The sequence below is a fragment of the Scomber scombrus genome, chromosome 11 (assembly GCF_963691925.1).
Source record: "Scomber scombrus chromosome 11, fScoSco1.1, whole genome shotgun sequence".
Classification (NCBI taxonomy): domain Eukaryota; kingdom Metazoa; phylum Chordata; class Actinopteri; order Scombriformes; family Scombridae; genus Scomber; species Scomber scombrus.
In genome coordinates, this window is record NC_084980.1 from 16,475,094 (window position 1) to 16,619,272 (window position 144,179).

The following is a 144,179-nucleotide window of genomic DNA, read 5'->3' on the forward strand; positions in this document are numbered from 1 at the left end:
TTGGAGATCATTTAATTCTTAGGAGATGGTGATTAACACATGCATTCATTTCAGGTTATACACCTCTTTGATGCCAGAAGAGGGAGGGAGACCAAAAGAGGAAGAGAGAAAGATAGGGTGAGAGAGAGAGGAGGAGGAGAGAGGGAAAGAGGGGATGGGAGGAAAAAGACGAAAGAAAGAAATACAAAGAGACAGAATGAAAGCCACGCAGGCATGGGGGAGGCAAATCCCTCATAACCATGTATTACTGACGTGTCGCAATGCACAGGAAAGAGTCCTCATTAACACTGCTAATACTAAGCACATTCAACCTCATTCAAAAGCACAAAGACCACTTTGCATTGCAGACATTATCAGCATTTCTCTTAGCTCAACAAAGACCGGAATCAAAAAAGGGTAACAGTGTATTGTACAATAAAAGCTGCCAGTAATTACACTACAATGGCCTCGTTGACATAATGTTCAATTAAAGCAACATTTCTGCATATTTCTGTGCAGTCAATGCAATATTTGTGACAGGGGTTTGCCTGAGAGTGTGTTGGGGGGGGGGGGCATTTTTAATCATACATGGTTGTGATGAGTAATGACTGAGAGTATGGAGGGATGATAAATGAGGGACAGAGGAGAAGTTTGATGGTAGCTTTGCAAATATAATTACAGGATTTAACCATTTAAAGGGGTATTGAGACAGTCATTATCCTTGTCTTAATGGTTTCAACCAATCTCATACTGAATGGAGATATTTTTATACCTTCACCACCAATAATATGCCAACACCTTCCTTTGGGTAAATATCTCATTGTTTTTAAAGGTCATGTCCCAAATACTGATTCATAGCTCATGCAAAAGGGCAGATGTTCTTGAATGAAAGACAGCACAGTCATTTGCACAGAGCAACAGCCATCCATGTATTGGATATGTTATCTATAAACTTCTAACCATCCATACATCTTATCCATACGTCAGAGCTGCAACTGCAACAGACAAAATCACACTTAATTCATTCTTTAGTCTCTTGCTCTAGATCTATTAATAATTTAGAGGTCTTCAGCTTTAGCCTAAATGGTACCATAGCCTTAGGTACTGCAGTGCAGTGTCTGAATTTGCCTGTAAAATGAAACTTTCAAAGAAAGAGCCACTATTTTATGAAAAATAAAGTTTGCTGTGGAGTCGTTTTGAAAACATGTTTTTGACTAATATCACAGAAAATGAGAGACAAATGATTTAATAACATGGGTTTTTGTCTTCTCGCAGTATGTATTTTTAGTGGTAACAGGATTCAGTAAAAGATTGGATTCTTCTAAATCTTACTGTTATTAATAGGTTTTGGCACCTATCTTCAAGAATTTAAAATGACCATGACCAAAGCCAAACAGAATCACTTACTGTATATTACTGTATATTATTGGATTTTTTTTTTTCCAAGTTTGTAAAAAGTCTTTAACAAAACCTTAAAACAAAGCTCAGTTCCAAACCTCTTACAGGCCATAATACAACAACAAACTGGAGTCATTCAATCAAAAGGTTTGTAGACAATGTAAAGGATGCTGACTTTATAGAAAATATGGTAGAGCAATGGATATTCATGTTCTACTTCACAATGTGGGTATAAAGCTCAGACTGCCAGTACACAAAATCAACTGAACATACCTTAAATGATTGTTTTGTCATAACTTCAAAAAAGTCGCCCCAAGTTTTGTTTGGAGAAGTGGAAGTATGTATTTCCCCTTGAATGACTCATATAAAATAATTTACATTATTATTTTTTTTTCTAAATTTTTCTGTCACAGTTGGAGTTTGAATAATTGAAACTGCTGGGTGCATTGCAGAAATGCTTGGCCTGTGAAACAGATTAATACTATGATAAATGCTTTTTGTAAATAAAAGAAAAACGCATTTCCGACCTTGTACATTTGAATCTGGATCAACAGATGACGTCAAACTATTCATGATGTCGCTGATACATGTTGGCTCTCACCACAATCAGGTTACCATTCTCACAATCTCTGCATTCTGAAGGATGCCCCGACGCCTTCACTGCTCTCTATCTCTTTTCCAAAGGTAGTGTACATTTAAAGAAAAAAAAAATTAGAGCACCTTTTGTGCAACAGCTCTTCATCTTACAAGACTGTTTTCTTTCACAAACAGCAGCCTGTAAATTCAATTACCCTGTATCCTTGAATGTTGACAGTATTGTTTACAGAGATGGAAGGAAGGAAAGAGAAGGAATGTAAAATAAATGCCAAATAATGTCTGTGGGCGTTAAAATGTAGCACTAATTTAAGTGTTTGTTTGCAAAAGAAATCCACACTGAATAGTTGCATTTTTTTAGAAGAAAGCAAATACAATTCGCTAGTATACTGAATAACATAGTGATTGGGGAACAGGAGAAAGAGGTGATGGTGCTTGTATCCTCATGGCTGTCGTGTCACTACATGTGGACAAACTGTGTGGGGATGATGGGGGACAAAGGAGGCGATTAGTTGGACAGAGTACTCGTAATACACTCTCGGGGGACCAGTAAGTCAGGCAGCTCAATGCTGCAGCCAGGTTCACTGAGCAATTAAGAGAGCTGGGAGAGTCAAAGTGGCTTAGCCTGATGCTCTGCAGCTCTGCACCAGTGTTGAGAGCAGAGGGTCACTTTCAACCCCTATCAGTCCACCTGTGTGTCTTAATGCACCCATCCACACTGGCTAGAGGGGCTGAGAACAGAGCCAAAGGGACAAGTGGGGCCATAGCAGTACATGGGAGGAATTATTCTCCTCTTTCTCCATAACTGTGTCTGACATATCCTTTGGCTTCATTCCCAGAAAACTAGCAATACATATATTTTTCTTTATACCCTTGTTATCCCAGCTCCTTAATGAATTATTTATAGTGGGGAGAGTGAGGGGGTAGAGAGCATTTCCCTCTGAGTAAACATACCAATAAATGGAGAGATGACTGCAATAAAATGTTATGGAAGGCATCATTTGCCCTTTTACCAAAATGGGTTTCAAAGTATTATGGGCTACGCCACTTTTGAGCTTAGAAACATACTAAAACAGGGCCCGGCTTATTAGCAACACAATTCTCTGGAAACACAGAAGTTCTGACTGAAATTGTAGAAACCTTGAATTAAAAGCGCCGGATTAGTATTAGCGGACGCCCTTGTTATAAACTCCATCATTATTAATTTGTGATGCACAAACAGTTGATCTTAACTGTAATAATCCAGGCTTCTGCATGAACTGAACTGATTAAATCCACCTAAATATTTCATTTTCTAATGCAGTTTGACCTCCATGGTAGAGTAAGTGAATACAGAGTGTTACTGCCATCACAGGTTGTTTTTGTTTTTTAGATGACTGTCAAATATTACCGATTACTAGTCAGCAATCAGGAACTCAAAGAAAAAAACCTTACTGTACTGGAAGTATTTTGACAGTAAGGTCCCTAGACAATCACCGATCCTAAAAAGGTGTATTTTTGATTCCCCCCCCCAACACCAGACCGCAAGACAAGCAAGATTACAAGAATGAAGGCAGTGATGCCTTCAGGGGAACAATTTCCAACTTACCAGCAGCACATTCATGAGCACTCTCTCACCTAGTGGTCCTCAGAGAAATCTGTGCTCCAATTTACAGCTTCCAAAAGAACGTGAGAATGACTGTCCTGAAATGAGGAATCAAGCTCGTTGTTACATTTCATTAATTTGGAGAAGAAACTTGTCTTTTCATAGAAAGATCAAAAGGCGGAAATTGAACAGCACTCAAAGGCTCTCCTTCTGTCTAAGCATGTATATGTCCTGAAGACTCAATTTACAGCCACTCTTGTTCATTCTTAAGCTTCTCAATGACATTCACACATGTGAAAGTGGATTATTCTCCCACATATGAATCAGCAATCCACAAGTTTTGACTGACTTACTCACACTTGCTAGCAGACTTCCAACGATTTAGAATTGCAGGAGAGGGCAGCAATAGGTCAAAGCAGAGAGCCTGTTAATTGAAGTGGTACAGAATAAAAGAAGGGGGGAGAGTGGAGGGGGATCTGTTCATTAATAATTGATCAAAGAGCCGTTAAATTGAAATGTGTTTGCATCAATTAATCATCCACCCAGATGCCACTAATCAGCATTTTCCATCGCATCATCATAGTAATACTGCAGACTGCACCAGTTGTACTGAGCCTAAGCCATCATTCATCATGTCTTTGTGTGCTCTTAAAGCTGGCCTCAAGTCTGTGACAGAGTGATTAAAACACTATCGCCATTGAGCGCTGCAGGCTTTACTCACAATCTCCTCTGAAAATTGGTTGCAGTCTATACTGTGTATGGTGTGAAACTTGTTTACCATGTTTCCACCAGCTATTGATATTCTTTGAACTTTAACAGGGTAGTGAGCTTTTTTCTGCAGTCTGTGTGACAGTGTCAATTCTCAAAATGTTCAGTTTGATCCTTGTACAGTCCGTTTCAATTAAGTGGTTTATTGTGGGGCTGATTAGGAAAACACAAAGGAAAATGTACAGAAATGCAGCAAACTTAAGTGCAACTTGATTATAGCTCATTAATACTGTACCTAAACATATACCTAAACAACACAACACCTAAACAGAAACGCTTGTGTGTTGGTGTCTGTGTTTGATTGACAGCAGCTTCCAGGCTGAGCTCTGCCGGCATCAAAAGGGGAATATGAGACAAAGTAAACAAACTGCAGTGCTTTGTTAGCAGTGGTATTCAAAAGTAAGGACCACAGCAGCATCTAAATGGACCAACGTGACATTTGCATGCTATTTAATGTGCTGCAGCTGAGCAGCTAATTAACAATCTAGCCTGCAAACTGATGTTAGCGGTGCACTTTTCCCTGCTGGATGTTTAATTCAGTAGCTCCTTGAACAACCTTAGGTGCAGGACAAGATGTGTGTTAATGTCTGTAAGTAAGAAAATAAGACGACTAACTAGAAAGCTAATGTGCTGTATAACAGGATGCTCGATAGGCTGCTGCACACATTTTACTGTCTATATAAAAAAAAATAAAAAAATTTTTAAAAACAGAGAACCATTCTGCAGTATCAGTCAATCAAAAATAGGTGGCACCATCATGAAACCAAAAAAAACATAAAAACAAAAAAAAAACATACATTTCACAATTTTGGTTTATCATTTTTTTCGCAAAGTAAAACACACAACAAGTGATTGAAAGATCAGAGATGAATGCTGGAGTACACACACATACAAAGAAATGCAATTTCATTTCATTTGGACTATCATTCATCTTTAATGCTCCAATCAATGAGCATGCTAAGAGACCCAAATCAAACACACCTACTGTACAATAAGGCTGTGCAGCAAACAGGTGCTGGCAATGTGAAATTGCTCCTTAAAAGAGGAAGACAGAGTGTAATTTGGAGCACAGCATTTGAAACATAAATAGACTAGATTCTTTTTTCAAAAAACACAAGTTGGATATAGAGCAGAGCTGTGTGAAGCTCACAAAGTGCCATTAAAATAGGTGCATTTACTACATCATTATTTAGCCACCGGTGGGTTGCAATTTACTCTCAAGAACATCAACAACCACGGTGTAAGCAGTATAAGCGGTTAGTAGGATATGCAGAGTTACTAGCAGTAAACGTGAGTCATATAGGTGGACCAGATCTGAAGACTTTAAGAACAGCATGACCCAAGAATAACAATAACAATAACATCCACACTGCTGCTGAAAAGATAAACCTTTTGCATTGGACTGTTTTCAGATTACATATTAATAACTAAATGGGACCCAAGATAATGTTCAGTTCAAATCCAAAACAATAAACAAATCCAAAACTAAATTGTGTAGGTAAATAAAAAATTAAAATCAGACCTGGGTTTTTTAATGTTGGTTTTCTCCAGTTCAAACCAGTTGGTTAACGTGAAAGTAGGTGGATATGCGGGAAATCCGTCCACTGTGTGTCAGAGTACAGTTTGAGCCTACTGTATCCAGGTAAGTAGTTGAATCTCATGTATCATCTATAGAAGGTCTTCGGGAACACTCCAGTGTCTAATCCCCTGGCCTACTGGCTCCAACTCAAAAACTTGACCTATGAAGATAAGACAAGACAAGATAATCCTTTATCTTATCTATCTATCTATCTATCCAATCCTTTATTAGTAAAATTGGCTTCTTTTCCCGGGATTTAAAATGTCTCATTTTCTGGGAAAACATTAATCCCTCGTATACATAATATCACCCATAACCATTATAAAAACCAAATAAATTCCTTTCTGAGAGCTAATACATACTTTAATAACTCAATGATGGCTAATGTGCATAATAATTGCAAATATAAAACGGCAGTCATATTCTTCTATGGTGCACCTTTAGCTTGAGCTCAACATTTCACAGTAGGCTAATTAGAAAAAAACCAGGACTAACAAGAACTTCACTGGCAGTAAGATATTTGCCAACTAACAGCATAAACATATAGAACAAATAATTATATGTAAAACACAGAGTTATCATTAAAATACCAGTACTTAAAACATGAGTGCATATCAATTAGTTTCTTTAAACTCAAAGTAAGTACTGTTTTATTCAAGGCAGCTAACACCTTAGCCTGAGTGAATGGGAATTCACATTGACCAAATTAGAGTTTAAACCAGCGGTTTGAGATCGCTAACAGCTTTAGCACAAGTCTATTGAGTAAACAATGATAAAATGTAGCATAGTGGCTAGCGGTCTCATGCATTTGAGGTTGACTCACCAGTGCATAGCACCAAGTTAGCGAAAAAACGGCGTTGTTGTTGTTTTTTTAATCCATTCTATTATCTTGTGGTGTTTTTTAACATAACATATGAATTACCAACGTAAATTAATATACTTTGAATTCGTTTTTATCCATGAAATTGCCAATACGCTTTCCACAGAGTCAGCACATAAGTTCAGCAACTATCTGGCACAGTGCCCTTTCACCTTACCAGTTTAACCAAACAGAAAGAGAGTAAGGCGGGATAACCAGTCTTATTGGTTAATATGAAACAGTATCAAATCAGCAATTGGTCGTTAAACAAAGCAATAAAACTAACAGTAACTTATAATTCACCTCACTGTGAAGTTTTATATTATTAGTCATTTATAATTATTTCACATTTAAACACATTATATTGCCAGTGCTCGAGTTCAGTTTCATTTTATTTATTTTTTCTCTCTTTTTCTTCTTTTTTTTATGACAAAAAAACAAAAAAATTGTTTATATGTACACAGCATACAAAACTGTATACACTCTGGGTACATATAACAAATACAAAGAAAAATTAATGTATATGTAAAGAACATTTACATATTACAACTAGAGATTAATGCTAGGGGTAGGCCTATGAGGATTTATACAAAAAATGTTAACTGCACAATGTGTTACACTTTTAATTGCTTTTGGTTTTAGGGAGGAATGAATTCAACTGAATTAATGTATTGTTTGATCTCATTGCTAAATGCAATAAAGCCTGTAAATTTACAATCATAGATATGGAATTTGGCCATAATAATAATAAGACTTATCATGTACAAATGATGATGATGATGATGATGATGATGATGATGATGATGATGATGATGTTATTTTCCACAAGACCAAACAATACATTCTTCCAAATTAAATTATAACTTTCATCAATATTTTCAACAATAAAATCACAAAGGTTTTTCCAGAATATCTTCTCAAATGGGCAATGACAAAATAAATGTACAATAGGTTCTCGACTTTCACGACAAAAACTACATCTAACATCAATGTCTCTTTTAAATCTCTTTTTAAGATCATTTTTAGCTGAATAGACTTTATGCATGAGGAATTTTTTTAAGGAATTTTCTCTCTTTGTCTACTGTGGGCTACACTTGCAATGTAACATTATATATGTACAGTATAGGCACTTTCTTTGCCTCACTGTGTGTTTGTGGGCTGCTCCTGCTGTGGTGTTCATATTGTTATGTAGACACTGCTTGTGATGCTTTGTTCTGCTATTCTATTTGATCATTCATGTAGCATTTTAACTGTTGCATCAAGTGATATGAGTATCACTTATATAACTTATGAGTGATATGAGTTTTGTACTCTATTTGCATTAGTGATATGAGTTCTGTACTCTATTTGCATTAAATCTAGTGAGACTAAAATGAAGAAGGTGGTTGCATCTTTATAATTGGTATTCTTTTGTATGCATAAGCTGCAAAGTCCCCAACTATATAAAATTATTTAATATTTAATTTGGACAAATAGCTCTGTGGTGCAGTTTGCAAAGCATGACATTGTTCCTCTATAGCCCACATACAGAGAGATAAACACATCAAACAGCAAGGATCATTATTGTTCCTTTTATGCATGTCATTTCATCAGATATATATTTTATGTCTTACCTACGTTATCTCAGGAGAAGGTCACGACAAATGTGATGTGTTCCAAAGAGTCACCTCCATCTAATCTCCATGAAATCAGAGCTCCCATCTTTAATTAAGATGAAAGCACAAACTGATGCCTTTTTACATTTACTACGTCAGTGAACATCCAGGTTAATCCAAGAAGGGATTATCTTCACTGACTGAGAGTGACCACTCATGTAATAAACTCACAGGTAAGGTGACTCACTTTTAGAGGGCCTGTGGAGTTGCAGGATGGCCCTACCACAAGTTATAGTAGTCATTCCGCTATAAGCCATGTTTGGAAATGTCTCCATCATATTTATTTAAAGTTTAATATCTCCAGGCTGTGTTTTGGGCGCAATGCTGTTGACATAAAAATGATCAATGACAGTAGATCAGCCCCATGGGAAGTGCAAGATACACATCACATGATTAATGGCTTTGCCAGCTGTCATGAACTATACTAGACCAATACAGTGAAGGCTTCATAAATCATAAGTGTTCTGACACATTAAGTTTTTGTGCTCTTTATAAAAGCCAACATTTGATGCGTTTTCATTTTTCCCCTCTTGATTTTTGTAGTGCTTTCCAGAACATGATCGGACCAATTTTGCTTCCAATTGTGTGTGCTTATCGTTACTGTTTTCTGTTGACAGTATTCCTGTTGCAAAATGCCTCCAGTTTAATGATGAATTAAACATGAAATTTAAGAGTACAAATGAGATATCCCTCAGGATAGTCTGTCATGCGCTGTCATGCGCTAATGAATGTCTCTTAAACCTGCATTAAGTGTTTACCACTAGAGAGAAGAAAGACTCCAAAACAATTTCACAGCAACAAAGCCCTTATATATCATCAGCTTATCAAGTGCTTTGGGCTACAGTATTAGGAGAAAACTGGCTGTATACACACCCAAAAGACAGAGCAACATGGGCATCCCATCGGAGTCGATTTTTCTTTCAACCTGTCAAATATAAGCCTAATATTCGCTCACATTTCAGCCTTGGTGTGGTCTGTAAATCCCTGAGAAAAATATCTGGATTTCATTTGCTTCCTTCAGTAGATGTTTTTTGATATAAATGAGTTAAAAGGGACTAAAGGCTGCAAAAAGCTTTAGAAGTACAGGTGTTGATTTTTTAACCTGATTAGTAATATAACCCTTTCACCTCTCCAGAAGTAATTTGATTCAGTGTCGTAAAAATATTACTTACTGGAGCTTTAAATGCTTATAATGTTTCATCAGTTGTCATAATACTTCAGAGTGTATGGTATTAATTTTCGAAATCTAACAGGTGATTTCTATTTTCTAGACAAAACTTTTTTGCATTGCTTTGTGTGAGTGTGTGCAATACATATTTCCTACTGCTCATTATATTTAATTTGAGATGCTCTTCTATTCCATTTTAAGCATTTGCATTCCACACAAATCATTATGCTGCCATGTGGTCACAATAACTTTCCTTAATAGCCGTATTAGTAAGACAGGTCACCAGGGGTACATCTTGGGAATGATAACACATCCACTCTCCAACCACCTACACATACTGCATGTGTGCACAAGTTCATTACTCAAACACGCATGTATGTGCCCAGTCTGCACAGACACCGGGAAGCAACAGAAGGAGGTGATGTTCAGAGAGGGAATAAGGAAGGAGAGAGGTAGAGGTCAGAATTAATAGAACACTGAACCTTTAATAACACTGTACAATAGTGAGGCCATTACGATTATAATTATACTCATTAGCCTAATATCTCCTCCTCCATCCTGTCCAGAGTGATATGAAACTCTATTGAGATCCATCAGCTTCATACCCACTGGGACTCCATGAACATATGGTGCATTTAACGATGTGGGGAAAAAATAATTTAAAAAATAACTTCTCATAAATATAAACTAATTGTTTACCTGACCATGCTTTCGGGAATGCTCATCATATCTATGAACACAGAAACATATATAAAAAAAAATATTTTGGATTTAATTGCACACATTTTTACACAAGCAGGTGCAATATTTTGTGAGCATACTTTTAAAGCAGAAATTAACAGCAAGCAGACACCAAGATAGCACAGAAGGCAAGTTACTGATATTGCCAGCCAAGACAATGACACATGCATGTTGGCAGAAGCAGGAAATATTTGGATGACGAGAGGTGAACATGGTGATGTGAAACAGTGATCCCTGGCATCTTAGTAGAGACCAATAATGGAGTTGAATTGAATTCCAATTGCCACATCATGCAGAGTAAAATCACAAGCTTGAAAAAAAAGTATTTATTCAAATGAGCAGTGCAGCCCAACAACCCGAAAGCCTAAGTAGACCACCCAGTAGCAAAATGTGCCTAGGATGTATATTTCAGCTAGTACAGTAAGTCATGAACAAGTGTGCCAGTGCAGTTTAACCCTCATACAATGTTCAGATTAAATTTGACCCATTTGACATTTGAGAGTAGTAAAAACACCCAAAATGACATTCTGTAAGCCTGGAATTTTAAAGGGATTTTAAAGTCTCCAGAGGGGGTCAAATCAAGGTAAAGAGTAGCTATGTGGAATTTTATATCAGTGAAACTCTAAATTGGCATGTCTGTGTATTTATGTAATGGGGCAGTGGGGACAGAACTAAAGGGGACCTTGACTCTGAGATGAAAAACGCCTGTGTTCCCACCATATCCCACCTACATGGGCATCTGCAAACAAGCCTACACAAAGTAACCCATCATTTCTCTCCCATCAACATAGTGCTTACCAACTCCTCTCTATAGTGGAGGGCAGCATTCATACAACTACAAGTAGTATGTGAGGCCCTATTTCAGTGATTTGGTGGAGCCGTTATTCCAAGATGAAAAAGGAGAGAGTGAGTTGAAGAGAGAGTATTAGAGGAGGGAAACATAGAGGAAATGGAGGAAGAGCCCTTGTGACTCCTCTTATGCAAAGGTAACATTACCTTCCCCACACAGCCACAGCAGCAGAGCAGCACAGCAGTCCAAATCTTGCTCTGATCAGTCTGCAATCCCACAGTCAGTTGTCACAAGGGGACAAAAAATAATGCAACTTCTGTAAAAGTTATGTTTGTTTGTTTGTTTTTTGCTGTTTTATAGGTTTGAAATTTACAGAGCAGTTTGTTATTAAATGACTAATGCGCTCAATGCAGAGTTTATTTTGTACAATTGACAGACAGAAGAGGGCATGTGGTTTACGGGCAGTTTCGATTGATGGTTTTAATGATTATGAACATACATTTTGATGCATTCTTCATTTTCAATAAAAATGTATAGAAATAATTATGGCTGTTTTGTTCTCCTGTTTTAGATAACATGAGATCATAATATGGTGTGATTTTGAATGTATTGTCTAGTGTCACACCCAAAGAAAATACTCTCTCTGCTTTCTGAAACAATTGTAGTGGAGAAATAATATTCATTATATACATATGCATTTTAGTATTCTGTTAACCTGTGTTAGGCCTTGTTAGCATGTCCTTGTGTATCTCTCTCATTGTGTGAAAGTGCTGTGGACTGGGCTCCCACTAAGGCACTGATAAGACACCACCTGTGAGGCCTTGTTATGTTTTAGGAGAATGGGCTGATTCTCAGAGAAGTGTGGGATGAGCCCAAAAGAGATTATAACTTTGGTTCTGTTTCTTTATATAGGCAGTTCTGTTCTCTGTACAATACCATACGTGTGCTGTGTGCTGAACTCATCTTGTACAAGATATATATTAAAATACTAGTATGTGATTTAAATTCGTTTACTGGACTCATGATTTTCTCTCTCACCCTTAATTAAGGAAATCTCCATAACACAATACTTAAGGATTAATCACACATTTATTAATGACTGATAAGATGTCTATGGATGCAAAATACATTTTTGGTTCAAAATTTGGTATTTCAAATCATTAAGGTATACTTGAGCCGGTTCTAAAGCTGACTAGACCTTTTTTATACTGCGAAGGGTTAGGATATGAACAGTATGTAAGGGTTAAACTGTCTGCCTGAATGAGCTTACAGGCTTTACAACCAGTATAGAAACCAGAAGTAAATCTTTGGACAGATTTGATGTGACTATAGGCATATTTATTTCCCATTAGTCATAATCATGCCTTGCTGTTCTGTTAGTTAGCAACTATATATGCTGTCCACATGTCACTACCAATAAATTATGTTCTAGATGATCTTAAACTACTGGCTTTGTTGCTAAAGTGATCAGTGTATCCACAGAGGATTTTGTCATTATAAACATAAATAAAGAACCACAACCACACTAACAATCATATTTAAACACCACTTACTACAGGAATGTCTAGGCATTTGGAGTCAGCTTTCCAACAATCAGAGGTCTCATCTTCAAAGAAAACGTGAAAATGAAAATGCTGTAATCAGCACAATTAAATGTCCAGTTGCAGACACAGAAGACTGTGTGACTGAGAGTGCCAGAAGACAACATCCTCATTAAATGCTGCGTCTCAGGCTGTGAACAGTAAGGCCTGACCCTTTGATTACAGCAGAGCCAGGGACAAAGGCAATCCAAAAAACCTCCCTCGTCACTATGATTAATACTGCAGGAGGTGAGGCTTCCCTGGTCTTTTTTGATCATTTCATATAATGTCTGTCATTGTGGCTTCCAAAATAAATAAATCAATAAAACAGAAAATGAAAATATAAAAATACTGCAAACCCCATTAGGAGGGAAGGGACAGCAATCTCTTGAGATGAAACAACTCTCCACCACTATGGACACTTGACTTTGTGAAATCTGTAGGCAATGGGTTTACCATGAACAAGTCTTATAGCATATCATACACGGTCGCCCATTAAGTTGGAATAAAATATTTTTTACTTCTTCTCATGAAATGATTGTGACAATGTGATTTATTCTTGATAGATAAAGTGTATATATTCTCAAAATTGTATTGATCAATCTCATTGCACCTGGTCAAAGGTGATTATTGATGTGTATAAATAGAAAATAAAAAGAGGTATGTGTCTGAAATCAAAATTATTCCAACTTTATGGGTGACCGTGTATATCATATATCATATATCATATATCATATATAATATATCATATAACACATCATATCATTCCACATAGACTGTGTGTGTTAATCAACATTGTTAGCTATGTATTAAAATAGATTATATACTATTAAATATTAAAAATCCACAGGGCATTAAGACATCTGAAACATATGCAGTACAAAATATCATTTTGTATTGGATACAAGTCTCCAGTTAAACTAAAGTCCACAGCTGGATAAGTTCTTTTTTTTGTCCATGCTGTGAATAATATTTTGTTCAGGTGGCAACTGGAAGCTGCTTGGTGTCCTCTTCATTACATTTTTCATATATATTGTAAATCCATTATAATTTTTTTTCCTGTTCTATGTTGTATTCTGTAATTTGTGTTCTATTCTGTACAGAGAGATTCCTGTGGAGACAGATACCTCCTCTGTTCATCTTCCTGAGATTTCTGCCATGATTTGCCCCATTAAAAGGTTTTCTAGGGAGGTTTTATCATTGGAGTAAAGAGTAAAGGACAGAGAATGTTATATTGCTGTACATACTGTAAAGCCCACTGAGGCAAATTTGTGATTTTTCTGAGCTACACAAATAAAACTTGACTTGACATGATTCTGTTGCTGGCAGATGAATGAATAAACAGGAATTAATCACAAAAGAAAAGCAGTGGCAGAGGTGCAACTACTGCAGAGATGAAAGCAGCTAAATGAATTAAATGAAATGCAAAGCAAAGCAATGCACAAAGAAGCTATTTTGAGGACTAACTGGGAGCTTTACTTCAGCAATAACAAAATGAATATAGAGTACAGCATATTAATATATTATGTGTATATACCATACCAAATATGGTTATATAATAAAAGGCTGAAGAAGAAAATTACTCTCCACAATTTACCATTTTTTGAAGGAATAATTATAAACTCTTACATTTTCTTACTGTACCAATATTTAAAAACTAAATATAAGCATCATTTTCCCCTTGTATGCTTTAGGCTAATGTTGCTTTTGCTAACTATAAATAATTAGCTTGATTCGTTAGGCAGCTGTCATGAAGCGTGACAGTTGAAGTTTGCCCTCTTATTATGCAGCTTGATACTAGAAAGCAAGTGAGCAATGTAGCATGTTGCGAAGATGATGACCACAACAGTTAAGTGATAATACACAATTAAAATAATTTTGTTACAATATTAAAATAATGTTTCTGGCATATCAAGTGGTACTGAAGCAAGATTCCATATTAAACAAAAAATTAGAAGCTGGAATAGAAATTTGACTCAAAAACAAAACTTCAGATACAAAGTTGTGCTCTTGGTTAGAACTAAAAGAATGGGAAAATTACAACTAAGCTAATATCCACTAATTTTGGTCAGATAAAAATGTCCATATACGAACAAGCTATTAGGCTTGAGAAGCAAGGAACAACAGAGAAAATAGCAAATAGTAATAATCCAACATAATGTTACATGAGCAGATTTTTGTGTTGTTCAAAAATGAAGAGCCTTGGTAAACACTGCTGTGCTCACAAAGTAAGTCTTGCCCTTATCTTCAAACTCACAAATTGTACATTATTTTTCTCTGGTTTAAGGAAACATGCAGTTTGTACTGAAATTGGTTCTCAGAAACCAAAAAACTGTATTTGTATATGTATTTGGGGTGATATTTGCTGCTACATGTGAATAAACCTAAGGTTTTATGGGCCTGAGAGCCTTTGATGTCACAAAAAATGGCAATGACATCTGAATCAACTGCCCTGTTCTCAAATTAGACTTAAAAATACAAATTATTAATTGAAAATTAGTAACCAAATAAAGTTATTCCTGAATTCATGATTGGAATTATAATTTACCAGCATTTATTAATGCAGTTATTTCAATTGTAACATGAACAAGACTGATTTTTCTTAGCTTTTACTTAGGTTTTGTGAAAATGTGTGCTACAGTTTCATTGTGCTCTCAAATAAAACCGCTTCAATACTAACTCCACTGTTGCAATTGGTTATTGGATTGTTGTCATCTGATCTGACCATGTTGCATTAATATGACTCTTGTTTGATCATTCTATTTGGTGTCCTCCTTGCAGTAAAGAGATGTTATACAGAAACTGATTTGTCTTTTCATTACACAGCACAGTAAAGTCACAGAAACAGAGTTCATGCAGGCAGCCATGTACATATGTGGTCAGGTAATTTCTATCCACAGAGGGTGAGCCACAGGAATGAAAGGGGTGGGGGGTTGGGGGGCTGCTTTCAGTTCATTGAGATGAAAAATTATCTGTGAACATTCCTCTGAAAGCAGACAAACAAAATTAGATCAGGCTGATGGAAAAGGTGTCAGGGCTAATGCTTTGGCTTGTTAACACTGCTGATTTCGGTGACCAGACTCTGCCCCCGGTTTACATGTGGCTACGATTATAAGAGGGCTTGTGGTTTTTGTAGAGCAATGACCCTAACTGCTTAAAAGCTGTTCTGAATCAGGGATGAGGAAATATCCTTCCCAAAATGTTTACTTTGCCTTTGCTCTGCTGCCTGCTCTGAAATATCTTAATATGGTCATCAAGATGCTCTGAAACCCGCACAGCATATGCAATTACTGAATACATTAGTATGCAACATCTGGAATCATTAAATTTCACCCTTTTTTTTGGTGTTGGGTGAAAGAGTTGTTAAAGTAAGCAAGTTTTATACCATACAAGTAAGTGTTGGTACAAAACTTCAAATAAGTTGGCAGGTGGATGTGACATGATATGTATGCTAATCACTCTTCCACTGTAGAACATGAATGAATGTGAAATATAAATATGTAGGAGTTCCATGTACGCCTGCTGTTTCAGGACACCTGGCTATTACGCTGCCACATAGCTGCTACTTGGAGTAAAATTTTCTTCAAGGTTGCTTCTTGTCTTGCAAGCTGCACATCTTTATTTAGCATTTAACATTACTGAGGCTTTTATCTTATGAAATATGAAGTGTATCTATCAGACAATGATGCTCAGGTCTGACATATGAAAACATCCCAAGTAAAAAGCACATATCGTTCTCGGCAATCCATTTTCAGCGAGTGATATGTTCATTATACTGCACATGAATAAATACTATTTTTTCATGAACACAACCGAGCAGCAGCTGAATAGACAGGAAAATAGATTTTTGTACATTTTGCTTGATAAAGAATCGTCTCAGGGGAGCTGTACAGCTTCTCACTATCCATCATTAAACAGGCGAGCAGTGAGAGGATCAGAAGAGTTAGAATGAAAGCTAAAGTCTTGGAATAATTATCATTATTCTATAACTTTTAAGTTTCTGCAGCAAAGCTCGGACTTGTCAGCATCTCACCACATACGCAAGGACAGCTTAGATGCAGAAGACAGCTCTATGCGATCCACTGTATGGCCACCTAGTTATTTACTGGTTCCTATAATCTCTTCAACATCTTAATCACCATTAAAATACTCAGAGGGAGCCTTTTTTTCGAGGAGAAATCATTTGATAATGTAAATTGTTAATCAAGAGACTAGCAACCATTTTGGCTGTATTTAGACAATACAGAACTCACAATGCGCTCACCAGCACAATGAAAGCACAAATGCACATGAATGCACTCAAAACAAATGCACACGCAATACAGATGTTTGAAATAGGGACCATGGAGGCGTCTAAACACCCCCACTAATCCTGTCGGTGTATTTTGTCATTACTGTGTGAGCAAGGATGCTGGAATGCAGCATCCAGTAAGCGGTGCCCTATAGCCAACACTAGGAGAGCCCCTGCCAGCCCGATGTGTTCTGCTAGCAATCACAGCCCACTGAGTCACAGGCCAGTGGAAAATGTCAGATAAACATCACACTGGGAATGAGCTTCCTCCCTCTCCCTCTCTCTCTGGCAGTATAAGTGGTTTAAGAATAGCACTAGAGATGGAGCTGCTTATTTTAAACGACACCATGAGAGTCAAAAGGTCAAATGAAATATACAAGGTTAGAGCAGGCGAATATGGTGCTAAGTAGATCAAATGACCGAGGTACACGCCAGGGTATGTTGTGGGTTTCGCTCTGATTCAAACACTATGCCGCATGTTATTCCGTCTCACCAACATCTCTGCTGTCATCCTGTATTATGTACTATCCAATAAAGGAGAGACTCTGTAGGAAACAGAAAGGAGCCGAAACCTGAGTCAGTGCTCAGACTTCTGTGGCAGAAATACTGCATTAGGACTTAATCTCAGACTTGCCTCATTTTTAGCCATCCAAATCACACCTTCACACAAACATACACAAAAGATTGTCGTAATTTCCTGTGAGACCTTAAAAAAAACACAGTCTGGAACAGCTCTCACTGCAGGCTAGTATTGTAAATCACACGAGGGCAGCTCTGATATTTCATTTTTGCTGAACATTTCTCTGCTCATCGACCGGTGGAAGAAAGTAGCCTGTGAAACATCTCTTCCAGTTTCTTGACGTATTACACTAACTATACACTGCACTGCAAGTGGGACTTACACTAATAATTTTGTCAGGTATAACAGCCTTTTACTTGTTAGTATTGGATATTTTTTTAAATCCCTTGACTTTTAAGGTGGTGGAAAGTATGAGCATTAACTCAAGTACTGTGCTTAAGCACAATTTTGAAGTACTCTGCTGTATTCTATTTTAAGATGCTTAATACCTCTACTACACTAAATTTCAGAGGGAAATGTTGTACTTTTTAGACCACTACCAACTACCAACTACTTTTATTCTGTGGTAAGGAGTTAAAAAATAGCTTCACCGTACCAATCCACACCTTTTTAATTCTGCTTACACATTAATGCATCAGAAATAATAACCCATTAATATTATACAGATTAATGTTATTCTCCAAAAAGGATCATTCTGTATGATAACTATTTTTATATTTTACTGTATAATTCTCAATCTTCACTGTCATTTTAAATGCAAGACTTGTAATTGAGTTTAGCCCAGATACGGAAGTGGGACACTTCAGGCAATGATGCGGCACTGCTGGACTTCTTCTAGCCTGGACAAAATGGATATGAGCCTGAAATGGCCCACATGTAAAATAGCAAATATGGCCCAAATATCCCAAATCAAATGTGGGCCTCTTTTGGTAAAGATGCAGGGCTCTCAGGTATGTGTTTTCAGGATGTGGGCCAGTTTTGGTTTATCTGGTTTTTCTTGGTTGACATACAACATTGCTATGGCTTCCTTGTGACCCAGATCCAACCCATACCCGACACTTTCGGTACTCTCATCCAGCCCACATACCACATCCAATGATTGCACTTGGATGGTCTGTTCCTGTTTTGCAAATCTGGGCCACAAGCTAGCAATTTTGCTATCTGTGTGTAGATTGTGTTATTGCTAATTAACTAATTCTTCCCATCGGGCAGCTTTAATGTTGGAAAAATAATCTGTCTGACAATATCAAATGTATGTTATATTTATCTGCTTGTAAGTCTCAATTAAAACTGTATTTTTTGTAATTCAGCCTGACATAGTTGGTATTTTGGAAACTAAAGTAAAGTACTGTGGGTTTGAACAATGAGCGGGTTTTGCCACACAATAAAAGTTTATATGTGAAATCGGTTGAATGAAAAATTCCACATCATGAGGGTTCTATTAATTTGGGTTAACAATTGAAACCTCTTTTCTGAACTTTAAATGACTTTAAAAGACAAAGCCACATGTGAGGTTCATTAGCCTAAATAATTACTCATAATGTCTTGAATCATTCTTTTCCAGTACAAGAGGAAAAGCTGAGGTTTTGGTCCATGTCTTCGGGACTACGTCAATGCTGTGTTGACTGAGTTTTGCCCATCCCTCTACTGTATAGCTGCTGCACAGGGCACAGATGAGCTACTGGAGCTCCTCCTCCTCCCTGGCAGTCACTTGCCACGACTGCCGGTGATCATGGCGACGGCAGGGCTAGTCAGGTCTAGACTGGTTCAGGTTGTAGTAGTGTGTTGGCTGCAGTGCTAAGAAGCTGTGTTTAATTAGGCCCATCCTGCTGAGCTGCTGCTGTTTATTTCCCCTGTGACACTCTGCTGATCTCTGCTGAGTGGCCAGGGAGAGAGAGAAAGACAGAATCATTATGCATACCCTTCTGCACAAAAACCCCTACATACTATATAGGTAACTCACACATTTTACAATTTACACCCTAACATACAGAACAGCACTCATCAACCTGACTATACTTTGCTATATATGTACACATTCATTTTCTTTTATCTTGTGCGCACTCTAACAGCAGGGAGACAGTATAGCAGCTCATAGTGCTAAGCAAGTGATATGCTGATCTTAGAGTGCATTCCCACATTATGACACAACAGCAATTAACTAGAACTCACACATCTCTAAAACCAAAATGGTGTTAAGCTGACTTTGTGTATGATTGAGTATTTAGACATGTGACCAGTCAAATGAATGAATTAAGTGGAAGAAAGTTGCAAGGCAATCAGCAGAGACTCCAGGAAGTAACAGTCTCTGGCCAAGAAATAGTCTAACACACAACCCCCCAAAGAACGCCAACGTGCTAGTTTTACACATCAGTTTCTGTACAGAAATAAACAAGATATTTTGAGTAGTGAGCTTTAGATTTGCTGGTAGGTGGATTGTGTTACCTTTGGACAGAGGCTGGCTGCTTTCCTCCTGTTTGCAATCTTTGTGCTAATCTTTGTGCGAATTCAAATAAGCATCTTTCCAATTTTTGCTTTGACAGACATCCTATTGCATCACATCAAATTTATGTTAGTATGCTACTGTGACACCTCTTGATCTGAAATTTTTCGTTAAAATGTTCATGTAAAAAAAAGAAAAAACACACACGCACCCACCACTCTCTGTCTCATATAGGTAACTGGAAATTGTACATGTCATATGAGGGAAAGGGCAGCAGCCGTGTTTCACCACTAGTACAAAAATCAATCAAACAAAAAAACAAAAAAAGCAGTAGCCCTGACAAAAGTTAAGTTGGGCCTGTGAATTTGTCTGGATCCCTGCAGGGCAGAAACTCCACTGAGTTTTTTTAAACATTAGCTACTTAATTTAAGTGTGGCTCCAGTGAACTGGAAGAGAATTACTGTTTATCTCTACTGGGTCTCCATGCGGCAGGGAGAAGCATCAGGTCAGCACGATGCTGCAGCCAAATGGAGTGACTGTGACGGACGGATTGTCAGAATACTTCAGTACCAAACATTTCATACAGTAGGACACGTTTTCCCTACATGCAATTGAAGCTGCTTCGAGAAACGAATCTGAAGCCAAGACAGACAAACAGGATAATGTGTCCACACATGTTGTTTCCTCGTTTTTACTTTCCTTGTTGTGTTTCAGAAGCTGAAAATTGAGAACAATTGGAACACATGGTGTGTTAGAAAATCAGTTTGACTACTCTGGCACCTCCCATTGTGAAAGTAGGACTGGCAGAGCAACCATATGCTCCATGCCAGATCCTTCTTGTTACACAAACACAACTGAACACTCAAACAATTATTTAGGAGAAGCACGATGGATTTTGGTGCTTTTGGATATGAACATCCCCTGCTTCTTGCACTGTAGTTTTAATGTCAGGCAAACTTACAGCACAATATGAAATGATAAACATATGGATGGCAGTACACAGGTTGCTCTTCTCAAATTTATGGTAACATAATATCAAGGTCTTTTAGGTGTTTGAGTTCAGATGAGAAGCTTATGAACCTACTGTATATAAGCTCCAGGTGTTAAATTATCATACCATTACAAATCATATTTCTGTTTTTATGGTCTCTGGCAGGCAATTCCCTTGTACCTAAAGATAAGAACAGAATATTATCCTTGTTAAATGGAACAATTTCTCCTCTTTAGGCTAAATATAAGTGAAGAATAATTCATGAGACACATATAGTATCTGCATCGGGTTGTAATTCATTGGCCACATAGTCTCATGTCTGGATGATAAAGTGAATGAAAGCAGCAAAGTGGACATCCAGGGATTCTTTTGAAGTGTACAGCTGTGCTCATTTCAGTGGTATATGAAGTATAATGAGGGACCTCCTTGTCACTGTCACCTGTGATAGACTCACCAGACTCTAAATCACAGTGCTAATAGAGAGATCACCCAGTGGGATACAAAGGAGAGATATTGTTGTATGAGGTTACAGTGGCACGTGAGCATTGAAATGGGATGTGTAATGGTGGATTTATTTATGGTGTTAATGTATTTTAGAGGAGCTCATTTGTCTGTCACTGTGTATACTTGACTGGAAAGGATGGAGATTAGCTGTGAAGTCAATATGACCTTTCTGTCTGTCATTTCTCTTTCCTTCACACCATCAGCTGCACCCAGCTTTGGTATTTTTCTCAAACTGTACGCACAGAGTGACCGTGAACTTCCTTGGCAGAAACAGCACTTTTCTTGGATGACAAAGAGCAATCTCAGAAGACAAAGTGTTTCTTGATCCAGTGCCTTGAACTAGAACATTTGGAGAATGCCTCCAGGAGGGAAATGATTGCTGCTGATGTTTACTTAACCTGATTAAAATGCACTTATCATTGCACAGGCATATATAAGCATTCACAATTTGGAAAATGTGAATCTTACTCTTGGTGCATTTGTTTTCTTTAGCATGTTACCCTTAAAAGTAATAAATATAGAGCAGATAAGATAAAATGAGACTGGTGCTAAAATTGGTCTCTGGAAAGGCTCATTTTGTATGTGATCAGAAATAACAAATGATAAATAATGTAACATAACGATAGACAAACATTTTTTACATCCATTTATTCAGTGTTTACAATACTCGTTGGGATTTGTTTGGTACTTTGACAGGCATCAGCATCTGAAGCCAAAACAGATTCATAGCACAAAACCTTTTTGCCAAATGTTTGTAAAGATTAGCAACAGTCTAACTGGCAGTTTAATTATTTTTGATTGCACATTATTAACATCTCTCTCAGTACATATTTCTGTGTCTCTTGTCTGGCAAATGAGGCCCATTGTTGATTCCCTTTTTCTCCATGTCACCAGAGTTCAGGACAACACTGTTGGCACTGAGAATGATTGGAAGAAGGAGAAAAAAAAGAGCAGTGACAGGCTTGAGCAAACAATCTCAGCATGATCAAAGCTGCTGAGTAGAAGAGAACACTGTGTACAATGATTGGAGTGAGGCAGGAGGAGAGCACCGTAGTGAAACTGATCACCTCGACACAAAGTTTCTCTGACACTGCAGTTCATGGGATAGAATGGGAGCCCAGTTACAATCCATTAATCAAAACTACCATACTAATGTGAAACCTATACACTGACTTATATAACTTTACAGCAAGCTGTGATATCTGCAGCTGCATCCTAATTAAACTGTAGTCTTTATCTCTTTTCAATGTACTATTACCTGAGGCGCGACAACAGACAGCAACAAAAACAACACAACATATGTCAAAATGTGAGGCCTGGTCAACGCTGTACCTTGTAATCAAACTGACAAGGTAACAACCTCCATTCTGTATCACAATCACAATCTGCCTACTTGTACATAATTACCACATTTCTCCCCTGCAGCGAGCATTGCCGGGGGGAGCCGCATCCCTGTTAAGGCAGAAGGACACGCAACACCCATAGCCACTGAACACAGTCATTAGACACTGAGTGGAGGCAAAGTTCAGCAGACGAATCCTGTATTAGGCCTAATGGTTTCATGTTGGGATGAGGAGCTGAGTGAGGGACAGGGCAAGTAAAAATGTGTAATAGAGGTGGTGGAATTAAATGGAGGCACTGTTAGCTGAGTGTGATTTAGATGTTAGCCGAATTGTGCTTTGTGTGACCGCAAAGCTGTAAATAATGTTTTCTTATTTCAATCCTTGGATGTCCTTTCTCTTCCTCTACAACAGCTGGAGGCTTTTCTGATATCATTTTTGCTTGGATTATTTGCTTTTTTCATTCACATCAATGAGGGTTTGACTGATATGGTTTTTGTTTAAGATAGCATTTAGGATTAAATGTAAATACATTTTTTAAAAGAATGGATCTTACTGTTACTCCAGAATTGACAATTGACTCTATAGACAAGAACAAAATCTCAGTTGTTGATATTTTTCCACCAAAAAAAGGTATTTTCATCAGTATTGTTCATATAGGAGTGAAAGAGACTGATTTCCAAATGTGATGTCATGAAGCATTTAAATAGTAAGCACAATAAGAACTTTATTGTCTTTATGCAAGCACAATGACATTGCAATTGCAATTAAGATTAGAACAGTACATAAAAACAATCTGATGAGAGTTTAAGAGATAAGATAAGACTTAATTGATCCCCAGAGGGGGAAATTGGCATGTTACAGCATTGCAGGAAACAAAAAACAGATAGGGTTCATTACTGACCTGAAAATATATATGAGGTTTGATAAGGTGGGAAAAAGTGAGCACTGCATAGTTTTAAGTGTGCGGAAATCTCTTTCATCAGGGTGGGAAACGTAAAATAATTGCAGCATCAATACACGCTTGTATATTGTTGTACAATAAATATTCACACAAATCAGGAAATTATATAATCTCGATGATATCAAAGATGACATTTTGACATATTTTTCAGTGAATGCCAACTCTAAACAGACATCTCAAGCCTGTTGACTAAGTTTAAATTCATGCGCTGTATCTTTAGTGTGTGTGTTTGTGTAAAATGGGTGTGTTTGTGTGTCTGTGTGTGTTTGTGTGTGAATACATCATCCTATATTCTTCACATAAATGCATATAAGCCTGTATTCATCAGACACTTCTGGGTCAGTTTCTTGGCAAGATCCTAATCCAATCTGTTCCCTGAATGTACAATTAAAATACCACTCAGGAATCCTGCACCGTGTCCCAATTATATTTCTCCAAATGTTCCCGGCAACACTGCAACACTGCAGCATGCTTCGCTCCCACTCCTCCCACTTCTAAGTTTTGGTGACAGGCATCTGAAATACCTGGTTTGTCTGTAGAGCTTTTCACAATGCCCCAGATCCATCATTGCGAGGCCATTGAGGCTCATTGTGTGCATCCATTAACTGTATCTATGGTGGAACTTACAAAGGGCCAGCTTGAAGAGGGTCATTGGTGCGTGGGCCCCCGCTATCATAAATCTGGTGCAGTCTGGAACTGAACCTCCCCTGTGCTCAACTAATGGCGCTCTAATCGCTGCTACAGCTTCTTGGGTGGGATTGTGTGTGTGTGTGCGTGTGTACTGTATGTGTGCGTATGTGGTGGGGGTTGGGGGCTTACGAAGGGACAGGGTATATAAAGCATTACTCATTTGTTTCCAAGCTCAGAGACCAATGGGCCCTAACTAATCACTCAGCTTTTTGTCTTTTCCATAGAAGTGTTTCTGAAGAGCACAAATTGGCCAACTGTTTTAGAGACACTTCCTTTGTCAAGATATTGATATTAATCATTGTCTTTATCCCCAATCCAGGACAGTGTTAATATCCGTATGAATAAAATATAGACTGCTCATAAGGGAGGGTCAAACCCCTTCCCTGGCTTGCTTTTGGATAGGTCTCATTGTTCCTCATTATTGAAGTGGGTCAGTGCCTCCTCACCTCTCTGCTCACCTGTGAAAAAAAAACATATGAGTTTAGAGAGACCTGCAATATTAATGCCCCCATAAAGCAGGGAGGACTTTCTCCCCAATCATATCATACCATAAATATAGCTTTAGGTTTTCTTTCGAAGCTTTTAACCAGTCCTGTGAACCATATATTTCCTAAACTAGTGGATTAACAGAATTAGGACTGATTAACAGTATTGTTTTTTATAAACATTGTGCTATAATTACTAATATGTTGCAGTATTAAACCATGAGGCTATTCATAATTAGAAGAATCAGGAAATATATTATTATAGCAGACTAAGTTGACGGAAAATAGTCTTTTCAAAACTGTTTTTCCACTCTCTCTTTCACTGAAGAAAGCTGTGTCAGAACTGGCATTCATACCAAAGTCACAAATTGTTAACTTGTTTAATGTGTTTCTATGCACTCTGAATATTAAGTAGTATCCCTGGAAGAATTGCCATGCAGGTACAAGTGTCCACTAATTTGCCTGCAGGGCCCTAGGAACAGCCAATTCCCTCACACTGTATAACGTCATCTAAATTGGGTTATTTTGAGAAAGCTGAGCAGAATACGAACACATTCTCTCTATCCTTCAGTATACCACAGTTTGTCCTCTGTAGTTTGGCCAATAATTAAATGTACATACATTCATTTTCTTCTTCTGCTGCTCCTTCTTCTTCTTTTTCTTCTCTCCACCTCCAGTTTTGTGGGCAGCTCAGTCAGAACATCTCCCACCAGAGTCTGTGGGTGTCCTCTCAAATAAGAGGAGCTCCTATTGGTTTTCGTCTGCATCCTACCCACACACTTACAAAGGTTTCCTTCTCTTAGCCAACCAATCCCTGCAATTCCTGGCAGCTATCAGAGTGTCTGAAACACAAAGAAATTTGTCTACCTCAATTCTGTCCCAGAGTGCCGGGAGATGTAGAGTGTTGGTGTTGGCAAAAGTGAGAATGAGAGTGCCTCTGCTTAAGGGCCCCCAGTCCTCCTCTCTGCTTCACATGGTAGATGCCTGCCTCAGAGGAAGATTCAAGTCAAGTTCTTGGAGTACAATGGCTCTTTCCTGCCAAACACCGCAGGGTATATTTTCACATCAATTTCACCATTTAGATAAAAGACTGTGTCCAGGGCTTGATGTCCAATCAGGGTATTTAATTATGGAGCTTCAAAGTGTTCAATAGATAAATCATAATTATTAAATACTGTAGAAGAATAGATTATTCTAATTGTGCAGTCACACCTTAAGACAATCTAAGATTTGTAGAAATTATTCTTTTTTGCTTTATTAACATCAACAATTTGAATGATTTTTCATGATTCATTTTTCCATGCCATTGGAAGTGGGCATCTCCATGTGGTTAATTGTCAACCATATGGAGAAATTTTAACCCTAAACTGACACTAACTGTTTAGGAAAATGCATTTCTCTGCTGCACATATATGATGCATTTTCATAATAACGGTTTCTTATTAATATTTTACATGCAAATCATAACTAAAAGCATGTTTAATGATATAGTCTTCTTTATTCCTTGTGGCATTGTGTCATAAGGTTTAAGAAAATGTTTTCTCTGATGTAATGTATAGTAGTAATATGTTATTATCACTGAAGCGTATGGAGCATATCAGATATGCATCCGAGGTAATTTCCTATGTGTAAACATGAATGTCATCCTTGATAAGGTTGTGCCCAATAGTCCAGCAATGATGATAGATGGTCAGTGATACACCCGTGTGTTATTCAACACGGACTCTGGACGTGCAGGGATTACCATTTTGCCCATGTCCGTCTTCTTGGTGTGCCGGGACAAAAAGCAGAGGCATGGGAAAAATGTTAAACTGATATGCAAACAAACAACCGAGCAAATAGATAAATAAAGAGAAACATTCATGCCTACTTGTTGGATGTTTTTGGTAATGATTTTAAGATCGCTCATGCATCACAATGTGTTTTATTAAATGGAATTCCTACAGTGCACTTAAAGGTATCTCACTGTGTGCATTCAGTTGAAGATAGGATTATCCATGGTGTTTTACAATGGTTCATTTTGGGGCTGGTGTAGATTTAAAAAAAAAACAAAAGGAGACAAGATTATATGATTATTGAGGTAATCCTGTCTCTCCCCATGTATTAAAATAAACCAAATATACCTTAAACACACATTCCAACAGATTTGAAACATGCAGGAGAGAAAATTCACCAATAATTTGAATTTATCTCCCACATTGTAGTTTTCAGCTGTACAGAAGTTAAAAGGATATTCTGATGCTTTCTAAAATATTTGAACACCCATCTTTCTTTCTGGATAATACACAATTTATGTATTATACATTTTGCTGAGTGTCTTCTTTCCCTCCAAACTCTCATTAATACAAAGTATAAGTGACCTACCAATGTTAGCTGGGTTTAAAGAGTTACAGTTTGACAGGTTGCTGTAGGTCTTAAAATGACAGCAGCATCTCCATAAAAAAAAGATCCAGTCTCAGAAATGTTGGCTAAGAAATATTGACTCACTGCTAAAACTCACTGCAGAACAATGAAACAATAAAAAGCAGTCGTGTGTGTCAGGAGGCAGACAGGAAGAACTGAGACACAGGTAAAAATTAAAATTAAAAAAGGAGGAATCGGATGAAGGACTGGGACAAGCATCGCCTCTTTCTTATTATAAGGTGTGATTGATCACAGTATCATGCCATTAATGGTGTTGGAGCTCACATCGAGACGCCGGGATAACAAGGTCGTGCTAACACATTATTGTGCAGTGCTGGTCCTTGACAGGGTGGCAATATTCTCCACTTCTGACTCACACTTCCAAATCTTTTCATTCAACCTGACTCATATTATTATTACAAATTTGGACCTTTTACTTTATAATAATGTTGTTAGATTTCTTTTGAAAGGGCTATTTTGCATATGAATGTTTAATGACTTGCTCCCAGCCAACTATAACCAAGGAATTATTGGCTTTGCATACTCATTTTATTACTAATGTGTCTTAATGACATCTCTATGGTTCCTATTTAAGACACTAATGGGCAGTGACACATCTCAAACTGTGGTGTGTTATATTAAATTAATTATTGATCCCAGTCTCATATGCAATTGATGTCTCAGTCCTTGGATACCTTGTTATTGATGTATTTTCGCTGAGGTTGTAAAGCGTGTCTGAAGCCACAATGCATCGTGCTGTGCCGTCGAGCTTCATCCAGACTCAGATCAACATGTGAGATTTTCAGCCCTGATGCAATTTGCAGTCCATATTAACATTAGTGAGATCAATTTAACATGCGTTCACATTTATTTACAGAATCTACAATGACTCATTGATTAGCGGTGCTGTCAATAGATGAGAATAATGAGATGAAATTGTTATGTCCTGGATGTATTAACAGACAGGACATTGAATAAAGGAAACATTGAGATTTGATCACCTGTCTTTTAAATATTCACTTGGTCTAACCACATTGCTTCAGTCTTTAAATATCTACTTACTTACTTACTTTAATATTTACAATTTCACAACTGTCATTGTGATTGACTGGTGACCTGTCCATGGTGTACCTCGTCTCTTGCCCAATGTCAGCTGAAACTGACTCCAGCTTCCCAGCATCCCCCTAGAGGACAAGCAGTAAAGAAAAATAGATAGATGGATCATTTCCGCTATTTTTTTTCTTCACTTAATTAGAATAAATTTGTGTTATTGTTGCAACATTTGCTGCCTAATTGAACAAAGAATTGAGGATGCAAACGGATTCATGCGGTCATATGACATCATATGTATTATGTTACAAATAGACTGGATTTCTGAGGTAGAGAATTAAATGAATCTGTGCTTAACAAATGACTAAACGGTTCAATTTGTGCATTCATTTGAATTAAAACAGCTTTATTCACATTTTTATTGTTTGTTCATCTGACCAATACCACTTCCAGTATGTTCTACATACTGATAATAAAAGTGGTTTTGGAGTTCTAAGTTCTGTTTGGAGGTTTAAACCCGTGAAGATGATTTATCCATTTTGGCAGGCATGCATTTCTGCTCGTTATAAACTGAGGAGTTTATGGGGTCCTAGCTTTGGCATTGCTGTCTTCATCTGTCTTTTGCTACTGCTTTTCTTTTAAAGAGGAAATAGTCTTTACTGCAAAAGAAAACAAACCTAAACATCATATCTTAAAGTCCTGTGTTTAAGGGCTTTACAATACAACCTGACTGAGCTTACATATGTAGACTCTGTAAAAAACAACAACAAAAACCCCCAAAAGAAAACAGGCTAATATGATATATTAATACAGATAATACCAGAATGTAAAGGTTGATCTTGACAGTAAATTGGAAATGTTGTATCCTGCATTTTCTGGGGCTACAATCATTTCAGCTACAGCGTCACACTGCACACCTACTTCAGCACTGTGGGAATGGGCAGCATCTGGCCTGTCTGTGTATTTGTTTGCTCATAATACAATTCTTCCGTGTTATAAACAAGTTGAGAGAGGCAGTCCTCTCACTGGTTCTGAGTGAGAATCTGTCTTTGTTCTGCTATTGTCAGTCCTGTTCTTTTTTTTATAGCTAAAAATACTTGTAGGGACAAACTGAAAATAAAATAGGAGAAAGAAACACATATCCTGTAGTCCAAGAATGGTCCTGAAATATTAAAAACTGTGGCACACACAAAGTCTTATTTCTGTCCTCATACATCCAACAGTGTAGGAGTCATTAAGGCGTTATTATAGCTATAATAAAATAGAAAGGTATTTCATGGATGCAACCTAAAAAAAGTAATTTAGCCCTATAATGTGTAGACTGTATACCAATATAAATCAAACTTTGAAGATTTCATCTAGTGCAGCCATAGCTAGATGTATGTTGTTGTTTTTTTTATCTCTTCCATCCACAGGAGACATGCAAATGAGCCAAGGACTCCAGGTTAGCAATAAGGCCCGCAACTTCTGAAATCCCCCTCGAGTAAAATCTGTACTTGGACTTTGGGCTTCATAAGGACACAGCTTGTAAAAACTTTCAGCAACAGAGAGCGAACACGGTCACCAGCATAAGTTGCCCTGCTTTTATAGCTCCTCTTGACTTGGAATTGAGGGTAAAGGGTCATATTAGGAGAAGGAGACATTTGTGGGGAAAAAAACTGAAGGCCTGAAGAGAGATTAGTTAGTGCAGGGTGAAAACTCGTTCAACATGATCCAGTTGAGATGTAAATCTGTTATACACCTTTTGAGAGTAGCTGGGCCAACGTCATATTAGCATGAAATACCAGTATGAGCTATTTATTACATCATAGGCATTTTGTCAATTGAATTTAAAGTGTAAAAAGGATTAAAGGGATCTTATAATCTCTGTGTTTATCACTACTTAGCCAATCACAGAGGATGGTTTAACATGTCAGAGCTGACTAATTATTTTGAGTCACTTCTTCATAAGTTACAACAAAAAGCTGTAATTCATGTAATAACTGACATTTTACAGATGTCAAGCAAATAAAAAGCTGATTAAAACATACTTGAATTGATGTGTGCTCTCGCATTCTTTGACAATGTGTGAATGAAAGCTGATGTTCTCTAGACTGACTGTGCTCGAGTTTTGTTGCTGCCTGGCTGATAGCTTGTCACTGTAGCCCTTGGCTATCCATATGAATGGGTGACTACAATAGATTCAGTAGACAGGAAAGACTGGCCTACCCAGTGGCCTCTTTTCTCCTCAGTATAGACAATAACATAAGGGCCCCGTTGTACAATCAGTAGCACATTGATCTCAGGCCGTCTAGCCTTCCGCACATTTATTAGCCACTGATCATGAAGTCCCTCACAAGACAGCATAAGACCAGAGTAACATATTTGTTCTCATTGCAAGACATTATCCAGTTATTGTGTGAATGTGGCCAAGGGACATAAAGCTTTAATGACAAGAGGGTGATGGAATGTCAAGTGTTTAAAAGCCTGAATAAATCTAAAGGCTCTCGAGGGAGTCTTCTTTTTTTTTTTTTTTTCTTGCCGTTATTTTTAAAAAAAATTAAAAAGTATTTCTCTGGAGTGGAAAGTTGTCATTTGCTTTGGTTTAATGTAATTGTTTTCTTCAGTCATTTTCAGGTCGTGATAAAGAAAGTAAGTGTGTGCGTGTGTATGTGTGTGTGTGTGTGTGTGTGTGTGACAGAGAGAGAGAGAGAGAGAGAGAGAGAGAGAGAGAGAGAGAGAGAGAGAGAGAGAGAGACAGAGAGAGAGAGAGAGAGAAAGAAACTGAGAGACAAAGAGAAAGAGATGGCCTGGGTGTCTGTAAGTGTGTGTGCATGGTTTATGATTACATGTCCTTTGTGGAGCACATCAACCATTCATGCAAGAGGAACCACAGCGAGATGAGAAATGCCTTCCGCGCACTCGCAGGCAGCAGAAAGTGACATTGAACGTTCATATACAAGCTGAAAATCTCATGCTCAGACGATATGCATCTTATGAAAGGAACAGCGTTCATCATTTTCGTCTCAGTGCGCTCACCCAACCCCCCCCACCCCCCGCGCCAATTCTGCGACCATGGTGTCATGGCTGTGTGTGGACTGAGAGTAAGCCCTAATAACAGCAGCATGGGGCCTGATTAATGAGAGCTGATGAATCAGTATCACGAGCAGAGGCAGTACAATATCTGCTGAAACAGAGGGTAAGCCATTCAGGAGATATCTGCCTGCAGTCAGTGAGAACACAGGGAGCTGTAGATCAACTTGACATCGGTGTGATCGCAGTGCAAAACCTGGAACTCATGAACAGGTCCCTTCCACTCATGAACAGGTCCCTTCCAAATATGTAATGTAACAAAGATACCCACACATTTGCATAAATACTAAAAGGACCTACTGTCCCTTCCACACACTGTGGCTGCAGCAATCCAAACAAATTGATCTAAAATAACACTTAGAGGGCAACAGAGTAGAAATGAAATTGATTGATCCTATACAGGTGACTAGGCCTATACACAAATACATTAAAGACTAAATGTGCCCTGTGTGTGCACTCTCTGTCATCCAGCCTGCTTATTTATTCATTCGATGGTAGCATGCAGGGGCTGGGAAACCATAAGAAATATGCTCTTGCTGCTGCAGGCCAGAAATTTCTATCGATAGCCTGGGTAGCATCCATCTTCCCAAAGTCCACCAAAGGTCAGGAGCAGCATAATTTAAAAGCTGGTTTGCATTGGATTCTAGTCTGTATTCTGCATGTTTACTGACAGTCCCCCCATGGAGGCTGGATGACTATGTGACACCCTTGCTCAGCCATCCCCACACACACCGAGCCGAGGATGGCTGTCTTGTAAATCTGTGATGGTGAGGGGGTGTCAGTGAAAGCATTGTTTCACAGTCAATAAAAGGGGCCCTGTGTTGCTTGTAAGAACAGCAATCTGTAGCCATTTCCAAAGAGAACATCTTGGGAGTACTCAGGAGGTTATGAATTGAGTTCCTCCTTGTATATCGGAGTTAATATTTCGAATAAAAACTAAAACAATAATCTGCCCAGCACATATTCCAGTATCCATTGGGGAAAGATATGTCACTGGAATGCAGCGTGCACATGAGAGCCAGATTTCACTACAGGATCAACAACAAAGCCCACACTGCTAGCCAACAAATGATATCACATTCATTATTTATTTATCGTTTTGTATTCCTGAGGTGTTTGCTTTTTTTAATGTGCATTTTGTATGTCAAAGACATTCTCACAAACTGGCAGATAAAACCGATGTCATTCCCATCCAACTTAATTAGCTTTGCAAATAATTTTCTGCATATTTAAATTCCCTTGCATTACTATTTTTAATCCGTTTGTCAGCTGGCTAAAATGTGCAAATGAGATACTGTTTTGAGCAATTATTTTACCCATCCTTGCTGGACCATATGGCAAATAGATGATGAAAATATGCTTCTCACACAATAGTCATTCCAATTACTGTTCAGTCAGTCAATGTCAATGATTATAATCCTCCGAATATATTGTCCTTTAATTTCCCATATAATGCGTCTATATTCCATCATCTCTGGAACTGTAGCATACTATTTCCTTGCATTGTTAGGCAGTCTCTAACATGACATGTCTATAAAGCACTGTATGTTTTGGGTGTGGAGTGAAGGAGCCATGTAGTGGCTGCCTTTATGTCCTCTGCTGTCTTAGATTGCAAGCGTTCCTTCAGGGATAATCCATGTTGTGAAATTGAAGTGCAGCACTGGAATACAAGCGTCCCCCCCACCAACCTTACCAACCTCTCTCCCCCTCTCTGCCGAGGGTTAAAAAATGAAACAGGACTTGACAGTTTGGTGGATATGACAACGCTGGAGAAATCTGAACATCAAGATGACAATAGTGGGAGACACTGGAGCCGGAACGGGAGGGAGACTTTTTGTTCCCCCACTTTCAGGTGTTGTGGTAATGTCTAGACCTACTCTAGCATGAGCTGTGTTCTGACCTGGAGCACAACAAAAGCTTAAATGATGGAGACGTAGACAGAAAAAGGCATTTCTACAATGTAAAAAACTTTCTGCACATTTCATGTACATTAGTTTTTATATAGGGAAATATCAACAAATATTAACCAAGAAAAATAAGCTAAATCCATACTTGACGAACATGAGTTTATTAGTTAGTAATTCAGTTCATGTACTGTAAGTCTTATATTAATACACAAGCTCCTTTCTTGAGCATCCAGCAGCAATTGTAGCTTAACTATCCAAGTTACTGGAGAGCAAACTTTTTTTCCCCTGTAGTACATTTACATCATACACCCTTGAATATTAAAGCGACTCATTTAAATTGGTTGAGAAATGTAAATGCTGTAGTGCTTTTTATCCAGAAAAATTGCTGTACCTGTGTACAGGCAGTCTTGCCTGATCAGATATTGCGGCAACAATGTACGATCCAGCCACCATTGTGTCTACGTATATATTTATTGTGACTGCCTATTGGCAAATCAATCCAAACTCATTCTGGTGCAGCTGGTGGGAGAGCCTATAGAGGAGCTCAAGGACCAGATTTAGTGGCCTCTAGCAGTAAGGTTGCAGATTGCTACCAACTGAATAGCCCTCCCTCTCACTCCCCCCTTATAACTGTGTAGGGGAACCTATGGTGGCTGTGAAACTCATGAAAAACTTGCACGGCCCTTCTCTAGAGTCAATGTTTGTCTGTTCTGGGATACTGTAGAAACATGGTGGTGCAACATGGGGGACTCCATGGAAGAGGACTCGCTTCCTATATTGATATACAGTAAAGGGCTCATTCTAAGGAAACGGAAACACAAAAGATGCCAAAAGATTAACCTAAATCTTACATTTTGGTGCTTTAAAGCTGTAAAAGGGACAGTGTTAAGTTACAATATAGCACTGTGCTGCAGCTACACTATTAATCTTTGAAATATTGTAGTAATTTGGGAAAAAACACACTTATTCGCTCTCTGGTGGAGCGTTAGATGAGAAGATCAATACTACTCTGTCGGTTAAATATAAGGCTCCAACCAGGAGCTGGTTAGCTTAGCTTAGCATAAAGACTGGGGACAACGGTAAAGTGCTAGCCCGAAGATAAAATCTGTCAACTAACATCTCTAAAGCTAACATTATGTATATCATTTATTTTATTTAACTGAAGTTAAGGGGAAAAAAGACAACAAAAAAACCCCCACTGTAGTCTTGTATTTGATGTAGAAATATGAGAGTGGTATTGATCTTTCTGTCAAAGAAATGGAATGAGCACATTCTGCAAAATAGCTAACTATCCTTTAATGGTGTAAAATCTTCCTTTGAAAATATGTCCTGCTTGGCCGCATAGTTGTTAACTTTGGGCACATCTAAAGCCATAAAAAGGATTTGATGAAGCCCTTCCGAGATGTTGAGTCATTAACCACATCTGCGCCTGCTGAAGATCAAAGCAAAGAAAGTAGTTAGGCAAAGGTTTAAGTGGAGTAACCTCTCTGTTAGGAACGCAGAAACAAAAGGAAATACATTAAAACCAGCCGTCTGGTTTGAAAACCTCAAAGTTAAAGGAAGTGATTTGGCAAAACAAATCTGACTGGGTTGGAGTTGAAACAACACCTCGAGGTCAGACATTTTGTTGTTTAACATTTCATCCGACTGCACACCGTAAAATTTCATGTTGCTTCTGGCAAATGGAGTGCATAGCTTTGCATACTCTGAGATAAGTGATATGCACCAGGCAAGGTCATTTAAAAACAACTCCGTGAGAATAACTTCTCCTGTGTATGAAAACGGGTATTCTTAAGAGGTACAGGATGTGGAACTGATTAACACAGAGCAGCTACACTGATTACACCAGCTGAAAAACAAAGGGCAAGTACGGTTCAGTGATTATTCTCTAATGGACATTCATTGGGTTTTGTGTGAGGACTACAAAACCAAACTGGCTAATTTGGTTGAATTAATAAGCCATGTCCGCATCTATTCAACGGAGTGCAAGTGGTGGCTCTGTGAATTACAAGTACCACAGTAATCAAGGAAAGGGGAAAGGAAGGGCAGGTGGAGGCTAAATGGTTGACGTTCTGTGACTTTCATCATCCAAAGACACCGCGCACGTGACAGCTGAACAGATCGTTACAGCTGCACCAATCCCACCACCGCACATACTGTACACACACACACACCATTCTTGTCTTCATCCTTCCACACGTCCCAAGGGTCCACATACATGCAGAGTCCCTAGAGGCAGTTTTTGGAGGGGTTCTTCATTTTGAGGTCAAGTACAATCTGACCTACACTACTTTATAGTACAAACCCCTGCAAGCAGACAGGTACTGAATGGATTTGGCGTGTCCATGAGCTTTTGACCTTGACTTGGCAAAAGGACACATAGATAGTGTTACAGAAATGAGCTTATTGTTTTCATCTTAGCCTGCAAGCCACACAGCTTATCCTTGGACTTGTATGAGCCTTTAGCATTTTACTTTTACACAATGTGTGCAACCCACAAATAAAAATATGGGCATAAATGATTTATTCTCCCCTGTGGTAATATATTGTACATTGAACTACTTTTTGTTCAAACTTTTGTCCTGAAATAGATTGCACAGTTCGCAGTCTAATTAAGCCTCTGCTACAATGCTCAGCTTAAGTAAAACAAATAAATAAATAAATAAAGAGGCAGTTCTTAGCTCCAAAATTAGCATTTTATTTCGATGGTTGGGGTCAAAGATGTATAATTTGTTTTCCAGTACATATGGTTATCCACACCGCTTAAGTCCAAAACCTTTTCCAGTCTTAAAGCTGATTCAGTAATTAGTGCCTAGCATGTCATGCCACCCCACCCCCCTTTTTGGTACAAATTCAACAGTTGTGCTGACAAGATCACTACTTTTAAATTTTTTATCAATGTGTTTTTTTTCACGTTTTATACAAAAAACTCTCTTAGCTTCTACACATTTAATGTCACCCAGATTTTTATTTTTTTTTCACTTTGTAAATAAATTTGGGAAACAACATTTGTCATTTTTGTTGTCATGAAAAGATAAAAACATGCAAAAAAAATTTGAATTTGTAGTCCAAATTATACATTTACAAGTTTGGAACTTTTTGCACTTCTTCATATACTACATCAAAAGAAAAGATAAAGAAAAAAACATTATGTACACACATCTTTTTACAGTGAAGTAAAACTTGAAAATATCAGATGATGACTAAGGCAAATGAAGTGTACATAGATTAGACCAAAACAGTTTTTTTGTTGTTTTTGTAAAATACTACATCACTTCAGAAAAAAAGAAAACAAAAATCTGCTACAAAAGTATGATTCATAACTCCCTTTATTTGCAACCAGCTGCATAATTTTAATTTTTTAGTGAAAAAGTCTAGAAGTCTAGCGTACTGTACAGTGCTGCTCTTAATTGTTTTTCTTTCCATCCAAGCTAACAGATGATCCTTCATTTCTTCGTCTTTGCAGTTTATTTAAATAATCTTCAACAAACAGGAGCGTTGTGTAACCAAAGAAAAAAAAGCATGTAGAAGCATACCAGAGTGTAACATACTTTGTTTGAAATCACTCCAAAAGTCAGTACCATTAAAGCCTTGAACATAAAACTAATCATTTAGATCCAAAAAAATGTACAAAAAGGCACATTATATCCCAGTGCTTCTGTACTGTGAAATTCAAGTGTAACTGAGCGCATTCAATACCAACAGTCCAAGTGGTGACAGTCCACCAGTGTTCCCTCCCATATCCTCCATAACTGGAGCACAGGCTATGCCTAAGCTTTCAACAAGCATATGTATGCGTAGACTACAACAATAAGCCTAGGTTGGTTGTTTTTGAAAAAAATTCAGAATCAATGTATTTTTTGTTTCTTTTCTGTCACAGTTCCATAACTCTCTTAGGGAATATCAGTATGTCAGAACCTGTCCATGTCCATCAACAGGAAATCTTTCCTTTTCTTCATTTTTTTTTTCATCTTTTGATCCTTCAACGAGTGGCTGTGTGTCCTAGTCATCACTTCCGCCGTACATGTCTGCCAGTTTTCTAAAGCGAGGGCCCCAGTCGTTGAGGTAATCGTAGTCCTGGTCACCCCCACTGCTGGAGGAGTTGAGGGAGCTTAGGGAGCCAGCTGTGGAGCCGCTGCCCTCGTAGTCAAACACTAGCAGGGAGTCGTAGGGAGGAGCGGTGGGGTCGTTGTCTGCTGCCTTAAGTCCCTGTGAAGAAGGAAATAAAACCATGGTTAGATGAGAAGATTAAAACACTGCCTGCAACAAGGAGCGACATCAACACAGCTCCCCCAACCCCCCTACTGCTGCACACAAACAGGCTAATCTATCCTAAAACCAGTCGGTGCTTCTCCCTCCACTTGTTCAGGAAATCAGGTTTTTGTCTGGATTAATCAGGCTGTAGTGTTCATGTGGGTTTCCTCTGCATTTTGGTTGGGATTCTCCTAATGCTTTCTGGGATGTAGGATTATCCAGCTCTTGATCAAAAGCCAATATTGAGCATGACCAGCAGCCTCAGACGAATGGAATGATCTCCCCTTCCCCCACTGACCCTTGTGCCAGCCCCCACCCTCCCCTCTCTCTTCAAGGGCCTTGACACTCTGGCACTGACACTTGTACAGTCATCTATAGATAGCAGTATCTTTCATATTTCGTATTTATCTGACTCCCACCTAAACACTGCACTGAGCACGAGAAGAGGTGAGAATGTGAGCGCACATGTGTGTGTATGTGTTATCTTGTGGCACTTGGTGGTGCAGGTGGGGTTGGTTCTATTTTGAAGATTGTGCAGAAATCCTCATAGCATCATGAGAGGTCCTCATAGATTGATTTTTCAGCCTCATTCCCTAACAGTCCTCAGGAGACTTGATGGATTGCTAATCTAGGAGTTGAAATGTGCTTTGACCATGAACCACTTTGGATCCGAGTCTGGTTTCTACTCTCTCATCGCCACAACTGAGGACACCTAACAAATAATAAATGAATTAACTGGAGCAACATAACACAGAAAACGAGACCTCAGCTCATTGGGAACTTGTCAAAGATTTATGGTTTCCTCTGCGCTGCCATTATGGCACTGAAATGCTCTCAAATAAAAAGATGGATTGAATTAAAGTGCTCGGGCACTTAGTGATTATTTTCCACTTGTTAGCTTTCGTTAAGTATTTGCTCAGGGCTGTGGTGCTGATAATTTGGTGGGAAATATAACAGATGGATCGTTCATTACAATTACAACCATAATCGCTCTGCTGGTTATAGCCCCCTCCATCTACAACCAAAACCCCACTGGCAGTTTCATAAGGTTAGTCAATCACAGAACTCAGCCCCCTAATTTCATTATAACTGAGTCATCCACTGTGCTGCAGACAATCACGACTCACGACAATACTGTCCTCAATTTTTTGGAGTCACTTTGTCCCGTACATAACAAAAGAAAAAGGGTAATCAAACCCACTGGTATTTCTATTCACAGCAGACAACCTTGCCAAGGCTGAAACGAGGCGCTATCAAAACAATGACTGCAATCACTTCAGCTTTGTCTCCCTCTGTGGTGCTGTGTCCACCTGTGACCAACAGAGGTCATGTCAGGTTGGTGCTAATGTATTTAATGTTACCCCCCTCCGTGGGAACTGACCAGGAGTTGACTAATAGACCATTGTTTGTCTGTCCTTATGCTAAATCAATGCCTAATTTTTTTTGACCCTCTAATTTAATTAAGAACCACAAGCTCCCGGGGCATGTGCACTTTTCAGGATGGAGATCAGACCCGCTCCCCCCGTGCCTCTCCCCCTCCCCTTCCATCTCCCTGCTCCACTGGCAGCAAGCCCTTATCAGTTAGGTCAGATTCCAGCTCCGTGTGAGCGCTGGAGCTACCATGACTGAGCTTTAGCAACAGTCAAATCTGGGACTAAAAACAGATCAACATTGCTTGGTTGCAGCTAGCGTTTCTGGGTCAGGACTTGAAACGGTTTCAAGGTCTTGTGAGAATGTTAAAATAATGTGTAAAAAAACAAAAGTGATGAAGAATGGTGCACTCTGTCAAACTGTTCTTTATCGAACAGCGCAAAGCATTACTTTTCACCCAATATCAACTGTTACGACAAGTGTATTAGGTGTATTCATGACATGCTGTGGGAGTGAAAATGAGTGGTGCCTGGGTAAAAGGATCTGAGAGATAGATGGTTCAGGGAGCAGAGCTGAAAGATCAAGTTCTAATCTAAAAACATGGGCGCCATCCAAAAACTAGTAGAGAACTCCATTTGTAATGCTGTGAAACTCTTGTCTGTTGGAGATTGTGAAAAATACATGACTGCTCTTTTCATTTTACATTCTCCCTTCATGCTGGAGTCAATGATGGCCTCAGGCAAACGAGGGCACTCTGAACAGTGCACGCCAATAGAAAACCAATGTATTGCCTCTCTCATCTCTCATTTCTGGGCTGACACATCTGTAACTCTTCTTTGGCAGAAAGTGAGGAGAAAAACAATTATATCTAAGTGAGTTAGCATCATGTACTTTTTGGGCTTTATACGTGTCTGAACAGATATACTTGAGATGAGAAAAGTTTCTACTCTCTGCTTAGAAAAAGATGAAAACAATTCTTTTTGAGTATTTCTTTACTCCAGCTGGTGCACAACTGTATGATACTGAGTCATATGAAGCAAACTGTTTATTTAGATACAAGTTTATTATAACAAAATTATTTGACTTGAAAATGAAATTCAATCTTTGTGACAGCGCTGATCCTTTCGTTTCAGCTCTTTTCCTGGGATTTGATTTCACCATGTGGCAAAACAATCCCAGTTTTCGATAACGCCATACGCTTCGGTGCTGCAGCTAGCTGGTGTTTTTACCTCACTGATGAAATCTCCAATATCTCCAGGGTGGGGTGCTGCTGATCTCATGGGGTACTGAGGCTCAGGATGGAGGGGTCTCTCGTCTAGACGGCGGATCCCCACAGGCTTGATGGCATCAGGCTCTATCGTGTCCGGCTGCTGGAGCTGACTCAGGTCGTAATCCTGGGAAACACAGACAGGCAGATGGGAGTTAGTGAGCTGCAAGACGAGACCCCGACCTGAGCGTGGTGATTTAAATAGGTAAACTCAGCCTGTGCTTTGCAGAGGAAGAGAAGTTCAGCTGAGTGGAGAGAAGATTTTTTTTTTTTAAGTCGGACTGCAGCAAGGAGAGTTGAGGGAACACGAGGGAAACTTTAATCTTCTTGTCTGTGAAGCACAAGCCTAGGGACAATTTGACACATTAAAAGAGCCAGCACTGAGGGGGTCCAAGCTGAGGACCACATCATACGCTACAGAGTGTTTGTACTTGTGCGGTATGCTGCAGGAAGGATGTGCAGGCGACTGTTTTGCTCTAATCAATGCCCAGACACGGGATGGTGGATATGCATAAGCCATTGCTAATCCTATTAACATTACCAAGGCAACCTGAATGGCTCACAGTTTGTGCAAAGTCATGGGCAGGGAAGGAGGAGGAGAAAGAGTGAGAAGAGAGAGAAAAAAAAGAACTAGGAGAGAAAGAGCTATGGTGAAGAGCAGAGTTGAGCTGAGCTGAATAACTGGATGGTATCACGGTGACAGCAGATATGACAGAGAAAATGCCATTTGAGAATCAGGGTGTGTGCCTAATAAGCGTGCATGATGGATTGTCCCTCTTTAGAAGATTTTCAGTAATCCATCCATCTCTAATATCCCCCTTCAAAATTGTCTTTGCTCAGTTGCACATGTACGTACACACACAGACACTCGCATGCTCACTCCCAAGAAAAAAGGAAGAAAAGAAAAAAAAACTGCACAATCTAACAAAAAAAAAAGAAAAAGAGAATGAATATAAACCTTGTGGTGACGGGTAAACAACCCAGATATATAAACACGACAAAGCAAGCAGCCACTTGACAAACATCTACTTCACTCCAAACTAATAAGTTTCATCTTAAATCTAAAACAAACACATTGATTATTCATGTGTAATTTGATTTCATGGGCCATGACAGTAACCCTGAGGCTAGCTTGATACGAACAATGCTCATCACACATCATGCAATAATGCCATCCATCATCTTTGGTCCATTTCAGTCTGACTCCTGTTTGACCTTCTTTGAGGTCATACACCGGAGGGGTCAGGAGTTGGTGACAGGAATTGCAACAGACCCATATAATGGCTGATCTAAGCAGGAAGGTCTAATGGCATACCAACCCCTTCAGGGAATTGACTCCTTACACGAACACTGGTCGGGTGAAATGGCTGCCCCTGGCACTAATGACCTACATTCAGACATAGGAGACTGAACATTGCTACGCCTTTCACACTTAATTGTTTGTGAGACGTAGCACAGCAATTTAAAACAGAACTGAAATTATTTATCATTGTGCCAAGGGAGCAGTTGAAGTCCAAAACCTCCCTTAAAATAAAAGGTAAAGCTTATTTTTGTGGTTTTGGCCATTATAGTAACACTGTAGAATATCTGGTGAAATTTAGGAAGGCATCTTTACTAAAAATAACTCCAAATTACAATAATAAAGGTTTTAAACGAACTCTATGTCCAACTTATTTGGGGGAAAAAACAGAGACAAAACTCTTGGCTATGTACAGTACCAGTCAGCAGTTTGGACACACCTTTCTCACTTGAATGAGAAAGTGTGTCTGAACTTCTAATTAGTACTATATATAATCTTAAATCTTACTGCTTATGTTTCTTGCTTTTGATTTTGTGAGGATGTGACAGCGATCCCGTATTTCAGCAATAACATTGTAATCATAATTGTTAGAAAACAGTAAACTGCAAATTGAACTCCTGAGATATTATTAACTGAAATGACCCTTTAAGAGACCTCACAACTTCTCTTTATTTTTGCTGACAAATAGATGTGGTAGTTGTAGTATCTGCATAAACCAGTCTGATTCATTTTGTTTCACTTACTGCATGTGATTGAAAAACAAATCAAAACATTTTGTTCAAAGCCATCTTCTCTAAGGTTAATGTTTCTGAGGTCATCTGAAGAAGCAGATGACTCTCTCCTATTTTACTTCTTTCCTGCACACAAACGTGCACAACAACTTCTCAATTTGCTATTTATTTCTGTATTATTTTTTTCCATGTCTTGGAAGCGCAGCCTGATCAGCTGTCTGACTTTGATAAAATGAGTGTTTCACAAACCAATACAAACCAGGGCAATGGCAGCAGCAGCTAAAATCATATACTCTGAGAGCGCCCAATGGTCTGACACTTCAATTTCCTCCCCAGCGGGAGATAGGGAGAACAGAGGTGGGCATTATAAGACCACATCGCTAGGAAAGTCAGGTCCATTTTTTACCCAACACTGACTCCCTCGATTCCGCAGACAAGACCATTTTCTCCTGGCGCCCTGCCCTCCTCTGCGCCACTCAAAATGGAAGCTTGTTTTCCCTCAATAAATCGCTGCTCTCGCTCGTTTGCCTTTGAGGGGTGTTATATCATGCAACAGTTTCCTTTTCAACATGTTCTGGTCCACAAGTTTGTGCATTTTGTGTGTGAAAGTGAGGATGTGAATATACAAGTGGGTACACTCCCTCCTGCCTAATAACTGACAGATGTGTAATGGCTTTCCAGTCATATTGTTACCTTAGACAGAGCTTCATTATAGCGCCACAGCAGATGTCTGTCTCTAAATGACATCAGCTTACCAATTACAAGTCTCCGAGGCTAATTTGGCACTGTGCTGGGTCAGACCGGGGTCTCCCGCTTATTTCTGCTATACCTAAGCTACCGGAGCACTTCAGCCAGCAGCAAGAAAATAGCCCATTTGGTATATTACTGCCTTTTTTATGAAATGATTCCGTTCTGCTAACAAGGGGTCATTAGGACAATTGAATTTGTGTCTGTGCATGCCTGATCAGTGCAAGGGGATGCAGAGATGTGACTTTATAATGATGCCTATGGCATTGCTTTTTCTTTTTTTTTTTTCTATTGTGTGGAGTTTATGTGTGTTTGGGTTGTGAAGTGAGAACCAGTTCCAATAGAGAAAACATTTCCAATATTTTCAGAACCAATTGGATCAAAATTTGTTTTCCTTATTGATTCCAGGTTTCGATTCTCTTTTCAAGCTCCTTTCTGCTCTTCCGTAGAAAGAAGTACCATTTCTACTTTAAGTGGATCTGTCTTACTCCCCAGTGTGAACATCTGTGAGGTGTATTCTAAAGAAGCATAATGAGCAGGACTAACATTAAAAAGGCACTTGTAAGCACGCCCGCCGATAGGGGGGGACAAACAGGTCTGTTGTCCCGGGCCCAGGGTAGGGGGGGGGGCAGAACTGGGCCCACATTCAATTATGGAATAATTTTTCAAAATAGGCCTATTTGTGGAAAAGATGTGTAATATTTGAGTTACATAAAAGCTTTTAATTGTTTTCTTCCTAATTGCTCTTGAAATAGTGGTCAAGAACCCCCCCACCCCCAACACAAAAATGGTTTGGCCACTGATCAAAATTTGATGTTGTCATTTGAAGTTCAGTACGCTAAAAATGTCCGTTCAGCACAAGTCCGGTGCTCAGAAAAGTAAAGAAAAGAGAAGAAGAGAAGAAGAAAATAGAGGCCTTAGAGATTTTCTAAACAAATATTTAAAAAAAGGTGGTGACGGTGAAGCTGGAACTAGTAAAGTCAACGTAGAGCAAGGTAAGAAACAGCGCAGCCAGCGTTTACCGGCAGCCTTGTAACGTAACCTAACTGGCCAGCTCCAATGTTAACGTCCATTAGCTTGTATAAAAGCCTGACACAACACGTTATCTTTGACAGAAACAGTTGAGTTTGGTAGCTCCGTCAGAGAGGAGAGAGATCTAGCTGCAGTCAGGTGACCGAGAGAGTGATGCGGGAGAGCTGCCCCGCAACGGAGGGACAGAGTCAGGCTACCGGTGAGAGAGAAGAGAGTCCCAGTGGAGCGGGAGGGGCCCGCTACCCCATCAGATAGTCTGAGCAGGATGGATCAGAGACTGATCAGATATTTAATTTCAGCGATCCTGCATTATGGCCCAATAAAATGACCGAGTCTGCTAGAGTAGGAGTAGGAAGAGCAGAGGAGAGGCAGTGTTGGGGAGACTTAAACTACATGTAGTTGAACTACATAGCTTAACTACAATTAGCTGTAACTTTCTGGTAGTTAAACTACATTCATATGTTGTGCTGCGTCAAGTATTTCAACTATTTTTTGGGTCATTTTTTGGAGTTAAACTACTCAATTTACAAACTACAATTTTGGTCAATAACATGAAATATTATTTTCATGTTATTGACTGATTTACATTTCTGATTTACATGTGGGTATTGGGGTAGGATTTTCATTTTCTCTTTATATTACCCAACATGTCTATGGTGAACCTACAGTATGTTGACCAGCTTTTTTTCTTTAAAAAAATAAAACTGAGTTGAGAGGCATATTTCAGCTGGAATGTGAATTTTTTGTAGGCTATTAAATTTTGTTTCATATACATCACATGTTGATTATAATGAGTATAAGTAGTTGCTAAAGCTTCTTTTTTTAGCTGTAGTTTTACAAACTACATTTCTCTAGGGGTAGAAATGTAGTTTGTTCAAACTACTGTCAGGCTGAACTACAAGTAGTTTTACAAGCTATGCTTGCAAAGTAGCTTCCCCAACACTGAGGAGAGGACAGGAAGAGCATAGGAGAGAAGAGGAGAGGAAGAGCAAGGGAAAAGGAGAGATCCGGGTGCGTGGGGGCCCATCTAAGATTATCTTGTCCCGGGCCCAGGCAAGACTGTCAGCTGGCCTGCTTGTAAGTATATGTATGCTTGCAGAAAGTGTCTCGGTGGTCCTCTTTGTCGTCATGCTGCTACATTCTTCATATATACAGACTACAAATAACGAAGACCACACATGCCTTATGTTACGTTTTGAAAGACATGCTGCACAACTGCAGAGTGTGTATAGCTGAGTTTTGTTACACTCAGATATTAATTTTTATGCAATACTGTAATTAGCTGTGTTAATTTAATCAATGAAACTCGTAATGAAAAATATTTATTGATGACCTTTTTTCATGACAAATCTAAATAAATGTAACCTCTGAAAATGAGAACTATGATGAAATGTGTTACAGTTTTTGTCCAAAAACAATAATCTGAAAAAGTGATCGATGAAACACCAACTGTTTCAATGCAAAGTCTGCAACCTGCAAACATCTGTGGAATAACACACTATAGCCATAGCTCCTGTTTACTAAATTATTAACCTCTGCCGCCCATAAATATCTGTTAAATATGTTATTTCTCTGTCATTAATGTTATCTGACATCACCACTTTTTAGAAGAAACTAATTCATGTGCTGAATCATTTACAATTCACTGCTAATAAGACAAGAGGAGGCAACTAAATAGTTGGGAAAAACTACAAAAACATGCAGGCTAGTGTGCTCATATTTATAAAAAGATAGGCTAATGTAATATTATCAAGTGCTGTGTACATGAATATAATGTTATGGCTTCTTTTGTGTTGCTCTCAGACGGGAATGTGTTCTAAATTCCAGGATTCAAATTCAAACGTTGCTAAATCCTGATTGGTGCATCCAAGTATGTGACATCATCATTTCCCAACTGAGCCATGTCCACTTCAACGCAGTGAGAAGACAGCACAGACAGAAATATTTCAATTGAAATGATCAAAAGTGTTCTAATTTTGGCAAAAAACTACAAAAAAACAACAACACTGCATGTGTTTCACATCATTCTTACCTGATCCTCTTCTCCGCCGCCTTCCTCATCATACTTGAGAATGTTGTCTCTCACATCATCCTCAGGATCGATGAGGAGCTGCTTAGCCTGACGCTCCTTATCGCGGCGCTTCATCCACACCACAAACAGCAGCACAAGAACTGATAGACAGAGAGGGATCTCATATCACAAAACGTAATAACATATTTTCATACAAATGTAATCGGATCCAATGTTTTAGAGCTTGGATGGGGCCTGATCAAGGCTATCTTTTTGATAATCCAACAGTAATCTATTGGTATCTCGGATAATATTTAGCTGTCTTCATAATCCTCGTGTGTGTTAGTGTGACATGCTCTTTGAGAGGGGCACTGAGACACTCACTGAGGAGGATGATGATGCAGAGAAGGATGGAAATGATGGCGCCCGTGCCCAGACCGGCAGCAATGATGTGTTGCTGGTCAGTGCAGTCTCCGTTGATGTCACACTGGCACACTTTAACCCGCAGGTAAGAGGTGTTGGACATGGGTAGGTTGCCCGAGTCTGTGATTATGATGGGGAGCTCATAGATACCACTTTCAAGAAAGCCAATCTTTAGGCTCACCTGAGCATAGTCACCTGAGAGACACAGAGGAGAGACAGCAGAAAGATTAAGTGAGCGATTCATGATGGCTCTGTGTTTGAGGCAAAATATATTTGTAATGGCAAGTGCAGAGATTAAGTGAATATAAGATGTATGAGAATAAAATAACACCTTATTCCTTAAATCATTCAAAGGGGATTAAATCAAAACTCTGAATAGTCACTTGTACCGACCATGTTCACAGTACGATTAAACTCTTATTACCACAAATATGCAGCATAAATTCCTACCTGGAAGTTGCATCAGCATATCTAATCCAAACATGGCCAGGATTTAGATTTGGAGCTTACAAATCTACTGAATACCTTTTGATAATGCTGCTTAGGCTAAATTCCCAGCTGCGATAATCCATATGCCATTATCCTATTAAGATATATTCACTGTGTTTCAACTCACACTATCTAACAGCTAACACACAACAAATGAATTCTTCCACCCATATCTTTGCTTCAAATTAGCATAAACAATTATTGACTGCTTGTTAAGGCTAACATTAAGGCTAATGTTGTATTGTTGGTCACAGCTCTAGAGTACCTGCCCCCTCTGCAGCATGCTGTTCACACCCATTAACTAAGTGTTTTTCAGAAGGATCATAGATCAATGTGAAGCTTTAATTACAAAACAACAGACTGATGAATGTTGTACATATTGTAAGATTTCTCTTCATTTCTATTTAATTATTAAAAACCACTAATTGAAATGTGATTGAAAAGTGAATCTGCTCTTTCTTAATTTTCCAGTGATGAATGCAAATGTAGGCCAGAGCAGGCAAAATGACAATTAGGTGCATTTCATTCTCTTAAAAATAGCCCAGTAAATGCAAGCATAAAAAAGGATTTGCACTGCTCAAATACGATGTATAAGCAGCCTAATATTAAACAATTTAGAGTCCCTGATGTGATATGTACTCTGTGACTTACCACTGATTCTTGTGATGGTCCAGTTTCTCCTAACATCAGAGGGCCGGTGGGCTAACTCAAAGGCAAATGGCCCAGCATTGGGGTTCAGGTCTCCATCGAGCGCAGTGATGTTGATGGCATTTGGCTCTGGCTTTTGGCATATCTCTGCCTCCTGGGGAAACACCTTAGGAGCGTTGTCGTTGATATCCACCAGGAAGATCTGGAGAGTACCTGTGCCACTTGCTGGAGGTTCTCCTGCATGGGCCATAAAACGACACACACACATATACGTATTTATGAGAGGGGAGGGATTTAAAAAAAAAAAAAGACATATGGATGGGAATATATACTACTGAAATGTCATCACTCATTCCACAATCATTATGCAGTCAACAGAGAAAAGTAAAGTATGACGTTTTTTTGCTGGGTCTCAGGCTATAATGAGACACTCTAAACAGCTATTTACTCTAGTAGGAGAGGACCCATCCAAACTGCATACTGATCTAAGAATCTAATCTCAAGTGAGGTAGACAGAAAGAGGGAGATATCAGAACATTTGGGTTGTGTGTGTGTGTGTGTGTGTGTGTGCGCCTGAAGAACGTCTTCCTGACGAAGGACACGGGATGGGAATACTAAAGCAGACAAACAGAGCCCACTGTCGTTCCTCTCAGGCTCCTCTATGTATTCACTCAGCTAAGAGGCTTTTTTACCATTCAGGCCACGCTCAAAGGAGCTAGTCATCCAATCCTGACCCATTAATGCTGAGAAACCTCTTTATTGATAGAGTTTTTAAGCCTATTGGCCTAAGCTATGCTCTGTAGAACAGGGTAAACCTGAACAGAGGTAAATCCCGCCAGTGCAGGGAAGAGGTGAATGTATCCACATGCTGGATGTTTCTAGGGATTGCTAGCACATTAACCTTCAACTAAGGTGGTCAGTGGTACAGACATGCCAAGTGCCTGGTACAAACTTGACCTTCAAACATGGATGATGCCTTTGTGGCTGTAACTGAGATAGTTTTTCAGTGTGTTTTTATGCTGTGTTTGTGCACTAGGTTATAGTGAAAAACATCACAGAGGAAGTCAAAGTGATGCTAGGTGGAAGATTGACCTTTGAGAGCCAGGGTACATTAGACATCTGCTAGGCTTCCTTTTGAAAAGGCAACATTATCTCCTCCTGAATGCTCTAACAATAATGGCCTAGAATAGAGTGCTTGTGTAACAGCCTGACTAAAACACCGTGACCATGTAACCAGTGCATCAAAGGAACTCAACAAGGTATTTTTGGGAACTGCAGTGCCACTTGAATGATTACGTACCGCTGTCAGTAGCCAGGAATGTTGCGTTGTACAAACTGTTCTTCACAAAGGGGGATTCTCGGTCCAGAACGGCAATTGTTGAGACTCGACCTGTGGTGGGGTCAATTCTTAGCCAGTTGGCTGGATCTGCTAGTTTGGAGTATCTGAGAAAAAAAAAAAAAAAGAGTGATTCATAATTCTTAATATTCACTTCATCCTGAATTTCAAGTCAGAAATGATCTCTTTTTTAATTGGTCAGAAAATTCAAAGGATTCATCTTGTCTTGTACAGATGGAAATCTTGTTGGTAAATAGTCTCAATTTCCAGTTTGGGATCTCTTTCTTCTAAAATGCTTTTGTTTTTGTTTGTTTACATGGAATAAATATTTTAGACGTCATGCATTTTGCATAATTATTCAAACTTTGGAGAACAGCCTCACAGGGGACACCAAACTGGCTTGTTGTCATCAGTAGCTCAAGTTAATTTGTAGGACAAACTGTGGAATTACAAAACTAGCTTATTTCACATGGACTGTTTTCAGACAGATAAACTCTTCCACTGCCAAACAGCTGTGAGGCTGAGTGAGGCTGAATAAAGAATCTGAGGATGAAAAGGGAAAAAATAGGCCTTGTTCAACAAGACTGAAATGGAGACATGCTGGCAATGCAATGTTATTTGAGCAGGATTGATGGAGAAAGTCAATTTAACCCATCATGTCACTCCAGTTTCACACATATCCTATTATTGTCCTCATTGATGTGTCGATAAATCGTTGGATTTAAACATCTGTGCCAGATGTTTTAGACAACAGACAATGTAGAAAATGAAACTAACTTGAAATGGTAGTGTAATTCTTCAAATTTTCCACATTTGTGAACTGGACTTCATTTCTTTGAAGATGTGTGAAGTTTCAATCATGCAGTTCTGGTTCTTTGTTCCCTTCTAGCGGAAAATCTACCTTATGGTTTGCTGCATGAAGCGATCAGGATCCTGTGCAGTAAAGGTCCCCAGCGTTGACTCAGGCACCATGCCCTCTTCGATTTTAATGAATTTGGGGTTGGGTTCGAAGTACGGGCTCTCATTGACGTCTATAACTCTGATGGAGACTGTGGCAGTGGACTGACGGGGGGAGTGGATGCCTCTGGCTAGAGGAACCTCGTTTCTCGCTTCCACTGTCAGCACATACGTCCTACTGATTTCATAGTCAATAGGCTGGAAAAACAAAGATGATAAATAGAGAAACACATAAAAATGAAGTAAACAAAATAAATCATGTTACTTTGTTGGTTATGTGAAACTGGTGAGAGAACATTTAAAGAATTAAAGTATTTTCTTCCTCTTGCCTGTAAATTGTGTTGTGAAAGCTCACAATAGACAGTGAAATAAGGAAAATATATCACTCTGTCGTCAGATGATGGGAACAACAGCAAGCAAGCTGGTGTAAGAGTTGTGCAACCGACCAATTTAATTTGAAATGTCTTCTGAGCTTAAAAATTGTGTTCGCTTGAAATATGTGTATTGCCAGTGTTAATATAATTCAATTCACACAAAATTCTCGTACTTCCATATCCTACTTCCTTTTTATTTTTTTCATCAGGACAACTGAATTGTTTATTGTGTTTGTCAGTTGGTGTTTACAATTCATAAGACATGTTCTATCATTTTTTACATTTCTGAAACCGTATAAACCTAAACATAAAAATTAAATACACACTGAATATATTATTTAACACATTATAATGCAGAGCCAAACACCCCAAAACCTTACTATAGCATATAGTACAAGATAAGGGGTGGAGTTTGAAGAGGAGGCCTTACCTTGACGACTGTTACCAGGCCCTCATTAGTGGTTGGATCAGTGGGCACAGAGAACCTGCCGGTGGGGTCGCCTCCGGTGATTTTGTAGACAGCATTCCAGGCTGGCGTGTTGGGTTGGTCCTTGTCAGTCACCGTTAGGTTGGCCACAATGACATTCACACGGTTTTCAGGCACCTCGCCGAAAAACTGCATGAATAAACCATGAACGCAGAGCAGTGAGCTGTTAGTGATACTGCTGTGGCAGCAGAAAATACACTGATCCCTGCCTCACACAGCACAGCAGGACCAATCTTGGGTAAATAGACATCTAAGGTAACTTATCATGTCGTCATGGTCATCTCATTCCCTGTCCTCCCCTGATAGCACAACAGTAGCATTACAAATTTCAGTGATTCGCGAGCAGATTAAGTGCCTCTCTCAGTCGGGCAGACATCCCTGTAGTTGCATGTGTCAACATTTGGAGGGGGATATAACACTTTACGCATGGTTGGCTACTTGTGTATCTGTATGGTTTCTGAAATGCTGGGCAAGCAGAACCAGGTAAGTGAGCAGAACTGACGGCTGAGTGTGTATATCTACATCGGGATGAAATGGGGTCCCTTGTGGTGCTTACTGTGTGGATGTCTCAGATGAGTTTGTTTCTTACCGTCTCAGCAGTGAATTCTGGCGGATTGTCATTAATGTCAATGACTCTGATGACAGCAGTGGCTGTGTTGGAGAGACCGTACATGGGGTTGCCCTCCATATCAGTGGCCTGGATGATCAGTGTGTACTGAGGCACTTTCTGGAGGGGTAGGGAAGAGAAATGAGGATTAAAACAACTGATCTTTGAGGATAATACAACAGTGATATAGCCATATTTGCAGACTGTGGATATTATATTTACTAGGTGTGTCTGTGTAATCAAATGCAATTCAATCCAGTAATCCATTATTAATAATACAAATAATCACATTGTATCTATCATATCTTTAACTAATATTTTTTAAGACCGTAGTTAAGAGTGATTTCAATTGCATTACATTAAGAAGTGTTTCCTTCTGTCCCCTCATGTGCATTAATGAGGACAAAGGATTACTATTCAATGTAAGGCTGGTAATTACACTACCACACACTACAGCCTGCAAAATTAAAATATAGTTCAATTAACACCTTTCTAATAGTGTCAACAAAGCCTAAACATTATAAGCTTTATTAATTTAAGATGTATGTTTGGGCTATTGGATTGGATTGTGGCAGATTTTATAAGTGTCCCTAATAAGCTGGTAACTTACTTTACATCAGTAATAATGTGCTCAACTACAATGAAACAAATCTGAACTCGCTAACTTCTTAATTATGATGACTAATGGTGGCTTTTTATATAAATCTGATTTATTCCCTGTGGGGAGAGATGCATTTGCGAGTGCATGTGTTACACCGCCGCTATGTGCACCATCACGAAGCTAACAAATGACTCTTTTCACATTAAATGCCACTCAGGTGATGGACCAGTTGCTAGGTAATGAGAATCGGGCAAATTACTTTCATGGTGGCAACTGGCGGACATAAAACGGCAGCCCCAGGGCGGAAGTGATTGAGCAGCCACCTAGCCAGATTGCTCTCACTAGAATTGCACCAACTGGCTCGAGCTTCATATATTATTTTATTTAGTTTCTCACATAGCCATGTGATCCAATTAAATGAAAGAGTGGTAACATTTACAGCACAGGAGAGAGAAGGAGAGAACATATAACTCTGCTTTAGAAGAAGAAAGACAGTGAGAGAGGGGAAACATTGAGCTGCTCAGTGATGCACGCTACCTCCTTGTAAAAGTAAATAAGTATGAAAAGGCCAAGTCCATTTTTACTTCACATTTGGTTGGTAATCAGCAAAATTCACTTTGGCTCATTAGTTCACAGACAGTCTGGATATTAGCAAAGATACCCAGGCTGTGTTTTGTCACCATATTTTAAAAAGGCACAGCTCATTTATATACACATAGAAAATTAATTAATTGATGAACATCTACAACAAGGCAGCAAATGCAATATGAAAATGTATTAATATAATGGATGGCTTTGCTAATGAAAGTCTTAAATGTCAATGCAATGCAATCATTTTATAATATGTGTAGACATTAAGAGCGAGAGTAAAGAGAGGGCAACAAAATGAATGTCGACTAAATAAAGATAAATAAAAATAAGTCATAAACACACACACCAGAGGGTATAGCAAAAGAGTGACAGAAAGAAAGACCACTCAGAAAATGAATAAAGAAAAAGTGTCAGCCACCTCTCGGTCCAGGCCTGCCGCCACTGTAATGATGCCTCCTGTTTTATTGTTGATGGTGAACATGTTGGAGGTCGGACTCTCAGGATTCTGAGACAGGATCTTGTAACGCAGCATCCCATTAGCTGTTTTGGGGTCATCTTTGTCAACAGATGTTACTGTCATAACAAATGTTCCTATTGGATGGAAAGACAGAAACAAGATGTAAATATTTTAATTTTGTCTTTCTATTATTTCTATTTTGACTTTAGTAATACTCATTGGCAATCAAAAAGACATTACAAATCAACAGTACTGTGCTATATTGTACATGATTACATTTTAAATATTGTAATATTGATGTCCAGGGTTCTTCCTTGTGATCTTACAATACTTCTGATTACTTTAATACAGCAGAAGCAAAGTTATTAAAGTGGCCACCCCAGGAATGTAATCAATGCTGTTTGATCTGTAACAGTATGGCAGCAAGTGAAGCTGAGGGCTCAGACTACAGCAGATCGGTTCTCATACAGTGTGATGCCGTGCTTGGCTTTAAACAGTATATTACCTGGCTTGGAACCCTCTGGAACAGTGCCGTTCCAGACCTGATGGGTGAACTCGGGTCTGTTGTCGTTCATGTCGATCACATTGATCACAATGTCAATAGGGTTTTCCACCTGGTTGCCATTCAGGTCCACTGCATGAGCTCTCAGCTGGAGGGAAACAAACATATCCACACTATAGAACTGTTCGAGCAAATTTGGCATTCCCAACACGCACAAGGACAATCCTCAACTGTGCAAACAATGTATCGGGACAAACCACAAAACATTCACTCAATGTCATCCGTTAACCTGCTGTGATAATTACTAACTCCACTAACCATAACTAAAACGCTTTTACTATATTCAGCAGCCCAAAGAGTTCAGAATATTTTTTTTTCAGACCAGCATGACCAAGGGAGGAATAATGCTTTTGGTAAAGAACAAGTCTTTCCCACAACTAGCTCTACCATGTGCACAGCAAAAGAGAAACAGATGATTAGATATAGTCAGATACCTGCTGCATTTTGACTGCATTTTTATGGTTGTCTCTTGAAACAGATATACTCTGATTTTATTTAGTACCGTTGCCTACACTGGGTCAGCACAAGATCAGTTCTGTTTTACAAAAACAGCTCTGATCTACTGTATTTTTTCCTAGGTACACATAACTGCAAGGTTGGCGCCTAACACAGGTTTTCAATTCACAGATGCATCTACATTTTGATCCCATTCATGCTCTAGAATAAATATAAAGCAATACAGATTATACTAAAAATGTACAGGCTAAGTACAGTGTGCATAAACATCACATAGGCCTAGTGTCATAGTCCATGTCAAGAGCTATATTACAGTGCCAAAATCACACGATGAAAATAATACAAAAAATTAAAACACATTAATTACATACTTAACTAAAACAATACTGACAACTAGCTTTACATTCAAACCTGATTGATTTCCAACAGTTTATGCTAAAGCACATGATAGTAAAAATAGTATTAAGCATTAAGTTATATAATTTAGAGACATTGTGATTTCACGGCTAAACCACTAATGAATACAGCTGCTCTAGAAAGAGCTGGAGGTTATCTGTATGTAACACACACACACACACACACACACACACACACACACACACACACACACACACACACACACACACACACACACACACACACACACACACACACACACACACACACACACACACACACACACACACACACAGTCACTCAAAAACATCACATTAAATCCTTTAAATTCTCAGACGGATAAATCAGATTCTCTGGTAGACCCTCATCACGCCCCAGTCTTTATTGAGTCTGAGAAGACTGCTTAGGCTACACATGACCCTTGAACACATACCAGCTAGCAGGAATGTACAGCGATGCCAGAGAAAACCTTTTTACAAATACAGGGGTTTTATTTTAAGTTTATTTTCTTTAGTTTTATTTGACTTATTTGACTTAGTTTTATTTGATTTAACTACTGTGTCTGACTTACATGGAAGTTGGCGATGTGCTCTCGGTCCAGGGGCTTGTTAACAGATAGCTCTCCAGAAATTGGGTCGATGATGAAGATGCCAGTGGGGGGCTGGTCAGCACCGGGGCCTGTCACACTGTATCTTAGGGACCGGTTTTTGTCATGGTCCGATCGGATCTGTGGGTGTAAAGATTTGTTAATGATAGCTTTAAAACAGTACTAAATATACTGTGAACGATACTGAATTTTTAAGGCTGATAGAGACATCACAGTAGTTTTCTTCCTAGTTTTACATTAAAGCATAACATTAACATTTTTTATATGGATCTCTTATTTGACTGCCATATACGCCTACATGAACATGTCTTAAATACAATGCAATTAGCTGCTATATTGACCCAGAAAATTTATTTAACAACAGTATGCATCACAGTTGCAGCTACAATTAAGATTATTATCAACCTTTATTTTTATTTAGTTATTAATTAATGTTTATTGTCAAAAACCTTCTAAAGTCAGTAGGAATGTCTTAAGATCACTTGTTATTATTAATTTTCAAAGCAGAAAGTTTTTGTTTCTAATAATAAACTGTGAAAAACAAAAAAACATTTTAGAAGCTATACCAAGCAAATCTTTGTTATTCAGTTATTTATTATAATTGCTAATAACTTATATTGACTGACTTATCAACTAATGATTTCAGTACCAATTACAGTAGTGGTTTTAAAATAGGTTGCAGTGTGAGTAAAATAGTGCTTATAAAAGAATGCGTGCCTATGTAGTATTGAAGTTCTGTCTCAGCTGGGCTGTCTATGCTGTTTGCTATGTAATCTGGGACCCTCTGTGCCTACACCCAGGATCCAAGCCAAGCAAACTGAGTATTTCCTCATCCCGTTATCATCTACTAAAGCACAGACACAGCCCTTCTAATATGGTTGGATTAAATACAGTGCATACAAATAACATGTACAAGACTTAAAACTCGGTAGGGAAGTCAGCTTAATATGTTGAAAAATGATCTATTTCTTAACTGTCCAGAGAATTGTTGTCCTCTGTCAGTCACCCACAATGAGCCCTGAACAGATAACTGTTGCAAATGAATAGGGCCCAATAGAGCCATGATAAAAGCAGTGTAATATCTCAACAGGCAACTGAGGAACAATTGCGCTGGTGAGCACTTCAGATTTCTCTCTGCTTCTAAATAATGCCAGGTTACATTGGTACCGACTGCCCCCCAAACAAAAGATAAATAATACAGTGGAAAAAAGAGCCCTGGCCTTTAGCAAAGTGCTGTAAATATGAAGCATTTTGTTGAAGGCATACGTCTCATGTCTGTGACCCTCTGAGTGGGAGCTCAGGGCAACGGGGACCTACAAGGTTGTCATATCAAGCAAAAGGCATTTTCTTTGAAGTTAAGAGATGGCTGTGTTTATGTTTGTGTGTCTGTGTGTGCACGTGTGTATGTATATATATATATATATATATGTGTGTGTGTGTGTGCGTGTGTGTGTGTGTGTGTGTGTGTGTGTGTGTGTGTGTGTGTGTGTGTGTGTATGTATGTGTGCATGCATGCATGCATGCATGCGCTTGGGTGTGCTGTGTTACCCGGACAAGCTCTTGCGGGAATGGGCCTCGTGAGTTCTCCGGGACATTGATTGGGGGGATGACCCAGTCTCTCTTCATCCGTTTCAGTTGGCTGTCCATGTTTCGTGATGGAAACACTATTTCCTTCAAGTCCTTGGACATGACTGGAGGGACAGCAACTTCCTCAACCTGGGAAATGGAAATGATTTAGTTAAAGTTAAATGTTATTGCCATCAAATTTTGCAGAGACATTCATGTTTCCCAGAGTATGAATCCTACTGACTTTGGTGATCACTGACTCTTTCCCCTTTTCCTTGAGAGGATGACAATTTGTGGTTTTGGGTGAAATGTCTCACTAAATATTGGATTACAACAGCCAGATTTTTGGCCTGTCATCAAGTTACTCACAGAATTAATGTTAATTAGCAATAGTTAATGTGATTTGCAACCGGAGCCAGTCTGGCAAGCGACACAGCAGGGGTGCTAATGCTGAGGCAAAAAACGCAGGGTCAACCTGCAAAGAAGTTGGCTGGCTCAACATCATAAAGCAAGGTGTTTCTTTAGTCAATCACATACACCCTAGCCATACATGAATTACTTAGTAATGTGAACATATTATTTCTACTGTTTACATCGCAAACGTCATGGCAAAAGACAAAATTGTTGCCGCTGTGATAAATTTACAACTTGAGTTGTAAAATCAAGTTTGAGCATTACAAACAGTTAATAAACCTTCAGCTGGACATCACATTTCATTGTCTCACCGGTACCGTATACATCACAACCCACCAACATGGCACCCTGCCTTGTTTTAACACAGGGCTGAATGTCTAGTCCTGTAATTATGTTTATATCCATAGGCACGAAAGCCTTAATCATGTAACCATTAAGCTACAATTAACAGGAGCACATGCTAATCCACTAACTGAAGTGACACCTTACTACAAAGTGGTATAGAGGGCTGACCAGGTAATGACCCTTCCCTTTTTGTGTAAAAAAGGAAACAGGCTTCCTTTTTCTACAACATTTTATACCATCATCCGGATAAAAACCCACTTTAAAGAGTTCAAAAAATCAATTATTTTATGAATTTCTTTGTAGCTTAAAATATCTACATTACAACATGCGATGATATGCTTTGAAACACTTTGGTGTGGTAACGGCAGCTGCACGCCACCAGCTCTGGTTTGCTTTAAATGGCACACCTCCTCTTATGTCCTGATAAAATGCACCCACACAGACATACCAGCTTCCATAATGGATCTGCCATCCTCCCTCGGCTGTAATGAATGAGATTTGAAACAAAGGAGGATGGTACCTGCAAGCCAGACACTAAACACACAGATGGCTCAAATTGCCTATGCTGCTCCAGAGACTGAGGAGACTGAAGTAGTGCCAGAAAAAGTTAAAATAACCTTGAACAAAACAAGGCAAGAAGGAAAACAGAAAAACAATATGTAAAATCTTTCCATGTCAGTTAATGATAGCGGGGATTTCAATGCAACTGACACATCTTTTGAAGCATCTTCCCTACTGCTGCCTGTAATTATTTGAATGTTGATTGGTCTTACAAACTACCAAAAAGTGCCCTATGCAAACACAGAAATTAATTACCACTTTGCCACCTTATAACGTGACTCATACCCCGCACTCCCCCTCCTCTAACATCTGGGGAGCTGTTGGAGAGCTTTCACTAATCATGTTTGAAATCCGATTATACTGCTTTCACACATTGGAAATGCAGAGAGGCAAGCGGACAGATAGCGAAGGAGCATGCTTCAGAAATATCTATTACCCTATTAAAATGGGCACAAGTGAGAGTAGTAATTATTTGTGACCTACGTCTGGAATGATGAATGGCATGGTGGGTTTGTTCAGCTCAATGCGCATCTATCTCTGGTACACTGGAGGTCTGCACCCATCCACACTCTCTGAAGCTCCTTCCATCTTCTGACTAGGAGACTACTTCAGAGTGTTAAGCTGAGTGATGGCCTGAGTGTTTGTGAGTGTCTGGCAATGTTTTAACTTATGTGTGTATCTGCTCTTTTAGAAAAGGTCCCTCTTTCAGATTCTGAAACGTTTTCTCCTCATGGACTGCTGTGGAGCTGAGGTTGTAATAGAGGTGGAGATAGTGGGCGAGGACACTCTCATGTTAATGAGGATATTGTTTGGCTGTCATTGATTAAAATGTTTCCCCAAGGCTGGCGCATTCATGGCACTAATAAAAAAATGTAATCACTGATGTGATGAAGAGATGCACGATGGCTGCCCATGACCTCATAAACGTCCAAGATACGGGAAAGTCAATCCCTGATTTCATTATGGACAAATCAGGGCAAACCCCACAGCTCTCAACAGATACATATCAGAGTGTAGCTGCTGATGATACAGTTGATCATTTTTTATATATGTACAATGAGTCATAGTGAGATTATGACTCTTTTAAAAAAAAATTTAAAAATCTAAAAGAAACAGCAGGAAGCCTATGTTTACCTGTTTAAAGACAAGTATGTATTTGCCTCTGACCAACCGACAACAATGACTTATGGTATCATTAAAATCACATACCTGCAGGAGTCCCTATGGTAAATGAGTGTCAGTGGCTAACAACAGTGTTTTGAAAACCCGTGAAATCATTGCTGGCTACAAGTTCAATTTCAGCCCAGAAGACCACTGCACCCTTGGCGCTGGCAGTAATTACATATAACTGTCTGCATTTAGTTTTAATCTGCACCCACATAAAATACAACGCCAGCCTTTCTTGAGATTATCTGTGGTGCTGCACATGTAGAAATGTCCACTTATGGCCATTTGTTTAAGTATATTATGGGGATTAAAAAGAAAAGCACATTGGTCTGTGTAAAACAAACACAATTATTGCATTTGGGGGTGCTCATTAAGACAGCAGAAGGCTAATGCTAAAAGATCTTACAGCAATTATTATTAACTTATGCACATATAGGCTTACTTATAACCCTACAGAATGGCTCAGGACTGAGAGTAGAAGACAGAGTTGAAAGTAGTGCATGTGTGTCTATCGATGCGGAGCATCATTCTTGTAAGTTTAAAGAAACAGATATTATCTAATTTAGCAGGACCACATAATCCTCTGGCACTGAAGTTAAAACCTCTACAATAACACAGTCTTTAGAGCTTCCTTTCATTTCCTGGTTACAAGGCAGACGGATGGGGCATGTGAAGTTCTTTTCTGTACACCTCCTCAGATCCTCGGCCAGCGGCAATGTTGACATATGAGCACATGGTCATTCAAACTAATCGCAGATGACTGCACAACACGACCAGCGGAACAGTTAAAACGACACTCCACAGCTCAGACAGATGCTTCCTGTCTTCCAAAACACTGAAAGGGCTGTGTCCCCTTTTGGATGATAAGGCAATAATCTTACAATCACAAGACACGCTCACTGAAATCAACTTTATGAGGAGCTATTTTGCATCTGCTCTTGCTACCCACTGACCATGCTGAGTATATGTTTGTGCTCACAGTAAATTGACACATTAAGTTTTAATTAGCAAGCATCCATCCAGTCTCTCGGAACACCTGCTACAATTTAGGGAACTAATCATCTGTGAATGTGCAGTGTGCCTGATAAGCTTAAGTTATTTGATGCAAGGGCAGAACTGATCATTCCACCTTTCTACTGAAGTAACACAAGTCAGACAATCAACAAACAAGACAGAAATGTTACAGAAAAGTTGTTGAGGTTTTATTCACCTGCTGGCTGGAGAGTGTGGAGGGTGCCACCTGGACTTGGGTCACCCACTGCTGCTGAGTGGTGTCATCACTGGCCTTGATCAGCAGCGGTGACGCTCGGAGCCCAGAGAGCTGAAGACTCCTGGCGGCATACACTGCTCCGTCTGCCTCTATCCGGAAGTCAGATGGGTTACTGCATTCAAAGTGAACCAGACCACCTCGGCCACAGTTGAAAAACCTCACTGCAAAAGACGAGAGACAGATAGATTTCAGTTAAAAATTAGCCAAACAGTGAAAAAGAAAACCTTATAAAAACAACCTAAAAGATAAAGACAAAAGGAGGTGGAAGACAGTCAGACAAACACACAGACAGACAGAAGGTCCACAAAGGTTTTCTGATTCTCTCTCTCGCTCATACATTATTCACTTCAAGCTGTGCCCCAAAGGTATTTCTCAAAACAGGTGCAGTGGATGAGAGAGTTGGAGGGAGAGAAAACGGGAAAAAAGGGAAGAGAGTCCCTTAAGGGCTATTAAAGAAAGAAAACTCAAAAACATTACATTTAAAATCTGATGTGTAAATTAGTATAAAATTGTTGTGTTTAGGATTAATAAAACAGAATAGGAAATAGAAAGTGCGTATAAACACGTTAAATTCTCCTAGACTGTAAATCTTATATGATTTCCAGCTGCGGCCATCGCATGCTAGCTTTGTCCCCCATGACATACAGGGATGCCTTCCGTGGATGACTACCGATCCTCTGTTCCTCCAGAGACAGCAGTAAGTGCGTGTGATGTTTATTTCATCAGAGTGTACACACATACAACACAGAAACTCACGCGCGCATAAAGACACGGTAGACATGTGGCTTATGGGGGGCTCGAGTCCCACAGGTGCATCAGTGGCAGTGGTACAACGCCAGTTCATGTTACAAGTGAGTGACAGTACAGCACTGCCTACGTAACTCCTACGTACACACACACACACACACACACACACACACACACACACACACACACACACACACACACACACACACACACACCTAAGAGCTTCATTGTGTGATTCTTTTGTGTGTGTATATGTTTCCCTTGTAGGCCCCCCTCATGTTTATAGCACACAAAAAGGCATAAAGGGAAAGATAAAAATTCCTCCCGGCCATAGAGATCACAACGTTACCATATATCTTTTGTGTTGAGGCTCTGCTGGTGCTGCTTTGAATTATTAAAGCAGATGTGGAATTACTTAACAAAAGCCTTGAAGGAGGGTACCTAATCTTCCTTTGTGCTGCTACCTTGGGGACCCAGTGGTGTCTTCAGAGTATCATGTGCACTCACAGCGCATCAAATTCCTCTGGGTTTAAGGAGAGGATGCAGTAGATCAGCTTGGGGTCTAAAGGAAGTCATAAGTTTAACCTGCAGGCCTAATTTAATAGTATCACTCCAACACTTGCAATCAATTCTCCCAAAGTGCACTGCACCACAATACTGATAAATCTCACAGGGACGATAGTGGAGAATTTATTGCTTTTTTCTGCTTGTAACAGTAGACAAGGCAGATGCCCTTGGTCTCCCACTGACAAAGATGTACCTGTTCAAGATTTCCTCAGTGAGCAACAAAAGGCAGAATTCCTGAAAGAAACATTGCAGCATGAAAGGAAGGGCAAATGTTCCTTAAAAAAAACTATTATATGCAATTTGGTGAAAGAAAATGAAAATACAAATACCTGAACATTTGCCCAACACAAACTAAAATGTTTTGAATTGAGGAAAATTGAAAGCCAGGGGAAAAGAATCCAAAATGCAAGGTCGCCAAAGTAAAGTTTTGAAATTGATGTGTGGTGGAGCTAATCACAATGTATTCATCCTGATGGATGAAAATGCAATCTTGGTTTACTTTATCAAAACTCAAACAGGGGGAACAAATCATCTGCGAGGACCATATGCTGCATCCCATTCCACCCCACTAACAGATTTAAAAACAGACAAAACAAGAAATCTGGACTGCAAACTGGACTTTTTTTCAAACCAGAAGACCTGCCAATTATCTAAATACTGCTCAATAGCATACAAGATGAAATAGCATCTTAGGAGGGCCAGCAGTTCCATTAATGAAGATAGAAGATGACAAGGTCTTTTTTCTATACTGGAATACACTTGATATTGACTATCTCTTTCCTCACTGCTTTTGTGCAATTACCCTTGACCAATTAGTTTTTTTCCCTGTTTGAACCTGGCAAAGCTGACATCAGATAGATGACCTTCTCTCTATCTGAAGGTTTTTCCTTAAAGCCAGCCGCCTGAAAACTCAAAGCCTTCAGGCAATCACAAGTCAGCAAGATACTCAAACAGAGGAAGAATACAGAGTGAGGCTCTGTCAAAATAACTCACAATACAGCAGGAGACAGTCTGTAGATTTAAGAAGCTTCTCAATGTTGGAAGTAAGTAAAGTCTCACTAACACTATTCTTAGTGAGATACTTGGATTATGAATATTGTAAATTGCTGTTCAAAAAACGTAACCAGAGCTGAAAAAATGTGTTTCTTAATCTTTTGAAAGAGAATGAATGCAATTATTTAGAGTACTTGTCAAAGGCATTGTTCAACCAACTGCACTAAACATTAATGGTTTCAGCTTCTCAAATATGAAGATTTGATCTTTAAAAATTTAATTTTTTGGGTGTTCTAGCTATTTGAAGGAATCAACTTTGACTTTGTTTTTCACAAATATCTGATGTTTTATTGACCAAACTTAAAATTAAAATAGAAGATAACCCACACTCTCATTGGTAGAGCTAATTGGTAACTTGCTCGACCTACTACTTTATTCACTAATTTAAACTGGCCCTAAAAGCATTGAAGTGTCTCACACTCACACACAATTTTTTTTCTCTGTCCTACTGGCACTTTTTGACTATACATTTTTGTGAATCTGTTGAGCGGTTCACTTGACAGCAGTCTTCCCCCAGTGACTTTTTTTTTAGCCCAAGCCTCTTGTTGAGCTGAGCTCAAGCTCTTTGACATTGTCTGAAATTTGGCCATCAGAACACCTCTGAGAGGCCCTTCAACAGTCAGCCCCCACTGCAATCACTGCACAAACTCCCAGCAGGCATGACCATTTCCAATGATAATGAATGGAAATGTCCCGCACGTGTCTATTCATTTATCAGACACACTCTGGTGGCTTATAAAACCACAGAAAAGTGTAGTGTGGCCCTGCTTAAAACTTGGCTGCTTCAACTTATCTATATCTAGATATATTGGCTCCCCAAGGTACAGGGCTAAAAGAAATCTTGGCTGCCACACCCTATCAGACATGTCGTCATGGGTACAACGATAAAGGCCTTTGGTTTGCACAGAAATGCCGATGCAGCAGAGGGGGACTGGGGGTTGGGGGTTAAAAAAAAGAGGGGAAGAGAGAGAGGGAGGGAGAAACAAGCTTGTCAGCAGAAAGGCCTGTCCAACTAATGCCCTGCACCGGGGCCCAAAATTACCTCCGACTCAATGATCCTATTCACAGTTTAGATGCCCCCCTCACTGACAAGCAACACAAAAACCCCGGCTAACCTCTCCGAAGTGCGAGAGTGCCTCTCTATTGTCTACTCAATCACGTGATAACTCTGACTCAGACAGACACAAATAGTTAGAGAGAGATAGAGAGAGGCACAGATACATTTAATTTGGAACATGGAATGCGGAGTCCGTGACTTCACGGAGGCAAAGAAAATGTTCCACAGTCTCAGCTTTTATGTCTGCCTGCCAAATACACTGGCTGCAAGTGAGCAGGCTGAAAGTCCCTCTAATGTGCTGTAAATGTGACAAGACTGAAACCTCTCATGTGAGATCATCCCAAAATACCATCATTCATTTCTGGGAAGTGAGTTTACTGACAGTTGAGAAATACTCAGCATAGGTGTTTCATCAGTAGCTGCGGATAAATGCAGACCCAAGCAAATACCCCAGTGGCCTCTCCCTGGCAAATGGTACAACACCCCTGACAAAATGCATTATTCACAAATGAATGTGACCAGGTTTAGTAGAGTGGCCCGCACTGGCAATGAGACAATACAATATGAAGCAGAGGCTCCCACTGAATGTGCTGCGTGAGACATCCATGCCAGCACCACTGTTTATAAGATCCTGTTAAGCCCCAGTGGAGCTCGCACTCTGGTACCTCAATTCAAACTGCTGTGATATGAAATTCTAATCCTGTTCAAAATTGGGGAGAACATGTTAAATTAAGGTCAGCATTCTCAAAATACATTTTGTGCCCAACCACAAAAATATAATTGCCCAATTATTGCACAAAATGCTAAAATCACAATGCATTTTTTTATTAATAAGATGGCTGCTTGCTATGCACATTTATATGTTGTTCTTTTTTAACTCTTTTTAACTTTTTTTCTAATGCTATTTTTAAAGAAATGATCTACAGTTTCAAGTCTGGCAAGTAAAAAAAAAAAAGTACCACTTACTACATCACATTGGTCTCAATTATGGGTATTTTTATGTAGATGTGTCAAATGTGAGACAATTGTGTGCAAGTAACTCTAAAGTAAAGATTAGGGATCTAACAATATGTGTACCTGTACTGAACAGTCACGGTACTGACATCAAAAGTCGTGCATCAGTTGTATGAACGAAGCACTCTGTGATGTAAGCAATTACTGTCAAAATAGTGTCATAATCCACTTACTCCAACGTGCAGAACAATAATTCTAGAGCGCAACTTCCTCATGGATATATGCTAGATGCCTTCGCCAAAGTAGCCCTCTTACCCTGGTTACCCGTCACTGCTGTCAGAATCACAAATAAGACACCCATAATACTGACCGAGTGCAACACTATTATCAAAACATGCTGTTATCTCTGTAGTGAAACAATACTGTGTCCCCTCCCCTGTCTGTGATGGTCAGATTTTCACTCCGTCTTTGAGCCAAGCCGTTCAGAACAACGATAAACACATTTGCTTTCTGACAGGGTCAGACAGCACGTCTTACGAATCAGTTTAGAGTCAGAGAGAGAAAAAAGTAAAAAGTCCCCCTGACTGATATATTATTATATATGGCATCGTTAGATTATGAATACAGAAGCATCAGTGTGTAATCAGCAAGTTACTGTTGTAGCTGCTGGAGGTGGAACTAGTTTCAACTAATTATATACAGGTAGACCCTAAATCAACAGCTGTCGGCAGGTGTCCTGATTCCTTGCAAGAAACATAAAGGTTGTTTTTTCTTTTACACAGCAGCACAACATCTAAACCGTTTCTGCAATAGTTTCCACAGCAGCACAACTCAACTGTTTCAGTAATAGTTATAGCCAATGAGCCATTGTTGGATGTTTACATTTTTTTTATTTTCAGCATTTCTCTTTTTTTCCCCGGCGGTACCGAAATCTCAATGAACCTTGACCTTAAAAATCAACTGACATACAGAACTTTGAATTCTGTTTATCGTCACACACATAGTAAAGATGCGGTTCCAGTTTTTGTACAAATGTATAAACTATTCACATTAAAATACATAAGACAACAATACATTGCATCAAAGATCAAGTAAATAAATGTGGGAGAAAACATCACCAATCATTCATAGCACTGGAACAGGGGCAATTGTGGCAATCAAGGTGATGCTATGTTCCGCTGCTTGACTGAATCAAAACATTGCCAAATATCTATTTATTCAAAAACACAAAAAAAAAGCTGAGAAGCAGACATAAGGCTTCGGTACGTTTCCGTTTTCAGAAAATGGTGTATTCTTCAGAGAAAGTAAACTGTTTGTAGCTGAAGCTTGGATCTGGGAGTGATGATACTGCCTTTTGCCAGACTAAGCCCTTGAAGGCGTTTTACTAATGAACTGCACTTCAAACACGCAAAGCATCCCATGCATTTATAACTGGGCCTAAAATATGTAAGGGATTTGCATGAAAAAAACATGCAGTGTTTGTGCTCTGTTCAGTGTCTAGCAATTAAGAAAACTAAAGAGGAATTGCATCAGAGCATACCCACATTTAACAAGCAGCTGGCTCATTTTCCTAGCTTGATTGCAGTGACCATTCCCCCAGCATTTGGTTTGTGTAGTTTGTGCACATTGTTAGAGTTATTTCTCCTTCCTAAAATTGCTGCCTTGATTGGAGAATTGCGATGGGGGGCACACAAAAAGCATATTGACACCACCTTCCCTTATCACACACACCCACATTGGTATACACACTCAAAGTATATATATATATATACGTTTGAATGGCCATGAGAGCTTGCTTTTTCTCAAATACAGACATTTTTTAAGCTGTCTTGATCTACCAAACTAGCCCTTAGGAGAGGGAAACAATTTTCAAGCATTTTGACATTTTTATCCTTTTTACACTTGCATTTATATTACATTATCACATGGTCATTTGTTCTCCCAGAGCAGAGCAAGTCTGTTTGGCAATTTTTGTATTCAATGAGACAATTACGACGTCAAAAAGTCTTCCCACCAGACCAAGAGTCACCTCTATTTCCTTTTAAGTACCAAAGCATTTCCCTGGTCCTGTTGGGTATAGAGGCTTTAGCCATAAGGAAACAACCATTAGCCCTCTCCACTGGTGTCTAATGTAGGGCTGCAAAAACGAATCGATAAAAAATGATCATTAAAAGTGCAACGAATTTCATTATCAATTTGTTGTGTCGCGCGATTAATGCATTACTTTTTTTTTTTGTTTGATTAATGCATTACTCGCCAAGTCGTGGAGCAGTTCAGACAGAGCTGAGCAGAGGCGGAGAAAATGGTCTGCCCGAAATCTTCTAAAGTGTAGGAGCAGTTCACACTACATACAACTAGAAAGTGTGTGCGGCATCCTGCCGAGGTCGGCACGAAGCGCGTGTGCGCACGCGCACAAAAACCGATGGGTTTTCTATCGCTTTTGCGCGTCATGTCAATGATATAATGTCACTGTGTGGATCATTAACCTTGTTGCAGTGTGCTCCCTGGTTATAGTTAGTGAACTATCAGCTTCTACCTGCTGAGATCACAGAGTCAGCAGTAGGAGATGAGGAGAGCAGCAGGGGAATCTAGTGCACATAGTTTGTATGATAGCCTAATGATGGAAAAAGTAAAACTGGTCACTACAAAATAAACCACATTTCATACTGTTTATATGTAGTTTCACAGACACATTGTTGTATTTTTTCTGGGTTGTGTGTGAAAATCATGAAGAATAATATAAAACCAGTCTGTACACCACTTTATTCTTGGTTGACACTACTGAAGGGTAACGTTGATTTATAAGTGTGCTCTATTTGTGTGAAACAGGTTTTTTTTATTACCAATATGTTATAGTTTGCAATATATAACTCTTTTTAATTTATATACTAGAACCGCCACTGAATGTTGTAACAAATCCTGTTAACAGTTTTATAATTTTCATTATTCTTTATTATTTATCTTTTATTTATTGTTCCAACAGCTCAGGTCGACTGAACAACAGAAAATCCCTTTCTTTGTGTAGCATACATTTGTATGTTTTTTTGTTAAAGCTATCAGTCATCAACATTTAGTTGTTTTGTTTAAAGTATTATTTATAATTTCATATTACTTTAACAGCTCAGGGACGTCCAAGCAGCATCCTGTTGTTTGAGCACTTTTATACATTGTCAATTTGAAATTATGTTTTGTTTTTGAATGATGGAGTGGAAATTAATTTAAAAAAGAAAAATCAGATTCATCGATTAATCGACTAAATAATCGACCGATTAATCGATTATCAAAATAATCGTTAGTTGCAGCCCTAGTCTAATGTCTACACATCAGCTATATACTTGGTAGATACCTGCTGTTCTTATGGTGCAAAAAGGTTACTGAAAGCAACCAGCCTCTGTGATCTTCCCAAACTGTCAATTAATGAGAGTCTCTTATTCCAGAGGCAAAACAGATTTATCTGCAAAGAATAAATATATGATTATGAGCTCTTTTGAATAAGTAATATTTGGCCTTTGAAAATAAGCAATCTCCGTGAGTTGGTAGTGAAGGAGAAGCACAGGGGGACATCACAATTATTCTCAGGCCTTTGTTGGGTAAATGAAACGATTCTGTGTTTTCCAGTACAATGACAGCCAAGCATTGTGTGGATTACTGTGTCACTGGAGACAAGAGCTGATAAGGCTAAGCTACATCCTTCTGCAGTTATCAGCGCATAGCTACTAGGATTTTGTTCTGTGAGTTATTGAGACGAGCCGCTTGATACAGAGGCTTTAGTGGGGTATTAAACTGACCACATTACTGGGATGTCAAACTGCTCTTTATGATGCCTTTCAGAAAAGTAATGTGAACACTGAAAATGTGTCCAGGTGAAGCTCATTATAGAAAACATTGCATTAATATGCTGATAGCTGAAATATAACTGCTACAATTATGAAAGCCGATAGCTTTATAGATTGCAGAGGGACAAATCACATAACACTTTTCTAATTCAGGTTCAAATGATGATCATTGATACTTTTAAAATAATGAAACCAAAATGTAAATGTAACCATGTAATACCACCATAGCGTCATGTCTCTAAATTGTGGTGCCTAGTCTATAAAGCCCAGCTGGCAGATCCTCTCAGATGTAAATCAAAGTTAGATGAAATAAGGTGCCTGACTTCATATCCATAACAGCTATTCTTTGACCCTATGCTGTCCTCTCATAAAAAGGTCACAGGTTTTTAATTGGTCTTTATACCCTAATTCATCTCATAACTGCTGGCACTGGTCACTTTGTTCAGTCTACAAAAGGTGAATGAAAAAAGCAGGTAGGGTTAAAATAAAGCAATCTGTGTGAGGTTGGAGGGCAGATGCAGGTTGAGACACTGAAATGCCTTTTAAAAATCAGACTGTGAATAATACGTCATTTCAGGTGTCCACTTGCATCACATTTTATTGTGCCTGTGTAACAGAGGTCATTCTCTGGTGACCATACACTGCAGTAACACACATTTTAAGAAATGCTCCACTGCAACATACATCCATCTCTGCTGTGCCATGGCGCTCTTACAGTGCTACTACATCTGAGGCATTTCAAACTGGAGAGACAGTTAAGCCATTTGTGAGGCTCTTGTGAGAAATAACCATTAATAGATAAATAAATACATTTGTATAATACTTTTAATGACAGAAACAAATCACAAATTGCAGGAAAACACAAGAACAGCAAAATGCAAGCACACAATTAGAAGACTGTGTAAAAGGAACGAAAAACTATTAAAACAAACTTAAAATCAGCACAACAGAGCTATATTGTGGAGAATAAATAAGACTTGTCAGAAGAAAAATTGGAGTCAGTGGAAATGTGTCAGTATTTAACATTTAAAAGCAAAAACAGTGTCAGCAGATTGAATACTAGCTGGAAAACTCACTGATGTACTCTGGGGCATGGCCATGCAAATCCTTGTAAGTCATGAGGAAGATTTTAAAATGGATTCCCAAAAGATACATTTGTTACCCGTTCAAAGAGGCTAAAACTGAGTTGATGTGAGAAAAGTGTTTGGTCTTCGTTAAAAGTCTGGCTGCAGAGTTCTACAGTGTGAAGTTGAGTTGCTCTGATCTCAGAAATATTCCTGAGTTGTAGTTGTAGTACCATGATTGTACTAATTGCTTTGTTCTTTTGTTCACAGCTTTGCTCACTGTTGAAGAGAATCCCCAGGTTCTTAGCAAAAACCTTAATATTTGGGATAAGGGGAGCGAGCAGTGGCTAGACTTGATTATGGAGGTGCTCAGGGCCAATGATAAACACCTCTGTTTTGTCTGATATTAACTGCAACTGCAACGTTTTGTGACATCCAGCCTGTTCACGCTCTTAAGTGTGGGTAGTTTGTTGCATTCAGAGGGTTTAATGGAGAGATATAATTGTGTATCATCTGCATAACAGTGAAACATCAGATACTGATCACTTTAATTTATTATGCATCTATTGTGATTAAAGACACTATTTAAAAAGCTCTGGTATGGCACAGACAGATTCACTCAGAAACCTAAATATTTTTTCAGTGTGAAAATCACATCCATTCCAACAATTGTATGAATTATTGTATGTAATATCACCATGGAAGACAATACCTAGTGAGCAGTTTGCTTGTATTCATTGAAACAGCTGATACTATAGCTACATGTTAATTTCATTAAATATTTTTGGAGGTGAATGTTCAAAGAGTCCAAAAGAAAGGACAAGCATATAAGTAGAGAATGAATTCAATAGCTACAGTTGCTGTCACTATGAACCCATGTGCCTCTGGTTTCAAGCTGACCTGATATTTTCTGAGGAGGCATGATCACGAGGGCCGAGCACTAAAACTGCCTGAGTGCAACCTGTAATGTGACATTATTAGGTTTGTTTGATCTCAGAAGCACAGACTCAAAGCTGTTTAGTTCTACCCCTTGATCATTTCTGTCAAAATACCAACATAAAAAAATCAAAGAGACAAAGAAGGAGGCAGTGACCAGAGATGAGGTAACCTCCATTGGCATGCTCACATGGTCTTGTAAGACTTTATTTAATCACACTAGCAGAGTAGTTCCTGGTCTGATTTGTTGCTGAGAGAGAAAGCCCAGAAATATATCACTGTGCCCAGAACTGTACCAATCATTGTTCCACAGAGACCATCATTATCCAGGGCTTTTGGTGGAAAGACAGCATAGGTGACTTATGCAGTAATGTCAATGTCCCATTTTGCTTTCACTAAGTGGAACACTAATAGTGTTAAAATCATGTCTAGTTAAGCTATGCTCTATGCACTGACACCCAACTCAGTCATTCAGTATTGGTCATTGTTAAAAGAGAGATGTCATATTAAAAATGACATAATGATTGGTGTACACAACAAGTTACTTACTGGTTTAGAAAGTGAGTGGGACTGTTTTGGGTTTAGGATGTATTGGCGTCTGTGGTCAGACAGGATTACTGCCTGAGAGAAGTGGTCCAACACCAGTATGTGAGCAAATATTGTTTTGGCAAAGACTGGAAACATATTGTATCCATTAAGTCCTGACCACTCACATATTTGTCATTGGTGCAGTGGAGGAATTACAATCGGAAGCTGTGTATTAAAGCACTTTTTGGCATACACGCAGACAGCCGAGAAATAGATTATACTATGTGGTTTCAGAGGTTTTTAAATCATTTCTTTTCTTTTAAAAAACTTTGTTACCATTAAAGTACTGACCAGAGTTTTTTTCTGTTAAAGAGAAACCTAAAAACTTATAGGAGTTGACAATTTGATACTAAAATACTAGAAAGATTTAGATTTTAGATTTTAATCACTTTTAATAATTTAAATTTGAAAAATAATGGTTACATTTCAGATGCCCGGTTTGTGTTTACAATAGAAATGGAGATGAATTTCATTGAATAAAAAGGACTTTATGTTATATATAACCACAAATACAATTTATCTTTCATCTCTTGCATAAAGCAGATTGTGCATTGGATATATTCCAAGACAGTGGAGAGACAGACAGGACCTTTACTGAGAGACAATAAACCACACACTTCATTAAAACCTTGATTTCAAGAGTGCAAAGGTTGTGTGTTCAAGAAGTAGGGCCATTTCCCTAGAGATTTACCACCAGGAAAGCTATTTGTACATTATCAATTTTGATAAAATTAACATGGTTGTATATTAGGATGTGATTAAATGTGTACAAATTGTCTAACCTCCTGTGTCATTGCTTGACATGCAGTTCGTTTAATGCTGCAAGAAAGCAGATCCAGCCACCGTAAATAATAACCATCATGCGTGACTGGGGTAGGTGTCCTCTCTTCTTCATATGTGACATGCTCCACACTTAGCTAATACAGCAGCCCACAGTAAATACTGATCCTAATATGTGAGAAGTGCTTTGTGTCAAGTGAGAAATGCATGTTGCTGAATAAGCCACACAAATGTGCAGCCAGAATATACAAAATGGCAAGTACATCATGTGATATTCAAGGCAATGTAAAATAATAATATGAATAATATACCAATTAAAATGCACTTCTTCCCATTATCTGTTTAGTGAGTCACATTCACAAGTGACTGGAAGTTAAGGCAGTCTGTAAATCAGAGCAAAGCAAAATTTGAAGCCAATTCTACTTTTATTAATCACGTGTGTATAAATGGCACAGACATTTTTTTTTTTTTTGAGTTTCCTTTGAGGTTCTTTTTTCAGCCTGATTGCACCTCCTTTTAGGACTGCATGAGTGTCTTTGGTGTGTGATTGACTGACTCCCTGATTCTCCTGTTTTAGTTTAGCAGTTGTTCTGGTGGACTTGAACCTGTATGATTCTTCGGAGTACATTAAGTTTGATGACTCCAGCAAATTTACAGAAACCTCCCTCTATGTTCAACCTGAGATGAGATCTAATCGAGCATAATAAACTAAAATACTTGGGAAGATGGACAATGGCTGGATAAGATTATAATGCCTTTATACAAATGAAATTTGAACCAATTTATTAGTGATAATGACTCAATACTAATTAACGAGAGAACGATAACTAATGGTAACAGCATGGTTTCTGTATCCTCTCTACCTTTATAGGGATATTACTTGTGCCTGCTTTGCATAGCACTGTTGTCAATCAAACCCATGCAAATGAATAGCTCAGGTAAAGACTGAAACGGTCCACTGCATCCAATTACAAACCTAACCACACACACAAACATGTCATTTCTGTTCACTTTTTTTTCTTTCTTTTTAACATGCACACTTGGATGCGTGCGCACACATTCACACACACATATACGACTTCCTTTTATTCCACTGTATGCTCAAATCAGAAAAGCACGGCAATTTAAGGCGGATTCAAAAAGTGAGGGATTTTATACAACACGGACATTTTATACAACATGGACTGTCTGTGAAAAGAAAAAAAGATGTGATGCACTCACCTAAAGTATAAGATGTAAAATAAAAGCTGTAGAAAAATGCACGGGGATCTGAGACCAGTTCTCGGGGCATTGTGTCACATATAGCACAGTCACAACTTCATGTAGAGTTTTTGGGAACAAAGCTAATGGAATTCCTGCTTCTCTACCTTCTCCTTTGGAGAAGTCAGGGCACAGGGAGAAACAAGGAGAAGGCATGCGATTCCTCTTTGGCTGGGAAACAAAGCAGCAGACAAAGGAAGATGAGGCTGACAGCCTCTAGAGAAGGCTATTATACTGTAAGATAGGATCAGCTTCTGTATCTCTCCAAGTAAAGAAAAAATGATTTACTGAGCGTTCTTGCATGCACACAAAAAAGGTATACTTGTTTATTCTACGGCTATATCCCCCACAAACCTCTGTAAAATGTACAAACATAATGGTAATCAGTTTTTTAAAATCCTTGAGGGATGGATTAGAAATTAATATTTAAATTTCAAGGTAAAAATTTTTACATTTAGATATTAAATGTATAGTAAGGAAAGAAAGGGTCAGTCTGTTGTTGAAAAGGCCAGGAGGACATTTAAATGCCTCTTTTTCAAACTAAACAAAGCAAATGAGTCATCGTGGTGGGCAGACTATTACAGTCACAGCCACCAACCATTACGCTCATTTTACTCAATTGCCCTGTGCTACATATCACGAGATTCTGGGAAATCTTTCTCGAAAACCCTACATAGGAGCAAAACCAACCAACATATAGGAAACATGCAGCTGTATAGTCACAGGCTTTAGAAAACCTGCCTCCTGTGACAGGTTGGGGGGAAGAAAGAACGTTTAAAAAAAAATCTGTCCTCAAAACAATGACAGCAAGGAAAGAGAAGCTTCTTCAAAGAGAGGAATTAGGGCAGCTGCCAATACACAGGGTGTGCACATTTACCATTGCACGTTTGAATCAACACAGTCAAATTCCGCTTGAAATGCAATTAGCCCGTGTTTAAAGAAAAAGATGAATATACAGAAGAAAGATTAAAGACAAGCCCAATGTTCCCCTAAAAAGCTTTCAAATCCAACACATACACAGGTTTTCAGACGCATGACAGCTTGTTATGTGCTGCTCCTGTCGAAGAAAGCAAACAGAGGGAAGCGTGCATTTGTATGAATTTACAAATGCTGTCTTTATGTTTCAGCCGAGTTTATCTCTTTGTACTGTGTTCGTTCCTGGAGATATCAAGCTACAAACTGAGATGCCAAATGCATCTTGCTACTAACCTACTTTGACCTGTTTGACCCTCCCCCACACATAGTTTGAGCTCAAAAGAGATCATCTGAGTGGAACAGAATAGAGAAGGGAAGGAGGGAGTTTATTCTATGGAAGGATGGCATATAACATCCATCTGTGCAAAGTAATTAATGTCTGTATGCTGAATGAATCATATTTTCAAACTGATAGCACAAACTTCTCCTACTTGCAGTAGACAAAAAATCCATTTAAAAGCTTTTTTCAAACACTGTCAGTTTGTAGACTTCAGTTGTTTGTTGGAGTTGGAGGAAAACTTTGTGTGTTGTCTGATACAAACATCGTGTGCACAATTCAGTTCTTATTGATCCCTGTACACTGTTTTTTGTTTTTTTTGTCTTTAATGCAGAAGTTGAGCCTCTGACGCTGAATGCAGCATCAATTTGTAAGAGAGACACATCTTTCTATTAGGGCTGCTCACTTTCATATGCATGACTTTGGTTTTTTTTAAATTTCTGAGCAGAAGCAATTTAACACAATCCAACCTGCCAAATTGACATACTGCATTGGAGTCTCACTTTCACATAATGCAGTGTGAGCAGCATTAAAACTATGCAAACTATTTAATAATTCAAATTTTTTTTTCCATACCAATCACCTGTAGATTGAAAAAAATATGTAAGAACATCTGCAATCTGTGAAGATAAAATATGAATTTTAATAGTTCTTGTAGATAGAAAAGGACATAATTTTACTTATTTGAGCAAAGTCTGTGCTAGAGATCATAAATAGAAATTGATATAACTGTTCCTCCACTGTAACAGTTGCCCCGTGCAAAAGCAACATCAGGTGTGAACAATTAGTCTTGGCATCTGTCCAGCACAAGGAAGTGTCTCCTCTCACATGCATTATCTGTGTCGAGGGAATAATGGAGCTAGGGATGGAGTGATTTTCGATCGGATCGACTATCGGCGATCGAAGGGAGGATCGTGATTTTTTTTCAAATGGCGATCTTTTAATAATTTACTGCCATTCGATGTTAAAGAAATAATCTCTACAACCTGCGCCCTACTGTGTACTTGAAAATGTTTCTGGTGGAGCAACACGTCTGCATACAGAGCCCTTTGATCGGTGCAACTGAGGACTGAATATTAAACCCTTAATTACAACCATGTTGCGTCTTTTTTTCCTTCTCACTTTTCTTCGGAGGTCCGCGCCACGGACGCAAGCTCTCTTTTTCACGTCTCCTCTGTTCTTCATATTCTTGCTTGCTTACCAAACACTTTTCTCTGTGCACCACAAGTGGTGTGCTATATTATCTTTCTTTTTAATCACAAAATATAATAATTCACGCGTACATTTGAACAACAAGTAACTTTTACTTTTACACGGCACATTTAAATCGAGAGATCAGCCTGCGTGAATGAAATGCTCCTCACACAAATAACCAAAACAAAATAAAATTTTGAGTCACAGACACTTTTGTCTTACATAGACTAAATAAATAAGTAAATAAATAAGCGACTGCTAACAGCTGTCAACATAGTTCACTTCAAAAAAATAAAGAGCCTACAGCCTGGAAATTATTCACCAACAGGCTGTGGCGCGAAACCTACTTTTAGTCTATATTTCTAAATAAATAATAGGCTGTAATAAACAAAATAGCTCAGCACAAGGGTAGATTGTCTTACAAAAATATAAATGCTACCAACATTAAATCACTCCAAAATAATAGGCCTATTTAGGTTTGTCTATCATTAGACATTATTTCGAACAAACTTAAAGCTTAAAACAAAACATTAAGCAATAAAACACTGCAGCCTACTGTACAAAAACAAGTGAAAATAAAAAATATATTTTGCTTACTTTTGCTTACAAATTATTTGACAAGAAGACAAGCATGTTGACTTTGTCTGGCTTTAGCAGACTGCGGTACCGGGTTACAACATTCCCCGCTTTACTGAAAATGCGCTCCGAAGGCGTGCTAGTCGCGGGAATGCACAAATATTTCTGTGCCATTTTTGCCATGAAGGGAAAGCGGCTTTCGTTCCTCCTCCACCATTCAAGGGCATTGGTTTCTCTATCAGCTACCTCTTCTTGGAGGTAATTTGCCATTTCAGCGTGCGCTCGCTGCTCCGGCGTTGCAACGACAGCAGACTTGACTGTGCCAAGAAGACTGCCCAGTGTTTTTTTCTTTTTGGTTGGCTGGGTGGTTCCTGCATCCTCCTCATCTGTGACTCTCACAGGTGGCCTGGGGGTGTCCCTCTTCTAGAACAGCACCATTTCATCCTCCAGCTGGCATCTGATATAGTCCAGGTCGGCAGCACTCATGTGACGGGCCTTGTACCGCGGGACAAGGAGGCTAGCTGTGCGCATTAACTGGATGGTCTTGTCGTTGTCGTATCTGTTGTCGAGCTGTTCCAGGATTGTTCGTTTTATATCTGCCGTCAGTTTGACATCAGTGTGTTTCTCCTTGAGGGTATCTTTCATCAAGTGCAGCAGAGGCAGCAACGATGAAATGGTGACGTCACGCTCACTCGACATAATGTCTGTAAATTCAGATACAGACTTCAGTCCCTCTTTGACCGCCTCCAGCACGCTTACATCTTGCCAGCTTATGGTTGGTAGTGTGCGCCGGCTCCTGTCGTCGGCAAACACCCTTCTGATGTAAGGCCGCAGGGCCAGGATCCTCTCTGTCATTGCATACTTGCTGCCCCAGCGCGTTGCGCAATCCTGTTTTACAAGGGAAAACATAACGGGGAAATATGGTAATTGGCTACGTAAGAGCAAATAGGCGTATTGATACTTTCTAAATGCCCTGTCCCCTGTGTAAAAGTTTTTTAGCTATTTGTTTTTGTATGTAGACGTGGACATAATGATCAAAACAGCCTATATGTTTTATCATTGGTTATTCATTTACATTAGCCTATTTTTATTTTTTGAATGACAATACTGCACGCTGGCGAGCAATGGTGTATGATTTTAAACAGAAAAACACCAGATGGAAACAGTTTGCTATCGCTTGGTTTAAAAAAACGGCTGTTTGTAGCAGTGTAAAAGCCACAATTTGGCTACTTTTGTTTGTATTTGTATTTTTTAGGCTATGTTATACTTACAGTTATCAAAGAAAGCGGTTTCTTTATCCCCTGTTGCTCTTGTTCTTTCCTGAGTTGTTGCCGCCTTTGCCAGCTGTGCGAAAAGGCTCCGTTTATTTGGCGACACGCCAAAAGCCCGCTCCGTTTTGGCTTTCTCTTTATTTAAGGCATTGTTGAAGGCCAAGTTGAAAATTATGCCCGAAACAGCTGATCCATGGCCACTTCAGATCACGAACAGCTGCAACGATGTTGGCTCCGTTGTCGCTTGTGATGCAGGCCACTTTCTCCTCTCCTACTCCCCATGCTTGCAACCCATCCTGGAGTGCTTCAGCGAGCACCGCTGCGGTATGACTCTCCGGTGCAAAAGCTGTCTCAAGACATTTGGATTTTAATGTCCATATCTTTGGAAACATAGTGAGCGGTTATGGACATATAGGGAGACATGTTTATGCTCGACCACATGTCGGTTGTCAGAGCAACGAAGTTGGCCTCTTTTAATTCGCTGGTAATTTCCCCTCTCAGCTGATCATATAGTTTCGGTATTGCGGTCTCCGAGAAATATTTCCTGCCAGGCGGCTCATATTGCGCATCCAGTGTAGCTAGCATATTCTTGAAACTTTCTCTCTCAACCGTCTGAAATGGGACGGACTCCTTCGCCAGATATCTTGCAACAGCCGTTGTACACTCGGCCCATCTTTTGCTGCCTTGATTGTATTTTATTGATTTTGCAAAAGCTGCCGATATTGAGGGCTGCTGATACGCATTTGTGCTTAATCGGGTTGCAGCACTTGATGTAGCAGCGCTGGTTGGGGGCAGTTTTGCGGCCTCGGAGGGGTGATGAACTCGTATGTGCCCAAATAAATTTGTTGTCTGCTTATCCTTCACAGGCACACATTTTTTGCATATTGTGCAAATAGGTTGCATTAGGTCTTTAGGCTCACCGTTGACATCCGGGTAAAACTTAAAATGTGCCCAAATAGCCGATTTTGCGTTCTTTTTTGGCACCAAATTGCTTTCGGCCATGTTAGCGCCAGGCGAGTTTCTTTTTTGTTGTTGTTTTTTTTTTTAAGCTGACGTAACTGCGCCCGCCCTCTCAGCCGATCGGATCGCCTATCGGTGATCGCCAGTGACTATGATCGGATGATCTGAAAATAGGGACGATTTCCCATCCCTAAGTGGAGCATTACCATGTGGGGAGCATGGCTGTGTGACTGGACTCTGTGAGAGGGGAGCCCTCTTACTCCCATGTAATCAGCTGAACTGAGTGGGTTCAGAGAAGGATCTGTGCAGCTGTGCTTTATTACAGACACAATGAGTCCCAGATTAGGGGGAACTGGAAGGAGGGAGGAAGGGAATAGAGGATCATGGGGGAGGAGGAAGGGGGAGTGAAAATGACTCCAAACACATCTGTCCTCAGTTTGTCTGCAGCTATAACACCAAACCACAAGCATGGCCATGTACAAATCTGTCTCCGCTTGGAAAGGCTGCCTGTGGAAACGTTTCCAGGCCTCGGGTTTTTTCAATGCGAGGACTCGTGGGAATAGTCTGTCGCCTCGCAGTGACAGCAGTGTTCGTCAGGGTCACACTATCATCGACAGTGGTGGCACAGACAAGCAGGTGGCACAAACATGTGAATCACAGAAGACAGGTCTGGTGTTATCGTGTGTTGTGTGTATGTCTCAAGGAAACGATCGGCAGTGTTTTTTAAATCATGACTCTCCTTCTTTTTTTAATGAATAGTGATTGATGTGTATGGTATTCCTGTTGTTTCCATCTTTCTGTTGCTTTAAAATGTCACAAAAGCAGCCTCCTCTGTCATTAAGCAGGGTAATTGTTGTCCAATTATACAAGATTTTAGGCCAGGCTTGTCAGCACATCTGCGTTGTGAACTTAAAACTTAAAACATGCCAGCAGTCATGATGCCACCACCTGTGTTACCCTAACCGACCCAGACAGAGCAACAGAGACAGACGAGAGGGAGGAAAGTGAAGTGATGTGTTTGGTCTGTGCTGTCCTATCATTCTGCTTCAATGGAAACTCTCAGGCAAACAAAACTGAAAAAAAGTTCAGTGTGTTATGCCAACAGAGGCAAGACTCACCAGGAAGACATCCCACTACCATTAAAGCTTACTGAAAAAGCCTTTCTATCCCCCTTAGAACAGCTTACGCGTAAGGAGTGATTACACATCAAACCAAACTGTTGCACCCTAATCCACCACCCAGTTCCTGATATGTCTCCCTGTCTGTCTTGCTTTCTTCTTTCACATATACATAACTGGAGACTGAGAGCTCATTGCTAGTACTATTCAGAATTAATCCCACAACAAGATGTTGTGTGGCAGTAAGATGTTCTTATAGTTTAGAAGATTTTCCTTTGTTACAGTTTATACTAAAAGTAACTTAATGAAGAATTAGACTTTGGCCTTGATGAATATGAATCTGCTTTTTCATTACTGAGGAAAGGCCAAAAGGTGGAGGAATTTATAGTTGGCAACGACTGGCCAGCAAGCACATGACACAGGCAGAGAAAAGAACCACTTCTTTGTTGAAAATACTTGGGAGGATTAAATTGTTCCAGGTGGGATCCTATTTTTCGTTAAAACTTCACTTAAAAAATCTGTAAGGCCTCTAGGTGTAAGAAAAGCTGTTTTTGAGCCTGGAAATTTAGTCTACTTTTTAAGCGCATGAACAAAACAACAGGAATGATGGTGGCTGCATCACTTGGTCTATGGCTAGTTTTTATTACTTACACTACTTCTCATCTCGTGTTTTTTCTCCCCCCTTACCCTCATACCTCTGATTCACTGGAGTGGGAGCAGGAATTATGTTTTTTTTAACTAGCCTAATCTCATTACTTTCATTGGCTGATAAAACCCTGTTCTAAAAGTAAGCTTAATATTTATTGTTTTGAACAAAGTGTCGGGCACCAGGTGTATGAGCTTGCTCAGATGGATGCAGGGATTCAGACAAGCAGTGCAGGAGTTGTAATAACAAAATAATTATGGCAATAATAACATTTTATTTTTGTTCATATCTTCAGTGGTCAGGGGATGACACAGCTGCTTATTAACCAATATGATCTCCTCTGCTACTCCATTTCCTCCAGGAAATGGAGGAAACCACATCAGACAGGTTCGGCAATATACATGGACACTCAAGATGTACAGCCTAATAACTCACATTATATGAATTCAATAACATGTCTATAGCCCTGCATGGTTGTTTGTGGGAGCAGTAAAACAAACTTTAATACTCCAGTGTGTTAGAACTGTTAATGGCCAGTGCTGAGGCCAGTTAGGCCATAACTCGCTGTCCACAGCTAGCCTACTGCTGATGCAGACTGTAATTCTAATGCTAACACTACACGCTAGTGTTGAAGAGATGTGCCTCCAAAACAGGCGCACACAGCATCCATAAATAACCTTGAGCTGACGGTTTTACAGACGTACCAGCTCTGTGACGTCACCGTCAAACTGAACCGCCAACTTCTTTTGTTTTCTCAGGAAAGCCTGACACTGACCACTTTTAAAGGTTTTTCATCAGCATGTGATTTGGCATCTGAGGGCAAATAATTAGTTTGCAGAGGTAGGGCTTTGGCAAGGCTGATGAGTACAGCAAAATGTGGCATACATGGCATGCTATGAGATCACAGACTGCCGGCCAGCTGTGTCTGTTGAATCTGTGAAACCCTTTCAAGCCCCTTCAACATATGGTTTGAATCAAGTACATCAGATTCATACTGGGTTTTAAAAGCAAGCAAAGGTCCCATGTATTATTGAATGCTGGATTAATTAGAAGCTCTGAAAAACGCATAATAAAATGCGTCTTGACATGAAAATGCTGACACAGTGTTTATGCAGCCACATAATTCAAAAGCACAATTAAAAAGTGGGAAAAATGCCCAACTGTTTGAGTGTGATCCAGCAACTGTTTCAAATTACATTTTAAACAGCATATGATAGAGAACCTCACTCTAACTGCATGGTCCTGTGCATTAAAAATCAAGAATTTTACCCCATTAAGTTGCACCTAAGGGTCCACAAACATTCTTTCCACCTATAAAAATGCTGTTCAGGTAGGAAATATTCTAAACATCAAAGTGGTTTAAATTAAATGCAGCTATAACAGCCCATTTTTAATCAGCACAGGAAGTGGTTGTGTTTATAAGACCTTACAGTGTTAGACCACAAGCTGGTAAGATTTAGAAAAGGAAAAAAAACAAATCAACCCACCACCAACTCCTGCATATGTACAGACATTAGTCACACATTAACCAACAGCTTCCAATCATGCAAGGCTAAACGTTTTATGCATTCTTAGTTTATTGAGTTTGAAGGAAGGCCATCCTTTTCTCAAATGCACTATTCCATTTTAAAGTACAATACTGTATGAGTACAATCAACATAAAAGCAGAGGAAAAGTGAAAAGAGACAATTCTGAATACTGAAAGCCATTAAGTCCAGCTGCGCACTTACTGAAATTACTGAAACCCTGCACAAAAAAAGGCAGGAGAAGGCAAGTTTTCAGTTTTTGGTTAAATAAAACAGGTCATAACAGTGCACAAATGTTTACTTGCTTTTTTGGAAGCATGTCTAAACCTCAGGAGTCACTGAGTGGAGTCAACTGTCCTTATGACATTGTTCCTCAGTATGAAAAGGATACTTAACACAGGTTCAACCCACATCCACCCACTACACCATTTCAGTCACCACATATCACTTCTAAACATTATCTAAGCATTATGTGTATGTGCTTTACAGGGTTATCACCTCACCACATCAGTTAAAGAGTTTTGACATGGATGCAGTGTGATCAATCTGATGTAACTACGATTGATTCCCTTTGTGGTTGACAACAGAAACTGCCACTGCTGTATACTGTGATATGATTATAATAACTTGCGGCTTTTCACAGTAACCATATTGTAACACTATAGTGGCTACTGCTGCACAATAACCTGAGTTGAACCCTTTCTCCCTACTAAAAAGACCAGACTGACATGAAATCTTGGCTGTGAGCAGGTATATGTATCCAGGTCAAAAAACTCATGTTGAAGTCATTCAAACTCCTGATGAATCTAGTATTTTCACAGACTTTTTCTTCAGACTAACATCAAATGCAAAACTTGACCAGAAATGGTCAGTTGATACAATCAGATACAGTCTGGGAAAGGGCGTTGTCCATGAACCTCAGTGCGTTCCATATTATGTTACACATCCCCCCATCCTTTGTGCACAGGGACAATAACAGCGTTTGGGAGGAGGGACTGACGGGGGATTCAGTTACCTTCCCAACCACTAAGGAATCTCAGTTACATGACAACAGGTCTGTCTTCCTATATTTTCCTCTACCCTGTTTAGATGCCTCAGTAGTCAGGACACTATAATTTTAAGCAGCACACACACACACACACACACACAGTAGAGAGAGAGAAAGAGTATTGGGTTGGTAGTATTGTAGAAAAACAATACATCATGACTAAGACAATTGTGACATCGGCTTCAACCACTTTCTTCTCACAAACATCAACACACATTTAATCAAAATAAACCCAGTGTATGTAGGAAAATAATTGCATCATCCCTCTCTTTGTACACTAATTTACATTGTGTGGGCGTAGAGGGTCAAAGATCATCCCCATCACAAATCCCTTTGAGTGAGGACTCACAATGGGCAGGAGGCTGAATGCTTTTAGCCTGGCGGCAAAGGGTAGATCTGCTCCTTCCTTGTTGCTGTTCCTCCATCCCTGTTCCCCGCACCTCTACTACATCAGGTTATTCACAGAGTTTACCATTTGAAAAGAATCTTACAGCCTGCTCTGTAACCCGAAGCAGTCCACTGCATATCAGTTTTTGACTGAGAAAAAGGAGAGCTACAGGAGAGAGGAGAGGGAAACAGCATCAAGCTGAAAAAACCTTGTGAAACAAAGAAAAAGGGGAGGGGGTAAAAGCAGAGCTCGACTAGTAGCTGCTTTATTGTATCCTGGTCCATGGTGAAAACTGTGGGGCTTCTTTCAGTTGTCACATTAAAAAGACCCATCCGTCAGAAACAGAGCTCAGTGTAGTCCCTGCAGACTGGCTAAGAGGGGACACTTTCCACTGTGCTGGCCAACACTCCTAAACTCAGCTAGTGTAAATAAGATTTCCATTGGCACTCATTATGACCAGCATACAAACAAGAGAAAACAATGAAATTAAAGACATGGTGGGTGGGAGGATTTTTGCACACTAACCAAGCGTAGCTAAGCAGAGTTTACTACCTTTTACCCTGAACAGCATACAGAGTGTGGGCTACATTATCTAAAAATGTGTAGTTCATATGAAGTTCATTCAGTATTAATAGGAGAGCGTGGCATTAGGAGGGCATTAAATCAGATTAATTCCTTGAAAACGACGCTTGTTGTTTTCAGATGGGACTCAAAGAGGGCTACTGTGCCAGAAGCCTACTGATTAGGTATGCAGGCTTCTGTCAAAATAACAGCAGATATCTTAAAGTGTCTAAAGCTGGGATGCTAGCAGGTATTGTGCTGCATTCTTGAAGGTTTGGAGCAGGAAGGGGTTGACATGACAGTTGTAGCTACCCAGGATACCAGGAAGACCTGGAAGCACAAACATTTGCCTTTCTGGCTCACTGGAATCTACATTAGGAGGTCATCGACATTACAGATAACCCCCAGACGTGCCCCCATGGCAGCTGTGCACAGACTTTTTATGGGCCAAACACAAACAAGAGATAGGGTGTTCAGAGAGGGATGGGTGCTGCCATGCATGCATGGTATGACACAGACACACTATCCCTGACAGTGTGCCTGGAGCTAATTAAATTATCATTTCACGACAGACAACTTCACGGACCCAGTGCACATTTACGTATATTTACTGAGTAAGAGGGGATGAGAAATGAGCCGAGTGGAAACATGAGAAACCCCATTTGCATCATAAATCAATCAGGATAACATCACCAGGGTCATGTGATCTTACATCAAATACTGAAATGTTTGATGCTGTCCTTGCATATGTCCCACTCAATCAGGCTAAGATCTTTTGTTCAAGTAGACCAGTGGGAGCCAAGCTTTTAGGATCAATGTAACATATGGAGCACACCAAACTTAGAGGTAGTGACGCCCTGGGGTTAGATTTAAAGACGGACAGACAGCTGGTGCCATGAGCTATGACAGCAGAGAATTCTTATGGAATTCAATTCTCTTTTTTACAGCTGTCGAATTGTGGGCAAATTGTGAAGCTTCTCTGGTAAGAACATTAAAAGGGTTTTTTTATGGGTCTGCTAGCAGAGAGCAGGTCACTTTAATGAGGGACAATGTCCAGCCCATGCTCCTCTCCACTTAAACTACATGCTGCCTCAAAGCCCACGATGGACCCCTCAGCCACATCAGGGACATCTGGCCCCTCCATCTACAAACATGGCCCTTAATGGCCAATTACAAAGTCCAGGGCCTGGGAATGTGCTTCGATTTATAATTCCAATGTATCTAAACCCAGAATCCTCTGTCTATCATGGCCACATTAGGTTATATGAGACAGGAGGCCCATCAGACCTAATAAGCCTTATCCTTTTCAGAGGATGGCCATTAAACTCCCCCCTACCATGCCAGCCCAGCCATCAGCTCCCAGTCTAGTAAATTAAACAAATGAACGGCGTCCTCAGTATTACAATTAAAGCATAGAATAACATGAAACTCATTAAAGCTCCACTCCATGTACACTCCAAGCAGAGCCCGAGAAAACTCAATTATAAATCATTTATAAGGCAGACATCCAATGTGGGTATTTAGTTTCACCCTTTCAATGTCAGGCTTGTATGCAGTCCTACTATATGCCTGTATCTGAGCTTTCTTCAAGGGAGGGTGAGAGTGAGGCAGGTTGCACTCAGACATTTTAGTTGCCCCTGACAACCCATGGCTTTTGCCAAGTTGAGCCCTCTTCATTTCAGTTCTCTCTTCTTTATTTCACTCTTCCTCGCTGTTTTTTTTTTTTTCAGCTGAGGTTCTCCTGCATTTATTAAGACCCCTCCCCCTTTCGTTACAAACACAACCGTGTCATCCATGCCAAATCCATTGGAGACAGCCTGAGGATGTCAATATGGAGCCAATAGATTCTCTGCCTTCACTGTGGAACTCCTGGGGCAAGGAAGGCATACACAGTTGAAACTATCACAGACAGCTGAAAACAACTGTACTTTTTTTTTTTTTTTTTTTTTTAAATCGAAAGCAAAAATATAGATATATTTTGGGCAAAACCTGGTATTTTCACAAAACAATTCAACTGCTACTCCTTACACATTGAGCCAGGATTAGTTCAGGTGTGACAGAGATGCTCCAGTAAATTCTATTTTTTGCAATCCACAAGTATATAAAAACTAAACTAAACTAAAGCTCACATAGCTGGACATGAAAAAAGGAGTATGAAACTCTTTTAAAAGCTCAGAGCAACTGAAAAGAGGATTTTTTTGTATAAACACATTAATCTGTGTACTTCATTGAAGTGGTTGAACAGAGAAAAAAAATCAAATGCAAAGGTAGACAGAACAGAAAAATCCTTTGTGACACACTTCATTCCTCCCATTTAGGTGTAGATGCAAAAATAAAACACTATATCAGCTCAGGAGAGAGAAAAAGACACTGTTGTGAAAATGTAGTATCATGCCTTGTTGTCTGCAGTCATTTCTAGCAATTAACACCTGCCAACAGCCTTTCACCCTCCTGTCCTGGGCCGCAGGTGTGAGGAGACCAATGTGTGACCTGATGAAAGACACGCTGCCACTGTAGTGCCAAACAGTCATTTCCCCTCACTGATAGGCCATTCTTTATTTAGCATAGCCTAAGGAGGTGTGCTTAGCCGCCATGCAGACTAACGCACACCGGCACCGGCACTAAAAATAAACCATTACCACCAGCACAGCCCACTGGTCACATATTAACAGCAACCCAGCATTCCCTGCCTGATAAGATAATGGGGTCTCAGAATTAAAACACGAGACACAAAACGTGAGAGGGGAAAAGCCTGACATCACAGGTAAATGTATGAATCACTAACTGTACAGTGCTATTTCTCACACTTTTCCTTCTGTTCGACCGATGGCCGGAACTAGAAGTCAAGTGACAGTGAATACTAACAACGTGAGCTGGTGTCTCCCGGGCCCTCTGTACAGCAGGCACAGCATAGAATCATAAATGAGCGACTTTGACAGAAAACACAGAGGCTTATAGGAAAAAGAAGGGGTGAAGGATGAGCAGCGGAGGAGGCAATGAATTTAGAGGTTGGGGGATTTTCGATATGATAGGGGGTAGTTATTTGCTGGCAGCAGCAAGCCCTTTACCAACAAAGGGCCTTTCATATTTCCTGTGAACAGAGACAGAGACTCCCATTAATCCCAGAGGGAGGGCTCATCTCAGGCTTCTCCTCCGCACGTAAATTACTCTTCTTATGCCCTTCCTCCCATTACCGCTCAGTGTTTACAGCATAAAGAGTAAGAAAGAAAGTGGAGGAGCCAGCCACACATCTTTAATGTGTTAGGCCACTCTTAAAACAGTTATGTCGGTGCTAACTCATAACACATGTGCCAACATTTGCTTTGCTCCAAGCCACAGTCAGGAAGCTGTGGCAACCCCACTCTTCATGTCCCTCCTCTCCTGCTGTCTCTCTACGTCTCATTTCTGTCTGTCTCTCTCATATGGGAGGAGTGAAAAAGCTCTGCCCAGCTGTCGCATTTTTGAGCAGATGAATCCCACTCTGACGGGCAGAGAACATGCCAATCCCCACTTATCCCGCACAGAATGGAGTTTAACAGTGGTGCACAGCTGCCTGTGTACACATGCTTAGACCCCTCGGTGGTCTGGTGGAAGGCATGATAAGCGGCTGAGGAACCATCGTCTCGCCCGTGTGGCACGCTGAGAATGGATTTGCAAGAAGTGGGGGTGGGAGAAAGACAGACAGAAATGGAAAGAGAAGGAAAGAGGAAATGAACGAAAAAGAAAATAACTTCTACTTATGCATGTGCCCAGTGTCTGGACCTCCTTATTTCAAACAGACACAAATCAATGGTGGTGCAATTGCATTTTCCTAGCGCGCTGCAGACGGACCAATAAATGAAGGCCGGGGATCAGAGAATAGGCTGAGGGGAGGCTAGACACTGTATTGGCTGTGGCCAAGTTTCATAGAATAGTGTTCCAGCTGTCAGCAGGGACACACACACACAGACACACACACACACACACACACACACACACACACACACACACACACACACACACACACACACACACACACACACACACACACACACACACACACACACACACACACACACACACACACACACACACACACACACACACACACACACACACACACACCTTTTAATGTCTGCAACAGTCTTGTTCATAAGGGGCTCAGCATGAGAGTACTCTGGTTGTTAGTTTGTCTACTATTAAAAGTAACAATGGCCATACTGTTTGCCCGTGAGATTGTACTCATTATTGAAGCAAGTGGCACAATAACGTGAATGAATCATCGTCATAATGGGATGATTTGTCCATCTTATAAGGATATCCATTTATAGAATTATACTTAAGTACTGGCCCCTGGTTTCAACTCTATGAATAATAGTAATATTCGAGTCTGAAGTCATAAAAATGTGGCAACATTGCATGCTCGCATGTATGTCAGTAACCTAAAAATTTCAAACACAAAAGTGGATTTTATTGTACTCCATCTTGTATCATCAAATATCTATAACTGAGAAGCCACAGATCTCTTCCCCACATCATATGTAATCTACTATGGGTCATGAATCTTTTCGGCTTGGGCTGTTTTTATGTACTTTAAGTCTATTAAAATAAAAAGGCCTAACTTCAATTTATTTCATTTAAGGAGACAAGAATGTGTGACTGTCTTGGCAACAGAAAACAAATCCTGATAATTAATATACAGCATTACAGCTCATGAATAAAAATGTGCTTTCTATAAACTGGTCAATCTTTCAACAGATGTATAAAAGAACAATGTGTGCCAGTGTTGTCCACTACGGTCACTCTACACACAGAATAAGGCTGGTAAATGTAGAACAAAGCCCTGTTTGTGTCTTTTGACCTCAGCTCTCCTAGACAACACATTCTTGGTAGGACAGAGGGGAAACATTCAAACGAGTTCACCACAGTTGTTTTTCCGCTATTTATCCAGTAAGATCTCCTTTAAAAGACAAGCTGTGTGGCATGTGTGTTGGGAGGGGGCAACTTTAAACAAACACTAAATCCTGAAGTAATAATGCCATGTAAACCTGATGATTTATGTCATCCACAGCATATTTGGTTTTCTCAACTAAAGTAGATCTTTATCAGCCAGTCATTGGATTTCTTCCATTGACCTTTAACTTGAATATTTGTCATAATGTTTTTACAGCATTATTTTCTCTAAAAAGGTTGCCCTAAATTCCAGAGAAGAATGAGAAGAATGAGTAATTTCTCATTTTCTCAAAAATGTCTTAATTGACTGAAACCCTAATGAGTAATGGACGATGGGGGTCTGACATCTCTATCGACCACTGACAGATTACATTTTACATCAGAGCAGAGCATGATGAGTATAAAGAGATAAATAGAATTAACGTCTTTATCCATTACCAACACCTGTAACCAAAGCAACATTATTTAGGGTTAGGCCAATGTAAATATTTTCAAGCTGGTGTAGTTTTCATGTTCTTTGACTAACTCTCCCATGTCTTGTCTCACCACCCCAAAAAACACATGAACTCTATAGTAAACAGCACACCATGTGCATCATCTAACCCCAACCACCTTTGATTGGTCTACTGAAATTTGATCTTTTTTTCCAGAGTGGTTTGATTGCTCAAACAACCAAAGGAGTAATTTTATCCATTAGGTAGTGATAAACCGACAGTGACTTCATGTGCTTTGCCCTTAGGTGGATTTAGTACCTTTTAAAAAAGTGCTCGGTGTGAAGTGCAGCATTTGGTCTCAGACCACAAAATGGTCCATGATGGGAGCAACTCCACAGTGGCAAGGTGGCATTTTGGTTGAAAATGTGAGGATGTTACAGCTTTATCTCTATCTGTATGAGACCGTTTCTTCTTCTTTTTTTGCATTCAAAAGTATGCATATCACACCTCAAAGAGGAAGCAGAAGAGTGTAAAAAAAGAAGACGGGCTATGATTAGGCTGACTTCTAGTTGTCCTGTGTGATTTTTGCCACACACATAAATCAACCATACGCATTCAAATTCAGTTGAACATTTCAAGCAGTTACTTTTCTGATTCAGAACGTAGTTATCGTGCTCTTCAACTGAACTGTATGTGAACTTCAGATTTAGAGTGACAACCATATTTAGCTGTAGTGTGAACATAGCCTAAGTGTGTGTTTTCTCCTTCAGCTGGCACCAACTTCCCTGCTCGAGGTATAAGCTTTTGCGATATGGAGCTTTTCAGGTCCAAAATAGCCCTCCCACTCATATGTACCCCTGTTACCCACTGGCAAAGATAACTATTTTTCCATTTTGTACATACTGTATTTGATAAGTAGTCTACCTGAACACACAAATAAGTCCCCCCCCCCCCCCCCCCCCAAAACAAAAAAGTATACATTGCATTCACAAATAGCACACTCGAACACACAAAAAACCTTATGCATTAGTCCTTTTACCTCATCCTCTGGCTATCTCGCTGCAAATAAACAAACACTTGAAAAATTCAACAAGCTCCTCTAAATTAATACTACAGGGGGCGGCTGAAGCAGCATCAGTGATTCCATCTCTGTTCCTGCTCCCTAATTAAGGTTATAGCGAAGCCCACTTGTAATATCGGAGGTATACGTATGAAAGCAACAAATGTACAATATTAAAAATGTCCTTTAAGGTGGACCTCAGCAGGAATATCCTCTAATAACAAACACACACATTCTCTGTTTTTATCTATTGCTTATTTCCACTGGGATGTGATTGTGGTCCTATGTACAAACAATGCATCAGGCAGAGATAAGCTTCTCCAGAGTCAATAAAAATGGTTTTAGTTGAACCCCATAAGGGAGCGGGTATGATTATAAACACAAGTAGTGGAGCTGGAAAAATAACATGATAGCATGTTGATCCAATATAAATGCATGCTTCCCTTGCCTCCCACCAGGTTTTACAGACTGGGAGATCTGAGGGAGGACGGGGCTGAAATAACATGCTCAATCTTCTCTATCCGTGGCTCTGTTTCTCTACAGTCTGCACAACATTCTTTACATGCTTCATTTTATTCAAATGCTTTTCTGCCTGTTCAGCTTTCCTCCTTTGTCTTACAGCCACAAATGTGCGAGTAAATCACGAGAAGAGACCCACAAACTCAAAAACGTGTTTTTGATTGAAATAAAACTGCAAAGCCAGTCTGGCAATTCAAATCGCCTTTGCAGAAAAAAAAAACTATGATTAGTGATTCTGAATCCACAAAATCCCTCATCTGATAATAATGACCTCAGTTCAAGATGTGCTGCTGTAATATGTTTTGTGCTCCGAGTGTTCATCCTTCAGGCAGTTCACGCATCACACCCTGATCTCTTACAGGTACATTCAGGGGAGCATTATGATTCAGTGTAACTCCTGGTGTACGCTTTCGCAAATTTCTACTTTAGCAGAAGACAATTGGTCAAACAGTGTAAAAAAGTAATGACTTCAATGAAAAAGAAAACTGGATTATAAAGTTGACCCCTAGGTTTGATTCAAAGCCCAGCTCCTTAATAAGCCCAATTCATTTTCCCTTTGGGTCTGGCTCCCTCTATCACTAGTGACAGGCGTGAAAGGTCAATAACCTTGGCTTATAGCCCTCATATGGTTAGCAATGCCATAAATTAATGGTTGAGGCCGTTATTCCAAACTCTTCAAGTCATCCAAAGGAAGCTTATCTTCTACAAAGGTCACAGTGCTTAAAACACTTAATGTGAGAGTGAAGGGTTGACACAAGATGTTGAAGATTGAGTGTATTGCACTAAGGTGGCTGATGGGATTCCTGCAAAGCATCTGAAATCTTCAAACATAAATAGTGCATTGTGTTATAAGACACAGAATTAAATGCTATTTCTGATATCAATATCAAGTCAAATGACACTGGAAAAAGGAAGGAGGAATGGAATCTTTATATTATGGTTAAAAAAACACTGGGAGTAAATTTGATTGATCTGCCTCACCAACACGACTCAAATTTCCTTTTAGCTGGCTCATTTGATTTATATTTGCAATTTAGAGAGAATTTGTGTTTTGCTTTATAAAACTTCAGATGAGCTTGCATACAATTATGAAGGTACTTATTGATTTTTAAACAATTAAACGTGAAGCCCTAATGGAAAGCTGCTCTGAGATCACAACCTCATACAGGCAGACTCCTCACGGCCAGCATAAAATGGCTGAGAGCCAAATAAAACAAGTGACAAGTGAGAAATGTGAACATCTAGCCAGGCAAAGAGACCCAGATATTTTATTAAATAGATAATGAAACTATTGGACATATGGTGTGAAGGAGGACTCCATTGGGTTGTTTCAACTTGTGCTAGATGAATATAAAACTTTAGCAATACGATAGCAATGTTAGCAATAAAATGTTAGCAATAAGAGCAGACTTAGAAAAAACATGTTTGTTTTGAGTCTCTGACCCTACACACTCAAAAATCTCTTGATTTAATGCAACTTAATTAATGAGCACTTCATTAATGCTACTTCCAGCAACTGCTCAAACAACTGTTTCTCCACAATTTTGTTTTATCATGAACAGAACATCATTTACAATGAGACAAATCAGTACCAAAATAACATTCAAACTGTTATGCCATATGCCTTTGTCTTAGCCAACTCAATGGCACATATCACACACAAGGTTATTTTATGCAATTCAGACTCAACATGTTTGGAGAAATTAGCAGATGTTCAGCTTGTAGCAGCAGTTATACCCTTCAGTAAGAATCTACCCCCCTGCAGCCCCTGTCCTGCTGAGCAGGCAGTGCTACAGGAAATAAAGTGGTGACATGCTGCACGCTCTTTAATGCCTCAGTAAATATCGACAGAGGCAGAGATAATATAAACTCAGACAACATGGGCCCAGAGCGATGTGTTGCTCGCTGCCGTAGTGTACGCTCAAATGGAGACTAGAAATTGCTGCAGGTCAATCATAATATCCGTGTTGTCATGGCAGACACTGGTGTCAGCAAGACCTGGTAACAGCAGATCACTAGACAAGTAATATGGTGGGTTACATATGCTTATCTGATGAGCGAACAGTTTGGGAGGGGGAATGTTCACAATCACAAATCTGATCAAGATTTTAAAAAACATGTAAAAAACAATAAAAGTAATGACATTCTTTATTTTGTAAGACAAACAAAAAATAGAAATATCTGTCATCTCACAGACAAAGATTTAGTAATATCCTGTCTCTTGACAGGTTCGGACACATAGCGCTATTTAGTGTAAAAGAAAAAAGAACACTTGCTGTAAGAACTATCAAAAAATCACCAGCACCACAAAATCTCAAACAGCCATCTATCAAAAATATTACCAACACCACTAAAATTGCACATCACACTCATGACTGAAGCCATTAAGCAAGCAAGGTCACCCTAAGAAACAAACTCAGTTGTAGAATAAAGGACTAAATGCTTCAGTACTGTCCTTGCATTACTCAATTAAGTCACATCAATCATTGTATAGACTAGAGCCAAGGGAGGTCCTCCATCTTAAAACGTGTGGAGGGGGAAGGGGAAGGGAGTGGAGGATAAAAGGAGGATGCATGGAGAATGTCACGAGATACGACCTAGAGAGTCATCAGAGGCTAGTGTCCAGAGAAGCGCTGGTGCGTTGAAATTGATGCCTCTGCCGGAATACAATAGTTGGCGTAGCCCGCAGGAGGTAGCCGCCTCTTCCCAAGCAGGATATTGGCCTTTGTGAATGTGGTTACAGTATCTGGGTCAATTAATGTGTCCCTGCTTCAAATTTCTCTTTTGTTGTCAGAGACATAATAGTGAGCCAATTCATGTAGCCTCTTGAGCACAGCATGAAAAAGTGAGTTATGTGTGTCACTCGCATACAGGAAATGGCTGAACACAGTGCTAGTCCTTTTTTTCCTGTTTTCTACATTTGTGCAAACTCTCTCATTAATATATTCATTTGAGTATTAGCTTCCCTGTTTGACCCTGCAGACAAAGACGCTGTGTCTGCCTGCTGCCTGGCGTTTGGAGCTAAGTGAGACAGGTACTGCTGTTGAATCTACATCTGGGCAGCCTGTGAATGGACTCTTGTCTCAAAGCAACAAAGCTGAAGCTAAATGTGTTGCCTTATGAACAAAAGATTTAACAAGACAGAGAAGTAGTGGGGGAATGGGAGTGGCTTCCCTTCATATGCCTGCCAATGGAAAACGTGAGGACATGGCTCTGTATATTCTCAACTAACTTAACATAATGAGAAAAACAAGCACAGCAGAGAGGGGAACTGTAGGCAAAATCGAACAGGGTATTGCACAATAAATAGCTGGGGCAACATGGCAAACAGAGCTTTCTATGTAAAGACAGGATCTGTGTAAGAGATATAGAGTTGTTTGCTCTACCAGCCAAAAAAGGTTGTCCCACAAATGAAAAATGGCACTGAAATCCACAAATCAGTCCCTAGAAAAGTAAACAATTAAATCCATAGTGCTGATGTATTGTCTTCTAGGTGCAAGTTGGCATTTTCTTTTCCACAATGGTTCTAGTATTTCACTGGTGAAAAATAGCACTAGCCTACTTATATGAAGGCATATATGCAGAAACTCAGGTCAATACAGCTATTTATACATGGCCTCATTACATAGCGGGGTCATCTTATGCACTTCCTGGGTGTTCTTCACATTGAATACAACACATGGTGAAGAATGATTCCAGCTCGCTCTCATGTCATGACCAACTGCAAAAAATAAAGGATTATTTTAGTGGAATAAATAAATCTTTTCTCTTTTGACAGTCTTTTAGATGAAGGCATTAAAAAACCTTTGCAATATGGTGTCACACCTGGGGGGGCCCAGGTGTGATCTGTAACCAAATACCATATAAACCCCCCAAACCTTCACATGACTGTGTGAAGGAGCAATTCAATGAAAGGCCTGCTTCTCAACTCTGTATATCACACTCTAATAGACAATGAACTTTTGATTTGGCAAATGTAGTTGCATGCAACCTTGTGAGAGACAAATGACAATTTGCTTTTAAGCAGTCAGATTATACAGTGTCTCACCACTTATTTTCAGTCGAATGCTAAACCTTGTGTTGATCTAGCTGGTCAAAGTCAAATGGCCTTTAACAAACCCCCCACCCGCAAGTCATATAAGTCACTGTTTCTGTCACCTACCCCTCTAGACCACCATCAAGAATTGTCAGGGTTGAACAAGCTAATTATATGCCAAGGACAAACCCCCACACTCTCACAGATACGAAAGAAGCCCTTTTTATACAGAAATTCCGCAATATTGCAGTGTAGCATACTTGTCATTATGGTGGCTTTTCTTTTATACACTGAACCAAACAAAGCCCACATGATGACGCCCACATGTGTGATTTTAGAAAGGACGCCAGCATCCCAGAATCAGAATCAGAGGCGTGATGTATAACACAACAGCGTCGGCGTCTAGGGTGTGCACTCCCAACATACTGGCTGTCCGTTTTACACATATGAATGATCTTGGAATGTGACAGCCCCCCCTTCAAAGTTTGTACCTTCAATATAGAATGGCTACCTTGAACAGGCTGTGTATAAGGGGCTAGAGGGACACCTTCACTACTGTCCAATGTCAGAGGCACACTGTTGGTGCCAATATTCAGAGGGCAGGGCCTATAGCTGATAAGAGTGATATGAACAGAGGTGATGAGAAGCCATCAGGGCAATGTCACCCCTTTACAAAATACTTTTATCTGTGTTAAAGCGTTGTACACCACCAAATATGGGGGGGATATTTTCAGACTACTTTTGGTTTAGTGAGAACTTGAGAGCCTAAAAAGGTCAGAAATAAATAAAATATGTCCTATCCTTTCATGCCACCTAGCAGGCTCAGAAAGCACACCAACAAATTAGCCACAGATGGCTGCACTGCCTTTAATACACTAACATTATTATTATTTCATATTTCCAATATTGCCTTAGGACTGCAATGGAGCTGTGATCATCTGACAAATGGTTGTAGTGGGCCTACCACTAGCATTTGACTAATGCTTCCTTCTCTGCTTCCTTGTTATAGTGTAAGCAAACTGCATCAAAGGTTACTTTCCAAAACCATATACTGCCAAGATACAATCTGCCATAACAATATGTGTTGGTTATCTAGGCCATGGATCTCCAAGGAAAAAAAAAAAAAAGACACAGTGACGGGAGATGAAAATAAATGTATGCAGGCTGATAACAATAAAGAATAAAACAAATTCAAACCCAACCCGCCAGTGATGCTTTAGCTGGGAATTGGAGCGCAGCATTCATTACAGCATATTGATCACTGCAAACAAAGACCCTGGATTTATTGATCCACTTCCAGACAAAAAAAAGAGGGGGGAGGTGGGGGCAATGAAATGCTATTACATACAAACTTACAGTAAAACTGCTCCGTGTGCTTAAACAAACAACATAGATATGTGGTTGGACCCCAAAAGGAGAAAGATGGTCATGTGGTTGCTGTTGATGTCCCACAATGACAAAGAGAATATGTTAAACATGCAGCAACCGCTATGCTATTAAAAAGGAAGAGCCTCACTGTGTTTCATGTTTCTTTTCATGTTTCTCATCTGCTGCATGATGGCTCCTATGTGCTTATGGATCTCATCTTGAACAGGGATTTGAATATTAAGGGAGTCATATTTGACTATTGAATTATTCAGCGTTGGAACTGACATCAATGCGGACCTCATACACCTCAAACACAAAGATCTCAACTGACTTTTTTTTCTGACACTGTGGGCTTCAACAAATACTCTTCCAGGCTATTCCTCAAAGTCATCAACCTGTAATGAATAGTTCAATAAACAACAGAGATCCATCATAGATTGAAAAAAAGACTAAATAAAATGTATATTCAGCAGTGTTCCAGAGATAGGCGCTTATAGTCCCCACAAGGACCATAATAGTTATTTACTATCTATCATGTCGTTGGAGGACAAATACTAATAAATGTGCAATCCGGACTAACTGCAAACCGCACATTTTTAAATCGGACTGTCTACAAGTGATACACAATCAACTTTGCAGGTCAGGACAACATGAGTTAGGGGTGCTATACATTAGAGGCCTCCATGGTGAAGGGTCAGGACCTTGTTGCCAGGTCTTCTATTCATCTAGACCTTACCAGGAATCCCCACGAACTTTATCCCCAGTCTGTGAGCAGGCTGAGTATGTTGCTGAGCACTTGGCCCAGTTTACAGCGGAGGGTCGAGCAGGGTCATGTCTCACCAAACACTGGGGCCCCTTAAACACATTTGAGTGGCCCCAGCTGTACCCTGGGCCATCAGAATCTTAACAGAGCGCAGAGAACCAGAACAACATAAAAATGGGCTCAGTCAATGCAAAATTGAGGATTCTGCGTATGTGATGTTTTTCTTGTCAAAAGGGTGAAATGTTGGTTTATTTAAAAGGTTTGCTTTAAATAAGCAAAGCCAAGAGAAGTAATTACACTTAATGATAGATTAACAGAAAATTCTAAGATATATTAAGTCTGTTAGAGCTTTCCAGTTCATGTTCCCACTGCTGATGTTGACACTAATTGTTTCAATCACATTATTAAACTGGTCAACTGTAAATCCCTCCCACAGCTCATCTGTGTAGCAAGCTCACTGGACCCTCTTGACACGCTCACATTCAAAGCACTTGAACCAAGGCTAAAGCAGACTATAAACATACATCTCTTTCATCACCAGAGCCTGCAAAATTGTCAAGAAAAGAAGTAAAACACAGAGCTGAGGGGTGGAGGAAAGAAAAATGAAAGCATAATAGATGGTTGGAGGTAGGGATGGCAAAACAGCAGCATAAAAGAGTGCATTAAGCTCAATTAGGCTTTTGGGCTTTTCATTAACCCAGTTTTTAGGCAGGGAAACCTCTGCTGAATAATGCCCAGACTGACTCACATCGCAACCCTGCTTTAAAGGCCTCATCTGAAAAAAATGGCACAATGTGTGTCAGCTCTCCAAAGCCACCAGAATTCCATTACCCAGGGGCAAAGCACCCGCAGCCTACCTGAAATTAAATGCAATTTAGTAAAACAAGTTGCTTTATCAAGCAACCAAACAAGAAAGGAGAAAAAATCTGCACAAACATTCAAAGACTAACGCTGTATGATGGTGTGATAATAAATAACCAAATAACTCATTATCAGGCCAGAGCAAATATTCCAGCCTTAAAAGCAAGGTCACAGGACAGAAAGTGGGTAGCCTCCTAATCCTGACGTGGTTTTGCATCTGCAAACAATGAACATAACCTCCCTTTAATGGATCGTTGGAGAGGAGTTCTCATAGAAGAATAATTGTCCTTCCTGGCTTTTTTCTCTTCTGCTCTGCCAAGCAACTTTGAAGAAATGCATTTTAACAATTCTATTGAAAATCAATGGGGCATCACTTGGCCAGCTAACAGTTAAAGTATAGTAGACGCCCCCCGGAATGTGATTAAATCTTACAATCAAATGGATATGTTAACTGACGCCCCCAGGAACGTGATTAAATCTTATATTCAAATAGCCATGTTAACTGACTGGCCACAATTGCCATCATCAAATCCACAGGATGTCTTCAATTTAGCGCATACAATGTCAGCTGTTTACATGTGAAGTGCCATCATTTCCAGGTTTTACAGACCTCAGGGTGTGTATTCTCTTAGTCAATAACAAAAGGAGAGGCTGCAATTAGATAGGACAAAGATATCTGACAGCACACCTCTACTGCATCTCAGGCATATGTGGGGTCAACGGCAATACAATATGAGCAAAGGAGTCATGTTACTGACACCTGACAAAGCATACAGATAGTATTACGGTGATATTCAAGCAGATCCCATTTCAAATAAGAAAAGTAACAAGACCGAAAACTTAAAGAGTGGTGCACGCTGGAATTAGCTGACTATGTTATTTTTAAAACAAGCCTGTGCCTCCAAACAACAACCATTCAATGCCTTTCCATTCATTATTTACGGTCTTTCAGGTCACAATTGACAAAGTTAATGAAATGCAAGGAAACACAAAGCATTAGCCTGCTACATGTGGCTATGGAAGAAAAAACACCCTCAGCTCCAGGTCAAAAACAATATTGCAAACCAGCATGGTGAAAGTAAAGTTGAAAAACTTGGCCCTACTCTCCACACTGTGGGGGCTTTTGTCTTTCAGAACATGCCACAGGAGCTTTTCATTAGAGAATGCAGTTTCATTAACATCATCCCACGCTGCTGAGCCCTGCTGCATTACAATGACACAGGAGTGCCCCTCTCTGTCAAGGAAATCTCCACAGAGCAACAACTCGCTGGGGGAGGGGAAGGCAGAGAAAATAGGAGAGGGGGTTGTGACAAGGGGTGGGGGGGGGGGGGGGGCAAACAAAAGGGAACCTGATTACCCCCAGTCATGGCTCATCCACAAGCCAAAAGAAGGAAATCCATCACCTGCAGGATCAAACGGAAACTTGTTCACAAGGTAAAGCCCAGTGAAAGCTGTACCCACCCATCTAAGCACTTCTCTTCCCTCTCTCCTTTCCCCTCTCTCCTTTCCCCTCTCTCATCATTGCCACCTCTCCCTCCACCTCTCTGACTGACACCAACAGCAGTATGCAAGTTTTAGATGCACACTGTGAAATCCAACACAAGTGAGAATGTTTTCTGGTCCAAATGACCTCCAGGCTCAAACCTGCCTAATGACACACTGGTGATATATTCCAGTTTTTATTACCGTCTGTAGACCTACAGTATGTACCGTTTCACGGTAGCTGCATCCTCATTTTACCAATATTAAACTCCAAAGAGGCAGTATTGGTCATGCCTTCCGCAGTGTAATAGACTGCTGAAACAAAATCATTATTTTTCCACATTCTTGTTTGCATCAGGTTATGTATGTTTGTAAGTAAAATCTAAACTTACTAAATTTATGACAGAAAGACTATTGCTGTAACAAACAATTTGAAAGACACTTAAATTGCTGTTGTTACTGCCATTGAGTGGGCTCAGCAGTATAACACCGCAATTGGACTTGTTTTCATATGATTCAAGCAGAAAGCTTGAGGTGTAATAGTGTTTAAAGTAACAGACACAAAACATCCCTGCATGCAGTTTAAATCTGTACTGAGGTGCTGTTTAATTAGGACAAGACAAATGCAAAATAATAGCAGATGATAATTAAAATAATTCAATGCACCAACACAATGCATGGGGTGTTTAATAGCTAGGTTATTTGTTTGATTAATGTTGCCTAATTATTCAAATCTGTGTAACTGATTTTTATTCACTGCAACAAGAAGTGTCCCCAGTGAAATCAACAAAGTTTTCCCACTTTTAATGACAAAGCCAGCAGTTAATACTCCTCTCAAGAAAGAAGAAAAAAAATGCAAATTGCAAAAAACAGTTTAGCCACAAACTATGATCTAGCATTTCAGTCACAATCTGTAAACGTTTGTGTCTGCTCTTAAAGAAAAAGCAGCATGTAAGCAAAATGGACAGGAGCCATATAAAGTTGAACCACATTTGAGTTTACAAGGCAAACTACACGACTTGCAGTACCACACAACTACACCGAAGCTAATTGTTTAAACATGTAAGGCTTGTTCTGATCCTCCCTGAAATGTAACACATGGTGGCAAGCACGCACATTTGATTCACATGCTGACACACACACACACACACACTCAATCAAACACAGACATAACATCCAGCACAAACAGTACTAGGAAAATTTAACCACTCACCCTTGAAGAGGGGCTGTCCTTTCTCTGTGATATCTGGCACCACAACCTTGTATACATCTTCAGAGAAGCCTGGCCTGCATGGTGGGGTGCCCCTGCACTCTGCTGCAATCTGTGATGGGGGGGTAGGAGAGATAGGAGGGGGGAGCGAAAATGAGTCATAAATCAACCTTAAAAAATGCACCCTGTTGCCCCCAAAACCTCTTGCTCACGTTCTGGAGTCCCCACAGTTGTACAAAAGCATCTGTTGTTTTTATAGCAGGCACCGCAATTAGGATAATGAGGCCAAAAGGGTTAAGCATTAGCCAAAAAGCATGGCTAGGCAAGAACAAGCTCCATTTGTCCCCCTGGAGGGGCCCAGGCACAGCATAGGGTCATAGCCAACGCTCTCAGTCGGCGCCTCTGATCAGCACACAACTCTGGACAAACACTCCACTTTGAAGTACAAGAACAAGGGAATGAAAAGTAAATGCTAACGATAAACTGTTGTGGGAATAAACATGCATGTGCAAATGTCTGAATGAACAAGACATGAAAACAGCTGATTCTCAAGAAACTGCAAGGCTGTAACTGTGATCAAGAACCTCCTTTTTTTACTGGATTTTGAAAAAGAAAACTCTGTGCTTAGGATGCCAACATAAAAAGGTACAGCATCAGATATCAGGGAATTACCAAGGAAATAAGATATCTGAGAATTGCAAGGACTGGTGTTTCTGGAAAGTGTGAATTTATCAAGCAAGAAAGAAATCACTTAACAATTTTTAAAAAATCTCTGGTGTCAAAGCATGCCCAAATGTACTACATCACACAACCTCAGCATTGATTCAGCTCCGAGACCAGAAGGCCTGGCTTTGTATGTTTTTGCTTGCACTCTCCAAAGAATGTAAAGTGAGAGGAGTCCTGCTGAAAAAGAGCATTGTGGTATCCGTGCCACTTGCCATTCTTAATCAGAGGAATTTAAATGGAAAATGCTTGCAGAGGGAGGGGGATGGTGGGGAGAGGAGGAGCAGAAAAGCTGGATTTCTTGAACGTTACAACAATGGCACCAGGATGTACAATTTTGAATTTACAACTATTTCAACTACCAAAAAACTGCATTGCTTAGTAGCTACGTTACTACTGTCCCTCTCTGTTGCTCAGAGGGACTCAATTTTGACAAAGTAAGAAAAAAAATTAAAACACCCAATTACAACGACACTCTGTAGCAATCATTATCCCATCAATGTTGCGTGTATAGCTAGGCTAGACGTAATGTACTTCCATTAAATTTGACAGGAGGCTACTTTTCATTGTTGCTCATAACGGCTTTTACCACAGAGTCAATTAACTCGCCTGGGGAGGGGGGGGGCAAGGACACGCTGCAGCAATCTACATAAATATTAAAGCTAAACTAAATATAACCTAGCGAGAACTAGGTTAATGTGGGCCTGTGTCGTCCCAACTTCCAGACAATAAAGATTCAGCAGATATGAACTCTTGAATTAGGCTACGTCATGGCGAATTTGAATTGCTTTAACTCAAATATACGCCCAATTAATTTCAAATGTTCGTAGTTTTTAAACGAGACACATCACTCCATAGCATACAATAAAGACAGCCGCTAGCCGATAATTACAGCCCCAGCTAGACCTACTTTACGGTGAACAAGGCATTGTTTTACAAAGTACACGCCGAACGAAGTGCTTGTTGGGAGGCCAGCAGCTCTGCCGGGCTCGTAACTCAATAAAACATTATCGCCGGTGAACAACAAGCACCTAAACTGTCCGGTGTAACTCCGCTAGAAACCGTTCAGAGATTACATTACCTGCAGTCCTGCCAAGACCGCCAGCAGAAGCAGACCGCTGCCCTCGTGTAGTGAGTACATTGGTGCGCTGGTGACTGCCTTATTCCCACTTCGGAATCCGTGTAAATAAAAAAATAAAAATAAGGAAAAAAATGGAACAAAAAAAAAAGAATATCCCTCTGGCTCAAAATGTAGCCGCGGTGAAAAAAAGTCCCCTTTACGACAAAGGCAGGAGCAGCAGCAGCAGGAGCGGCGGCGGCAGCAGCATGTAGCAGCCTCCTCCTCAGTCTATCCAGTCAGTAGTGAGAGACAGCAGTGCCTGGTACTGAGGCTGCTGCTCCCTCCCATCCAGTCCAACACAAAAACAAAAAGAGCCCCGGCCACTAGACTATAAACCGCCCATCTCACTGTCTCTCCCTGCTGGTCACGGAGCCAATTTCACTGTTGTTGGGACGGACGGAGCGGGGTCTCCTGCGTTAACCACCATCCCAAATGAAAGAGTAAAGGTATATTATTATATCCACAGTTACGAGCATTCAGTGTGTGGAAGTCATTGCCGAGTATGGTATCCTTATCTTAAATTATTGTTAATTTAAAAAAAAAAAAATGTTTTTCAGTTGAAGCATACATTTTGAATCTGTTAGGCCAGTAGTTCTCAAAGTGGGGTCTGGGGTCTTTGAGCTGGTTCCAGGGGGTCCACAGCAGAAGGGGAAACTTTAATTCCACCCATAAATAACACAATATCAGAATGTATTATCATTTTTGTCATGGGTTCCAAACACTTTCTGTAATAAAAATCAAATGGGGCTCCGTGGTCTAATTTTTGTCAGTTTAGGGGTCCTTGACATGGAAAAAGTTTGAGAACCACTGTGTTAGGCTGAGTAAAAAGAGGTTGTGGTAGGATAAAACATTATTTCTGTAGTCAATTTTCTATAGAAGTGTCAACCTTAATGGGAGGTAAATGCAAAATTGCTGATAAGGCTTTAATATCCTGATTTGAACTATACAAAATGCCAAACAATTATAATATGGCTCTTCTTGATACCACCAAGCTGCCCTTTCTGTCTAAAGTGTTCCTATCATACCCTGCAAGACAATACCTTATCATTTTAGGCTACAACACCCTATAGCAGTTCAACAACAAGGTCAGTTTGAGGACACTTTTTATTTGCTTATTGGCTGGTTTCACTTACTCATGTACATTATATTTATATTTGACTTTCGACAGAGACAGACAGTGCTGTAATGTTATCTGACAACTTATAATACAATAATATCTAAATATAAAACTAGAATCAGGTGAAATCAGGGAAGGCGGTGTGATAAAAGTATGTTTTGAGCTTGAATTTAAAAAAAGCCACTGACTCAGGCTGCCTTATTTCCTTCTTTATCTTTAGGCTATGTGTGAAGTTGGCTGTTTTTTTTTACCATCATAGGGGTTGGTCAGTCTTTTACTGTAACATTTAAAGTTAACTTATTAACTAGTAGTGTGTTATTTTTGCCATCAGATAGTATGTATTTTAAATTCTATGCTTATTAGCAACAAACTCCTCTGAGACAGATGTTTCAGTGTTCAGTCATTGTTTCCTAACCTTCTTAGGGAGTAGCCTAGACACTATTGCTCATGAGGTGGGAGATTTTGATCACATTGCCCTTCGATAATTGTTGTTTACTGCTACTATCTCTCTCTCTCTCTCTCTCTCTCTCTCTCTCTCTCTCTCTCTCTCTCTCTCTCTCTCTCTCTCTCTCTCACACACATGCACACGCATGCACGCGCACACACACAGTCTCTCCCATATCTGCCTAATAAACCTACTGTTTCACAAATGACTTGATCACTATGGAATTTTGAATTTTGCATTCTATCTAAGTAAAGCTTTTTTCATGTTCTGCTAAAATATGCAATGAATAATTCCCTTACATTATCTTCTCATGTGGTACAGCCTGATGAAGGTTAAATTACCTCGGTTGTGCTGCTGACACCTAATTAACTATCAAGAGGTGACTCTGTGGAATAGATTGCATCTGTGACACATAGATATTTCAGTTTGGTAGAGGAGTAAATACTTAGTCCATCTCCATATAATAAACAAAGGCTGACTTTTGGTTCACCTCCTCCAGGGCAATCTGTTGTTTTCCAAGTTATTGGTGTTTTGAGGTGCATGGGTGTATGTGATGGGAGTAATGCCTGCTCCTCTCCTCCTACAAATCACCCCATTCCATTCCTGAGAGCGTGTTGTAATCCTAAACAAACAGTAAGCACTATCACATCCCACTTACAGTAAGAACACACACACAGACACAGGTAGAGAGGGCTGAATACTTTTTAAAAGTGCTCACTTCTTGTAATAAGTGACTCATGTCACTTCACACTCTAGTCAATGATTAGCATGCCTGATCATCCATGTTTTAAAGTTATTACTGTTTCCTTGGTGGAAATGAATGCATTTCAAAGAAGAAATAAAGTGCAACGGAATTAATATAACACACTTAGAGGAAGAGCATTGTGGCCATAGTTCCCACAGCCAGTTTTGCCCACAGCTATAAATAAACATGACAAAATCATTTTTTCCAAAGGCAGTCAGATTCCATGTTCACTTCCTCTTTTCTTTTCTTTTTAACTGTGGCAGATTTGGGCAAGAGATCAAACTGAATGACCTGTTGATAATTGATATCACATTTTGTACAAATTGTTAAATTCATGTAATCTAATCTAATTGAGAGTGGGATCAAAATGCTCCATCTCTTTGATTAATGCAGAGGCGGTTATCTTTCATCAGTACTTGTCTAGGCAGGGAGGGGAGGAGGCGTTAGCTGGAATCCAATTTGGTCTTGGTGCATTCAATCAAACAGTATCATGTTGCGTGTTTCATAAAACTGATGTGGGACCCCGAGAACTCTGCGTGCAGCAAATACCTGAATTTGGCATGGTATAAAATGTGCAATCAAAGGAGAAATATACCATCAAGGTCACTGTGCAGTTTATGGATAATATATTCTAAGGCCTGTGCTGTCTGTGTGTAGACAGATAACGTTGTTTCCCAGGCATCTTTGAGGCAGCTGTATGATGCATGTTGGTTGGGGTGCTGACACTGCGGTTGACTCTCATAAGTGTAGGTGTCCAGGGGCTGGTGGCCTAGAGGGGCTTCTGATTCCACACTTTTTACTCTGCACAATTGGATGCAGTGTGGAGCATTGCAGCACGGTGGCCTTGATGGCACTGGAAGAAAAATGGACGAGGTCAGCAGCACTTTCACATCCGCTGCACTTCTTCATGCTGACTTTGTGTTGATACAGGAATATCACATGGTTCACCCTCCACTCCCACATACTGTAATGCAGAGCTCAGTCATTTCTTCTATAGGCCAAATATAGACAAAATTCTGTGACACGCATATGCACATCTTTTTTCTTTTGAATGTATTGGCTGCTTATGTAAATTGACAGAGACACAGATGCAGTGTTTTGAGATAACACTATGCTTATGCATTCAGTCAGTAAGGCAAGGCAAGGCAAGGCAAGGCAGTTTTATTTATATAGCGCATTTCATACACAGTGGCAACTCAATGTGCTTTACGTATGTAAATGGTATGTAAGGGATAATATATTCTTTTTTGGTTTAAGCACACATGTTTTGACCTCTCTCAACAGTTGGCTAATTACCTATTGGCAATACCATGCATGTCAAAGGCTGCTTTGGAACAAATTAGTGAGTGGAAAGGAGCAACCTAGTCTTCAAAGCCATTATCAATTCCAATCAAGCTTCATTGTTATGCATTCAATAAAGGATCTCTAAGGACCGCAGTAATGCTCTGATTATTCTCCTGTCATGCCAAATAGTCTCATTCAATCTTTTATGCCATTTGAACAATGGATCCAAATAGACTCGTGTATGTATTAGGGTGCGCATTCACACATATGTGTAAATGTATAGTGTGAGTCTACACTTTGTGTGTGTGTGTGTGTTTGTGTGTTTGCATGTATGTGTGTCTTTTGAAGCTCTTTCTGGATCTCACAAGTATTTTATAACCAGGTTACAGCACATCAAGCTCCACAAATATAATGCATGACATGTGTTTTAGAGAAAAAAATATAGTGCAATTTCTTTGCTATTTGCACCCTTAGAAAAAGATCTGCTCTTATTGCATTGTATGCAAAGTGACAAACAGTGTCAGGACATGCAAGAATGTTTCCGCTGTGCGTTTTCTCTGTAATTTTTTTTGAAAAGACATGTCAGTAAAGCAGATCGGTGCAACCCCCTTGTCGACAAATAAAGATAAAACGCTGCTTTGCGAGCTCTGGCAGCAGCTCTGGCAATGTCTACTGAGTCACAGGGCTCATACAAGTGTGTGTCTGCCCCAATTTAGGGATTCTAGATTTTGCTGAGGGCCACATCTGCCTGCTGTGTGCTAGTGTGGCACACAGATCTAATAATGATTGATTACCTGATTAAGGAAAATTGTGTTGAACTCCAGAGCAACCCAAAGAAAGAGGAAAGCAACTATAGTTAGTAATTTAAAAAGTGGGGCTATTGATTTATATTGGCAAAATTAGCAAAAGGCAGTTGTCTCAAATATTTACTGCCCACGTTATCATTTATTGTCTTTCAGAAAAACCATGTACAACAGGTTACATTGCATGTTTATTATTTCATGTTTATTTGCTCATAATTCTAATGAAAGAAAATACTATATTAATACTATATAAATACTATTTTTATCAATTAATTATTTTATCGATTTTTGTAAATTGAAAAATCTGTGATTTGTTTGAACAAAAACAACATATTATGGTTTATTCAGCTGGACCATGTATGTACCAGCATTTTACTATAATAGATCAATTATATGGCAGTCTATGCTAGAAGAACTGAAATTGTTTTATCTTAAAAAGACAAGACAATAAGAGTTTATCCCTGCTTTGTTCAATGGGGCTGTATTTTGGCCCAGCTGTGGTTTGAGCTAAAGGCTAATGTCAGCATGCTAATATGCACACAATGAAAAACTATCACACTGATGTTTAGCAGCTAAGATGTTGACCACTTTAGCTTATAGTATTGGCATGCTAACATTTGCTAAATAGCACTAAACACAACATTGGTGGTGGGAATTTCATTAGTTTTGCACGTAAACATTTGAGATACTAAAGTGATTACAATGCATCCTCAGGAGGGTATGAATATCCACATCAGTCTTTTTGGCAACTCAACCAATATTGGTTGAGACCTTTTACTTAAATTTCAAACTCATGGTGGCTATACAGGAAAAGTCAGGGAATCACTTTAGTCATTAGGATTGTGTCTGTACAATATGTAATAGAAATCCATTAAAAACTTGCTGAGACATTTACATTGCCATGCATGGAGTCACACATTTAACGCATGGCTGAAAAAGCTCACCAAATAGATATAGATACAGATATAGATATAGATACTATGACTTTAGAGACACAAAAGTCATGAGAGAAAAGCAACTGAACTTTTTTCCACTTTTCAGCACTAAATGAAAAAAATGGCTGTGGTGTTGTTATCTATGCTTTCAAAGCAAAACTGGAAAGTTTTATTTTAATAAATGGTTTTATCTTCTATGCATGACAGGTCAGTCGGTCAATTGCTTGCACAACACACACGTCGGTTGCACTTAGGACACAAGTAAAACAATTTCAAATGACTTTTTTATCACTTGCTTTAAGTCAATGAACACCCATATCCCATATTACATAAAACAAGAACAACAAAATAATGTGCATAAGAAGTACAACCTCACCTTAATGACAAGCTCATCTCATGCAGGGAAACTATCATTTTCAAAGTGAGTCATTACAGTTTGTTTCAGTTTCCCCTTGCTGTTATCCTCAGCATGACCAAAATTGACCAAATCATCATCACAGCTTCCAGTGTGGAAATATCCCCACTATAACATTCAACAAATCAGTAAACATACACAGCTCTCAAGTGCATCTTTGGTGTCTTTGGTATTTGCAGCTCAAAATTTATTTCCCCTTATCACTATTGATCTGCAAGGAGACAAGGTCTCTGGTCGAGACAGCCTGGTCTGTCTGATTTAGGAGTGGACCAACAGCCTGTCTGAGCACAGGGACCTGGATGGATTTATATGATGGCTTTTGCTGCTGCTGCTGATCCATCCCTTTGCCTGCCTGTGTTTCACACTGGGCTTTCTTATCAAGACCATAATTTCAGAGGCGGTCAGGGAGTGAGACACTGTTTTTTGTAATCACAGAGGTAATGAGATTAGACGTTACTTCAATAAATGTCTGAGTTTCTTTGGTTATCTTAATGTTTTCAGCTCGGAGAGTTTAGTTTCACTTATTTTTTTACATTGCTTTCATGCAAATAGCAGAGAAGCTTGATTACAAAATTGAGTTAATAATTACTATGGGCAAAGGGTGGCAAAGGGCTGGCTTGCTCTCTAAATTCGTCAGATTGCATAAAGAGCTACAGTGTGTTCATTAAAAGGATTAAAATCATGATGAAACATATGATAAAAGGGAAACTAGTTAATATGCCACCATAATAAACCAAACATGGAATATTAAGATTCCTTATTATTGTAATTTTCCCCCTATCGTGGTGGCGTATAGCCAGTTTATCCAAAATATATGAAATTGCAATACAATATTTAAACATTGTAGATGAAAAACTCCTAATAGACAAAAACTAAATTAAGAAAATTATGCTTTTTACAGTAGACAATATCGCTGATTTGACACAATATATTGTGTTTCAATGAGATTAAAATATGATCCTAATTTATCATAATTGCCATGGTACCTATTCCAACACACTTAGCCTGTGGGTATTAGTATCTTTTTTTCCCCTGTCAATGTGAAAAGGATTATTATCTGGTGCATAATGCTATCTCCACAGCTCATTAGCAGTCAGCAGGTTATCAAATGCTTAAGATGCGGTTTTTCTTTCATTAATTCAGAAAATAATTCACATCATTTTTCATCTGAATCAGATAGCTGCTGAAAAAATAAAACACCAAAAGTAATGTACTGTTTTGCAGTGATCCTGTCTGCACTGCACTCAGAGATAGACTTTCCACCACTGACTTGTCTCCACTTTCAGTAATTAGTAAAGCAAGGACCTGCCATCCAGGAGTATATAATACATACAGTAATTTGAATTAAAAAAACAATGGATTATTTGTAATAAGCATTTATTATTTTAAGATTTTTTGTCCTTGTGACACATGACAGATAATGGTTTGAACCAATGAGCAGACAGGTTTTATACAACTTAGAAGGGCATTTGCAGCCAAAGTAACAGATGTTAGTGGCAGGTTGCTCAGAGCGAAGGGTGCCTCATTTGGCTCGCTCAGGAGGTGATCATGAGACATATTGCTTTTATGCTTGCCCTCCACACACCCTCCACCCGCCAGGGAATGCGGCAAGATTGTAATATCAAAGGGACAGTTGGCACATGTAAAAAAATCTGAAGAAGATAGTTTTTAGTTACAATATTTTAGGTGTATTTTTTATAAAAACTGAAAAGTTCCTCATAGTCTGAAGAGCTTCATTTGATTAAAGTGGAACAGAATTATGCATAAATGTGACTCACACAGTTCACACTCCTCCAAAGCGTGCCCTGTTCAATACTTTTGAAAAACCCACAAATCATCAGTTCTCTGATTTGTCTTTTTTGAGATCAGGCTCTGCACATTCAAACATAAAAAGGCACTTCCACATATCAATCTGGCAAAGATGTTTCATTTACTCAGGTATTTTCACAAAACAGACATTTTTTTTCTCTGTCTGCGCTTTTTTAGCTGCTCAGTTCCTCTCTCACCTAACTTGGTGTCTAATTGGGTTTCATTGATTTACTCCTTCATGATGCTGGCTTGGCCAAGTCTCTGCTGACCCTGCAGAAAAATATCAGCCGGGCTGTCTAACAGGCACTGTTCCTGCGACACACACACACACACACACACACACACACACACACACACACACACACACACACACACACACACACACACACACACACACACACACACACAAACACACAAATCCTGCACTACCAATACAAGCAGTGAATGATTGTGTCAGTGAGCTGGAAGTGAGTCAACCTGCCGCTCCTGTGGCTCTCACAGCAGAACTATAGATTAGTTTCTCACTGAAACAACAAAAGGTTCCTGAGGGGTGGGGGGTAGGGTGGGGGGGGGGGGGGGGGCTGTACCCACCGCTAAGGGACTCTCGGGGAAAAAGTGAGGGGGCCAACTGGCGGTCATCAAGAAGCCCGGGGACACAGCCACTCATCTGTGCCTGAGCAACCGTGTGTCACCTTGAGCTCTCTGGAGGAGGTGTCCGGACACAAACCTGCTGGGCCAGATGGGGTGTGAAGAAAGAGGAAGGATGAAGGGATACAGGAAGTAGAGCTGGCTATCCAGCTTTCCAAATGTGACAACTGTGACCCAGTGCATGAGCAAAGCAATAACTTGAAGGAAATATGAGCGGAGAGTGAAAATTAAAAAAAAAAATCACTCACTTTTTCTATTCTCTGTACAGCAATAAAGAGGATAAGAAGAAAAGGATATAATACAGACAGAGCTTTGATACCGACTGTGTCCTCGTTTCCTCCTCTCGACTCCTGTCCCCCTTCTGCCATGCATTATAAACGGCTGATTATGACAGTGACAGCTCCTCAGGTGTGCAGTATGCTAGATTTGTTATTCAGCTCACAGGCATTGCTGTCCCTCCCTCTTACCACCTGCACAGGCACACAAACATGCAGCCACACACACACACACACGCACAGAAGTGTACACGCACACACACCCACGCATGTATGTATTGCTCACAGCTGCTGTGTCAGCGGGACTCTGGAGCCAGAGAGAGGGGGATATTACATGAATCAGCCCCACACAACTGTTGTGTTCACGTGCTATGATCCAAACTCACAATTTAAATTGGTTGATTTAAATTTTCATGGGCCACTGGTGTTTTGCACGTGAATTTGTTTAATTTTGACATTTTAGTGGACAAAATGGGCAGATTGGCATTTCTATAGCAAATTACGAAGGCGGCCAAATACCAGAGGCAAATAAAATGACTTTTCATACCAGTATGACTAAAATGGCAAGAGTTTCTTATATCATTGTATTCTGCTTTTAAGATTATTTGTGAACATGCACTCAGTATGACATCTTGGATATGCCACATGCAAGGTATCTTCCAACTGCGCTAATGAATATTTTTGTATTGTATGACATTTATCAGTTTAGTGACTGGGCCTGCAACTTCAATTCGTACTGCTGCTTCCAGCCACAACCAGCTATTTACAGTAGAAAACCTCTTATACACTATCTGTCCAAATACCAACTGACTGACAGACAAAGTTAGCAACTAGATAGTGAACTAGACAGTGAACACAGTGGAGCATTTAGAATCTAAAGAGCCAGATGGTGGTGGAGACCTAAAACGAGAATTAATATTTGACTTACACTCATCAGGTGGAGACATTAAATGAATGCTAATATTGCTTTGCATTTGCAGGATGTCTAAATAGAAACTGTTTGTTAAAATGTTAGCCAAATTTATAAGGTACATATAATGTATGTCAAAAATGTATACTTGAAGTTTCTGTTATTGTGGAAAACTGCTCAACTATAAATAATGAAGCGGAGATGCATCATAGCAGAAATTCTTCATTACAAACATAGCATTTTGTTGTCAGCCCTTCCAAATCAGAAAGCTCAGATATCTGGGCATTGGTGGTCTGCTGACGGTGAAGATGGTGAAAAGATGCAGCATAAAACAAACAAAATTTCAGGGCATGCTAAGAAAAAAAAGGCTTTCCTGAGGTGTTGATTTTGAGAAGTCTCCTCACATGGCATTTCTTGAAGTGCCTGTTATTTCTGTAGAGCCCATGGCTGAGCTCTCTAATTTGCTCCAGCTCTGGCTTCACTCTACCATGTAAATGCAATCAAGTTGCTGACAAAGTATTTCTGTTGGCAGTGCTACCGTCTGCCTTCTACATAAAAAAAAGTAATAAATAAGTAGGAAACTTATCTAAAAATAGAAAGATTAACCACTTTGCCAGGCCTTACTGTGGGAAGCAGTAACTTGCAGAGGGTTACAGCTTCACCTATTAAAGTCCCCTTGATTTTATTGAGGACTCGATTATATTTCACTTCTGTATTTGCCACAAGTATTTATAACCTAATCTAACTTGACAAGGTTAATTTTGTGGGGCCCAGTGTATAGTAAGATGGACTGCTGACCTTTCGACATACAGATTCATAGTCACCTTTTGTTTAGGTTCTATGCTCAGTTCATTACTTTGCTTTTCTAATGCAGGCAGATCGCAAAAGGCGATATATTAGATGTAATGTAACCTGAGTAGGTTAACTCAGCCTTGCAACCCCCACATTAATGATGATTGCCCAACCTTACACATGAAAAGGTTACATCAACCTTCAATTAAAACCCTCATACTATGAGGAGAAACAGTAATGTAAATGTTAGTATATTGGTGGCAAGGTCAAGAGCCGAAATGTTAATGCCCTTGTGCCTAATTTACTTTGTTTCCTCGAGGGCCAGAAATTAAGTCTTATAAACGCACCATTACACCTTTATTTTAGTTCTGCCTTTAGGGGCCAAATTAGACAGACGTCACCTTGATAAGAGGTTGCTGTTTCAGCTCCACAGGCCATTAATACTTGTAGCATGAATAAATGTGCTATTATATTGCATGTGTTGATGTATATAAATTATTCTATAATCACCACTCCCAACATATTCATAAGAAATACTGAAGGTATTTGTTTCAAAGTGACGTTTTACATCAGGGACAAACCTAAACATGAAGAGGAAATGTAGACGTTATGTTATGGATATGACCAGCTGCTGTCTGAGCCATGGGCATTCTTGGCTTACTCAATGGCAGTGAACCTTTGGGACATTCTTTGAGCATTTGTTGGTGAGAATGCCAGGGCTCAGACCTTTTAGAATCAGACTGAAATGGATACTGACAGAGAAGCTCTTATGAATGTCACGGGCTCCTGAATGTGATGACAAATTGTATTGTGGGTAGAGTTTAGGATTCTGGTGACAAAGTGCCATCTTGCATTAGCTTGCTGAAGATTGGCGGATCAGGCTAAACAAGGTGGCAGTGAGGTGGAGAGAGGCAATCAGCAGATGAGACTTTTTGCTCCTGACAAGCTTACACTGTTCAAGCACAGAGAGGAATAACTGTTGCAGCCAAGTGATTTTTATGTTTCAGGGGTTCTTTTGTTTACACTGTTCAGTATGAACCACATGATTTCCCATTTCACGTGTCATTTTTATTTATTTTTTAAAATGGATACACACAGTCAGAATCTTTTAAAATCCCAAAATATGTTCTTAAGCTAACTCACAGTGCCTTTATGTCACACAGAAATAATCAGGTGAAGCTCTTGTGCTTGCCAAACCAGGTCTAATATCCGGTCTCCCTCAGGCATCATGTTGGAATCACAAGATGTAGTGGTAGAATACAGGAAGGAATCCAGCTGAGATTTACCACTTCCCATTACCTGCATTTTTATTTTTAGCCATACTTTGTTCAATTCTGTATCTAGGAGAGTGACTAAAGGTGACTGTGTTTTCAAACCTTTCAACCCAAACTGTGGAACCTCCATATGTCTATTCCATTTTTTGCCAGCTTTTGTCTGTTCATGTAAAATTGCACTAATTTAAAATATATTATACCTCTTAAGTGTACTGCAATTTATCTTTTGACCTGAGTTAATTGCATTTGATTACAATTTATTTTTAGTTCATTTTATGCTATTCAATTTTATTTCACTGTGCTGTTCTATATATTCTGAATTACCTTGTTACGACCTGCAGTATTATTCACAGGATTAAAATTATTTTTTTCAAAGCCATGTTATTTCTGATGCTTAATCCACTGAAAGCTATTTTTATGGTTTACTGTTGCAGTACAATTATGGGATGCTCCCTCTTAGTCAGACAGGCAGAGAAGCAACTATGTGGCTCCCAGTCCTCATCTGGCTACTGCCAAAACTTTGATCTGAAAAGCTGGACTTCTTTATTGGGAGTTTGAGCAAAGTGGTCCAAAAAATCTGGCTGTCGATTTGCAGAATCCATTGTGGAAACCTACTTAATTCGTTATGTGCCTCTTCTACTTCTCAAATGCATCATGAGAGCTGCGTTCAGCAGTAAGCACTGGCTTCAGCCCTGCCACTGGGTAAAAACAACAAATGCTATGAATAGGATGCTGAAAATTGTCCTTGCAATATTATGATGTTAATTGAATTTGTATTCCCACTGTATGATTTGAAAGGACAATGTGACATCTCCCTGCATGCAAAGCAGGAGAAAAATGTGTTATCTTATAACTGCTAATTAGATTTCTTATGTGAATACTGACATGTTAAACAGGCTTCTCCTACCAGCGTCCTTCATGGGCCATACTCATGTTTATGATTATCATTAATCCTGCCAACAGAGTGGAAACGTCTTCCTGTCTGTGTATTGCCATAGACCTCCTCAAGAATATCAGAAGTAATTTGTTGTTCTGACAGATCTATTGATGTTGAGCATTTGGGCTGAAGTTATTTACCAGTGAGGACTGATTTCTTTTTTTCCAAAAGCAGAAAGAGCTGTTTATTAAATTGGATGGGCTAAATAGGGCTAAGTAGCTGTTTTAGCAAATATCCAGTGGTATTAAATACTGTCCATATACAGCACCATTGATTAACAGTTTCCTATGGTCACATAGGGTTAACTATTCATTTAAGAACTGTTTCTGTGCTTCTTTATAGTCTGTCTTTGAATGCACATATTTTTGTAGGAATCCTGCCTTTAATTTCCATTAACCGGCATTTCATCAAGATATAAATCTTTCATAGCCACTACTGCCAAACATATGAGCACAGAGTGACAGAACATATGAGGCAAATTGAAAAATGTGTTGTCAGCAGTATTGATTTGTCACTATCTCTGGAATCGACCCACAGCCAAGTCCATGCACTTCCTCTTAACTTATGCAATTATTGTCTTTCAGGGTTGCAGGTTGCAGAAAGAGCAACAAAGCTAAATTTTTAAAGACAAATTAACATGTCCTTGTTAGTAGAAATGTGACTCAAATGCTATCAAGATCCCGTTGATCGGTTGATGATCCTGTCGAGTGGGAGCACACTCTACAGTTTTCTTTTGCTCCTTCCTATCGCTTTGTCAAATGGGATATCTCTAATGCTGGCACAATAACACAATATCAATTTAAATGCTGCTGTTGCAGCTATCATCCCTGCTTCCATGATTTGCGAATGGACCTCTATTATAACATCTCTTCATATTTTCGCAGTGGTTTGTGGTCATTGCATTGCAACATTATAAAAGCATAATTGACAGGCACATAAGCAGTTTGCTTAGTCTATTATTTATTTAATGAAAAATAGGTTAGCACAGTCATATTGCCTACTAATGTTTTTATGAAAGTGAGAAATAATAAAATTGTTTGTTTATGAATGAGTTTAAATTCTGTTGGAAAAGACTCACAAGCTGATTTTCTTCTGCATACCACAAACAGAGCAATTAAGTTGCCCAGTGCTTAGCCTCTTTTAGCCTATACAACTGACCTAAGATTACTGTTAACTATGCAGCAAACTTCCAGTTGGGTATTTCCCAGTTGGGAATAATAATAGCTGGGCTCAGGCTTCAAAAGAAATCACAACAACACTGCATGGTAATATTTTCCATTCTTTTGTTTAAATGGAAAGTTGAAAAGACCACTTGCATTGCAGTAGAGAAGAAGTGGAAGATAAGTGTATAAACAGAGATACTGTAATCACATTCCTTTGCTGCATTACAGTTCTACAGTTGCACTCACAAGCTCCAGATGTCAATAGTTGATATCAGTCTCACGTTGCCCTTTCCTTTCTTGAAATGATGGAGCTTTTGGCTATATGTAATAAAACAAACAGCTCTGAAGTTTTCTCGGTAGTCAGATAAGCTGAATAAATACTCCACACATTCAACACCTTACTGGCCTAACTTTGTTGAGATTTCACTCAAGTTCTGCCTGAAACTACTTCAGTGACTGTGAGATTTCTCTGTGGTGCTGGCAGTGCTTCAGTTTTACCCAGAGATACAGTATCTCTAAAGGCCTTGACCTGAGTGCTTCAACTGAAAATTCCTTCGACCGGCAGTGACGCATCCTCCCTGACCTGGCACAACCTCTGTTAACAGTCACATGTGGTTTAGCTCAGCGTGATGACAGTAGGGGAGTGCAAACAAGATAAATAAGCAATTGAGTAATACAACTTAGAATACCTTTTTCATGAGCTTGGGAGTCTCTTTTATCTTTCAATGTTAGATAACCCAAGTTATGTTGCTTTGGAAAAATATTCCTAAATTACTTTCTTTTTAGATAGCTGATGTTCAGACTATTAGGACAAAAAGCAGATGCTTAAGAAAGTGTAAGTGCCAAGATTCACCCCAGTCTTACACACGTCTGTAACTCCCAAAAATGATTAATCACTAGAGTAAACAATTTGTACCAAAGCAACATATTAAAAAAAGAAAGAAATGAATACACATTTTCCAAACATAAAATAATCAAAACTCCAGATTGGCAGTAAAACAGGATGATAATGAATGTGACAGGAAGTGGGACACTTAAAATACACACCAAATTAACTAGCAAGCGAATATCAAAAACTGACATTAGAAAATGGCTATAAGTATAGAGACAAAATGTGACAAGTAATAATAGATTCTGCATATTGTTACCTCTGCCCACACTATATTTTCTACATTGAAGAACATTTTTACCAAACACTGTACTCCTCAGTTTATCCTAATGATGAGTAAAGGTTTATTTTCCCACTTGGATTATTGTCCTGCTGTTAATGTGTGCTTCACACACACTGTTGCTCCAACTCACTGCTTGCTTTGGTATGTTTTCTCAACCTTGTCGCTGTTCATGGTGAAAGGTGCGTCAGGCACACACAGTGTCCTCTCTTCTGTTGCATACTGATGCTCAATTTCATTGTATAATTACTAATGTTATAATTCCTGCTTGTTCAACAGTCTTATTGCTGCTCATGCAGTGATCTTATGCGTACACCTGACACCTGTGTGGTATATCTTCAAACTGTAACCCGTTCTAGCCCTAACCATTCATTAATGCCAATGCAAATGTATTTATAAACCATAGCCTGAATATCCACAGAGTATATTTACCATAATTATCACATTGGGCACTTGGAAACAGTCATCAATATTTTTCACCAGTTTATGACATAAAAATAATCATAATACAGATTATAGGTAATATGGTATAATATGGTACGACCAGTGGATTATTCAAATAATACAACCAACGTTACACCTCAGAATAAATGAAATAGTTAACATCAATAACCCTATGTAAAAAAATACTGTATAATGTAAAATGTGTTAAGGGATTTTGGAATATCACCATTCAAAGCAGCAATGGTTAAATTTAAAAAACAAACAAAACAAATAAACAATATAAAAAACAGTATACGGCCAGCCATTTTTTTTTCTGTTTAAGGATTATATTAAAATGCCTTACTTCATTTCTCATGCTGAACATTATCCTCATTACACTCAAAGGACAACAAAACAACTACAAGAAACGAATTAACAAATCCGTAGAGTCCTGCATTTGATCCTTGTATTCATTTTTATGCCGCAATGCGGATCGTGACCTCTCATTCTCAAGGTAAAGATGATGTTTAAATACAGTTTTCACAAAGAGTTCACTGAGGTTAATACAATGTTACAGTACTTGCAATGGATTAGACTGAAAATGAATATTGGCCAGCCCTGGATACAAGAGCTATACAGCACTCCTCCAGCTTATTGCAGTTAATGGGAGCAGCAAAGCATTTTGATGCCTAAATTTAGTTGAGCATGATTATCATCAAAGCCATTTTGATATTGGAAAAAAGGGAGTGATTTGAGAAAAGAGCTTTTTGATAAGAAAAATAAAGCATCTTTTGGTGTCAAACTGTCACTGAACGGTACTGATTAAGGTGTTACAAAAAACAATGTTCTCAAACCAAAATGTGGATACTGGTGCTGTTGTCACATGCAATGACAGTTGGTATCTAGAGGGAGCTTTCATGAAAAGGATATTGTTGTACAACTGACATGGGAAATGTACTCACCTAATAAACGATGTGATTAAATTTACTAAAAGAGGATGCATTCGATCAAGAAATGCATTTCTAGTAAATGAAGATTCCCACTCACCTATCCAAAACAATGAACAATAAGTTTTCTATCTCATCAAAAAGGTGGAGCTGTATTTTGCAGGTATTTAACATTTAGTGGATGGCAGATACAGGCTGATTAATCTGAACTGATTTGTTTTGGTGCAAAAAAATGTCATAAAACTGAGAGAATGGTAGGCATTTTACTTTTTTTCACCCAGGTATAACATAAGAAATTGTGCTTCACATGCTATTGTTTTTCTGCTGATAGATTAAGATGAATTTACCCTGAAATATAACGTAATTAGCCCACAAGGGTTTCTGCCAATTCATCGCAGTCGGGGTGTTTCTCTCTGTAGGGAGACTAAATGTGCATCATTTACCACTTATTGTATCTGTGTGTTAAGACCAATGAAATCAGATATTTTAATGGTGCAGTTGTGCAGGAGGCCGAGGAGTTTTTTCAGACTGCTGTTTCAGAATTAAGGTGGTAATTAAATCACTTGAGTTTACCCTTACAGTGGGAAGTAGCAAAACACAATGTGAACAGATGAAAAGATTCAGAGTTTTAGTACAAACGTTGCATGCAAATATCTCACCTAGATATTTATAGATGTTTATTTAATTAATTACTTACCTAACCCTAACCCTAACCCTTTAATTAATTTATCTGGTAGTTTAATGATTCACTTATATAATGCAGTGGAATAAGCACATGTGGACACCTGTCATGTAGGACATTTTTTGACTCAAGTCCTTCAACTAATATTCACATCACATTCATTAGACCATAATCAGCTTAGACACTTTTCTCACGTTCAAACAGAAGTACAGCTGTGAGCGTCGTTTCATTTTTGAATGGATGGGAAAGAGCAGAGAGATTGTGCATTCTCTTTGGTATGCAACAGCACAGTCAGTAACAGCTTTTGAACACTGTATTTTAGAATGTTTGGTTATAGCGAGCAATTTCATGGTAAATTTGCTGTTAAAACACAAAAATTAAGGGGTTAATGAGACAGCAGGCCAATGTAAACCACAGTACTCAAAGCCGCTTTAAAGACAGTGCAGGATTCCCTATCCTGAAATAGCATTAACCTAAATTATCCCCTTCCATCATTACCTATGGCCGCCTGGCACTTTGTTTCAGTTTGTGTGTCTGTGTCTGTGTGAGACCCTGCACTCTGATGATAATTCTTCCTTGTCTTCTTCTTAGTATACCCACCAAGGACGCCATTTCACCAGACCTATTTGTTTTGTAAGAAGGATCATTTTGAAAAACCTGTCAACAGATTTCAATGACATTTTGTGAATTTTCTATTATTAAAATACATTTTGTACAAGATTGTGCAGCCTTGAGAAAGTTATGCTGTTTGAGTGCTTTCTAGTTATTGTTGTTATTATTTCAGAAAACACTTATTGTAACCAGTGCTACTGCTTTTGAAAGCAAATATGTAAAAAAAAAAAAAAACATTTAAAACAAGGTATTAGACTGAAATATCTTGGCTGACGTTTTTTGTTCCTTGTTTTACGGCTAAGCTTGTACTTCTCGCCAAAATAATTATTTTTCTGAGCGTCTTTTACTCAAAGTTAAAAACATGAGACATGCTGAATAATGATGGGTGGGTGAACTCTTAATATTTTTGTAAAGTTTTGTGGCTTCTCCTTCTTTTTCACCTCTAGGATATTTATAATTCACTGAAGATGTAAAGCATCTATGTTTTTGCAATAACATATCAAATGACAGTGATCACTGGTAGGGATGAACTAACAGAGAGCCAGCTCTGCAGCTCGCTTCAGCTTTATGGAGCTTTATAGTGAGTTTCAGCTGTTTTTATTCTCACCAATCTCACAGCATTGACACATTATACCAGACATGACATACCATAACACATATTACAAAAACAGACACACATTTTGTGAAAACACAAGGTACCGGAGGACTTTACTAAAACACTAAAATACAAACACAGTCAAGTCAATCCCTGATTCATGCTTGGGCAGAAGACACATTTGTCAGATAATTGTTGCAGTTTTGGTGTCCAGAGGCACAATGCTGTCACAGCATGGCACAATTGAAAAGGGTGGTTGGAGCTGGATGATGCTTATTAGCAGGGGCATGTGGTTCAGTAAGGGTACTGGGGCGCCACCCCTCCTGCAATTTAAATTGTGAAGTACACATTTTTATGAAAAATCACTGCTATTGTTGTGTGCTTGTATAGATTTCAGTTGTTACTCTCAATCATACATAATTAAAGAAATGTGCAATGACTAATGAAAAACCTCTGCCTACGGTTTTTGTACATGTGCTGAAAGGCATACTTTTCTCCACCTGTGGCAGTATATGCAGCTTTTCCTGGTGGACCCTAATTGGTTGACACTGCAGACCAAAAATAACTGGAGGAAAAAGACTGGGCAATTTTCTGCCCAATTGTTGCTTCCTTATTAGATAAAATGTACTCTTTAAAGGCTCTCTTGTAAAGTGAAAGCAGTTTCTAAGTGATAACAAAGATAACTTTTAAAACTTTGAAAATCAAAAATCACTAGCCTAGCAGCTAACCACAAGCAACTGTTGCCCTGCTACTTTATACAGCACAGGCTCACAGTCAAACACACAGTTACCGAGGGCTGAAACCCTACCTAGTGGAATAGTCACACCATGCCACTACTTATTAGACAGAGTATATCATAAATAGGTGGAGCTGGACTTTGTTTCAGTAATGTCCAGTAAAACCAGCTCCTCTCAAACCCTTCACAATTGGCTGGGAGTAGAGTCACTTCTGGGAGATGCAGAACACTAAAGCATACATTTAAAGAGCCCTAAATATATATATAGTATCTCAAATGTTATACAAACAGCAAATAGACAAATGACTTCTGCTCTTTGGAAGGTAATCCCATAGCAGCTGTGAACACATATAATTTATTAAGCTTTTTCAGGGAAATTACACTGCTGAGCACAAATCACTCACTACAATGGCATATAGAATGAAACTTGATCTCACCCTTACAGAATGTATGGAAGGTTAATTGAACTGTGTGTGACTGACAAGAAGTACACAGTACTGTCTAAAGAGGTGTTCAGTTATAAAGTAAAGAGAATTCACCAGATATTTCAAATATGGAGGATAAGCATTTCCAGGACCCCAATTAAATGCATAGTGCTGAAATGTGTTTCGGTTGGTGACTCTCTGAAATGACCCTTTCAATGAACATTGTAAATCAAATACAAGTAACAGAGGTCATGACATTTGTCAGTAGCAGCTATTTAAGGTGGATTGAAATCATTACAATTCACTTAATTACATACTTCACACCTGATTGCTAAATTGATACTTGAACTGAAGTTAAAAAGATGTAAATCTTGGTAAATTGAAGAAACAGCAGCATATATTATAAAATGCTCCTTTGTTGTAGCAGCAGTGTGTTGATATTTTAGTTTTTTTCTTGCTGTAGGATTGTAGATTTTGGCTTTGCACTTTACATTTGTGGTAAAAGTTGATGATACATTTTTTATATGGCTGCCAATATGTGCTGCTGTCTTAGAGCTCTGCCAATACGTCCTTGCTGTTCAAGAACCTTGGTTTATCTTTTGAAGTCTGGTGCACCATCAGCAAATACCTCACTGAAATTCAAATGTGGTGAAATGCAGTTATCTTTTTATGGGGATTTGTATGGAGCTGTTTGGAGTTGGGGCTTCCTATTCATTTATTCTGTCACCATCGAGCCATTCAGCTGTATTACTGGATTGATGCAGTGTGACAGTCTTAAGCTATTTTTATCTCCTTTTGCTATCATATTGAGAAATTACAGCTGATACACTGTAGAAAAGTCAGGGATTTCCAACCAACACTGAACTTAACTTGATATAGCTCATAACACCATCTAAGCCTGCGTATTGAGTTTTGTTCCTCTATGACCTGCAGATCAAAGTAATGGACTATTGGAGGCTGTGCACTCCAAACTAGAGAGGCTTGAACTACTGAGCAGTTTAATGGTTTTGGGCAGGTTCTTAATTATAGGACACTCTTCCCCTTCCCTTCTCTTATGGCAAAGCAAGGCAATTGTATATTTTCAACTGATCAATACAATGAAGACGTTTAATAAATGGTACATGAAAAGGCTCTATCAAATCAATTAAGACCAAGTTATTCAGATGGGCCAAAGCTTAATATAACAGAAAGAGAGTTCCAGTAAAACAGTTTGTTAAAACTGATAAAACTATTCAATCCAGAACTGAACTTTTGAAAACTTGCAGTGATTCTCCTCTGACATGAGTGTTACTGTTATCATGTTTCAATATAATTGTCTTCTATTACGATTACATGCATTATCCTTGCCATTGCATTACAATATATAACAATATTAAGGGATGAATGTTATTAGCTAGCTGCCAGCAACATTTCTTTAGTTATTTAGTAGTGTAGTCTGTGTGTCCTCAACTGGCTACTTTTGAAGGTCTGTCCTTAATCTCTCTGCTGTTGTGGGCATCTCGCACGAATGCACCGATAATGGTCTGATGACTTTTTGTTCCAACAAGTTCAGCAGGTCAGATGTGTCATCCATTTTGCTTTGGTCAGAGTTGGTATTGATCTCTCCGAAGTGTAGCTTATTTTTCTCTTCTAGGAGGAATTCCTGTAGCAGTGGGGGAAATACTACGCTCCCTACTTATCTGGGCCACACTTGCCACACATCGTACAACCAGACAAACTGTAAACACTGATATGTTACAGAAGAGAGTTGAAAAGCTGATGCATTGCAAGTAAATATTTTGCAGCGTGATACCACAGTGAAATACCATTGCCTGTATTTCATAATTCACAAGTGCATTGCTGAAAACTAAAAGCCATACGTTTCTTGCTCTTGCACGTAGTAATAGTAGCATTACATATTTTCATTAAAATATGAATACAATTGCAATGAATGTATCTTATGTTGTCAAGACCTCAAATTAATATTTAATATAAAAAACTTGGGTTGTTTATAAATGGATATTTTTACAAGTTGATGTGAAGCTCGGGTCTGCCAGGTTTTATGAAGGCATTCATAAAGCCCATACTGCTTTATTAACCTATCACAAAAGGATTGTAAAATGTGGTGTTATGTCATCAGATAGGTTTAAATGCTGGTTGTCATGTTTAAGGATATGCCAAAAGAAGATTATGGGTACTTCTTACTATAAGTGTCTATAATTTACAGTAAGCGTATAATACCACTATAAGTGTAGCACTTCATGGACTGGTAAATGGACTGCATTTATATAGCACCTTTCTCGTCTTCCAACCACTCAAAGCACTTTACAATACATGTCAGCATTCACCCATTCACACACACTCATACACTGATGGCAGAGGCTGCCATGCAAGGTGCCAACTTGCTCATTAGGATCTAATCTAATGCATATTCACACACACACTCACATAACACTGGCACAGCCATCAGGATTCAATTTGGGGTTCAGAATCTTGCCCAAGGATACTTCGACATGCAGCATGGAGGACCCGGGGATCGAACTGCAGATCATCCAATTAGTGGACGACCTGCTCTACCTCCTAAGCCACAGCTGCCCACCATAAGAAGCTAAATCTTAACCAGTTGTTCATTAGATCAATGACTACTTCAGTGATCAAGTGCTACCACTGGTTATCATGTTTTTGAAATGACACTCTCTGCAAATTGTATCATCCTGAAATGGTGGGCTACGAGGGATGAGCAATTCCATAGTCCTTTACAGTCTCTAATTGTTCTGTACACTTTCTTTTGTGACCTCTTTCGAATACCTATACTCTTTCTCAAACTTATAGCGCACGTTTTTCAACAGACTGAATAATTTACTTCTTAAGTAGGACCTAAAATCAAAGAGTGAGCTCGTCTGAAGCGTTGAAGTGACTTCTCTATGACCATGTTATAACTGTGTTCTGTCACGTCAGTGTAGAGTGCTTAAAAGTAATTTTGCAAACGTTTCATCAGTCATGCATAACTTTTCTTTGATGCACACGACTGCCAACGGTGAGTAATGTTTGCCTCAATTTAATGTTAGATCACGGAATAGGTTGCAAGGTTTTTCTTTGCCTGCAGACACCTTAGGTAGAGGGCCTTCTAGCTTTGAATTGTCTTACAGTTTTTTTTGTACTGTGTCCTCCAGTTTGCCTTATCATATCATATTTTTGACTGTTAAATGAGAAGAGACATGAGTAAGAGAAATAAATAAAGTAGGAGCGAAGATATGTCTTTACATGTAGATGGCACATTGCTTGAATCTGCTTTTTGCTCTCTGAATGCGTTTGATATGTAAAATTCAAGCATATCATTATGTTAAGCAAGAACTTCAAGCATCTTCAGTACCACAGGAAGAAAATATATGTTGCTGTCACCACGCTCAGAGGTGAGCTAGCTGAGAAAGTCAGCTCACTCTATGACTTTGTGAAGTTCTACAATACCTCATCCAGTCACGCTTTGGACTAAACTGGATGTGAACGATTTGAAGCAAACAGAGATATCATCCATCAGCCACTTCACCTGGGCCTAATGGTTTGCCGCAGACAGGCATGTTTGACTGTTTGTTTGATATGTGCATACAACATACCCACCTACTCTTTTTATGTCAGAATATCAGCAGGCAGCACAGTGTCGAGGCTCACAAATGGATTTTCTAATCCACTTGTTTGCTGGAAGTTCTTTCAACCCCCGGTTTTGAAGCCCAAGCCAAAAATGTACTTAAACACAAGCATTTCGTTAGACTCCTGTCTGTCTCACCCCCCACCCCCAGCTCCTTCACCTCTCCCCCCAGCTGTCATTGTGTGTTTTGACTCCCTAAAACATTTCCGCAGCAGAGAGAAAGGGATGCAGGCAGGAAAGGCGAAGGACATCAGGAAAGCTCAAATAATGAGATGTCAAGCAGGGCAAACCATAATTGTTAATTACATTTATTCCTGTGCTTTTGGAATACTGCCATGATGCTTTCAGGAATATAAAGTGGTGTCCTCAACATGTTCCAGATTCAGCCTCTGAGTGATCAGTCTCAAGATTCAATAAGTAAAGCCTTATTCCCATCTACAGGCAGGCCACACATAACCATATAAGCAACAAAGACAGAAGTTTAAAAGCAAGATTAATATGGTCTCAACAGCATTAAACTAAGTGGAACACTGGCTTAGTTAAAATGGCTGCTGACCTGACAATGTGCTATTTGTCTACTCGGACATACACAAATATGTTTCTCCATCAGAAAAGAGTTTGAGATCCATGGTTCACCAGGACAGGGCTAAACAGTTTGACATAGTGTATATCAAACTAAACAGCTCTATCTCAACTGGAAATCCCTCCCAGGATGTTTGCTTTCACTTTGACATGTTTGCTTGTTCTTCCCTTTAATTGACAGATTAGGTGACCTTTAAGGAACTTTTTGCCTCCACTTGAACTTGTCCTGCACAGGCAGCAATGGTCACTTTCTACAGCATCTGATGGCAATTAAAAATTCAAAACACCAACTGGATAAAACCAGTTACTCTAAAGTTCATGAGTGTCCCATCATCTTGGCAGTCTATGATTCTGTATAGTATGTTGTCTCATGTCCTGTCCAAATATTAAAATAGGATTTCTTGTTTGAGCTGGCTGAACATCCTGCCAGCCCAGTCCCCAGAAGCTGTCATTCTACTTTCCTGTCACTCCTATGCATTGTTGTTGCAATAAAGACACAGGAGAATTACAAGTAAGACTCTGTTTGGCATCAACAACTCTTCTTTTCACACACATGCACAAGCACAGCCTCTGACGTACATATACCTTCCTGGTTTTACTTGCCACCCCCAAACCATCTGCTGTCAGACATTGGTAATTGGTTTTATGGTGTTCTTGGCAGACAAAGTATGGCTTCAACGATAATTACCCTTTATTGTTTTGTATTGTATTGTTAATGTTGTTGATTCGTGGCTTGTCCTAATTAAAAGTTTGGAGCTTCGCGGAATTAACACAGGCTGCCCTTTTTGTCCTTCTAAACATTAAAGGATATGATGGATGGAGCGAGTAACTGGAGCAGATATGCTGTGGGATGGTAAAGCGTCTTAGTAATGGAATGGACTAAATCCTCTGGACTACAATGCACAGGAGTTTCTTTTACCACAGGCTGTATGAGGTTTCCAGGTTTTTCTCTCAGATCTGAAACTATCAATACTATTTTTCTCCAAAAGTCTTGTCTTACAACTCACCAAAGTAATTCCGTTGGTAGGAACAACCCATGTCTCCAGTTTTGAGATTTCTTTGACATTGCTCTATTTCCTTCATCTCTGCCATCCCCAGGGGATCGTACAAGTCAATATTCTCCCTGCATCTCTCACCATGCTGTTTGTTTAAATGGCTTTTTAGTTGACAGGTGGTCAGAGCCGGCTTTCCCGGGGCCTCAAATGCGTTGTTTAAGTGGTCTCCGGTGCGGAGGTTTGGTCATCGTAACAGTCGAATCCACTTAGACACAACCCAATAAGCTCTCGAATTCAACAGTGCACATTAACCTGAAGTAAAAGCTCTCTAGATTTAATGGAAGACTTCACCGAGAGAGGGGTTTGGGATGAGCTTGTTTTATTTGCAGCAGTGATGATGTTTGCATGTAATAATACTTCTAACTAATATTGACATTTTTCTTTTCTGCAGAAGTTGAAGAATGATTTTATACTGTAACAACACAGTATGTAATTGAGAAGTATTTGTCAGCACATAACTTTCCCTTGATTATTAAATCATAGACTCCAGACAAATGTTATTTTCTATATTGCTCTCAGACTTTCTTTTGTACTGTTGCGTGCCATTGGCAGTATGCCCTGAAGCAGTAAGGGGTATGTGTGATACTGCCTCAATAGATGATTACTAGATCTTTTTAGTCCCAATTTAAACAAAAGTTTGGGAAAGCAATCAAAACATTTCCTCTTGTCTCCCTTCCTTTGATCTGTACATTTTTCTGTGGAGCTGAGCCAAAGTTTGTTTTTTAGACTTCATATAAACCTTGCAGCAAAATGTCTGTAACAAAACACAATTTTCTCTGATGTCGAAAAGACAGAATGGCTTACAGTGTGTACATGTGATGTGCAGGAAACATTAAAGCTCTATCTTTACTCAGACCTAAAACCCTGTACCTCAGAAAGTGCGTTTATATACTACTAATTTGTTTTTCCTAGTATGTTTTGTGGTGAAATGTAATTGCTGCCATGGATTATGTTCCCTGGTGAGGTTTTTTTGTAGTGAAAGAACTGCTACATTTGTGTACCGCATGAGAGTCGGAGGGATGTGACGAGAAAGAGACTTAGTGGTTTGTATTCTGACTTCCACACATGGTTATGTTTAGCAAACTAAAGCATTTTGGTTAAGGTTAAGAAAAGGCAGTTATTTCACTTAAAGTCTGTGTAAAGTCAAATCATTGATTTACTTCTAAACATATTATACATGTTGGAAAATGGTTACAGAAAACATGTGAAAAGGCTGATAACTATGCAGTACTGAATTGTGGCGATAGAGCCTTAAACTGTTTCTCACCCTCTCATTTTTCCTGATTTTCTGAGCCTGCAAAAAAGGGCTACCCCGTGACGTAGTGGCGTACACGCATGACCTTGGTCCCTCCCCTACTATATAAGACCGAGAGTCTGCTCTCCTCAGCGGTTAACCTGCCTAGTGGTGAGTTATTGTTAATATCTAACACTACTACTACTACTAACTACAATCTACAGTTAGCCAGTTAGCTGAGCTAGCCACCGAGTTAGCCGCCGAGCTAGCAGCAGAAAGCTCTCAGGCGTAGCGTCCATGTTTGTGGTAGAGGTGGTGACTTTGATTGACAGGTGACACTCGGTAGGGGGCGGGGTTTCAGCGAACTCACCTGACTTTTACACAACTTTGAAGCCTAATTTCATATATTTGGCGATTTTTTTAATCATTCAAATTTGGCAGGGTGGTTAACAACACACTTTTCTGTGGTATGTCAAACTCAGAACACATATTTATTCTTACTTTACACTGACTTTAAGTAAGCATGTTATATCATTTACTTTGTGTCATTTTTGTCTTTTCAACTTTTTTTCTAATTTTATCAGAAATATGGGCAGCATTATATTTCTTTTACAACTCTTTTGCTGTTGCAGATTTCAAGGACACGGGATTGAAACCTAGCACACAATCCCTTTCTCACATGAAAATCCTTTGTCATTTTTATGATTTTATCTTTTTTTTAAGTTGTTTTTTTTTTTTTTTAGATCTATGTAGTACATGATCGACGCGGTCAGCTGTCACTTGTTCTGAACAGTGTTGTTTTTGACAAGCATCTTAGATTTAGTCTTAGTCTTTTGGACTAAAATGCTTATTAGTTTTAGTCACATTTTAGTCACTTGTATATGTGATAGTTTTAGTCCAGTTTTAGTCGATGAAAACTCAAAAGGGTTTTAGTCTAGTTTTAGTAAAAAAAAAAAAAGAAAAAATAAGTGTAGTCTTTTAACAATTTAATTTAGGTCAATAAGTATTGGAGATTGTTGTTGGGCAGTGTCACACATAAGTTGTGAAAATAGCAGCAGATCTACTATTTTTACAAATAATAAAAATATTAAAGGAATGGTTTTAGACATATAAGGTTTCCACCCAACGGCAAATTTCGGATCTAAGGATTGTGTATTAAAAATATATAAAAAAATATCCTTGTGGCGAGCCTTAAGGTGCCGCTTAAGGTTGGTCGTATTTTTTCCGCATACTTTGTGGCCACATTTGTCACCGTCTTCCTTCACAATACACTCTGTTTTATTATCTGCTGGGTTATATTTAAAATACACCCATATGTCGTCTCTACGTTTGCGACCACCGAGCCCCTGTGTTGAAACTGCCGCAGCCATCATGGTCCATTGTCTGATGAGTAACAACAGTGTGACGTGTTGAGCACGTTGTGCGCTGCACGCCAGGTGGTGGGCGTGACCAAACAAGGATAGACTGTAGGCAGCAGCAGATACTTTTTAGGTTTTAATTGACACACACAATAAGGAGAAATATCATGCATTTTAAACGTCTGACAGATCACACACTAACATTTTCGTCCATTCTCGTCTCGTCAACGAAAACTCACACACGTCTCGTCATGTTTTCGTCATCAGAGAGCTATGTTTATCTCGTCACCGTCTCGTTATCGTCATGAAAAAAAGTGGCGTCAACGAAATGATTTCGTCATCGTCATCGTTGACGAAAACAACACTGGTTCTGAAATATATATATAAAGTAGCCTCCCCATTTCAATCACTAAAATATTTAAATGATTAGCGCATAGTTAAACTAGCTATAAGGATGTCAATGTATGATTACATTGACATACAAATATCTTTCCTTCTAGAGAATAACCACAAAGCACACAATAAATGCTATAACTGATTACTGTCCACGGCTATTGTCTAAATAATTAACCACTTACTTTGAATACTAATTGACCTTCTGTGAATTGGATTATACATTGCAGATCCCTAACAAAGATTTATTAGAAAAATCGTTATTTCTAAAGGTTATTCCTGAATTTGGTTTGACTCTCTCTATTGAACAGGCAAACATACGTTTATTTGATCATTCTCATTTAATTTTCCTGTTTTCCCTTTTGTCCTCATTACACAAGTTTAGGTTTTCCTTTTCATAGCCTCTTATTTCTTCCTTAATGTCACAGCATTACATAGTTATACTGGCTAATGACCTGTGCTGACAAGAGAGAGGTGGCATCTCTTTATTTAACACACGGAGAGTAATGATTTGCACTCAGAGGAGGTTTTGGTGAGGGCTGGACATCTCAGTCCATGTCCTTTAATAGGGCCTGTCTCTAGTGATTAAGGAATGTTGACAGGGGAAGTTGTAGTGCCTAGCACCAGACGGAGCGCTCAGTTTCTTTTTCCCATTTATTACCACCTGCCCGATCTCTGCCTGTACTAGAAAGCACCAGCCTGCACACACATGCACAAATGGACACACACACACACACACACACACACACACACACACACACACACACACACACACACACACACACACATTCTTCTGCTCATTATGTCAAATATCAGATGGTGAAACAAACCTTGTCAAGTCACTGGGGAGAGCTTGGCCGCTTTTCCGCCTTCTCCTTCCGAAAACTTCTGGATCTCAGGGCCACAATGGCAATCACACTTCAGTTCTCTCATCATTACACCGTGGTTCATAGCACTGCATCAGTACTTTCTATCCTGAACCAGGCTTGAACCCAACTAATTAGCCTGTCATCTCATTTCTTTTGTCTTTGAGGCTGCTGCATTTTCTGTAATAGTTTCTTCTGTGTCATTTCTAAAATGGCTCATAGGCCGCAAACTCTTTTCTGTCTAAATTAATCAACAGTGTCCTTTCTTCTTTGGGTAAAAAAGACCAGACCTTGAGCTAATTTGTTAAGGGATGGCTCTGTCTCAAAGTATTTTCCCTCCAATAGACACAAAGGCCTAATTGCCATTTCTGGAACACTTGCATGTCTATAAAACTCAGTTCCTCTTTTCCAGTATTTGCCATGCCACTAGAGCTCAAACCTAGGCTCACCAAGATCTTACCACTTATAACTACTAACATGACCACTGGAGGCTGTAATTGATCTACACTCTTGACATGTGCTTGTACACAAACTGTACAATCATACTACAGCAGGCAATGCATACTGAACAGCTATGTCTTCCTCTGGGTGCTGAAGGCTAAATTAATGTGTATGAAAGTCAAGGATAACTAATGGGCAGCCTGGACAAATAATACAATAAGATCCCTCTTATTCCACAATAATTCAAACACACAAGGCTTATTTGATTATATATTCCCTCCAAATGCATACTCATCCCCATATGCAAAAGGGGACCTAATGGAATACTAATGGACAGTGTTAGCCATTATGCACGAACCGTTTCAGCCTAAGCTACCATGAAAGCCAATCAAACCATAGCCCTCCAAATTCCACAGTGTGCCTTATTTTTCAGAACAGTTTATTCTTCTGAAATCAGAAATTAATTGCACAGAGTTAATTGCAGAATGAACTGCAGATGACCTCTACTGCTGTGCTGCTGCAGTGTCAATACCCTGAGTGTAATGTGTACTGAGGAGTGTGGATGCGCTCAGAGAATTAGTCGAGGATCTCTTGTGGCAACTAGAACTGGCATGAACACCTGGTCAAAATAAAGAAAATCTGCCAAAAACATATTTTGAAGCTACATTTATCAGAATGGGCAGAAGTTAGGCCTCAGTCTTCAAAGTCATTCTAAACTCTGGAAATCTGACCCAGCTTTGTCACTATTCATCATATGTGGCCATTAACCTGTGACATGGCAACCATCTACCAATCATCTCATGTCATAAATCACTTTGTTCCATGAAACAATACCATTCCTACACTTTACAATGCAATCCCAGCTGGGAGCAAAGAAACAGGCAGTTACAGCGCCCTGTGAAAAGGGCCAAAGAGCTGCTTCTCGTCACATGTGATGATGGTTGTTCAGCCAGCTCCAGTGTTTGAGCCCACGTCAGTTGATATGGACTGGCCACGTGCGTGCAAGCTCTGGTCTTAATCGGCTATGATTATAACTAATGGCTATAATGATGTACATTTTCTCCCCAGCAGGACAGTGCAATTAGGATCAAGCGAATTCAGTATCTCCTCAGGCAGTCCCCACAAGCCAGTGCATGTGTGTGTGTGTGTGTGTGTGTGTGTGTGTGTGTGTGTGTGTGTGTGTGTGTGTGTGTGTGTGTGTGTGTGTGTGTGTGTGTGCGTGCGTGTGTGTGTGTATGAATGAAACTCTTTATCACAATCTGTGGAACCTAACATGCATCTTTTCTTTGGGAATCTCATGCTTCGTTTCAGATAGATTCTTGGTATCATGATGCGATTCAGAATCAATTCTCAATTTAAAACTAACTTTTGATTGATTGAGGACCTTAGACTCATGCCTTAGTCCAGTAAATTGCAATATGAAACATAATATAGCTGGTATTTATTAAACTCACTGTCTGATGAACAGAAACGGGAATTAAGCTGGACAATCTTTTTTCTTTAAAAAATTTCACAGCAATGAAGCATGTAACAGTCTTCTACCTCTATGATAGAAATGAAGTGAAACACAACTATATGCCTTTTGAAAAACAGAAGTTGTTTTTTCTGTTCTGTTGTTTTGTTCTGTTGTGTTGCATCTAATGTTCTTTTTCAGGCAGTGGAGAATATCTCCTCTGCTGCATGAAACCAATCGTTACCCAAAACTCTGTACGATTGCATGACTTCTAAAATGAAACAAACTGTCAACTCAGTTTTTGCTTTACCTTAAAGTTTTGTGGTTTTTACAAAGAGCTTCACTTTTTTCTCTAATAAAAAATGCACCCAAACCTTCTTTGAGAGATGAACTACAAAATAACTAATAACCACATACATACAAAAATCCATATTATGGACCAGAATTGATTCAGAATTGTATGACATAAGAATTGCAATTCCTATAAGAATTGATATTTTTCCCACCTCTATAACTTAAAAAGGAAAAAAAAAGAAAATACATTTGCCACCACAAACAGTGATATCAACTTTTTTATCAGTGTTGATTCAACTCTGTGGAAATATTTTGATGTTATTATGGTGTTGTACTGGATTGATATTTTCTTGCATTTATTTTCTCTATGTGTGAAAATGGTGGTGGACAACATTTCAGAAACACTTTCGATCTAGCATGTATAGCCCTATCATATTAATATCACACATGAGAAACGTTTGTGAACACGTGCTGTAAGAATATTTGCCTGTTGATCGTAGATGACTGAATTATTCAGCAAACAAGACTTGCCTCAGGTGAAAGTCTACCGCCTGCAGCTTTTCAAGTTGTTTTTTGTTTGTCAAATAGCACTGAAAACCTCTATCACCTCTGATTTCACATCTGAATTTCCAGACACTATATATCACCCTGGGCAATACAATCTGATTCAAATTGTATACTTTAACTTTAATACTTTAATACTTTATCAAAACTATCTTCAATTTAAGAGTTGTCAGACTGCCTTCAACATGAAAAATGTGTGTGTTTGTCTCTTATGCTTCTGGTTGCCATGGTTATGCAGATCCGAAAAGTCTTCATAGAGGATATGCATTTCATATTAAGAAAAAGTTTTAGGCTTTACTTTCAGTATATGTCTTTCCTTCTACAGACCTCTCTCACACACACACACACACACACACACACACACACACACACACACACACACACACACACACATGTTCTTACAAGAACACATTGTGCTCATCAAATCAAGCCATGTCTCCATGGAAACCAGAGTTGAATAAAGAGATCGCCTTAATCACTTGATAAGTAGTACACACTCTGTACTTGCCTGGCCGAAAACACTCACTTTCCAATTTGATCTCAGATTCAGTATGTTAAATATGTGAAGCCATGTCCCCAATATATGTCGTACTCGTACTTGATGGTAATTCAAAATTTAATGGTCAAGTCTATATTTCTAATAGAGCTGACGGGAGTACATATTTGATTCAGATTGATTGGCTACACTGGTCTGGATAACCAGTAGCAGAGATTACTACATGGAACAATTACTCCTGATTCAGTGCTGATGATGTCCGATGCTCTGACTGAGACATGGATGGAAAGAAGAGATTGTTGAATTCTCAACTCATATTCACTATTCAATCCTCAACAGTGGCACAGATTCTTCTGTCTTTGTGATCAGTGAAATGGATGATTTGAAAATGTAAATAATAAAACAATAAAACAAATAGAAAGAAGAAATAGAAATGCTTAAGCACAATTTAAAGCCTAAATAATAACAGATGCTTTTATATGGTCAACTACTTACACGTTGCTCCTGCGTTCTTGATGTCACGACAAGTTTTTGAAAATAAATTTAAAATTTATACTGATTAACAAGTTGCTATGTCTGACTGGCAGACAGAAGTAGTGCACTGTTTTATTCACCTTTTACTTATTACACTGCCAATCTGTTGTATATACTTTTGTACATTACATTTTATTTTATTAGTGCCACGGGTGCTACGCTCCGAGGCACTCCCCTCAGCAGTAATACTGCAGAGGGGAGTGCCTCGGGGCGAAGCCCCGAGGCATCTATTAATCTTCACCATACTTATTATTCTTCTTCTTTTTATTCTTCCGCCAAATTTCGGCGCGTAACTCCTCCCACAGCTTTGAGAAAACCCCAACAATATATACATCAAAACGTGCGGCTCGATCGGGAGATGGGTGCTATTATTCAGAATGTCCAGAATCCAATTTTTCCCAGAGTTATTCCCAAAATACCGGGAAATTTCTCCATTGAAAATGAATGGGAATTTTTTTTTAAAACCACAAAATTTCACCTTTTTTCAGAGTCACCTAGCTCTCTCATACCTGTACGTAGAAATGTGATTCAAACTTTAAAACGGAGGAAAACTTGTGCTCTCTCCAAAACACCAAACAGTTTTTACATAACATGTACACTTTTCAAACTATGAGCAGTCAAACGAGGAGTGGAAATCACTTTTTCTTCAAAGTTAGAGTGGAAGCGTCAGTTAGCTTGAGTGTGAGAAGCAGTAAAATATGAACTTAATTTTTATTTCTAACTCGAGCTCACGGCCAAACCGTGAAAAGGAGACAAATAATTTTTTGGCAAAATGTAGACATAGGTGTTGGGATTCATAAAATGTGACATTGACAGGCGGGGGCTGCACAAAATTTAAACGGTGGGGCCGAGTCCGGCGGCAATACCTGTCTTGCTCCCCATTGACTGTAATGTAATCGTCTGTTTTTTTTCAAAAGAATCTCACTCTGTCTTTGCACTGAGCTTACGCGCTCATCTTAAGGAGTATCTGAATAAAATAAACACTGTCAGAATCTGCCGGATTCTGTGTCTCTCACAGTGTTTTCGGTTTTTGGACAGGAGTTACGGTTTTCTCACAGTTTGCAATTGTTCGGGACCTTGTCAGAAGCCAAATTCTGAGGAATTTTGAGAATTTTTTCCAAGCAGATTCTCAAATCACCATAGCAACCGTAGAACCTCTGCTGACCTTGACAGCCTGTTGCTGGGCGGAAACTGACCTACTTTTCTGTGATTGGCTGATTCCTGTCTGTCTATTTTGTCAGTTAACCAAGCTAGCTCTCAGCAATAGCATCCATGTTTAGGGTAGAGGTGGTGACTTTGATTAACAGTTGACACTCTGTAGGGGGCGGGGCTTCCGCGGACTCGGTGGGAACGCCCACAGCGGCCATGTTTAGGGTAGAGGTAGTGACTTTGATTGACAGGTGACACTGGGTAGGGGGCGGGGCTTCAGCGAATTTGGCGGGAACGCCCACAGAGACCAGAGGCGGATTTTTACACAACTTTGAAGCCTAATTTCACATATTTAGCCATTTTTTTAATCATTCACATTTGGCAGGGTGGTTAACAACACACTCTTCTGTGGCATGTCAAACTCAGAACACATATTTATTCTTTCTTTACAGGGACTTTAATTAGTTTAAATAAATATTATTTATGCTTAAATATGATTAACTGGAATATTGGAATTGAAATACTGGAATATTTCCAGTCAATTTCCAAGAAAATTCCAGTCATAAAAAACTATAATAAAATCTACTCTCTTAATGATAAAATTTACTTATTAATTTCATAACAGTGATGTTCATGTCTGTGAAAAAAATAAAGTTGACTTTTATTAATTAGTTTAAATAAATATTATTTATGCTTAAATATAATTAACATTTACTTAATATTTCAGGGATGTTATGTTGAGAATACAGTACATTACACCTGATACTGACTAGTAAGATGTACTTAATACTCAAAACCAGAATATGATCAGGGTGACTTTTGAACACTGGAAATAAATCGTGTACTCGTTCCGGCAGCAGTCCCGTGGCACTCAAAATTTCCCTGGAATTTTCTAGTTTACTATTGCTATTTTGCTATTTTATTATGTATAGTTTATTCTTTATATTTTGCTATTTTATTATGTATAGTTTGTTTTTTTATATTCTTATTCTTTATATCCTTATACTATATTTTGTTATCATCACTGTATCGTAACTATGTGTCTGTGTAATGCTGCTGCTACACTGTAATTTCCCAGCTTGGGATCAATGAAGTATATCTATCTATCTATCTATCTTAAATGAGAGTGCAGTTTTATTATATATTATTAATATAATATGTAATATAATAATATATAATATAGATATCTTTCTTCTGAACCTAAATATGGACGTTTCACTTGAGAGAATCAAAGCTGTTACGTTAAAGTGACCAGATTTCTGAAATGAAAATCGGGGACATTTTCAATGCAGCGGTGAAAAATCATTAAATATTATCATTATGGGGAAAAAATGGGGACATGTACTTTTTCATGTATTTTAACCAGCTTTTATAAGGACCAGGTTAATAAATCCAAATATCAGCACCCACAAATATCATGTATCAGTAGCGCACAGCAGTGTCAAAAACATAAATATAGAGTAATACATGAGAAAAAACATCTCTCTTCCAAAGTTAAGTGTCATGTGCAAAGACAGCTGCCAGACCAGTAGCTAGTAAATATCATCAAGATGTAATTAATAATAATTACCAAGTCAAAACATATAAAAAGATGTAAGTGGATCACATAATGTGTGCCACAGGAAAATCATATGCTACCAAAGCAGTCTTCCACCTCCCCCTCTTCCAAAACAGAGACACATACAATGTCATCACCTGGTAATCTCATGCTAACGTTAACATTATAGCTTCACTAATGACAGATATGAAAACATTGTCATAATGTTAACGTTCACTGACTTTTATAAAGTTACGTTAGGTCTTCAGTTCAGATAAACAATCATACTTACTTTAATGTTACATCACTTCACACTCACTCACACACACACACACACACACACACAGCCAAGTCTACTGCCAATTCACACAAAATAAATAAGTTCATACACAATATACCATTTATCGCGGCCGCTGGTCTTCTTTTCTCTCCTTTTTGCCACCTCTAGATTGTTGTTGTTGACGCTGCTGCGTCTGGTCGTACGTCCTGATAACGTCTGTACGTCATACGTCATCTTCTCTGGCGATGCGTTAAATGGCTACCGTAATAACTGGTGTTTGAGTCTGCATGCATTTTTCCCCCATTCAGTGTCAAAATCAGGGACATTTTCGGGGACAGCTTTGACCAGGGACAGGTCACCCAAAACGGGGACTGTCCCCGGAAATCGGGGACGTCTGGTCACCCTATGTTACGTGTGAAATTCTAAGAACTAATTATGGCTGAACAAGAAAGAATATGTAATTGTGATTTATCTGACCAATAATTCAATTTAAAGTGCAATTATTTTCTTTATTTGTGTCTACATAGTAATAAACAAGATACTATTGTACACAGCATCACCACAAGGTCATCTTTTTTCTACATTATAGCAATAATACAGAAACAAGAATAGAAACAGATACAACAATGCAGCTGCTAGGGCTGTCTGTGATGATCAATTCAAAATTCACAGTTTATAAGCACAATAATTTGTTTCTTGTACTCTAGTTGGGGACATTTGTAAAATGCACTGTGAATCTGGAGTAAATGAGCAAGAGCGCGCACTAGAGAGTGACTACGGTGTGTATGTGTTTGTGTGACTATAAATGCAGCGCGTGTGAGAGCAAAGCGTCCTTATAGCTCTGTGTTACCGCTTATTAGCGCGATCACATAAGGAGATTTTAAATCTTGAGAATCTGCCGACTGTCCAGTACGTCTGCGGGTTGGGAAGCTAACTTCCGGTTAGCCGTCTGCTTACTTAAACTGGGATAAAGTAATGTAATTGTGTGGCCCTTGTAGACTGTCCAAATATCATGATATGACAGATGAATGAAGCCCTGGCAGTGAAACGAGTTGTTTCACGGGGTTACATGATGCTCAAATCAATTTATCCACTGTTTTATAGCCACAACAGTTGCAACCAGAGGTCTATGGCTCTGGGTGCAGCGTGTTGCCATGGTTACGTAGATATTGATTGTTCCTTGCTGTTCATTTTATCAAAGTAGTTTTGGTTTTACTGGTGTTCATTTGTCTTTACTTATAGACCTTGTGACGTGCAGGAGTGTTGCTTTTACCGTGTAAATATGTTGACATTAATATTTATCACTTTGGATACTTTTCATTTCTTTCTTAACTGCTCATATTTTAATATATTGTTAATAGACGTTTTAAAATAAAGTAAAAGATTTGCTGTTAATTGATTTGCCTATCTCTAGTTTGTGTGTATGTGTTAATCTTCATCCAGTTATGAGCAGTGTGTGATTTGGTGCTTGTGCTGGAAGTGTTTTGGGGCCACATATAAAATCTTGTTTAGGAACACCAAAATCCTAGGGATGGCCCTGATCCCTGATGATAATCCTGACAGCTCTTCTATGCGGCTGCTTAAGATACGTTTGCTTCACAGAATGACAAGACAGACACAGCCCTGGATGACAATTGCATTCTTTAAAGATATTTCAAGAGTTATTGAATTTATGTTGTACTGTTATAATATTGCTAATTGCTTTGTGCAATATTATATTTCTGCATACTTACTGTGAGAAATTTCCTCATAGATGCTGGTGATCTTTTCCTTAATATTGTTAGTATATAAGCATGAAATCTGCCTCTCATGGGAAAGTAACAAATGTGATTTACTACTGTATAGTTGTGCACAAAAAACAAGCCATGATTGATGTGCCAGCTTTCTACCCATCACTGAAAAGAACTACACAGGCCCTATCTGTGTTTCTCATCCACATCCTTCAAGGCAGTGCTGTGATGTGGATGAAGTGAAGAATTGTCACTGTGGAAAAAGATGGGCACTTGCCTATTGTACCTGGATTTCATTGGATTTAAAAAAAAAATCTGCTAGTTTATCTCCATTAAAAGAGGAAACAAAGAAAAAAGTTAGAAATAGGGAGACAGACTTTTTTCTGACATTAACCAAGCTCTCTATCTTTTAAGAAATTAATAAAGAGTTTGATACAAACTTTGCACCAATCCAACAGATGCAAATAAACTCACATGAAGGTTCAGGTGTTTCTGCATATGGTGTCACACTTGTTCACTTTTATTGATTGTAACATATTTGAAACTTGAATGCCAATATGTAGCATACAACAATAATTTTACTTACTGTAATTTTGTGTATAAATTATAATGCACTCTTAAGCAAATTTCTTACATTCTAATTGTGCTATGAAAAGGCTCTTTATCATGGGCTGCAGACCATCAGAAATAAAAACTTAGAGGCTACTATTCATTCTCCTGTAAATGTTATGATTTGTTATATGTTATATTTGTTAAAGGCAAATAAGAAAATATCATTTGCTTCATGTAAAAACTGCTACGCACATTTCCCTCTCTGTCACAATAATAAAGTCATGGAGGCTGACACCTCTGAGCAGAGTCATCTTCAGTCAAATCTTACTTTGGTGAAAGATGTCATTTCCCACTGTCCAATCCCTGAAATCGAAGGGAGATAAACATGAAAGAAAAACATTTAAGCAACCTTGTGTTGCTCACCTAAAAAAACAAAAAAACCTCAACAGATTTTACATAATTTTCTAATAATAAAAATGCTGTTAGGAGTGGACAAAAGTGGAGGAACTTGGCAGTTTTCAGAGAACTTAAAATAAAAGCTGTCATTCGATCAAGAGCTGAAATATATCTGCAACCCCTTGAGTTATAAACACTGATATCTGAGGAAGACAGAGGAGGAAATACTCTCACTCTCTGCCAATTTGCTGTATCTTATGAATAACAAATTAATATAGGAAATAAATTATGCAATAAATTAATCTTCATCTAGAGACATGACTTGAGAGCATCAGAAAGAAGATCTGATTTTCAGCTGAAAAGATTATGAGGTGATACTTTTGGCTTATGGAAAGTCTTATTGTAGTGAATAAATTAATTCACTAATAAAGAAATTCATTAATTAAAGCAGGGATTATATATTTGTCTTTTCCATCAATCTGCCAAGTGCTGTATTTTATGCAACCCTGCACAACATTTTGCTTGCTTTTGTCGCTGCATTGTTTGTTTCTTGGACTAATTTGCTGCATCCAGTGATATTAATGGAACAGAAAATGTTTTGATTGCTACTTCAACAGTGCTGTAATGTGCGTTTTCCTACCACACACTGCTAGACCAGGTTTATACATGTTGATGAAGGAAGGTGAATTTGAGTGTTGTCGTTATATAAACATTTCTCCTAGTAGCCTTTAACTAAATTAGATTCAACTTTAACAAATGCAGGGAAATCTGGAATATGTTGGATAATGTGGCCTAAATGCTCATTTGTAGGATGAATAAGGAAACTGTTGATGGTGTAAATGTTTTTCTCTCTTTGATACACACACATGCACACACGCAATTACTTTGTTATATTTGCGATTAAGGGGAATTAAGTTGTAAGACACTCTAATTGCAAACAACTTACAAAAGATGCTTTTCCCTGTTAAAATTAAACTGAAGTAGTCAGATATTTAAATAGATACACAGCCACATTTAAACTCAGAATTTAGTCGTAAAAATAACCATTCTTAATTAAACACTCACATAATACAATCCATAAAGATTGATATAGATCAGTTAAGAATGTATAGCTAAGTTATTTATTTCACTTCTGTCCACTTTTATTTCCGCTTAATGGAGATTTTATCTTACAACATTAAGCGACAACACTAAACTTCCATGACACAAAAGACACACTGTTGAACCTGTTGCTGGCCACTACAGAAGCAGCAACCCTAGCATTAAGAGGCTGAAAAATGATGAAAAATACATGAGCCAACCATGGCTGCTCTTGGTATTTTTGAGATAACTGATTGAACTTTTGTTAGTTCTCCAGTGAAAAAAAAAAACATATCTCATATTACTAAAAATATAATCCATTCCCAGAGGCTTTTCAAGGTCTGAAAGGCACTGCAGATGTTAAGAACGTTTTTGGATATTTTTGTCGGTCTAAAAATACAGGCAAAATGCAGACGACTGACTGATGTTTTTCTCTAAACATTGAGAAAAAACACTTGAAATGTGTACGTCAGCAAGAACAAGCTTTTCAGTACTCAGCTGTGATATTTATATTTTACTCTTGTTTACTTATTTATTGTCATTTACCAAAATTCCAAAAATTGGTGCAATTTTGTTATAGAAAGGTCCCTCTGTTGAATCATAGCATGACTCACTATAGTATTTGATAAATACTTAATTCCAGAGCACACGTCAGCAGCAAGAGAAATCACATTTTAGTGAGTGGCCTCCAAACTGCTACAGTGGTAACATAAATATGGCTGTAGGTGGTATGATGTCCCCATACAGCCAGGTTTTTAAATACATCACTGGTGTAATAAACAAAAACACATGTTATGGGGAATACATTATATCTTGTCTTTTCTCTTGCCAATGTGCAGCTGGCAGAATAATGGCTATGAAACACAATTAACAGAATATTTTAAGAGATGAAAATTATGCAAGCCTCAAGGCACGCACATGAGGGTTTTAATACCTCCCATGTTTCTCGTATATGTTTTCATACCCACCGTGTCAAGATAATTACAATAAGTACATGAAACATGAACACATTACACTGTTATTTGTGCAGTATGCGCTGTATAATAATGGTCAACATCCTTGTAATGAAGAGTATAACATATCTAGTGTATATGGAGATATACTTTTTACATGGTGCCTATTCATGTCAGAGAGTACTGCACATGTTATGAAGCCTTTCTGTTACTTGTATCTGTATGCAGTTTTGATATGAAGTTGCACTTTTTCTCCATTGCCTTGAGCAGAGATAGGTTTGACATTTTCTTCAGAAACTAACAGGAAAAATGAAATAATATTTTAAAAGTTTATCTCGGCCTCCTGTGCATTATAGACCTCTCACTACTCTGCTCTGCAACAACCTGTGCAAAATGTGTGTTGTTCTTCAATGAAAGCTACTGCTCTGAAGTGATAGGAAAATATTTTATTAACCTCCTTGACAAATGTAATGACATAAATCTGGCTATCATTAACCTGCACACCTTGGCAGCAGTGTCTGAATAGCTTTATTCTGTGGAGGTTCTGTCAAATTTGGTTTCCTAAGTAGGCCGTGATACCGCCTAGAGACTGAGGTTATTCGTCAACTCGACAATCGGTTGTTTTGATTGGTATTAGCCCAACAGTGCTGTCAGGCTCAACGATATAAAAGAGAATCAGAAATCATAATCCCTCTCTTACAAGAGTTTAAGTTGTTGAAAGTCCTGGTGATTCTATAAACTTTCCTCACATGTAGACACCTTTGTGGATGTGGATGATGCCAGGCCTCTAGAGCACTCACCACAGGGCTTTAACAGCCTTTGCTTTGATGTGTGCTTAGACGGGCAGACATAGACGGAGGGAGAGAAAGAGACAGACACTGAAGGCCAAGTTAGTTTGAATTTACACTTTCAAACTCGAATGGCCTTTCAAAGTCGAAAACAACACTGAGGAAAAGGCATTGGAGATCACATCGGTATTGAAGAGGATTAATCATGCCAAAGGTCGTTTTCATAAACCTTTAATTATTGATGTTAAGTAATCTTCACTGAACACAATGAAACCAAGGCCAGGCTCTCAGTTATTGCAAACTGAAAACACAGAGGGATGTACTTGTTTGTGTTTTGCTGGGATGTTTGGATGACAATTTGCAGACTGTATATTATATACATATAGTTTCATGTTGCAGAAGACATCAAACAGCGGTTCTGGAAATCTTTCTTTAAAAAAAACAAGTCATGAGCAGGACTAAAACAGAAATAGTAAAAATAATTGGACAGCAGGCAGTGTGAGATATCCTCTAATGCTTTAGCCATCTTTTGAGGAAAAACATGCAGTCTGTAATAGAAATATGGTTTCGATATAAAATAGTTTTTATTACCATAAACATACGGCAAATACCTTTAAGAGATACTGTATGAGCAACATAAACAACAACCACTGCCTTCCCTACTTTTCAAAAAGTGAGACATATGCTCCACTCATTCACATATGTAGCAATATGTCACTGCTAGCAGAAGGACGGGGCTTGCCAAGCTCCCCAGATAGGAAATATGAGGAGGGTGATTTTATTTAACAGCTCATTTAGCATTCATGTATAGTACCTTTAGTACAGGTTCCTAATGGTCTGTATCCCCCAAAATGTGTCAGAAGATGTATGAAAATGCAAATATATCAGCAGGAAGTACACCCAGCTCTCTCGGCATGGAGACAGATTTGATAGAATTGCAGTAAAAATGCTGGCTCAAGCTAGAGCCTTTAGTTGTTTTTTAACAGGGAACTGTTTGGTAACACTTAATTTAGAGAAGCATGCATAAAGCTACCACCCCACTGTCATAACTGTGCCATTAAAACTGACATCAAGATGATTTAAACTTATTGAGGGAGGGCTATTTGTCACTCTCAATGAAAGGTTTACGCTGCTCTGAGACAGATCTGTGATAACAGTTTCACATTTGTCAAGAAGGCATAGTCTAACATGGCAAGCTTTACCATGAACATGTTATACACGGTCCGAAACTGTTATGATGGTGCCAGTAAGAGTTTCTTTGAATTAATGTAAAAAGGTCGATTTTGAAAGCTTTATAAAGAAATACTATGCTACTAGTCTATACCTGAAAGTAAATACCTGAAAT

The 144,179-nt window shown here is 39.1% G+C and overlaps 1 protein-coding gene across 1 annotated transcript; it reads right to left on the bottom strand.

Annotated features, from left to right (window-relative positions):
- Nucleotides 1–36,102: 36,102 nt before the first annotated feature.
- On the bottom strand, nucleotides 36,103–102,555 carry LOC133990393 (cadherin-2-like). The gene is made up of 16 exons (XM_062428690.1): nucleotides 102,295–102,555; nucleotides 100,494–100,602; nucleotides 60,384–60,604; nucleotides 56,669–56,836; nucleotides 55,085–55,240; nucleotides 53,605–53,749; nucleotides 53,061–53,233; nucleotides 51,433–51,570; nucleotides 50,787–50,972; nucleotides 49,927–50,180; nucleotides 48,990–49,132; nucleotides 47,693–47,926; nucleotides 46,514–46,747; nucleotides 46,151–46,290; nucleotides 40,271–40,435; nucleotides 36,103–37,625 (listed from the first exon to the last, which is right to left on the bottom strand). The coding sequence occupies exons 1-16, from the start codon at nucleotides 102,352–102,354 to the stop codon at nucleotides 37,419–37,421; spliced, it is 2,733 nt and encodes a 910-aa protein (XP_062284674.1). The 5' UTR covers nucleotides 102,355–102,555; the 3' UTR covers nucleotides 36,103–37,418.
- Between the last annotated feature and the right edge of the window lie 41,624 nt (nucleotides 102,556–144,179).

Bases quoted from the DNA above. Each gene is read 5' to 3' on its own strand.
- LOC133990393 (XM_062428690.1), bottom strand. From the start codon at position 102,354: ATGTACTCACTACACGAGGGCAGCGGTCTGCTTCTGCTGGCGGTCTTG. The intron at 53,234-53,604 runs GTAATATACTGT...TCCATCCAATAG, and splicing joins TCCAGAGGGTTCCAAGCCAG to GAACATTTGTTATGACAGTA. The intron at 46,748-47,692 runs GTAAGTCACAGA...TGTGTCTCTCAG, and splicing joins GACCATCACAAGAATCAGTG to GTGACTATGCTCAGGTGAGC.